The 142448-nt window shown below is 47.9% G+C and overlaps 2 protein-coding genes and 3 long non-coding RNA genes across 12 annotated transcripts; 3 read left to right on the top strand and 2 right to left on the bottom strand.

Moving 5' to 3' along the window:
- Positions 1-7510: 7510 nt before the first annotated feature.
- RTP2 (receptor transporter protein 2) lies at positions 7511-10973 on the bottom strand. The gene is made up of 2 exons (XM_002716371.4): positions 10810-10973; positions 7511-8126 (listed from the first exon to the last, which is right to left on the bottom strand). The coding sequence occupies exons 1-2, from the start codon at positions 10971-10973 to the stop codon at positions 7610-7612; spliced, it is 681 nt and encodes a 226-aa protein (XP_002716417.1). The 3' UTR covers positions 7511-7609.
- Positions 10974-35044: 24071 nt separating this feature from the next.
- On the bottom strand, positions 35045-58670 carry BCL6 (BCL6 transcription repressor). 6 transcript variants are annotated; one of them, XM_008266642.4, is made up of 10 exons: positions 58486-58670; positions 47883-47921; positions 46900-47071; positions 45157-45378; positions 41869-42846; positions 41079-41263; positions 39660-39827; positions 38577-38707; positions 38350-38487; positions 35045-36244 (listed from the first exon to the last, which is right to left on the bottom strand). In XM_008266642.4, the coding sequence occupies exons 3-10, from the start codon at positions 47058-47060 to the stop codon at positions 36101-36103; spliced, it is 2127 nt and encodes a 708-aa protein (XP_008264864.1). In that variant the 5' UTR covers positions 47061-47071; positions 47883-47921; positions 58486-58670; the 3' UTR covers positions 35045-36100. The 6 variants fall into 6 exon arrangements, with proteins under 6 accessions (XP_008264864.1, XP_069929278.1, XP_069929279.1 ...); XM_070073177.1 differs by lacking the exon at positions 58486-58670 and adding an exon at positions 53561-58478; XM_070073178.1 differs by lacking the exon at positions 58486-58670 and adding an exon at positions 53720-58478.
- Positions 46026-50564, top strand: LOC138849492 (uncharacterized). The gene is made up of 2 exons (XR_011388365.1): positions 46026-46115; positions 46890-50564. It is a non-coding gene; the product is annotated as an uncharacterized lncRNA (long non-coding RNA).
- A 1313-nt stretch (positions 58671-59983) lies between the features above and the next one.
- On the top strand, positions 59984-63898 carry LOC138849491 (uncharacterized). 2 transcript variants are annotated; one of them, XR_011388364.1, is made up of 4 exons: positions 59984-61934; positions 62052-62211; positions 62312-62441; positions 63468-63898. It is a non-coding gene; the product is annotated as an uncharacterized lncRNA (long non-coding RNA). The 2 variants fall into 2 exon arrangements; XR_011388363.1 differs by having other exon boundaries at positions 59987-62211.
- Positions 63899-82595: 18697 nt separating this feature from the next.
- LOC127482911 (uncharacterized) lies at positions 82596-125557 on the top strand. 2 transcript variants are annotated; one of them, XR_011388367.1, is made up of 3 exons: positions 82599-83254; positions 118738-118821; positions 119774-125557. It is a non-coding gene; the product is annotated as an uncharacterized lncRNA (long non-coding RNA). The 2 variants fall into 2 exon arrangements; XR_011388366.1 differs by having other exon boundaries at positions 82596-83254; positions 118738-125557.
- The last annotated feature ends 16891 nt before the right edge of the window (positions 125558-142448 follow it).

Raw genomic sequence — 142448 nt, 5'->3', positions numbered from 1 at the left:
GAACTGCTGTAACAACTTAACCAAACCCGAGACAAGAGGCATGAAAATTCCAATTTATAGTCAGTCAGTCAGAAATAGCTGTCACAACTTATGTTTTCAACTGGCAAATGAAGTGGCGGTGGTTTTATGGGCCTAAGCCCTCCATCTATGGAATCTGACACTACTTCCAAGCAGACGGTGTTGGAATCAAACTGAATCAGAGTACACCCAGCTGGTGCCCACTGGAGAATCTGTCACATAATCTACTGGATAATTGCTTGGTTGTGGATAGAAGAAGTCCTTATGCATCCTGGTGTCAGAGGTCACAAAAATGCTCTATGTTGTTCTGAGAATAGAGAATTAAAAAATAGATTTTGATTTTGAGTGACAGGGCTGTGTTTTCAGCTGTGTCTGGAAACAGTATAGGTGGCAGGACAGTCAATCGGAGTAAATCTCAATCCTACCTGTAGAGCTGCACCTGGTACTCCCCACCCAGGGAGCACTTGCTCACTGCACTAATTTGTAGATTAAGTTTGCATGAAATGTAAAGTAAGAGGGTGTTTCCAAAGTCAACGCCTAATAAGGGCTCTTCATGCCATCAGTGAAAGAAGCAAAACCCTTATAACCTGGTGCACCACAAATCAAGGAGAGAAAATGTTCCTCTTGTTCCGTGGCTTTGGAGGGTGACTGAGTCCGGTGGAGGCCCCCTTCCTACCACCCCTTGGCACTAACACCTCACTTCTTATAAAGAAAACTTGGGTGAAACAGGCATTTTCCTTCTTCCTTTGCCTAGGACCCCAGAGAGACCACATCATCTGTAGCAAAACTCTCCCCAGCTCCTTGCTGTGAAAAATCAGCAAAGGAAAGTCATTAAGTACATGAAAAACTGTAATTCAAGCAAATAAGTACAATCTACAGAATGAGAGACCACGCCTCCCTCACCCCTATGGATAGAACTACAGCAAGAAACAGTAAAACAAGCAAGAAACTTAGAAACTCTCTAACTTGTATTCATGACAAGGTTTGTAAAACTATTGCATTAATAATTCTTATTTTTTTATATTCCTTCAGGCAATATAAAGGGAAAAAACCATTAGGTGGATACCAGAATTTTTCTCTGCCACAATAAATTCCAGAAAATACTGAAATAATGGCTTCCACTCTTTGAGTGAAAAAATATTAAGAATTGTCTTCAAAGAATGTTATACTGAGCAAAGCTATTTTTTATAGGGGAGAGAAACAGAAAAATTTTCCCAGAGAAGCATACCACCCACATATCCTCCATGAAAATAATTCTCACTAAAGTGTCCCAAATGAAAGGAAGAAAATAAATCAACATAAAACACTTAAAAGCTGAGTGAGCTGGTATAAAAATGATGAGGAGAGAAATGTTTGAAATTTGAAAGTTGATTCCTTTAGTGCTTGTTAGTATTCTGAAATCTAATGCACATGTCTAATGAGAGTAAACACTTCTCTAATGCATTATATTTCATAATACTAATAAGTAATTATATTAGACATGTTACACTGGAAAGAGAATTATGAGCTTCATTCTATTAATTTAATTATAAAGTACTAGATTATTCTAACACAATAGGAAATCCATGTTGACAAAGAGGGTATGTTAAGTTCCTTCCAATCTATCAATACCAAAATAATTAATAGCTTATGTAATTATCCTGAGACACATATGAAAATAAGGATGGAATGCAATTTTTAAAAGCAAATATAATCATTAACAGAACAGACATATGTTGTCTAACTTTCTTTTTTAATGTTTATTTTATTTTTTTGAGAGAGACACAAAGAGAAAGAGAAGAGAGGAAGAAACAGAGAAATAGAATGAGAGAGAGCTTGTGTCTATTGTTCCATTTCCCAAATGCCCACAACAGCCAGGCTGAAGCTGGGAGCAGGGTGCTCAATCCAGATCTCCCATGTACGCAGCAAGGACCCGATCACTTAAGCCATCACCACTGCTTCCTAGGATCTGTGTGAGCAGGAAGCTCAGGTCAGGAGACACAGCCAGGTATTGAACCCAGGCACTGTGTTCTCAAAGTGTACCTCACCACTATGCTAAATGCTCACTCTGTTGTATAACTTTCTTTAAGAAAAAAAAAAAAAAAAAAAAAAAACAGGCATCGTGGTGCAGCAGGGTGAGCTGCCACCTGCCATGCTGCCATACCATATGGGTGCCAATTCAAGTCCCAGCTGCTTCACTTCTGATCCAGCTCCCTGCTAATGGCCTGGAAAAGTAGCAAAAGATGGTCCCCTGTCACACACATGAGAGACCCAGAAGAAGCTCCTGGCTCCTGACTTCAGCTTGGGCCAGCTCTGGTTGTTGAGACCATCTGGGGAGTGAACCAGTGAATGGAAGATCTCTCTCTTGCTCTCTCTCTCTTTTTAACTCTACCTTTTAAATAAAAAAGAAATCTTTTTAAAATGAAAAGTCCAACAACACTATAAAACAAGATTTAAAGGATTAAGGATTAAAACAAAAATTTTTATACAAGATTTTCTTCTTCCTAATATCTAAATCCACTACAAATATGTGTTGTTTCATTTTAAATCCCAAGAGTAAAACATGTTTGTTTTTTCATCTTCAGACACTTTAATTGTATTTTATTTTGGCCAAATTTTTTGGTTTTACTTTTTCAGTTCAATATATTACAGACAGAAAAAAGACATTTCTGTGCATTTTTGTTTTATTTAAGTTTGTCAATATTTGTGCATGCCTCACCAACGTGGGAAGAAGAGTTATATCATCTTGTCACACCATCAGTCAAAGACCACCAGGAACCCATCTGTGGCTGAGCCAAGGTGGGCTTTGTTGACTCCTTGGCAGGAGTGAGGCTGTGCATGACAACCATGAAGCATCCTGATAAAGGGATTAGGAAAGCTGCACGGTACTATCTGGGCAGGTCAGGGGACTCGGGGGAAGATTCACCTAAGTGGAGCCTTGCTCTGGATTGGACGTTGTCAGAAAGTGAGGCTCATTCTATGCCTGGGTGCCATGATGATTCATAGCTAGAAGGTGAGGAAAAGAAAACAAAGTTAAAGCTGTGATTGACAAAGAAGTAGCAGCTGCTCACGTTGGCCATCATAGGGGTTGTTTAGTCTTTTCTGTGGTTTGGACAGTGTTCATGTCTCTACCTGAATTTGAACATGATAATGGTGTGATCCTGGGTTTGATGATCTGCTATCGTCCCAGGGCGGCCTTGGATGAGGCCAGTGTTCCGTGGAGTTGTTCGGTGCATCATAGCCCAGGTGTGAGCACTCGACTACTTCCCAGATGTCAGGGGCTGCCCTTCTCTTTCTCATCCTTCCTAAGCATATCCAGATAAATGAACACACACACGCACACACAATGAAAAGTTTTTATGTGTTTATTTTATTAAGAACATTTCCTCTTGCTTAATGAACCTGATATGGGGGAAGCAGTCAGGGAGTTTGAGTTGGGATAAATGAGCTGAGATAAATGAGCTGGGAGGGTGTACCACAGTTTCTGTGGCCCTGTATTGTGGCTCCACCCCCTTACGTGTCAATCCAGTATGCTCACTTTCCCATGAGGCACCTATATCTAATCCAGATGGGGAATGAGACATTATGGTGATCACGTGAGCTAAATTCAATGTGGAGACACAGGGAAGCTCCAGAAATCCTCATGAACACTAAACCTCACCTGAACTCCACCCCATTTGTGTATTCAGTTAGGATACCACACCCTTTCCCATGAAGGGGACTGCTGGACATGGGAACAGCCTCCCTTTGGCCCCTTCTCCTGCCTTCTTCTTTACATTCTCTCCTCGTGGGCACTTCTCCGGCACTCTCACGAAGAGCTTTTCTCCTTTCAGTATTACTTGCACTCATTCTTGAACGTAGTCCCACTATCTCATTTTAAATTAATCCTGCTCTCATTTTTGCACATTATTTGTGCATGTTATTTATAAATACTTCTCTCATGTTGGGGCAAAGACTTGGGATAAAAATTGAGATACATATTACCAAAGCAAATCTACTGTATCTAACAGATATAGATATGTGCATATTAACATATTTAAGGAAATAATTCATTTGTATTGTAAGAAGAAACAAAAAAGGAAGCATAAAAGATCACCCACAATTGTATTCAATTGAATTCAACATGTGTAAACAATCAGGACCAGAAACAAACTGTCGGTATCCACTGAATAGTAGATTAGTTTATTGGCTTTCTTTCCAGCATTAAATAAAACAACTGCCTCTGTTACTTCACCAGAGTTGTTAGCTTTGTAATTTGCAGTCCAAATTTTCCTTACTCAGAGAACACTTTAAAATATCATTCATTTCTATACCTAAAGATGAAAACAGAGACTCTTAGTTAGCTTCGTGGGAAATAAAGATGCATGGAGAAAGTACAGAACGGGCGGGGTTGAATTCTTCCTTTAATACATGCACAGCGCCTGGAGCGTACACGGAGACATTCAAATGCTGGCGGGAGGCACATGGGTAGAGATGCTTCTCAGCACTTTTCCTTTGCTCTTACAGAAGCATTCTAAACATGATGATAAATGTTTGTCCCACAGAAAGACTTTCTTCCTTACCCGAGGGAGCTGTCTGCACCCAACTCCAGCCCTACTTCCAGTCAGCACTCCCAGATTCCACACGCCCCTCCCACTCCCACTCCATCCTCCTGCCTTCTTCTAGTACTTGGCCACTTACTATACCCTGAACAGGACAAATCTCTGCTTCGGGGTTGTCTTTCCTCACTCAGCTGGAATGCTCTTAGTCCCCGGTCATTGCAGCATGACTTCGGGATATGCTTTTACACGTCTTCAAAACAAGCACCCTGATACCTGCTCTTCCATAAACCATCCCAACCAGCTCACCTGCGAGTAATGATTAGGTTTCCTCTTCACTAGCACAGCACTGACAACCTCACAATGCCCCCCCCCCCATTTTCAGCCTTTCCCAGTTGGGGACTATGTGTATCTTTGTGATCCTGGAACTCAGGACACGGCAGGAACAAAATAGAGCAGAGCAGATGTTTGGGAGTCTCTGCGTGAACATTGAACGAATGCATCTGTATTCCTTGAAATATGAATTCCATGCCCTGTTTTTCCAGGGGTGGTGGTTTGTCTTGTCTCGTTCGTGGCAGCACCAGGGTACATGAAACACACATAAGGTGGCTCCTGGAGGGAGGGAGCTATCACAGGGAATTTGGCATCCAATAAAACAAGGGTTTAGTCAGTCAGCTCTTCTCATTGAACATGTGCTTCATGCCAGGTTCTGGGGATAGAAAGATGAGACATAACTGGCAATAGTGGACAGCCCCAGGTGCATGCTAGCAAGGACAATGCAGGAGCAGAGGCAGCAGAGGTCGCCTCAAGCAGTGAGCTCCTAATGCCACTGGGGACTGTGAGCTTCACAAGGAAGCTAGTTGTCAAGTTGAGACTGAAGGGGAAATGTCCAGAAACCAACTGGGAGCAGCATCCTGGGGAAACTGAATAGCAGAATCTGAAGGACATTGTCTTAATCATAGCCACAAAGTAGCCTGGGGACTGACAGTTCAAGTTCTGGAGTCAGAGGGACTGTGGCTTCTGACCTCAGCACTGTGACTTGCTAACCAGGTCACTAGGAACCCATTTCTCAAGCTCCCTAAGCCTCAGACAGAAAATGGGGCTGTGCGTGTGTGTATGAGTTGTGTGTGTGCATGGAACTCCTTCTCAATGAAGGTTATGCATTATTGTTATCTGGGAAATGAGATGTGCCTGGCTAATGAGACTACATTCAGGCTTCAGCAGGAAGGAGCATTGTATGAGTAACAGGGAAGTGTGCCCAGCATATCTGACTACCAGAAAACCACCCTGGGGACAGTGCCAGGGTGGAGGGTGGAATATAAGGGGAGAAGCAGCAAGCATGAAAATTATGAAGGGGGCTACTAAGGCAAGATCCATGAAGTGATTGCCCTGGGGAGAAAAGAAAGGTCAACCCAGAAGCACTTGGAGAGAACAACCCACAGTCCCTGGGACACAGTGACTGCTCAGTGTGGCGTGCAGTGGGGCGGTTTTGATCAGGCTGCGTTTGAAGCTCCTACAGGCAGGTCGGTGAGTCTGAAGGTCTGGCACTCCCCAGCTCAGTGGCGATGCTGACAGGAGCTATGCAGACCTGGAGTTCTTAAGCAGTGAAAACCTACATTGTGAGTGGGTGGGCCCTGAGGGAAAACAAGCAGAGAGAGAAGAGACACCTGGGGACCCCCAACACACAAGGGATGGGCGAGGGAAGGGCTCAACAAGGAACATCACCTTGGAGAGAAGAGGACTGGGATATGGAGGAGCGAGTGGCGCCCTGAATGGGAGGACGAAGGCCAGTGGATACAGCAAGAAAGGAGCAAGCAGCGAAGTGGCTCTGTGGTTGGCCATGGGGTGTGGGGTGGCAGTGTCAAGAACATGAAAATGAGGCTTCCACGGATTAAGGAGGAAATAAGAGGTGGAGGTGAATGTAATCCACTCCTTGGGGACCTTGACATTGAAAGAACCACAGAAATTTGCATGGCAATAGTGAGAGGAGCATGCAGAGTCAGAAAAGTGTCCTAGTTCAGTGTGACAAGGACACAGGTGCACTTACACACTCAGAAGAATTAGCTGCAGAGAAGAGGAGCATGTTTCTCTTCTGGAACTTTCCCTAGACCGCATCTCTCTTCACCTGTCCCTGTCCCTTTCCCTTGTCCTATCTCCACCTCCACCCTTTGCAGCCTTCATCTAAAAGACCTCAGATTTTCTGGTGGTCTGAGGCTGGATCCTCTCCCTTGACACATTTTTGGCCACGTATCCTACACAAGCCACAACTTATTAAGAGGTGCTGCTGGCACAACTTCACCCCAGTGCTGTCCTTGCATATCCTCTGGATGCTCCCAGAGTGGAGAGAGGCGGGAACAAACAGTCCCCTGGACCTGCTCGCTTCCTGGCATCCTTGGCATTCAGCTTCCCAGAAGCCACGGTGCCTCTTCACAGAGCAAATGCCCTGCCAGCAACGTGTGCTTCTGGCCTAGTTTGAGCTGGATGCAACCTAGGAACTGAATTTTTAATTGTATTTCATTTGAATTAAGTTAAATTGAAAGGGCCACATGTGATTGGTGGATAATATATTGGAGACAACTCCAGCCAAGTGCACCCTAAATCCAGAGTAAAACTGGAGCATTTCATAACGTCTGGAGCAGGCTCTCCAGGAGAGGGACCAGGTGACTTTGTCCCCATGCATTGGGCAGGGCCTCTGGTTGCCAAGGCAACCACGGCTGGATGGTCAGAGGCAGCGGAGACAGACAATTATGCAAGGTGAAGAGAAATTCTAACGGAGTGCAGGCTAGGAAAGAAAGCAAAGCGGCAACTGGAGAAGGAAAGGAAGAAGATCCCTCACTGTGGGACTAGCACTAACTCCAAGGCCGGCCTGCTCTAAATCCTCCCTTCCCGCCCCCCACACCCATTCCGGAAGATTTCATGGAAGGACCATTACAAATCTCCTAATACAAACTCCTCATCCTGCAGAGGACTCCGCTGAGGCCCAGAGCGGCGGGTGAACTGTCCAGGGTCAAACATGGACTCTCAGCAGAATCAGGCCCACACCTTGGCCTCCCGCAGCCCCGCTCAGCCCCACTTTAAAGGAAGGCAGAGCTGCGGAAGGAGAACTGCAGGTAGACCACGAGCAGGAAGAGGGAGGCCCAGAAAAGGCACCAGCGAAGGGAGAAGAAGTTGTAGCCCAAGCTCCCCGGGGCCCCCAGCTTGGAGGCATCCGGGAGCGAGTAGGTGGTGGCCTCCTCCTCCAGCAGCTTCTCGCTGGGCTTCCAGTGCATGATGCCCTCCAGGCAGGCCTCGCAGAACTCGCTGCGGTGCTGTCCGCCCTCTGGGCGGCCGGCCACGTGGATGCGGTACTGGCCGCCGTCCTCGCCGTAGCACTGCTCGCGCAGGCTGGTGATGAGGTTGTCCACCAGGCCCTCGATGTTCTCCTCCAGCATGCTCGACTCGTCCAGCCGCGCCGTGCCGCACTCATAGCACAGCTGCTTGAAAACACGCATGCGCACCGAGCCCACCCGCTGGGCGCGGTCCAGGTGCATGTGGAAGAGGATGACCACGTGGGGCGACTGCCAGGTGTGCCAGCACCAGGAGCAGTGGAACCTGCGGGCAGGGGAAGGAGGGGTGGGGGAGGTGTCGCCTCCCAGCGACAGTCCTCCCTGGGGAGGCCACAGAGGCGAGGCCTGGAAGTGGAGGCGGAGTGTTTACTGCCCTGTGGGTGCGTTAGCTCCGGCCTCCTCCTGGCGAGCACCCCTGGGACCCCAGCAGTCTCCTCAAGAGCCCGGCAGTGGAGCCACCTGGCACCCAGCAGTGCCCGGAGCGGGCCTCCTGCAGCCCTCCCAGGCTCAGCTCCCCGCAAGCCAGATGCACTCGGGACTGCACCTGGATAGTGCCCAGGGCCGCTTCTGGTCTGGGGTCCTCATTTATAGCCTTGTAAAATGCGGTGTGATGGCGACTGACTGCTCACCCTTCAGTGGCTCTAATAAGGGGCATGCTCTGCCCCATCTGATGTGTGCACCTTGCATCTAGCTGTGACAAGCACACATCCTGGCACACAGTGGGTCCACAGTAAACCACTGGTGATGAGAGGATGCATGGCAGACAGGCTTGTGAATGACTACTGGGTGTGATCCTTACATCTTCACAAAGAACAATTCTCTGTCCCTTGACAGATCACCCTTAGATCCCACTCAGCCTGCAGAGGGAATAGGAAAAGTGGATCCCAGTCCCCACCTCCCCCCCAACACACACACCCCTAAAACACACTTCTGTATACACAGGCTGCTTTGTCCAACCTGGATCCCAAGAGCCGCAACTTCAGGAAGCGTGAAGGTAAATGATTAGGGCTCATTAACCAACCCATCCCATCCCCTTCTTCACACACCTTCATTGACAGAGCGCTGAGTCTGAGATAACTTCCCAGGCCCCTGTCACACACAGAGGCATCAGAGGCAGGGGGGATATGTACTGGATGGAGCCAGCTCTCATCACTGGCCCTCTCTGGATCCAATGTATGATGTCCTTGATAGACCTCTGATGAGAAACTCCATTCTGTACAGTAGCTCCCACTCAGCCCCTGCTGTATGCCAAACACTGCTGGGCCCGGGCTGTGGGACTCATGAATCCAAGCCAGCCTCAAGCCCTGGAGAGATCTGACAGCGTGAGCACAGGTGGGGCTGGCAAGGCACAGGATCCTGATGGGTCCTGAGCCGGGAAGGGGTTCCCCCAACCCCAGCCCTGTGCTGCACCAGAACCGCAAGGACACCAGGGCGAATGCATCCAAAGGCATAAAGGTAGAGTGAGCCTGTCCCCCAGATGAGCATGAGAGGAGTTCTCTAGCCCTGCCTGAGGCCAGCTGAGAGCCAGGAACTGGACCAGCTGGACCTGAGACAAGAGGAGTAGTGAACCTGTTGCGCTCAGCCCCTAGACTCCTGAGTCCTCGCCCGGTGTCCTTCTGTGCTCCCACCAGCCAGCTGAGAGTCCTCATGCTTCCAGGCCCCTCCTGCTACATCTCTTTAAATTGGTCAACCCAGAGTCATTCCCCTCCCCCAAGCAGACCCCCTCCCCACCCCTTCCCCACTCCTGCTGCCACCCAGGTCTTGGAGCAAGAGTGCATGGTCTTCCTCCCTCGGTTCCCACCCTCGACACCACAAGGGGCTCCACACCCATCCACATGTGAACCGCCCACTCTGGGTGTCCAAGTCCCAGCCACACCCCTAGAACACAGCCACTCATTGGCCTCCCTTGAATCCAAAGGCCCAGAGAAGAGGGTTGTACTGACCCTGTGGGAAGGCTTGAGGCAGCTGGGGCAGGGAATTCTGTGCTCCCAGTCCCAGCTCACAGGCCAGGAGAGGGAGGGACATGTAGGAGGTGCACAGCTCCTCCACAGTGTGGGGCCTGGCCGCCAAGACTGTGCTCCAAGCTCAGCCTTCCTGTCACAGACCTGGAGATGAGAATTGGGAGAAATCTGATTGCTCATCTAAAGATCACTGCCTGTTTTTGCAAATGGTAAAACAGAGCCAGAGGAGGAAAGGGACTTTGCCAATTTGAAAGAGCTGGTTAATTGTAGAGCTAGTTTCTAGCACATAGCAAGTGTCAAGACATGTTCTTGCATCAAATTGGATTGAATTGACTGAACAGACAGACCCTAGATTTGAACACAGTCCCACCTCCCACCCCAGGAGGCTTTCTCCAGTGGACCTCATAGTCCCCACCCCTCAGTTCCCACCAGTCTTTAAATGTTGAAGATTGCAGGGTCATTGAGGCGATTACTGTTCTTCATTTAGTGTGGAAAACTGAGGCCTGGAATTAACTTGCCCTGGGTCACCCAGGGAGTCTGGTCCACCCAAGACTGGAACCAGTGGGTCTGGCCCTGTGGTATGCAGGTAAAGCCATCCCCTATGATGCCGGCCTCCCATATGGGCACCCATGCATGCTCTAACTGCTCCATTTCTGATCCCACTCCCTGCAAATGGCCTAGGAAAGCAGCGAAGATGGCCTGAATGTTTGGGCCCCTGACACCCACATGGAAGACTCAGATGAAGCCCCTGGCTCCTGGCTTCCACCTTGCCCAACACTGGCTGGTGCAGCACTCTGGGGAGTGAACCAGTGGGTGGAAGATCTCTCTCTGTGTCTCTCCTCCTCTCTCTGTAACTACCTGGAAATTCTTTCTCTGCTCTCTCACCTGAGAATGAGACTTCCTGGCTTTGTCCCCCCTTCCTTGGAAGGTGCCCGGGGTCATAATCCAGGGGCTGCCCGCAGGCCTCCTCCCCACCAGGCCTCTCACCTGCCTGAGGCGTGCTGTTCCAGATACTGCTTCCAGCCAGGGGCCAGCTCACCGGGCTTGAGGCTGGGGTCTATGATGAGTTCCCAGCTGTCTGCTGGCTTTGCCACCTCCATCTTCTCATAGAAGACTTTCTTCCACTCGCAAATGGTCAAGCTGGCACTCATGGTGCTGCCGACAGGGGTTGGAGCTCAGCCAAGCAGGGGCAAAGAAATAGCTTGGGTAGCTCCAGGGGAGTGCAGTCTCTGTGTTCTGAAAATCCTCATCCACAGGACTGGGAGGAAACAGAGCCAGCTCCCTCCTTCATCACCCTGGCACCTGTTGCCATGGCAGCCAGGTAGAGCATGAAGAGCCAGGACTGGGGACCAGGGAAGCCCCAAGGGAGACTTGCAAGGCTCTGAGCCCTACAGAGGCAGGGCTGGGTAGTGACACCGACTAAGTGGAGTAAGCAAGGTGGGAGGCCCAACCCCCGACCATGCTCACCTGGGTCTCCAGAGATCTCTGGGAGGCTAGGACAATCCAGTGGCCCTGTCACACCCCACAGCCCTCCCAAGCATTCTCCAGATTGTGTGTGCTATGATAACCATGACCCCCCAGAGTCAAGGAGAAACAAGGGACCAGGAAATACAGAGTCTGCTGCTCCCACCCTCCCAGGCATGCTGTGACCATTGTTTACTTGGGGCCTAGCACGAGCCACTTAACCTGTGTGCTGGCCATGGCAGATCAGGAAACCAAGCTCCACACAACCTCTGAGTGGCCAACCCAAGGTTCAGATCCAGAGCTCCTGCCACCAAGCTCATTTGTTCATTCATTGCACTACTGTTGAGCTCCCATCACAGGGAGATCAGGAGAAAGGCAACGTGTGGTCCCTTGGCTGGGGGAGATCACAGCCATTTGGTAAGATGGGATGTAATTTAGTGCACCAAGAAAAGCACAGTAATAACATCTCAGAGTCGTAGTCATGCTCAGATCCAGCACCTGGTCCCAAGCCATGCTGAGGCTGCCGCTGGAGGAAGCAGTCTGTTCTCAGCTACAGGCTCCTGCAGCCCCAGCTGCTGAGCCAAGCAACAAGGCATCTGCAGCTCCCGGATGCCCAATTTAAATACTTTAGAGACCAGATGGGGATCTGAGGGCAAGTTTGCATAATGCAGGGGAAGGCAGTCACCTCCATGGAGGCAGCCTTGGGCAGGGAAAAGACCAGGTGGTCTGGCTCAGCCCAGCCCCACTCTGACTTCTCTGTGGCTTTTCTTCCGGTTGTGCTCATATTTGTGGTTCTGCAGCCGGAAATCTGGACTCCTGGACATAGAGCAGAGGACATGCAGAACTGAAAAAGGGTTGCTAGGAGTCCGCGGTGGAGCTGGCCACGTGGCACTTGCCACCAAGTGGTTCTCATATGGGGTGAGGTCGGGGACAGCCTCATTGCTCCTCCAACAGCTCTGAGTCAGAGATCCCACAAAGGGTAAGTACATATCTTACAGCCATTAGTTGGCAGTCCTCAAAGGGACACTTTGTTTTTGAAATGCAGTTTCTTCATTGAGCTCCCCACTTTTTAACCAAAATCTCTTGACATTGCATCAGGACAATGGAGGCCGGGGAATAGGAAATGACTTGCCAGGGGTCTCAGAACCATGCTGCTCACACCTCCCTCAGGGCTCTCTCAAAAACTCAGCTACCAGACCGCATAAGATGGGGGCACCTGCGATCCCAGGATTGAAAAGAAGGTGATGGGGCTTTCAGCCTGGCCAAGAACCTCTGAGAGATGTTGTAACAATGTTCCTGGAACACATGGCATTGAAGGGGAAAAAAAGAGAGGATGAGAACTGCCGGGATTTATCCGGCTTTTGTTTGCTTTTTCCCTCGAATGATGCAATCCCCTTAGGCCTACTGTCAAGCTTAATTTAAAGTAAGCAGGGATCAATATAATTCATCTTTCTGTGCAACAGTGTTGCTTTCGCTAAAGAAAAAAAAAAACACTTTTTCTGTGATGCAATCAATGGTTGCTCCAGTACCTACCATGCCAGAGTTTACTAACACAGCCGCAGTCGGCACCTCACACTGGCAGTTCTGGTATACACTGCTGCCTTCTTTTTTTCTTGTCTTTTTTTCCTATTTTTAATCAAAGTGAGCACTTCTTTAAATAAAGAGATTCTCATCCCTTGTAGAATAAAATGTTGTGTATCTGTATCCTGTGAACAAAATACAAAGGCAAAGAGAGTGGATCAATGCACCATTCCTAACCTCCAATTCGGAATATGAGTAAGTACTTTTGTGAAATATTCATCATAAAACTTTGATTATTAGGATAATACCAAAAATGCCCACGTGGAGCCAAAACGTCACAGGAAAATGACCTTCACTCCAGAGACTGCAGCACCTGCTCCTAAGGGCACATACCCTCCCCACCCCAGAGCTGGGGGGAGGAGTCCCTGCCATTGCCAGCCACGGTTACTGTTGGGATTATGTTTTCCCACAGGCTACCCAAGGCCAGGAGGAGGAGGAGGAGACTGAATAAAACGAGGCAGTGATTGAGAATTTTTCTTTATGGAGAAACAAATCTAGGGAAGATACAAGCCACATCCTGTCTTCCCCTACCTCTCCACAATCCAAAGAACCATGGCAGGTGCTCCTGGGCAAGCCTCATGTGCCCTGGGGAATCTTTTTCAAGAGATGTTAGGAAAGCCCCCACCATCCCCAAGAGGCAGCTCTTGGAAGAACGTGGTCCAAGTTCCACTCTTGGGTTGGGTGGACTCTACCAGGAATCCGGAGTCAGTCAGGACAGTCCATGGCTCTCAAACAGCGACACATAGTGGAGAAACAGCTTCCAGGGAAGATTCCATGCTGCTCTTCTATCAGCGAGCAGTGCTCAGAGCAAATGCAGCCTGGACATTTGCTAGTGTTCAAGGGTCCATGTTTTATGCACTGTGTTCCCCACAGACTCTGGGGTCTGTACTAAGAGTGGCCATATGTATGGACACTTTTGCAAGGCTTTTTATCCTAAGAAGATATTTGGGACATTCATAGGAGGTAAATGTTCAAAAAGACCAGGATGGGAGTAGGGAATGCTCTATGCAAGAAAAGAAAAAGGTAGGGGTTCAATAAGTGTCTTCGTGGTTCTGAGAGGGAGGAATATGGAATTCTCTGCCATCAAGGAACATTAAGACCCAACGGTTCATGGGATGCTTTAAGCACCTACAGCCTGCACTGACTTCTGTCCAAGAAGAGCCTCCAGGAGAGTTTCTTACCAATCCTCAGAGAACCTACTAGGTTCTGATGAGCTGAGGCACACACACACAAATAACCATGATTCCTCTCTGGGACAGGATTAGTCATCCTAGAAGAAAGAAAAGAAAGCGCGTGGAAGCTTGGGGTGGCTTTAGAGCTTCACATGACCAGCAGGTGCCCTCCTGGAGCAATAGAGCTAAACAGGTTGTATGGTGGACCATGGCCAGAAATCCTGTTTCTAATGGCAACGCTTTGACCAGCTGCTCTGTGACCCTCGTGAAAGAAAGACCCACAGAGGATGGAGATCACATTTGCCACATTCCAGGGAAGATCTGCCTGCCAAGGTCCCTGCCCTGTCTCCCTGGGAGTGCAGGTGCTTAGCAGCCTAGGGGAAAATGCAGTCAGTAACTAGATGCTGCTGACCCTTAATCTGCACCCTTGAGGATCCAGCCCTGCAGCCCTGGCAAAATTCCCATACACAGTTAATCAGGAAGACCTACTCAGGAGGAATGGTAATTACCAACACGAGAAGTGTGCATTTAAACACCACAGCTTCCAACCACCACTGAACAGTCCCAGACAATGTCACCCTTAGGGTTGGCAGTGAAGGTGCTATTTGGTCTCTTCATTAAAGCACTTGATTACAAGTTGCTAAGCACAACTGGTAAAATGCTGCTTAAAACACTGTAAAAGCATCACTGATATGACAAGACAATAAAGCACCTGTAGTCCGAAATCTACTTTCAAGCAGGAATTCCAAGCCCTGAGCCGAGAGTTAAAGTTGCTTGTGCTTGAAAGCCCAGCAAGGCCCAGGGTCCACAGCAGGGACTGGGTCCTTGGGCAGGTGTTTGGCCTGGTGTTTAGATGCTGGCTAAGGGTACCCAGGCTCAGTTCTTAGTTCTATCTCCTCTCTCCAGCTTCTTGCTCATGCAGACCATGAGGTAGCAGTGAAGGCTCAAGTAATTGAGTTCTTGTCACCCACAGAGACCTGGAATGATCTCCAGGCTCCCAGCTTCATCCCCCAGCTCAGCCTGGCACTTGGTGAGTGAACCAGCAATGGCAGCTCGCTCTGTCTGTCTCTCCATCTGTCTCCCCATCTCTCTCTCTCTCTCTCTCAATAAACAAATACTTTTTTGACAAAAAAAAAATTGAAAACTTACCTTGTATCAATACAGGGATAACTACAACATGAATAGATACAGACTATATAACTTTATATATAACTATATAACTTTCATACTAAGAGGAAGAAAATGACATAATAATTAGAAAATATAGTACAAAGAAATTAAGAAGAAATACAATGAAAATACACTGATACAAGTAGAAAGAAAAAAACAGAGTATTGGCTACAAATTCAAACAAACATGTTAGGTATAAATAAACTTTGTGTCCAATTAAAAAGCACAGTCCTCTTGCTGAATTTTAAAGACTAAAATTACCACCTTCCCTTAGTAAGATGTTGTTAGACACCTGCCTGAGTAGAAGAAATGAAAATGTGTGGTATGCCGAGGCTGACAAGGGTGAGGAGCAACATGGCCTGTCTCACACAGGTGGCAGAGATTTGTGTAACTCTTTGGAGAGCCATTGTCACTGTCTTGTAAGGCTGAACATTCGAGAACTCTATGATCTGACTCTAATCCTCCTAGAAGAGCGCTCTCACATGCACCAGGTTACATGTATGACAACATTCATAATGTCATTGCTTATAATGACCTGAATTACAGTCTCAGGTATTTCATCTCATTTTTCTCTGTTTGATTTTATTCCTCTGTATTCAATTCTTTTCCTTTCTATTCTGTTCCATTAGTTACTATTCCTTTCCACAAATGACCACAACATAAAAATATACACACACACATACTTCAATACTACAGAGCAATAAAAATTAATTAGTTCTACCCACATCAACATGACAGAATCTCACAATATTTAGCAAAAAAAATCCATGTTAATTCATATCAATTAACTTAAAAACCCAGATTTAAACTGTGTCATGTACAGGATCCGGTGTCATGGGATAGCAGGTAAAGCCGTTGACCATACCACCACCCAGTACAAGCACCCTTTCACATCACGACTGCTCCACTTCTCATCCAGCTCCCTGCTAATGGCCTGGGAAAAGCAGTGAAAGTTGACTCATTTGTTTGGGCCCCTGCCACCCGTGTTGGAGACCCAGATGAAGCTCCTGGCTCCTGGCTTTGGCTTGGTACAGTGCTGGCCATTGAGGCCATCTGGGGAGTGAACCAGTGGATGGAAGATCTGTTTCTCTCTTTGTCTTTCCCTCTTTCTGTGTAACTCTGTCAAGTAAGTAAATAATATCTTTATTTTTTATTTTAAAACAAAAAGAGAACCTATGTAGTGTACAGAGTTTATTTAAAAAAAAAAAAAAGGCAGGGAAAGGATGATCCCAAGTGTGGCAATAGCAGTACTCTGCAGGGAGCGAGAGTGGTTCTGTGGAGGATGGGAGAGCTTCTGGGAGGTGGTGAAGTCCAGTTTGTGGGCTGGGTATTTGTTTTGCAAGGTTTTAATCCATAAGCATTCTTTAAATTACATGTATACACTTGCTATACTGTTCTGCAAGCATGATGCATCTCACAATTTAAGACAAATTGATGCTATCATCAATCTGTGACAGACACGCTATCCCATTGCTTAGCCAGCCCTAAATAGTAACATCTAGCAATGGCTCCTCTGAGCATGGTCATTAAGATGGGCATAGATTTAAAAGCTGGAGGAGGCCTAGAGAAACCATCAGCCCCCTACCCTGAAAATTGCATCAGGCAGGTGGATAAAGGAGAGTCAGTGAAGGAAATCCTAGGTGACAGTGCTGACAAAATGTGAGCTCTCAGGTCCCCGTATTTTTATCCTAAGTACTTTCAGGTTGAATCCCAAGTGTTATCAGTGGTCTTTAATTAAATACAGAAGCTTGTGAATCTATCATTGGCTGAAAATTCAGTTCCATGAGAAGTTCATAAAATATAAACAAATTATTACTGTCAAACCATAACACAATTAACATTACCATTAAGAATTACTTGAGGGCTGGCACCGTGGCTCACTTGGTTAATCCTCCACCTGCAGTGCCGGCATCCCATATAGGCGCCAGGTTCTAGTCCCGGTTGCTCCTCTTCCAGTCCAGCTCTCTGCTGTGGCCCAGTAGGGCAGTGGATGACAGCCCAAGTGCTTGGGCCCTAAACCCACATGGGAGACCAGGGGGAAGCACCTGGCTCCTGGCTTCAGATCTGCATAGCTCCAGCTGTAGTGGCCATTTGGGTGGTGACCAACGGAAGGAAGACCTTTCTCTCTGTCTCTCTCTCTCACTGTGTAACTCTATCTGTCAAAAAAAAAAAAAAAAAAAAACGAAAAGAATTACTTGAGGGTTATTACACTTTTAAAATTACATCCACAAGGCCAACACTGTGGTGATGTGGGTTAACACACTGGCCTGAAGCACCAGCATCCCATATGGGTGCCGGTTCGAGACCTGGCTGCTCCACTTCTGATCCAGCTCTCTGCTATGGCCTGGGAAAGCAGTAGAAGATGGCCCAAGTGCTGGGGCCCCTGCACCTGTGTGAGAGACCTGTAAGAATCCTGGCTCCTGGATTTGGATCAGCATAGCTCCTGCCATTGCAGCCAATTGGGGAGTGAACCAGCAGATGGAAGACCTCTCTCTGTCTCTCTCTCTCTCTCTCTCTGCCTCTCCTTTCTCTGTATAACTCTGACTTCCAAATAAATAAATAAATCTTTAAAAATTAACTAATTAATTAAAAAATTACATCCACAAGGGCCAGCGTTGTGGCATAGCAGGTAAAGCTGCTACCCGCGATGCCGGCATCCCTATGGGCATGGGCTCATGTCCCAGCTGCTTCACTTCCTATCCAGCTCCCTGCCACTAGCTGGTGAAAAGCAGCAGAAGATGGCCCGAGTACTCGGATCCCTGCTTCCTCAGAGGGAGACCAGAAGAAGCTCTTGACTCCTGGCTTCAGCCTGGCCCAGCCCCAGCCATTGTGGCCATCTGGGGAGTGAACCAGTGGGTGGATATCTCTATTTCTGTCTCTCCCACTCTCTCTCTCTCTCTCTGATTCTAACTTTCAAATAAAGTAATATATTTAAAAAAATAAAGTAATAAAATTAAATATACAAAGAGAATATTGACACAAAAAAATCCTACACGATTAGTCATCAGAAGAACTAAAATTGAAACCACAATAGAATGACTACAATTAAAGCCTGGCAATACCAGCTGTTGAGAAAGATACATCAGAGCAACTGGAATCCTCATACATTACTGTGGGGAGCTCCAAAAGGTGCATCCGCTTTGAAGAGCAATTTGACAATTTCTTTTAAAAAAAATTATTTATTTATTTATTCATTTGGAAGACAGAGTTAGAGAGAGAGAGAGAGGTCTTCCATCCACTGGTTTACTCCTCAAATGGCCACAATGGCTGGAGCTGTGCTGATCCAAAGCCAGGAGCCAGGAGATTCCTCCAGGTCTCCCACGTGAGTGCAGGGGCCCAAGGACTTGGGCCGTCTTCTACTGCTTTCCTAGGCCATAGCAGAGAGCTGGATGGGAAGTGGAGCAGCCAGTACTTGAACCAATGCCCATATGGGATGCCGGCACTGCAGGCGGTGGCTTTACCCACTACACCACAGTGATGGCCCCAACAATTTCTTTTTATTTATTCATTTTATTTATTTATGTATTTATTTATTTATTTATTTTTGACAGGCAGAGTTAGACAGTGAGAGGGAGAGACAGAGAGAAAGGTCTTCCTTCCATTTGGTTCGCTCCCCTCCCCCAATGGCCGCTACGGCCGGCATGCTGCACCAATCCGAAACCAGGAGCCAGGTGCTTCCTCCTGATCTCCCATGCGGGTGCAGGGCCCAAGCACTTGGGCCATCCTCCACTGCACTCCCGGGCCACAGCAGAGAGCTGGACTGGAAGAGGGGCAACCGGGACAGAATCCGGCGCCCCAACCGGGACTAAACTCGGGGTGCCATGCTGCAGGTGGAAGAGTAGCCTGGTGAGCCGCGGCGCCAGCCATAATTTCTTATAAATATACACTTAGCGCGTGACCTAACAATTCTACCCCCTGGATATTTACACAAGAGAACTAAGAATATATGTTCACACATACAAATTTCTGTAGCACCTTTGCTCATAATAGCCTCAAGCTGGACACAAACCAAGTGCCGATAAATAAACTGTGTCAAATTCATTCAATGTTGTATTACAAACAAAAAGGAGAGCCTACTGAAACACACAACATGGGTGAATGTCAAAAGCACACTGAGTGCAAGATGTCAGAGGCAAAAGAGTGTGCTATATATGATTATTGCAGCTCCATTCAATCCTTGTAGAGATGATTCTAACGCAGAATGGTAGCCAGCATGCAATGCCTAGCTAGGGTCGATACTCCGGGCAGACATTGTTTTCGGTGCATGTAATCCTCATTTACCCAGTGATGCTCTTCTAGCTTGAGGGTCTGTCTAGGGACCCCAACTCACACACAGAAGGATTCCTTCATGCTGGGCCCATCCCTGAGACAAGCTGTTCACTATGAGTCGAACAAGTCCTTACCTTGAGTCTCTTCCAATAAAATGGGCATCCTTTGATGAGGAATCAGAGAATGGTTCTCAGTAGGAGCACATAGCTCAGTTGGCTTCCTTGGAGACTTCACATCGCCAGATTTGAATAAAGGTGTCAAGTTCTATGGGGTGTGGAGAAGTAAAGAAAGAACACATTCCTTGACATTGCATTTAAGCTTAAATATGGGTTCAATATTAATTTTTTCTTAGCCAAAAGTTGATAAGGACATTTTCTTGTGGGATAACACTTGTGGGACAAGCATTCCATACTTAGGCAGCTCCTCTTGAAAAGGCCCAGATAGATGGAAATAGACCATTGAGGTCTGAGTTTGGAACCAGGAGATACACAGTCACTAGGAGTGAGAGCCCCCAAAGTGAGCAAGCACTGCAAGGGTTAAGTCAGATGTGTTAGAACCCTTCCTCTTGTTTCACCAGCTGTCAAACAATTGTAGGGAGTGGACCTATGTGTTATAACAATGCCTTCTCACTCCACAGGTAAGGTAGGTGGATTTTAGAGTAAAGCATATGAGATACAGACTGAACAACTTCTCCCTTTTAATTCCCAGTGATTTTGAAGTTTCCTGATGTGGGTATCATTTCATATTCAACCCTAGTTGAAAAGCTCTTGTCTTGGTCTGTTTTGTGGTGCTGTAGCAAAATACTGCAGGTGGGTAGTTTATAAAGGAAAGAAATGTACTTCTCTCACAGTTCTGGGAGCTGGAGAGCCTGGGATCAAGGAGAGGGTCTTCTTGCTGCTTTGTCCCATGGTGCATAGGTGAAAAGGCAAAGGACTGGGGGCTGGTGCTGTAGCGCAGCAGGTTAACGCCCTGGCCTGAAGCGCCGGCATCCCATATGGGCACCGGTTCTAGTCCTGGCTGCTCCTCTTCCAATCCAGCTCTCTGCTATGGCCTGGGAAAGCAGTGGAAGATGGCCCAAGCCCTTGGGCTCCTGCGCCTGCGTGGGAGACCAGGAAGAAGCTCCTGGCTCCTGGCTTCGGATTAGCGCAGCTCCGGCCGTTGCGGCCAATTGGGGAGTGAACTATCGGACAAAAGACCTCTCTCTCTCTGCCTCTCCTCTTGCTGTGTAACTCTGACTTACAAATAAATAAATAAATCTTTATAAAAAAAAAAAAGGCAAAGGACCACACACAACACAGCCAGAGGGAGCCACATTTTATTTTTTTTGACAGGTAGAGTTAGACAGTGAGAGAGAGACAGAAAGGTCTTCCTTCCGTTGGTTCACCCCCCAAATGGCTGCTATGGCCGGAGCTGCACCGATCCGAAGCCAGGAGCCAGGTGCTTCTTCCTGGTCTCCCATGCAGGTGCAGGGTCCAAGCACTTGGGCCATCCTCCACTGCCCTCCTGGGCCATGGCAGAGAGCTGGACTGAAAGAGGAGCAACCAGGACTAGAACCCGGAGTTCATATGGGATGCCAGCACCGCAGGTGGAGGATTAACCAAGTGAGCCACGGCACCAGCCGGCTGCATTCACTTTTATACAAACCTATTCCCACAGTAGCAATCCCACTTCTGGGGCAGGCATTTGGAGTAACAGATAAGACATCCCTTGGGATGCCCATATCCTATACAAGAATGCCTGTGTTTCAGTCATGGATTCGCTCTCAATTAATGTCTTGGGAGGCAGCAGGTGATAGCTCAAGTATTTAGATTCCTGCCACCCACATAAGAGACTCAGACTCAATTTCAGGCTCCTTGGTTCAACTTGGCTCATCCCTAGCTGTTCTGAATTGAAAAGCAGGGGAGGGGATGTGGGGGGAGGTGTGAATCAGTGGATGGAAAATCTTTCTTTCCTCTCTCTCCCCAACCCTGTGTGTGTGTGTGTGTGTGTGTGTTGTATCTTTTTGTCTTTCAAATAAAAATTTATAAATAAATAATTTTCTTAAAATCCCACTCCTCTGATAAGGATATCGGTCCATTTCAGAGGTGACATAGTCACCTCTTAAAGAGCCAGCTACCTACACTGTTGTATCAGGGACCAAATTTCCAACGTATGGATTTAGGGGACATATTTAAACCACAGCAGTGTCTGTGTTCATCTGACAAATGCTAATATACTCAGGATATACTCAGGTGGACTCATGAACATCAAGGTATCCATTTCTTAGTCACAGGAACACCCACAGGGGAAACGGCCATGGAAATCTTATGGAGAACAGAAACTCACTTAAAAATTCAACACTGAAACTTAAAGCATTGATTCCTTTTCAATATAAGCATTGTGAACTATTGACTGCTCTACTTTCTGGTGACACTTAATCCAACAGGTCTCCCTTGGGAGTGTACAGCAGGACACCCTGGGAAGCTGTTTTGGATAATGAAGGGAATGCTCCTCTCACATCTCCCACAGAGCGGTCTGGATTTTCAAGGAACCAGACAGATACAGAACCCAGGGCTGGAGTATCACGGGAATAGCATTGTTAGGAGAGAGAGAGAACTATGTACCTAAGTGATATATTATTAATGCAAATCTGATTATGTAGTTCAAGTTTAAAACTATTCAGTGGTTCCACCGTCCTTTAAGACAAAATCTTAATGCTTAATGCTTTGCATGACATTAAAAAAATCCTTCATAATCCATATCTCATATATCTCTCAGGCCTCAATTTTCATCACTTTTCTGTGTGACCCAAATGTATCAAACAGTATGGGGTTTCAAGAAGGATTTTAGATTATTTCATTTTGCAAGTCTTTATGGTTCCCCACTGCTTAGAATGCATTTAACCCCCTTCAATTAGCTGTCAGTTGCTCATCATTTAAGGATTTGTTTGTGTATTACCCCATGGGAAGGCATTTTACCTTCCCCACCTGCTGTGGCAATGTGTTTTTTTTTTAAAGGATCACAACACTTTCCTTCTATCAACATGGCTTTGACTTTCCTCTTACCCAAATGTGAGGTCTATATTCCTTTACCTTGATCTGGGCAACATCAGATGTGCCACTTTGTTACTTTGGAGGCTAGCTCATAAAAGGAAACACACCTTCTACCAGATTCTCTTGGGATGCCAGCTCTTAGAATCCAACTACTGGGGCCAGCCCTGTGGCACATGGGGTAAAGTGGCCCTTGTTGCATCAGCATCCCATCTCAGAGTGCAGATTCAAGTCCTGGCTGCTCCATTTCTGATCAAGCTCCCTGTTAATACACCTGGGAAACAGCAGAAGATGACCCAAGTGCTTAGGTCCCTGCACCCATGTGGAGACCCAGATGGAGTTCTAGGTTCCTGGCTTCAGCCTGGCCCAGCCTCAGCTATCAAGGCCATTTGGGAAGGGAAGGGAGGGGGGAAGGGAAGGGAAGGGAAGGGAAGGGAAGGGAAGGGAAGGGAAGGGAAGGGAAGGGAAGGGAAGGGAAGGGAAGGAAAGGAAAGGAAAGGAAAGGAAAGGAAAGGAAAGGAAAGGAAAGGAAAGGAAAGGAAAGGAAAGGAAAGGAAAGGAAAGGGGGAGGAAGGGAGGGAGGGAAGAAGGGAATACAAGCACCAAGCACCGTGGTGGGAAGCCCAGGCCACAGGCTGAGCCACATGCAAGTGTTTTGGCATTGTCCTTGCTGCCATCCAGCTGGCAGGCAGCACCAACCACCAGACATGTGGACAAAGGCACCTTCAGATGAGCTTTCCAAGATGACTTGGTTTCATTTACTGAAGAATGAAGGAACTCAGATGGCTGTGGTAGGCATACTCGTTGCTTTTAGGGCATGTCATGTTTAAAGAAATAGTTATTGGGGCTGGCGCTGTGATGTAGCGGGTAAAGCCGCCGCCTGCAGTGCTGGCATCCCATATGGGCACCAGTTCAAGACCTGGCTGCTCCATTTCCGATCCAGGTCTCTGTTGTGGCCTGGAATAGCAGTGGAAGATGGCCTAAGTCCTTGGGCTCCTGCATCTGTGTGGGAGACCCGGAAGAAGCTCCTGAATCCTAGCTTCAGATCAGTGCAGCTCCAACTGTTGCAGCCAACTGGGGGAGTGAACCAGCAGATGGAAGACCCCCCCATCCCACCCCTCTCTGCCTCCCCTTCTCTCTCTGTGTAACTTTGACTTTCAAATAAATAAATCTTTTTTAAAAAAGAAATAGTTACTCTGTCTAAAATGAAGTAAGACATGCATTGGTTCTCTGCCTTCCCACTGTACATCCTAGTTTAACTATAATGGTCAGCTGTGGCCAATTCCTTGTTCAACCAGCAATGGATGCTTCTTGCTCTTTTAAAATTTTTTTTTTCTTGTGCCTGGAATTTCTTGTAGAATTCTTTCTTCTGAAGCTTCACTTAGGTCAAGTTAGCATTTTTCAAGAAACACAGGTGCTATGGCTTAAATGTGTCCACCCCAGTCTATGAGACAAACTCAACTCCCAGTACAGCAGTGTTGAGGGGCGGGACTTCCAAGAAACGACTAGATCATGAGAATCCTGTCTTCAAGAGTGGACTGACATCACCATCGTGGGAGCTGGTTGGTTATCACAAGGGTAGGCTTGTTTGAAAAGCAAGTGCAGCCCCTGCTTTTTCTCCGGCTCCTGCACTCTTTTGCCCTTCCACTTCACCCACAGGATGGTGCAGCTTGGAGACCCTACTAGGCACTGGTGCCATACTTGTGGACCCTCCAGCCTCAAGAACTGACAGCCATGGAGCCAATATCATGGCACAGTGGGTTAAGCCATCATTTGAAATGCTGGCTGAAGTCCTGGATGTTCGACTTCCAATCCAGTTCCCTGCTGGGAAAGCAGTGGATGATGCTGGGCCCCTGTACCCACGTGGGAGACTAGGATGAAGCTGCTGGCTCCTGCCTTCAGCCTGGTCCAGCTCCGGCTGCTGCAGCCATTTGGGGACTGAACCAGAGTATGGAAGAGCTCTATGTCTGTCTTTTTCCTTCTCTTCCTTTCAAGTAAAATAAATAAATAAACACGATTTAAAAAAAAAGAACTGTGAGCCAAATAAACTTTTATTGTTTATAAATTATCCAGTCTCAAGCATTCTCTGACTGATAGCAGCACTAAGCAGACCAACACAGACAGGTTCTATCCACCAAATTGCCTTAAATCTCCTTCATCTTCAGTCTCTTAATGTAGATTTCTGCTGATAGGCAGAGGGAAGACATAGTTTGAAAATAATTCACAGTGGAGAGTAAAGTCTGTAATGACAAAGCGGAAACCGCATATGTGCAGAGCCAGAATAGTTACTTAATCTGCTGGCCCTGAAGACAATTAAGTGAAGTCCAACGGCCAGGAAAACACTAAGAGTCAGTGCAGAATGGTTTCAATGCCCAAGAGGACCTATTGATGGAAATTGGTCAGGGTGCAACACCCAACTCATGGGTAGCTACAGTTCCCACATGGGAGTCCAGATCATCTTTCCAAGAGATGTTGCATGATGCAAGAAACAGCAGAAGCTGCAAGCTGGGACTGATCACCACAACCTGGGAGGGAAACAGTGGCCTGACTGTTCCCTCACCTTAGGTTCCAGCTGTAGGGGTCTTAATAGCTCCAACCATAATAGAAGTTAACACTGATAGAGTGCTTTCTCCACACTGTGATTTTTCTAAATACTTTGCGTGTGGTCATTTGTTTAAATGCATAAGAATCCTGTAAAGTCGACACTATTACTGTCCCCATTTTACCTAGGAGAAAACTGAAGCCCACAAAGCTTAATAACTTTACTGGAAGTTATGTACTTAACATCTTAGGGTTTCAGGAGTTGAGGCCATATAATCTGGTACACCTACCCACTAAGCTCTTCCCCAGGCCCAGTTTAAAAGCAATTAACTCATCACAGAACTTCAAACAGTACAAAAACGTATTAATTACCAAGTGAACATCCCACATTCTCTTCACTCCACCTCTCTGTACCCTATATTTGTCACATGATTATTAAAATTTTGGACTGCATTTGATAACATAATGAATTTGATTTTTTTCAAGATCATATTTAAAATAGTATGTATAATGTTGAACATGTGGCAATGATCTCTTTGCAGTTCAGTCCACAATGATTATGAGATGCACATTTGAACATTGTTCACGAGCTTGTGTTCACAAGCTTGGTGTGTGTCAGCACCTTGGCTTCAAAATCTCAGTGTAACTTGCAACTTCAACCTTGCAGGCAGTGCCTGATGAAGTTACTGCAGTCCTGTCTCTGGGCAGGCATTGGGCACAGCAGGTAAGCCACCACTTGGGACGCCATCCTCTCCTATCAGAAGGCCTGGATTCCCAGCTCAGCACAGTTCCCAATCCCAGCTTCCTGCTACTGCCCAGGCTGGGAGGCAGCAGGTGAGACCTGGATTGACTTTCCAGCTCCTGGACATTTTGGGAGTGAATTAGTAGATGAGAGATCCTGGGGAAAGGAGCGGGGGAGTCTAGGTCCCTCTTGCCTCACAAGTAAAATAAATAATAATCTTAAAAACTAAAATATTCTCTCTATGTAACAAAATGATTATCAAAACAGGAAGAAAATCTCATTTAAAATTGAAAAAAAAAGCAATTAACTTGTGATGGGAGAAGATGCATTGGTGACCCATGTGCAATGATCAAACGTGTGTCAACCTGACTTGGCCACTGGGTGCCCGGATGTCTGATTAAATGCTCTTCCTGGGGTGTATGTGAAGGGTATCGTTTCAGTTAGTCCACTGAGTAAAGCACTTGACCTCCCCAGGGTAGGCTGGCATGATCCAATCCGTCGGGGAAGTGGATTGGAGAAGAAAACAGCGGAGGCTTGAGTTCACTCTGTGTCTGCTGAGCTGGCTACTCACCTCCTGCTCGCACGGCTCAACTTTTCTGTGCTCAACTTTCTGGCTCTTGGGCCTTCAAACTACAGCATGGCTGGCCTATTCTGTCTTGCAGACAACTGATTATGGACTTCTCACTCTCTATAATTACATGAGCCAATTCCTCACAATGAATCTCTCTCTAGACTCTATATGTGTGTGCATGTGTGTGTGTGTATCTTTGTATATGTGGGTGTGTGTATACACCCATGCATATACACATACATATCTATCCTATACATACACACACATACATAAATGAGGGGGCTTCAAAAATTTTGAACAAGTGGAATTAAAAAATGCAAATTATCCATGAGCTTTTTGAAGCTCTCTCAAAAATCTTAGTGGTTCTTGCTTGGGAGAACCCTGGAACCAAGTGATATATGTGGTTCTCCATATAGAACCATAGGATACGTAAGAACAATATCACACGCGCGTGTGCACACACACACACACACACACACGTGCGCACACACATTCTGTGGGTTCCCTCTTCCTGGAGAACTCTGGTTCAGCCAGTGTGATTCTGTGACTCCAGAGACAGACAGAAAGCCTTGCAAACATGTCTGTGTTTTTGTGCTGGGGGGACTCCCGGATGTCCAGGCAAAAGCACGCTGCCCATTCTCCACTCTGCTGGCATAAAGCTCCCTGTGTGGGGCCACAAGAGCCAGATTCTTATGCCAAACTCATAACAAGTCTGGATAGCCACTTTAGTTCCCTGAGCACCCATCTGCTGCTTCCTGGTATGCAAGGCGCCTCCCTCTAAAGCCCTGTGCACTGCTGAGACCCGAGGTGCTGGAAAGCCAAGTGCTGCCGTGGACCCTGGCACTGCCGCCCGTCTCACGCTGTCTGAGGGTCTCCACTTGGCTTTGGCATGTTTTGGCTCTTTGAGGCCCACAGCCTCACCCCCTTTGTCCACAATGCAGCTTCAGGGCCTCCGGCAGTGCTCCCCGGGCCCTGTTTTTCCATCCATTGGCTGAGCACTTGCTGACTTCCTTTTAGTGTTGAGTGCCAGGTGAAGCCCTGAGGTGACAGGGATGACTGGCACACAGCGCCGTCCCTCGAGGGCTCAGTCTGGGGCAGAGCTGGTGTTGTCCTTGTGTTCAGCCTTGGAACAGTGGACAGCTGACTACAGGCCATCAGTGAACCCTCAGCTGTCCTGACAGAGGTGCACTCCCTGCCCTCCGTCTCTGACCCACGAGTCATTTTTTTAAAAATGTGTAAACAAATGGAATTTTTCTGTCACTCTTTTTAGGGCTGGTTCTTACCTAACTGCTTTGTTCTTAGAGAATATAGTCTACATGATAGCAAGCCATTAAAATTTCTTAGACTTTATTGATCTTTTTAAATTATGCAGTTCTGTGTTTAACTTTTTGAAAGATTTATTTATTTATTTGAGAGGCAGAGTCATAGACAGAGAGAGGGAGAGACAGAGAGGGAGGTCTTTCATCTGCTGGTTCACTCCCCAAATGGCTGCAATGGCTGGAGCTGTGCCGATCCGAAGCCAGGAGCCAGGAGCTTCTTTTTGTTTGTTTGTTTGTTTTTGTTGTTGTTTTTATTTTTTGACAGGCAGAGTTAGACAGTGAGAGAGAGAAAGAGACAGAGAGAAAGGTCTTCCTTCCGCTTGGTTCACCCCGCAAATGGCTGCTACAGCTGGCACGCTGCACCGATCTGAAGCCAGGAGCCAGGTGCTTCCTCCTGGTCTCCCATGTGGGTGCAGGGCCCAAGCACTTGGGCCATCCTCCACTGCCTTCCTGGGCCACAGCAGAGAGCTGGACTGGAAGAGGAGCAACCGGGACAGAATCTGGCACCCCAACCGGGACTAGAACCTGGAGTGCCAGTGCCGCAGGTGGAGGATTAGCCTAGTGAGCTGCGGTGCTGGCCTGTGAGCCAAGAGCTTCTTCCGGGTCTCCCACATGGGTTCAGGGACCCAAGGACTTGGGTCATCTTCTACTGCTTTCCCAGGCCTTCAGCAGGGAGCTGGATCAGAAGAGGAGCAGCCGGAACCAGAGCCCATATGGGATGGCAGTGCCACAGGCAGAGACTCAGACTATTGCACCACAGTGCTGGCCCCATGTGTTTAATTTTTTTGTTTTTAAATTTGTAAACGTTTTTTTATTTATTTGAAAGGCAGAACAACACAGAGACAGAGACAGACAGAGACAGAAAGAAATCTGCCATCTGCTGTTTCACTCCCCAAAGGGCCAGAAGGAAGCTAGGGCCAGGAACTCCATCCTGTTCTTCCATGTGGGTAGAAGTGGCCCCAGCACTTCAGCCATCTTCCGCTGCTTTCCCAGTCATGTTGGCAGGGAGCTGGATCAGAAAAGGAGCAGCTGGGACTCAACCGACACTCTGATGTGGGATGCTGGTGCGGCAAAGGGTCAGTAGGTAAGGCCGGCGCTGCTTGTCCTTGGTCTCACTGTACCAGGGCCCTGGTCAGCAGAGATGTGAGGATCCCCTACCATGGCCAGTGAGTATCATCGTTGCTTAGAACAGCCCCCCAAACACTCAGCATTGAAGAGCAAGGCGGGGTCCAGAGGGGCCCCGTCCCCAGCTTCAGCACCAGGAACACTAAGGAGTAGGTGTCGAGCCCTGCGACTCTCCCCCGCAGCTTCCGGTCCTATCTGCAATCAGCATCTGCAATTCTGACCCTGAGAAAATGCCACGCTGAAAAGCTAAATTCTCTTAGACTGTATTGTGCAGTTGGCAAAGCCACGCACAAGTGGACATGCAGATGGGGCAAATCTTTGCTCCTTTGTCTGCTGTTGGACAGTGGTCCTATCCCTGCCTGCTGGGTTCCTGACTGCAAGTCAGAGGCAGGTGCTCCATCCCTGCTTTGCTTCTTTCTAGCCACGTGTTTTTCTTAAGGGTCCCCTCGTGGGACAAGCATTGTGGCTTAGCTGGTAAAGCAGCCGCCAGAGATGCCAGCATCCTGGATGGGTGCCAGTTCAAGTCCCCGCTGCTGCACTTTCCATCCAGCTCCTTGCTAATGGCCTGGGAAAGCAAAAGAAGATGGCCCGAGTGCTTGGGCCCCTGCACCCATGTCAGAGACCCAGAAGAGGTTCCTGGTTTTGGCCCGGCCCAGCCTGAGCCATTGCGGGCATTTGGGAAGTAAACCAGCAGATAGAAGACCTCCCTCTCTCTCTCTGTAGCTCTGACTTTCAAAGAAATAAATAAAATAAATCTTCTTAAAAAACCTCTCTAAAGCTCAGTTTATTTTTCTGCCAAATGGAGTATATTCCTCCATTACTGGGTAGGACTGTGGTGAGAATTAAGTGAGCTCTTAGACCCAAAAGCTTGCTGTGATCTGTAAATTTTGCTAATATTAGTGTCATCTCACAAGCTCCTGCCCCCTTAAGGGCACCTACTGGCACTGGCATCTTTGCTGAGCATTGATATATGACCTTCTCATTACTTAGGAGAATTGGAAACCTGAAACACAAAGAAATGACTCAGAGTGGAAATTTACTCACCCAAGTCGTTCTCCAGGCGAGAGGTTTTGGAGCCAAAGGATGAGGACCTCCAATCCTATCCCACAGGCTCCCAACCGATTCCATCGGATGGCTCTGCCAAGTGGAGCAGGGGACCTTGAGAAAGGAGCAGGCACACACAGGAGACAAACGCAAGTCAATCAATCAATCAATCAATAATAAATAGCTCTATTTACATCTTCCTACTCCCCTGAAGTGGCACCATGCCCTCTGCCTTTGCTTGGTCAACCCTGCCATCTTGTGGCTGTTTCCTAGACTGCACTAGTGGAATGAGCGCCAACAAGAGGGCCCTTGTACACAGGAACTGGAACCTTTAATCACACACTCCCTGGCTCATGCCCTCACTCAACAAGCCTGAACAGTGCTCACAATTGTCCAGGCTGAGGAAACGCATGGTCTTCTCAGAGAGATGGCAAAATGAGGACATGAACATGCTAGGCAGAGGGCATGGTGTGCACAGACACTGCAGCCTGGTAGGTTTGGAAAGTGGTGACCAGAGGGTAAAGTACTCCAGGCAGAAATGATGGGACGCTAGGGACTGTCTCACTATCACAAAAGGACATACCAGAAACCCTAAGCCAAGGTATGCTGACGAAAAAAGGAAACAGAGATGAACAGAATCTGGCCCCTGGGTTACAACTGCCTAACCTCAAAAACCCCATAACTGTGCCCTTCAGCAGATAGAAGACCTCTCTCTCTCTGTCTCTCCTTCTCCCTCTGTAACTCTGCCTCTCAAATAAATAAATAAGGTGCTTAAAAAAAGTCTCATAGTAGGGGACTCATCCACCTCCTCATGTCTTCTCATGATCAAATAGTGTAAGACCTTAGAGAATCTCAAGCTCAACAGAGACCTTGGAACCTTCGTGTCCAACCCTCTCCCAATGTCATTGCCAGCTCACTGTGTTTCTAGCACTTACAGATCAACAGGAATGAACTCAGATGCTCATCACATTTGTAATCTTCCTGGGAATCCTTTACTCTTTCAAGTTGAGTCCTGCCCATTCAGCCCTCACCATCCGAAATTTTTCCCTAGGGTCAAAGAATTGACCAGGTGTGTAAAGACATATGAAGAAGGCTCTCATTTCTGGAAATAGGAAATCATGGTGGTATAAGGTGAAGATTTTAGAGCAGATACCCCAGCACAAGCGTTTGCAGAGCTGTGACCTAGTCCTTATAGGACATCGTTTACTGTCACTGGGCCTCCTCTTCTGTGTGATGGATGAGGTAGATTAGATCCTCACCTCTGGCTGCACGTTAGCATCTCCTGGGCCGCAGGCACTCAGATGTTTAAAAGCTCCCTATGGTGGCCAACATTGTGACATAGTGGATTAAGCTGCCACCTGGGATGCCAGCATCCCATGTGGGCTTCAGTTCCTGTCCTGGCTGCTCTACTTCTGATCCAGCTCCCTACTAATGGCCTAGGAAAAGAAATGGAAGATGACTCAAGTGTTTGGGCCCTTGCCACCCATGTGGGAGACCCAGATGAAGCTCCTGGCTCCTGGCTTCAGCTTGGCCCGACTCTGGACTTTGGGGCCTTCTGGGGAGTGAACCAACAGATAAGTCTCTCTCTCTCTCTCTCTCTCTCTCTGTCTTTCTGTTTCTACCTCTCTCTGTGTAACTCTTTCAAGATAAATAAATCTTCAAATTAAAGAAGAAAATCTCCCTATAGTAGAGAACTACTACATTCAAGTATCACTGGGGTAAAGTCAAACACTCCATGATTTTTCAAAAGATGATAAAACCTTAGTCTGTAGTCTTGATGGGAATTTTTATGATGCCTTTTGTGGCCCTTGTAAACAAGTCATTAGTAATTCCTATTCTATAGAGCCCACCTGGGCCTGGATTTTCCTCCCGTCTGCATAACCACAGTGTGGTCACTTGCCGGGCAGTCACTTTGTCTTCTATGTGCTCTGCTGTGCCGAGACCCACCAGGGACGTAAAAGACAGAACTAGCTGGAAGAGGAAGAAGAGAAGCCCCACTCAATCATGGCCAAACACTTGCCTCTCTGCACCTCCTTCTCCTCGTCGGGCAAAGGGAGAGCAAGCCAGCCCTGTGGATTCTTGGGAAGATGACCTCTGGGTCATGGGTGTGGTGCTGCCTGGCTGGTGATGAGAGCCCTCCCCATCCAGTTCCCTGGACCATCAGCAGCTGGGAGAAAAGGTGGAGAACGGGTGGTGGTAGCGCCACTTCTGATGCATTTCTCCACCCCTCCTGCCATAGCCAACCTCTGCTATGAACTGAGTGATGTCCCCTTCCCAACTCATGTGTTGCAGTCTTAACTGTGTGGGGCCTCAGGATCTGTCATCGTGTGGACACAGGGCCATTGCAGATATACTTGGTTAGGACGAGCTCATTAGTATGGGTGCCTTGGTTCAATGTGACTGGTGTCCTCCTGCAAAAGGGAGAATTTGGAGACAGGGACACAATGCAGGGAGAATGTCATGTGCCAGGAAGCCACCCAAAGCCAGGGCAAGAAGCTCAAGACAAATTTCTCCTCCCAGCCCTCAGAAGGAACCAACCCCACCGACACCTGGATCTCAGAACCGGGAGACAGAGCACTTTGTCATTTGAGCCACTGTGTCCTTAGGTGATCGCTGCAGCCCTCACAAACCCACACACCTCCAGAGGGGGTCCCTGTTGGTGGCACCCAGGAGGACAGCTCTATCCAGTTGAATGGAGAGCTGCAGCCCCACAGACAAAGTGCACAGTGCTTCAGGCCCCTGGGGTGCCCAGTCTCTGCAGGCCACCAGCTCGGCAGCTGCCCTCCAGCCACTGTCCTGCAAGAACCACTCGTGATGCTGAGCACACCCCTACACAAGGTGCCTGCATCTTGGGAACTTCATTTATTAGACACAATTTACCATCTTTTGGCGTTTCTCTGTGATTTTCCTTTGCTATGTGTCCACGTTTTATTTTCCCAGTTCGACCACAAACTCTTGAGAGCTGGGTCCATGTTACAAACCTGACGGGGAGGCAGGTGATCTCGCCAACAAAAATTCTTGGTGTGGTGTCAGGCGTGCCACCTCTCCTTTCCGGCCCCCTCTCTGGGTGCCAGCTGTGGAGCCTCAGCCCCTTCAAGGGCAGATGAAGGATTCGAACCAGGTGATCCTTATCATGCCTCCTTCCAGCTGCAAAACCGATTTCTTGACGCTGACCACCCGCCTCTCCAAGCCAACCCCCTATATACATTCTGGTCCTCACAAATATCCCTATAAAAAATCCCACGATGCAGAGGAGGTCACATGCACCTTCTTTCAGAAACTTCAGAAAGTTCACGGGAAAATGGAATTAAACATGGAGCTTATGGGGGTCCACCAAAGGCTTGGAAAGCATGCACACTTTGTCTGCTTTTCGCCATGCACTTTTGGAAGACCCCTTGTGTTGCTGAAAAGTTGCATTCACATCATGCTTCTGCCGCAAAATTCTACATTCTGTTTGCTGACGCTTTTCCTCTGTTCAGAGACACTTTCTCTTTACTTATTATTGATTACTGACCGATTGGCTGCAGCTACTCTGTGATGGGCCCTCTGGTCTGTTTGCCACCTGCACTGTCTGCCCCAACCGGTCCCCCCAGCCTCTCCATGAAACACAGCTTGGAGGCTCTCTGGGAGCAGAGGGATCCTGGGGCCAGCCTCCCTGGGGCCTGTGAATTGTCATTCCTGGAGCTGGCTGTTTTCTCTGTTCTTTTGCCAAGTTTCTTTGGGAGTCAAGGGATCATTTTCTCCCTTTTCAAAGAGCAGGGTGAGTTGAGGCCTCGAGCTGGCAAGTCCTTTAAAGTCATTTTCAAAGGAAACCTGAGCTGAAAGGCCACGCAGCTGGCAGACGGTGGCGAGATCCTCTGAGGTTCTCTCGGGGCTTTGCGTGCTGGGTTCCCATTGGGCTTCCGGGCACGTGCTCGGAGCCTGCTGCAGGGGCACTGCCAAGGGCACCAGGTCCACCCAGTGCCCCTCCTGGGGCCCTGGGGGAAGGCTGCACTTCCCACACCCTCCCCACCGCTACTGAGGAACAGGAGGCAGAGTGCACACTTTCTCCTCTGGCCTGAGGCAGAACCTCACTCGTCCCCCAGGGCTCAGGTCCTGCCCGTCAGACTTGATCCTTGGGGTTTCCTGAGGAAAAGTTGAACTGGCTGCCAGAGCAAGCCGGGGTGGACGTATGTCTCCATCATGGGGTCAGCAGGGTGCTGGTTAGCCCGGGCTGCCCCCGGACAGGTTGGCAAGGGGACCTGGGAGGGAAAGAGCTGACCCAGGTCACACAGGCGATGGCAGGCTACCTCAGCAGGGTTCTTGGGAGGGGGTGGACGCTGGCTTGGTGGCGCCCAGCTGTTCTGAGCCCACAGACGTCTGTCAGTCGCCCAGCAGACCCCAGAAAGACTGCAGAGGCACCAAGGCCAGGGAATGTAGGACTGGGGCCAGATGCCTTCTCATTGCTCCATGGAGCTGACCAGACACAGATGGGTTACGAAGCCAGGGGTGGGGGGAGCCTTCTCACCCCACAGAGTGGGCAGCCTGAGCCCAGAGGGGCAGCAAACTCGAGTGTAATTTGTCAGGAGAGTGAGGACTGAAGTCATCCAAAGCTCAGCCTTGAGTTGAGTGGGTGGTCCACCCAAACCCCCCACCTGACTTCTTCCTGGCCAGGGTCTCTGCTGTCACGCCGGGAGTCCAGTGCAGCTCTGTGCCAAGTTACCAGGGACAAGCTCCAGGCAGGTCTGACAGGAAGCAGCGGCCTCTCGGGCCAGAGCACGTCCCATGGTCAAGTGGGGACACCAGCTCCATTCAAGAGCCCCTCCCAGGGCCCGTGCTGGGGCCCAGCCTGTTAGGTCACTGTCCCCACAACGCCAAATCCCAATATGGAGCGTTGGTTTGAGTCCTGGCTACCCTGCCTCCAATCCAGCTCTCTGCTACTGTGCCTGGGAAAGTAGCCGAAGATGGCCCAAGTACTTGTGTCCTTGCCACCCAAGTGGGAGACCTGGATGGAGTTCCTGGCTCCTGGCTTCAGCCTGGCCCAGCTCTGGCTGCTGCAGCCATCTGGGGAGTGAACCAGCAGATGGAAGATCTCTTCTCTTCCCTCTGTCTCTGTAACTCTGCTTTTCAAATCAAACAAGTAAATCTTAAAAAAAAAAAAAAAAAAAAAAAAAGTCCCATTCCAACCCAAGGAAAAACCTCCAAAACAAGGCAACTTGACTTTTCAACATTTTATTCTTATATTTGTACAGCTATATTTTACAACGCGGTAATGCAGTTTAGACACAGCCAAACCCTGTCTCCGGAGTAGTTATAACACAAGCATGACGCAGAATGGGATGAGACAAACATTCCCAAAGAGAGTTTAGTTAGTGACAACTTCAAGTCCCTGTGTCTGCCTACACTTCAAAAAGGGACGGCGCGCACTCGCCCATCATTGAAAACTTCTGTGAAAAAAGGCACCGGGAGGACACGTGGTACGGGTATATACAAACTGAAAACTAGAACGAAATTACACAGTTTTCCTTCTGCAGCTTTTTTTTGTGTTTTTTTTAATACACACTTTGTAAATTGTAAACCTTCACTTGCAAAAAAATACAAATACACCAAGGCATCTTAGACAAAATATTTTCTTACTTATACAGATGCAATACTTAAAATATTCTCTTAAGTGCTCTTTCTCAATAAAGATTCTCAGATCCGTGTCTGCCTGCAGATACAAAATCGAGCCTTTAATGCAGTTTTATATTTTTAATATATCTTTTTTAGGTTTATATATATTTATTTTATATATATATATTTATATATTTACAACTCTGCCATATATTCCTTCACCTTTGGTTAAAAAAATTAAAGCCCTCTCTTTGATAACATACTGAAGTCTAGTCTTTTAAAAGAATGCACATTTACATACAAAAGAAACATCTGTTCCCACAAAACATACACATTCCCCATTTTGTAGACCAAGTCAAGTCAGGACTCTGCGTACTCCCCGCTCTGATATATAAAATGAATCTGCTTTGTGCTGACGTGGCTCGCCTTACACACAGGAGAAGAAGCAATATTATTTTCTTAATGTTTTATGGCAGTGGGGGCAGGGGGAGCGCCACGGCTCCCCGCCCCCGGCCCCGCCCCCCACCCCCACCCCCAGCTATGATTTGCACTAGTGGATGAAAGAGGCACTGCATCAAGGGATGACGTTGTAAAGTGTTACAGTATCCTTTGGGTAGGTTCTGCGAAGGGGCTGGAGAGGAAGCGCTGCACTCCATGCTTCAGCAGGCTTTGGGCAGCTCCGGAGGCAGCTCGGTGGCCGACACTCGGTATTGTACCTTGGTGTTGGTGATGGCACCATGCTTCTGGCGCAGGTGAAGTCGCAGCTGGCTTTTGTGGCGGAAATGCAGGTTACACTTCTCGCACTGGAGGGACATGAGAGGCCACCCATTAGCTGCCGTCAACCCAGACGCACGCCACTGCTCAGAGATTGCCCCTGTGGGAGACTGGGCCAGCTCTCCCCTCCCAAAGGCCAGCTTAGGAACCCGAGAGCGTGCAGCCTCTGCTACAGGAAAGTAGGCATCATGCTAACACGTCTCTTCCCTGCCTTACTCCACAAGTTCAACACCCAAAGGCCAATCAGATGCAACCTAATTGCTCAGGTTTTCCTGAGTTGCTCTAGCCTGCAAATAACCCCTTTCCTTTGAACTTTTGTGAGATCTAGGCTTGCCACACAGCCATCCTGGTGCACTGATGCCCCCGTCACGTGGACACCACTCGGAGGTCAGTGAGCACTCTCATTATGCTCTGCCATCTTCCCTCTGTCTAGCAGAATATACTAATTATGCAATAAATCTGAACACATTTGGGCAACTGGACTACATTAGCCTGATGTCATGAAAAATTTCAATTCTAGGGTATATCTTTTAAAATGTAGTTAGAGTCCTTTGCAGAGTGTCGGCTTCCCAGAAAAGTTAATGAACCATTAGCAATTCTACTATCCTCACTTGGATTCAACGGATGGGTAATAATAGTTTTAGTGGAAAAGTTACTTAAAAGTAAAATGGATGAGAAAATGTAATGGAGTCAATCCAGATGAGATCCTGGACCCCAAGAAAATGGTATCGTAGGTAAAAATTCAGACAATTCAAAGTATGGACTTAATTCATAATCATGTTTCAGCACTGGTTCACAACTTGTGACAAACACATGACACTAAGTAAGATGTTAGCACTAGGAGAACCTGGTGCATCTGAGAACTTTCTGTACAGTCTCAACTTTTCTATAAATCCAAATCTATTCCAAAATTAAAACTATTATAAAACATGCTCACATAGAGAATATATTTAAAGTGAAAATGGAAACAGATTTAGAAAAGCAAATAAATGGAGCATGACCGCGAGTAGAGCGGCCTGCTCTTGTATCTATGTCACCCACTGCTGTGTGTCCCCCACGTCGCTTCTGTCTCTGGGCCTGGACTCTCCTTCTGTAAGGGACTGGGCCAATAGACACCAAAGATCATTCTCAGCTCTGATACCCAGCCAAAATTCCAGCAAGCCCTTAGAATAGAGATTTAGTCCATTCTTAACAGTGGGCTTGAATGAACTAGTGAACTTGATACTATCCCTCCATCAGGCAGGCACTACTCTGAGGTTGGTTTTACAGGTGAGGAAATGACAAAGAGGACAACGAATTTTCCCAAGCACCAACAGTAAGGAAGATGGCATCACTCAAAGCAGGATAAACAAGTGAATAAAAATAACCCTGCTCTTCAGGCTAACACCTGCACTGTGAGTTAGCCACTTGCTGATCACTTCCTGTGCCCATCATCACCTAGGGTGAAGCCACAAACTCCTCAAAGCCATCCTGGCAATGTGGGGGCCGATGAGCGTGGATGTGCACTGAATTCTAACAACTCTCCACTTACAGACACTGGGCTCTAAGTCCCCTAGCGTGTGCACAGGTCACAGAATATTGCCCTTGGTTGTTTTCTTTTAGTATAGAAACCCTTTTTTTTGCCCATGGAATGGTCATAAATTGGCTCACAGGCTGTAGTTGCCAAGACCTTGCTCTAGAACATGACAATCCCAGTGGCCTATCCATGGCATTGTGCTACCCAGCTGGGCACCTCCCCTTCCTCAAGATGGCCTTTCTGTTTGTCTTTTCCTTACAACATTTCTTTACTCCTAAGACAATTCTTTCTCAATCACCTTAACTCTTCTCAAATACACCTCCAGACCACAAGAGCTGTAGGCTCTCAATAAATATTTGTGCAATAAATGAATGATCTCTAAATCTATGCATCCCTAGTCTGGACTTTCTTTCCAAGATCTGTAGCCCCATTGTAAAGAGAAGCACACGGAAACCTGGGCCTATCAGGCTCAGATCCTGGTCTTCCGACCATTAGTTCAGCAGTCATTCCACTGTGTGCTTGAGATTGGAACCCCTCCCAGCTCCACTTGTGTGGCCCCACCTTCCACCTCCTCCCCCACCCTCCCAGGCTGGCCAGTGTCTTAAGACGCTTACGTACATGGTACGGCTTCTCTCCTGTGTGGATTCGCAGGTGGCTCTTCAGTGTCTGAAGGTGCCGGAACCGGGTGCCACAGATTTCACAGGGGTAGGGCTTCTCGCCAGTGTGGATGAGCACATGGGCACGGAGGTGAGCCACCTGCATGGACAGGCAAGGTATGAGCACCTGTGGTGGGTGGGCTGCAGACCTCCCAGCAGCCCCCTTGTGAGCTGCAGAGCCCTGCTCACCTGCACAAATCTGGCTCCACAAGTTTCGCATTTGTACGGCTTCTCTCCAGAGTGAATTCGGGTATGGGTTTTCAGGTTGGCTGGCCGGTTGAACTGAGCTCCACAGATGTTGCAACGATAGGGTTTCTCACCTGTTGCCAAGAGAAAGGGGAGAAGGAAAGCCGTGTTCAGTGGGGACAGTGCCACCATCCCAGGCCCCTGCATTTCAAAGCAAGCTGTCCCTCACTGAAGCCACTTGGGCTTTCTCCTTCCTTCTCCTCCTCTTTCACACACCAGCACCCTTTGCATGAGACCAGGGACGCAAGCAGCAGCAAGGTGGAGTCACCACGTGGGACACTGGAGGGGATCGTCCCCTTAGAGGCAGCTTGGCTATGAGGCCCCTCTGCCTGTGGGACGTGGACAAGTCCATCTACGGCCCTGAGCCTCAGTTTCCCTCTCTGGACCCGGAGGGGCTGATGCCGATGACCTGGGCAGGCTCTTGCAGCTGTCTCGGGACATAAGTCTGATTCATTCGACAGCTTGCTGCCTGGGAGACACAAGCAGCTGTTGCACTCTCTCCCTTTCAGAGCAAACACCCATTTCCGCCTGTGGCAACTCCAGCTGGATTCCACTGGCAAGAGGGGTGGGGCCCGGGCTCAGCAGAGGAAGCCAACCGAAGGGCTGAGCCTTCCTCCATGGAAAATTTCTGGGGTAATGAAGTCATCGAAAAGTGTCCAGGGAGAGGAAACCCAGGGCAGCAGTCGGGTTAAGGGACACGTGGTGAGGCAGTGGGCGTGGACAAGGAGCGAGTGCTTGGAGGAAATCAAGAGACCTTTAATGTGTCTCTAGCTTTGCCAAAACCTAACCCACTTTGCCTTCTTACCCTGTACAGTGGGACCCCAGCACGGGCAGGACCCCCAAGAGGAAAGGTAAGGAGCGCAGGCATGGGCCACGTCCCGAGGTGACCACCAGACAGGGTGAAGGCGCTCCTGCTCCCTGCCTCACTCCGGGGTCCCACGGCCACCCCCAACTTTCTCTACAGCTATCTCCCTCTTCTGCCCCCAAGAATGCAGGCGAGCTGAGGTGGGCGGGGCGGCGCCGTACCCGTGTGGACCGTCTTGTGGCTGGCGAGGTTGCCCTTGTAGCGGAAGGAGGCCTGGCAGCGGTCACACTTGTAGGGTTTGTCACTGTGGGTCTGCAGCGTGTGCCTCTTGAGTGAGGCCTCCTCGGAGAAGCGGCAGTCACACTCATTGCAGAAGAAGGCCCCGTTCTCTGTGGGACGGACAGGAGGGGATGCCACGGTCAGCATGAGCAAGCCAGGGAGGGCTCGAAGGCCTCTCTCCTCTGTAGCCACCCCTCCGCGCACAGCCGAGCCCCCAGACCACCTCCCACCCAACATTCGAGGGAACCCTAAGCCAAAGCCCTGTGGGGAGTTTATTTTTCTGAGCGCTCTGGGCATTGGTCACAGAGGCTGGAGACGGCAGACGGACTGGCTACCACAGAACAGAAGGGAAGCTTCAACCAGAGGGCCTCCTGCTGCCCGCACCATCCCAGGAAGGCTCAGTAGAGCTCTGCCCTCAACCGAGAGCTCGGGGATCCGCCTTTCCTCGTGGGGGCGGGGGTCTAGTTTTATTTACGTTCAGACGCAGGAGGCCCCAGGGCAAGCCCCTGAGCACGTTCCGTGCCTCTGTCTCCAAAGTCCTGCACACCTTACAAGGGCATCTTACACAACACAGAACAAAACACACGCAAGTCCATACTTGCACATCTGGACTTCCTGCCCTTAGAAAACTCTGGTGTGACCGGAAGACCAAAGGTGATGGTGGATGTGGAAGCAGAGGCCCGGAGCGCCGGAAGCCAGGCAGATCATGGCAAACCGCCAGGGGGCAGGGGGAGCTGTCCCGTGACCCCACGGCAAGCCTCTTGGTATAGGCAAGTGGATTTTTTTTCTTTCATTATAATGATTGGCAAAGAACATATAGTGGTGATTTAGCTCTGATTAGGCCCTCCTGGGCTAGCTGAGCGTTACTGTAGCCAATGCTGGGGTAACAGATTTTTTTATCTGGTTAAAAAAAAAAGGGGGTGCCAGGCACTGACTATCTAGAAACGTCAGTTTAAGAATGCAGTTAAACTCACTTAACTCAGCTAACATTTCCCGAGTCCTGCTCCATGCTAGATGCTTCCCAGGGCTGGTAGCGGATGCAGGGAGAACTATTCTACATACAAATCAGTGGCAATAGTGTGGGTACTCAGAGGCTGCCACACAAGCTACCATTGCTGAAAAGAAGAGCCAAAGACTGCTTGGCCTGTGTCCACTACCCCGAATGAACTCTCTGAGCCCATCCCTCGCTTAGGTCATCCCAGTTCCCTAAGAGGTGAAGAGCAGGGTGTTGGGTTGGCGACTTCCAAACATGCCATGGACTTCCAGCAGGCCACTTCTCCCAGTCCGAGACTGTCAATACAATGGAAACACTAAACCTCCGGCCTGCAGGGGCGCCCCTTCTCCCTGGCAAGGGAACTCACCGCAGCTGGAGTCCGAGTACTCAGACTGGGTCTCGCCCATCTCCTCGGGGAACGTGGGGCCGGCGGTGTGCAGGCACATCTCGGCATGTTGCGGGGACTGAGCTCCGCACGAGGTGCACTTAGGGGGGTGCATGTAGAGAGGCGAGTGGCTCTCACCGCTGCTGCGGGGCGAGCCCGTCAGGGACCTGTGGGCAGGAGGAAGGAAAGGCTCAGTATGGGGTAGGGCGGAGAGGGCGGAGCCTTCCACCTGAGCTCAATGCCATCCTCTCCCCGCTGTGCCCAGGCAAGCCCAGAAGTCAGAGCTGAGCTCTCCAACTATGGCTCTGGGGCCCCAGGGTCAACGCAAGCTACCTCCAATCAGCACCTGCAGGGAGATCATTGACCAGGGTCAAACCGAGCCCAAACCCCACTCCCAGTCTCAGTGTCTCCCCTTGGTACTGCAGCCCACAGCCACTCCCAGTGCAAGGAAGGTATGAGGGTCCCCTGCTGCCACATCAGGACCACTGGGATTTGTGGAATGTTATTCTGCCATAGAAGAGAACTCCCTATCGCTTCTCGGCCTTTTGGCTAAGATCAAGTGTAGAAGAGAACTCCCCCCTGCCCCATTAGGAAAAAACATATTGAAGCACAACCCACTTCCTTACGTTGGCTAATTCAATCCATAGGCACCGATCCCATACTGCTAAGAGGCTCAGCATTTCATGTGAGAAAAGATTACAGCCAAAGAACTGAGCCCAAAAGCCTGCCCAGGTACTGCCTGCCCTCAGATGCAAGCCGCCCCGGAAATCACCTGTTGACGATGGTGTTGAGCCGGCTGGCTTGCGGGATGCTGGAATCCTCCCCAGCAGCACTGAGCTTGGCCGGGGACTGGAGGTCAATGTTCTCGGGCTCCAGGGGCGGTTGGCAGGCAGCTGGGGCCGTGTAGGCTCGTGGGGACAGGCGGCCCAGCTCAGCCTGCTCGGGCCCCTCCGGCTTGGCATTCTGGTTGAGGCTGTTGAGCACAATGAACTTGTATTTCTTCCAGTTGCAGGCTTTGGGGTCGGTGGGGCTCTTGGCTGGCGGGGAGCCAGAGGCCTGGAGGATGCAGGCATTCTTGCTGCTGCAGGACTCTGTGGGCGAGTTGGGCTGGCAGTCGGATTTCTGGGGGCTCTGGGGACTGACCAGACCCTTCCGGTTCAAGGGCGCATTGGGGGGCTCGAAGTGCAGTGCAATCTCATCCTCTGAGGAGGGCCTCTCTTCTTCTTTGCCGGCCTTGTCACAGGGGAAGTAGGGGACATTCCGGGCCGAGGGGGCAGCCGGCTTGGGGCCCTCAGCCACGCTGTAGTGCATGTCATTCCGAGCCTCCTCTGGGACCGCCTCCTTGGGTGAGTGTGAGTAGATGCTGCTGTGGCACACGCCAGGGGATACCTCCAGGGCCGGCCGGTTGTACTCAGCAGGCATGGGCCTGGCACTGTCGCAGGGGAGGGCCCGCTCCTTGGGGAAGGGGTTGGCCATGGGCATGCGGGCGTCCCGCAGCTCCTCGTCGGAGAAGAGGAAGCTGCTGACCGGCAGGTGGCTGTACATGGGGTAGGAGGCGGGGGGTGTGGACAGGCCACCATACAGGCTGGGGGCAAAGGCTCTGCTCTCACACCCAGGGGCGTTCCTCAGCGGCAAGTTGTTCTCCACTACCTCCCGGCCACGGTAGGCCATGAGGTCGTGGGGCATCAGCATGCGGCTGTTGAGGAACTCTTCACGAGGAGGCTTGAGGGCAGGCACCATCTCCGCTTCACTGTGGCAGGAAAGACAGAAGGGACCGGGGCCCCGGGTCAGCACTGCTCAGGAGACGCCCTCCCAGCAGCACTGTCAGGTAACCGAGGCAACGAGATGCAGGGAATGTGGCTCCAGAGACTAGAAGGACCAGCATGACACCTTCATGACGTCACACAATCTATGGGGCTGGCTCTGTGACACAGTGCATTAAGCCACAGCTTGTGGATGACGCTGGCATCCCTTATCAGAGTGCTGCTTTGAGTCTCAGCTGCTCCACTTCAGAGCTGACTCCCTGCTAATACGCCCAGGAAAGCAATACAAGATAGCCCAAGTGCTTGGGCTCCTGCACCCATGTGGAGGACTAGGATAGAATTCCAGGCTCCTAGCTTCTTCCTTGACCAGTCCTGGTCATTGTGGCCATTTGGAGTGTGAACCAGTGGATGGAAGATCTTTCTTTCTCCCCTCTACCACCCTCCCACTCCGTCTATCTCTGTGTTGCTCTGCCTTTCAAATAAATAAAACATTAAAAAAAAAAAAAGTCTCGCAATCTACTTTACAGTAGGGGAAACTAAGCCCAGAGAAGGGAAGTGAGCTACTCACAGAATTTGTGCCTAACTGGACATGAACTCATGTGCTTAAGGCATATATGTATGCGTGCCTATGAATCTATAACTTCTCCAATGTGATAGAATTTTCTCACTTACTTAATGCTTTTAAAGCCCTTATCTCATTTCACCCATGCAAAATCCTGCAAGGAAGGAAAGGGAGGTACTATTGTCTCCATTTCACAGGAATCAGAGAGGGAAGAATTTATGCAGTGCTGGGGCCACAACATTGGACATCTAGTACCTTATAAAGAAAGGACTTGCCCATAGGCTGGCTGGAGTCACAGGGAAGGGTATGACGGAAAACAGAGAGCAAGCTCCAGAGAGGAAGCCTTGACCCTGGAACAGCCAGGCCTGGTTTACTACCCCAGATTGGCCTCTTAGTAGCTCTATGACCTGGAGCAAGTTACTTAACCAGTCAAGTTCAAAGACTACTCCATAGAAAGTCCTCCTAAATGACAGCAGTAATGTTCTCATGACTATCAGCAGCCACAGGAGACAAGAGCACTGGCTGCACATACTTGAAGGGACACTGTGTGGGTGAAGAGCAGGCCAGCTCATCAGGATCACAGTTAACAGAGCTAGAACCCATAAGTGAAGGCTAAAGGAACCAGAGGTCAATGCATCATACAGAGGAGCTTTCTAAAGGTCCAAGCAAGGCCATGGGGCTCTGGGAACACTGAGTTTCTGTCTCCAGAAGGTGTTCAAACATAGGCCAAAACCCATCTGAAAGGAGGCAATTGTCCTACAACAGTTGAATCAAAGGGTTTTCAAAAAATTAAGCCCTGAATCTCTGTCCCGCTTAGCAAAGTTCTTTTAATTCTTTGGACCTTTAAATGATAGTCATGCTTTGCCAGCCCTCAGGTAGGGCGTTAGACCAGTGAACTCATTCTATTCAACAAATGTCCTCCTTGGAGGACAGAATAGCAGAGATGATGACTAAGCAGTGCCTATAACCCTGAACCATCCATCGTCTGGCAGGCAATGAAGGCACATAGGTAACTAGTCATAATAGAAGCGTAAAGAAAAACTAAAAAATATAGGCAAACACTAAAATAAAAGGAAGGTCTCAAGGACAGACACAATCCCTCAGAACACAGGAAGAGAAGAGGAAGGGAGAGGGCTAGCCAGCATCTAAGTGCGACTACCCAGGATGGGTGCCATGGGAAGCTAATGGGAGAGAGCTATGCACAGGTCATGTCTGGAGAGCAACAAGGAGTCAAGTCTGCTTGGAGCACAGAGTTAAGACGGGCAGAAGCATGTAGTAACACTGGGAATGCAGGTTGCAACATACCTTGGAGGACTATTTTTTTTGTACATATGCATTATTAAGGGTTTCTTTTTTTAAAAAAAAGTATTAATTTTCATTTTTATTTGAAAGGCAGAGAGACAGAGATAGAAGATGGACAGAGATCTCCTATCAGCTGATTCGTTCCCCAAATGCCTGAAATAGCTGGGGCTGGGTCAAGCCGAATCTAGGATTCAGGAACTCCATCTGGGTCTCCCATATGGGTGGCAGGAACTCAAGTACTTCCTCCCAGGATGTCATTAGCAAGGAACTATATGGGAGGCTGAGCTTGGATTTGAACCTGGGCAATCTGATACAGGATGCAGGCATCCCAGTGGCATCTTAACCACAGCACCAAATACCTATGCCTAGTAAGCGCTGCTGATCAGGAATCCCCCCCTCTTTCTCCATGCCTCCCACCTAAGTGGCAGCTTACCTGGCTTTGATAAATTTCCGGCAGGTGTCCACAACATGCTCCATCTGCAGGTACATAGCTGTGGCCATTACAGCCATGATGTTGCCTTCCCGCAGATTGAGCCGAGATGTGTACATAAAGTCCAAGAGGATACAGAACCCCTCGGGGTTGATCTCGGGATCCAGATTGATCACACTAAGGTTGCATTTCAGCTGGTCTGTGAAGATGCTGTAGAACAGGCCACTGTGAAAGAAACAGATGTCCCATTATAGCAGACACAGAGAACCTGTACTGGACTGCAGTCAGCACTGACGCTCAGCCCCTCTCAGGGAGGTAGCTCCAGAATTCCTATGACAGTTACTAATAGCTGACATTATGGAGCACTCACAGTGCCTTAGAATCATTAAACGCTGTGTGTATACTACCCTGTGCCACTCACAACCATGAATCTTTACAAAGGAGCAAACTAAGATCGGAGAGACTAAATGATAGTCTCAAAGTCAGAGAGCCTGTCTCTCTTTTAGTCTTAACTGCATGGATTATCAGAGTTAAATTTAGCACCCATTTGCAATGACTATTCTTAGTCTGTATCTTTGGGATAAGCATTTCCCCTCTTGCTCCACTGAAATACCATTAAAGAGTCTACTTTATTTTTTAGGAGAAGGTGCCAATAGATAACAAATGAGTTAAAACATGCCTATATCTAAACTCTACTGCTTTTCTCAAAGTCCGTAGATTATCAGGAGGTCACTTATTCCTAGAAGATCTGAGTCAAATCTCAAGCTATGCCTTCAAGGGCCATGTTGTCTGGTGGCAGAACAAGAACTGAACTAGAACCCAGAATCCAGGGCTGTCATCTTGATTCTATTCTTTCTGATTGGCTGGCATAAGTGAGCCAGACTTCTACCAGCGAGCAGCCAGGCAACCTTGAGTGAGATACATAACTCTCTGCACCTTGGCTTCCTTATTTGCAAAGTAAGGTAAATAATAGTGCCTTCCTTACAGGTGTGTAAGAATGACAATGTAAAGGGTAGAGAGTGGTACCCCACACAGTGTAACCTTCACCACACATTATCTATGATCTTTATATTGCTATAAACCTCTGATCTCTCCACCCTGGAAAACCAGGTGCTTGTCGATGTTGGATAAGTTCTCTATAGAGATTGCTGAATGTATGTCACTTTGCCCACCAGTGCCTTTTTCTTATCATCTATAAATGGAGGCACTCATGCTAGCCATAGTTCAGAAGGCTATCAGGAAGATCCAGGGAGAAGATGTGGTATAAAATTGTTCCAAGAGCTTTAGATACTTGACAAATCAGAAGAATTCGCTTGCTTACTTTAACTCTTAAATACACTGAGCATCCATGGACGTTCAATTACAGTATAAAATAACTATAGTTACAGCATAACAGGGCAAAAGATCTCAAATTAACTTGCTTAAACTACTTAGAGAGCCTCACTTTTCATTTTTTACTGCTTAACTGAAGTTAGTCTCCATGTATGCCCCAAACTCATTTTTTTTCTTGTGGCTATGCATGATGTCTCCCCCTACTAAGCGCACAGAATGGAGACTCTTTCCTGAGAGGGCATTCATTCATTCACTTCCAAGGGAGCCTACTGTGCCAGGCCACGTACCAAGATCTGGGAACCAGGGAGACACCAGCCCAGACAGGACAAAAGGCCTCCGTGTTCCACCTGCCTGGCTTCCAGCCCCACAGTCTGCCTTCAGCTTCACTCATCCTCTCCTTCTAGAGCTCCTCACCTGCAGGCCATGAGGACTGTCTTGTGGGCTCTAAACTGCTCCCGGCTCACCACAATGACGACATCGGTCAAGATGTCACGGCTCCGGAGGCGATTAAGGTTGAGAAGAACGTCACTGGCATGGCGGGTGAACTGGATACAGCTGTCAGCCGGCGAGGCCATTTTGTCTTCACCTGAGACAAAAAAAAAAAAAAAAAAAAAAGAATCAAAATCCTATTAGTTCTCAAGAAGCTGTTTGCTGTTGACCAGAAGTAGCAGAGCAGGTGGCTCAACCTGCTAAGGTATGGAATGCAATTCGGGTCCCATCTCTGTCATTAGTCTTCATCACAGCATGACGGTGTGAACACTCTTCATCACACGATTGAGCTAGAAAGCTCTTTAGGGGGAAGCGGATGGGAAGGACTATTTGTTGAGTGTTTTTGCAACACACCAAACATGCTGCTAGGCACTGAGAAGCAGTGAGAGTGTTGCAATGGAGAGAAATCACATTTTAGCTATTACCCAGCTAGTGTGGCCCTTTTGCTAGTTGTGTGATTTGGAGCAGGTTGCTTACTGTTTCTATGCTTTGGTTTTCAAAAATACCTAGGTGGTCATAACAATTAGAGATGTGTGCCTAGCCCATAGCAAGCACTCACAAATCACAGCTGCTCTCATCAGCATCTCACTGCATTACCCCAGCCATTATCCAATGCTCTCCACTCTTAGGCTTAAGAGTTGTTAGTCTTGGTACTCCCAGGAACCCAGCACTGGCTCACTGCCGGCGAACAGAGGGAACCTAAGTTAGTCTGAACTAAGAAAAGGGTGAGGAAATGACTGACAGTCACAGCAGCGGTAAAGGAGTGAGAGCAAGGGGTGGGACAGGAGGAATTGGTTATCACTTGTCCCATCTAACGAATGGTGACAAAGTTCACAGAAACACACACACTGGCAAATTCAAAACAGTTTGTCCACGACATTTTAAAGCATATCATTTAATTGACTCACCCAATGCCTTGCTTCACAGTCCAAAATTTTGCTTAAAACCTACAAAGAGAAGAGAACAAACAGAAATGGACTTAATGAGTGTGAGATTGTCCAGTATGGTCTTATTTTAGGACACACGCATTTAGTTTTGCTTTGATAGTTGCAGCCTGCCAGTTGGTGTGGTTTTACCACAAGCTAGCGAACATTTTCCAGTTCTGCTCTTACGGAAACAACAGGCACCCAACGTTATGTGATAACAACGCTTTTATCCTAGGTACTGCGAATACGATGGCCTGTATTAATTACACACACACACACACACACACACATTTTCCTTCCAAAGTAAAAACTGTGTACCATCCAAAGGCCACTGGAGTTTATGGGGAAGAAACAAAAATAGGAAAAGTAGTTCTTTCAACATTAATACTACTAATAATGATCCTTTGGGGCCAAAATGTGCTGGATGTTATTCAAAACCTGCGCAACTATTATCTTTCCGGCCATGGAGTGATCCCACAAGGTTACAGGGTCATGATCTTTATCCCTATTTCACCGGTGACGAAACGAGACTTGGGTTCGGTGGTTTGATCGGGACAAGCAGACGGGCGGTATTTCCTGACCGTCTGAATCACGTCATACTGAACGCAGAATCTGCAGAGGACAACCTGACACGGCGTGTCTACACATTCCTTAGGAATCTTTGCTGGATTTTTCCAAGTTTCCTCTCCCCTCCCTCCTGGGCCCAAGACCAGACAGAGTGCGAAGGCTTCCAGGCTTGCGCTTCTCCCTGCTGGTGAAAGAATTAACTCTGTGGTTTAGCTGCAGAACTATCCAGGGAGCACTAAACCTTAAAGAGATTTCATGAATTATATACCCTCTCCAAATTGGTTCCTTTAAAACAAAGTCATTAAAAGCACAGGTGTAGGCCTCTCGTTTTTGATGGAATGTGGGCTGCAAAACACAGCAAGATCTGAAATGCTTTCCCCTGTTTAGAAAAGTGTAGCCCTTCAGAGCTCTTTTCTGGGTAAAAAGGGACCCGAGGCCAGTGAGGTCATGTTGGGCCACGTAGATGGTTGGTGGCCTGGCCCTCGGTCTTCTGGCTTAGATTCCTGTCCCCTTTCCAAATCCAGCTACGTGCTGTAGAACATGCAAGGCAGCACCCCGGGGTGGGTGAATCTCATGTTTAAGTTCCTTCGCCCCCAGCCCCCCCCCCCCCCCACACACACTTTGCCCCCTTCCAGGCAGCTGAATCTTACCCAATGAGCACTCTAAAATGAGAGGTTTCCTTGAGTCTGTGACCAAGCACTCGAACATTTCTCTGTGCTCCCAACTGCCAGTCACTCATTCACTGCGGCTTCAAGGTTAGTGTGTGCACGTGAGTGATGGGAGACTGGGGGAAGGGTGGGGGAGGGAGAGGGCAGAAAAAGGCAAAAAGAACCCAGCGCCTCCTCTCCCCATCCCAGCTCTAGATGGCCAGAGGGACTCATTCACTTGGTGGTCAATCCCTGGCGATCAAAGAACGCTGAAGACCATGTGCGGTTTATTTGTAAACAGCCTCCTCTTCCCCCCTGGAAGAGCTCCTCAAACACTCGGAATACCTCGCCTGCCCCTCGACCAGCTCCAACCACCAGCTCACTTGTGGATTTCCAGTCCCAGACTTCTGGAAGCACAGGAAGCCCAGATTTGCCATTTCACCGTGACAAGTGGCAATGACTCATGCCAGTTGCCAACTGAAACAAACAGCACAATTCCCCTGTGCCCAGTGTCAGATATGACCGGGGCTTTTCACCTGAAGCCTCTGCCCCGGGCTGGACAAAAAACAAACCTGCATACAATGGGACCCAGGTCCCAAGTGTGTCCCCACAGTTACCGAGTGCCTGGATTAAGGTGTGTGCGGGCACCGTCGCCTCCCCCCTGTAGGTGTGCAAACACCATCTGTACTTTTTATTTAATTTTTTTTCAGAAGCTTTAGTCCTCTCCCACCCCCTTCTGGTCTCTTATATAACAACTGCGACTTCCTACGGGGGAGGCTAGGGTTCCAGGGAGGGAGTCAGCCTTAGCCAAGATCTCAAAGCCAGTCTTCAGCCAAGTCCTAGACCAATCTCCTTACCACCAATTCCACACACAAAACTCACCCCACAAAAACAAATCGCCACGACGGCAAGGCTGTCAGCAAGAAACTGACAACGACTCGGGCGCGAACCCCAAGCCCCGCGAGGCAGCAGCGTCCCAGAGGGAGTTAAACTTCGCCGCCTCCACCCCACCCCACCCCCGCTGCCTACGAGGGCGCTCTCCTTCCGTCTATTCGATAAGGCAGAACCTCTAAGGCAGCTTTTCCAACCGAGCAGAACGAAAGAGGGGAAAACGGCAACAAAAAGAGACGCAGCAGGAAGGCGAGGGAGCGAGAGGAGCGAAAGACCCCGTCGTCTGCTCCCCGCGCCGCGGGGCTCACAACAGGCGGCCCCCTGCCCTTGCGCACGCGTCGGAGCGCCACCCGAGCTCGGCGTGCCGGGGCTAGCCTGCGCAGGCTCGCCCACCCCCACTGCACCTTACCTGTCCTCCAGAGACCGCCCACCCCCGGGGGGACCGGCGGCTGCCGCTGCCCAGCCGCCCGGAGGTCCCCGCAAGGCGCGGCGCTGTCACTGCGGCGGCCCTTAATTTAGTTACATTCAAATAAAACTTTTGGTGCACTTCGGTAGCTAACATTGTGTGTATGCCTTTTTTTTTTTTTTTTCCTGTTACGCCGTCAAGGCTGGGGGCAGTGAGGGGAATGGCACAGCCCTCTCATTCCCGGAACGCAGTCGATCTCGGCTCTGCGGATTTCACAGAACACTCTCTGCCTATCGCCGGCTCCAACAAGAAGTAACTTTCCAGGAAGCTGCCGGCCCCCGACGGCCGCCAGGATCGCCGCCTGCGCGGCGCGGGCCGCTGGGGATTCACCCGGCGAGGGGGGCGGCGCCGGGGAAGGCTCGCGGGGAACGCGGCACTCTTTCCCCTAAATCCCTCGGCCCGAGCTGCTTCCAGGGCTCTCGGAGTTCACTTGGTCCGGTCCCTCCCTCACCCCCCCCCCCATTTCTAAATGGGGGGGATTCAGACAAGTTAGCAGCAGAGCCGGGGTCTAGAACCCAGCAGTCCGGGTCCAATCTGAGGCTCGAGTTGCCCCATTCCGCCGCGCACCGGTTTTTCCCCTCCTTTTGCTTGCTCCCAACCACTCTCCCCTCCCTTCCTACCCCACGCACCCCGTGTAAGGGAATGGTTAGGTAAGACGTCAAGGTCAAAGAAATAGAATCCCTCGAGTAAAGGGTCTCCATCCTGCGCGCCCCGACCAAGTGGGAGGCCAGCTAAACCGAAAGACCCTCCCGCCACGTAGGCAAGCAGGGGACTCCAACTCCGCTTGGTCTCCGCCCAAAGTCTTTAGAATGGGAGTTGCCGGGCCGAACCTAACCAGATTGCGAGATTTCTGGGTCCGGTTTCTCCCCAGCCGTGGAGACACGGTTAGGACTCGGCCGAGGCCCGGGCGCCGACCCCAGCGCGCGCACTGGCGCACTCCAAAGTTGCCTCGCTCTCGGGTGCCCGTCCTGGGCGCCATCTCCTCAGTGATCTCGGTAGCAGTCTCGGGGAGGCGCTTTCGGGGGCCCAGGAGTGAGCTGGGAGCACCAGAGACAGCCTCCGAGGCCGCAGCCCCCTCTTAAAACCAGCGACCGGCGTCACACTGCGCCGCGCTTCCCTCCTGAACGGCGGAGGCAGGGGTCGGGGTCGGCCCGAGAACACGGGGCCTCAAAAATCCCATTTTGTGGCTTTCTCATTCCTTCTTCCGGTAGCCAAAAGGTGAAAGAGAAGGTGGAATTTAATACGGGCTGGGGCTGGGGCTGGGGATCCGGGGAGCTAGGAGCGAGTCAGCGCCCTTATTGGAAACGAGGAGTCCCGTGGTTCCGGGAGCTCGCAGCTAAGGGTGTTTTTACCGCTGCCCAACGCTAGAGGGAGCCCTTCTACCAGGCTTGAACCCGACGAGCCCCTGCCCGCCCCGCCCCTCCTGCCCATTGACCTACTTTGGCAAGAGTCTCCCGATTTGGAGAACGCCTGGCACTCCCTCCCCACCCCCACCCCACCCCCATCCTGGCTGGCCGTTGGATTATTGGTAATCTAATCACTCCAATAACTCGCTGAAAAATCCAAAGGGGGGATTTGAAAGTGCAAAGCACTGTTTGGGGCCGGGAACGAGGAATTTTAATAAGGCTAGAGCTGCCGCCGTGGAACTCGCACCAAGACTGTTGCCCGAGCGCTCCCTCGCCCAGCAGCGTCTCTGCCAAGGAGTGGCTCAAGTCTAGCCGCTGGGGTCCGGCGGCAGGGCGTGGGGTCAAATCGCGACGTTGTTTTCTCTCGGCGGTGGGGGAGGGGGGCGGGGAGGACACTCAGAGCAAGCTTTGGCGAGGGGGTAAAGCGGGTAAGGGGAGACAGCAGATCAAAGCGAATTTGATAACGCCACGGCAGCCGCTTTGGGTAACCGAGGTGTTCGGGGACATTGTGTCCTGACTTTCCCTTCTGTCACGTTTGCTGCCAGCACAGCTCCTGCAAGCCTGCAAAGCTTCTAGGAAATGCAATAAAATAGAGGGATGTGTTTTATCACCAAGATCTGAAGAGGAGCCGCAGAAAGGACGCTCCCCATACGCCCGGCTCCGGACAGCCTCCCACAAGGCCCGCAGACAACACCAACAAACCAGGTCCCTGGGCACAGATCTCTCGGCAGTCCTGGCCTGGCTGCACCGGGCTCGGCCTGCGCGCTCTCCCCCTTCCCCGCCCCCCCCCCCCAAAAAAAGCCTGCAGGGGGAGGGGAGAGGCATGATCTCTCCAAGCAAACAATGCCTTTAAAAATTCGATCTGCACAAAAGTCAGCCAAGGTCTTTATTCACGTTAATGAAGATGGAAGGCACTAACTGTCCTTGGAAAACGATGAGTCAAACTTGACCGCGCTTCAAACGCGTCCCCAGATTCATTTCCAACCCGAACAGAGGCGCGTTTCTCCGACGCGGCCCGCGACAGCTCCCGCGGAGAGAGAGAGAGAGAGAGGGAGAGAGAGGGAGAGAGGGAGGACGAACTGAATCCCCGCGGGCCGGGACGGAGAGCGGAGACGGCGGCGTCTCCGGCGGGAAGAGCGCGCAGGCCGCCGCTAGGGGCCGCCAACACACGGACGCGCGTTTGCCATCTTAAGTCGCGGGCTCTGGAAGGAGAAACTTGACCCAGGAGGTATCGTGGCGCAAATTCTGCGAGGATTACGCTCTGCCCGTCCGTTTGACGCGCGCGCGCGCGCGCGCACCACACACACACACAGCACCCGTCCACACGCGCACACCTGCTTTCTCTCCAGGCCCCTAAGCAAAGAAAGGAATGGGAAGAGTGATCTCCACATCCCAAGGCGGGCTGGGGCGCGGCGAGGCGCACCTCCGCAGGTGTGCGGGCTGAGGCCTGGCGCACCCCCTGGCACAGGCACAACCCGAGCCCCAGCCCTAGGCTCCACAGTCGGCTTTTCGTGTCTGCTACCGAGAAGCTTAGGCCTTGCTTCCTACACAAATTCCTCCGAGACTTAGGCAAGCGCTTCCAAAGTGCACTGGCAGCCACAGCTGCCTAAGGGGTTCAAATCACGGCTCTGGCTGCTGCTCTCTTCCCTTTAGATCAGGTCAAAGGAGCTGAGAGAAACTCGCCTTTGGCTGGAAGTCACTAAAGCTGGAATTCAGAAGTTAAAAATCGGTCCCGGGTCGGTTACGAATTCACCACTCACTGGCCCCCTTGCCAGGCCTGTTTGCTCAACAGTGGAAACAAAACAAAACAAAACAAAACAAAATAACAACACAAGGGCTTACGTCCTAAAAGCCCTGAGCTCTCGGAAGGACGGCTTCCTTTCACTCCCGACTGCCCCGCAGCCACAGATAGCTGGTGCGCTCCAAGCGGGTTATTTTAAGGGTTTTCAGTGGAGACACATTGTCCGCCGCGGACCGAACGTGGCGGGGCCCGAGCACCCGGGCCTTTGCCATTTCCATCCGGCTGGCCAAAACTTTGGAGGTCGAGTGCCATCTCCTCTGGGGGAGAGGCTGGTGCCTTCCGTCTGTCAGACCGAGCACCTCGCCGGACTCCTGGGGGACCCAGAGGTGAAAGGGTCGCTGTCCCCAGCCCTAGGCGAGGACCTCCCGACGCACCACTAGATGGCGGGCTCAGTCCGTCGGAGAAGTCGCCCGCGGCCACAGCCATCCGCACCCGGTCCTCCGCCACCACGCACACTTTTTCTTTTTCTGTTGGAAGTGGGGGGTGTGGTTGCCTCCAAAAACCCAGGCTGGAAAACACTTCATGGAGTGCGTGTAATTCCGATCTTCGCGATGCGCAACACCTGTAGCAACCACATGGCGGGAGCTGGCACTGCCTTCGCGCAACTGTAGGTTGACTTGTTTTCCGAAGAGCTGAACGTACTGGGTGAACTTGTCTTCCTGAAACTGGATCGCCACTCAATGGCATTAGCGGAGGTGCTTGGCAAAAAACGCTGTCTGCCCAGCAAAGAACGCCGGGGGATAAACTCCAGACCCCCGCCGCGGGAAGGGACCCTGTACCCTGGGCTTCCCCGCCCGACTGGCGGGGCAGGGAGGCTGGGGGACCGAGGGTGGTCCTTCGGTGGGGCCGCCGCTCTCGGCCTGGGGTGGGAGTGGGGGGCGGGGAGCGTTGGGAGGAGTCGTTCCTGGCTTCCCTCCAGCTACTGAGAAACAGGCCGGCTCAGCCAGAGCTCAGCACCGCGGCTGGGTGGCTGCGGCGGCTTCCCACTTGTTGCGCAGCGCTGGAAACCCGCGCGCGCCACGCTACCCGGACTCCAGGAGGCTGCCGAGCGGCCTGTCCTCCACTCCAGATCTGCCCCCCACGCCCCCACAGCCACCGCCGCCAGCACAATCACACTACTTCCAGCACCAGGGGTGGTGATTTGGGTTTTATTTTATTATTTAAAAAAAAAAATCCTCCTCATCGGAACGTTAGACGGGCAGCAAAATTCAGGTGGTCTGCGAGGTCACGTCCAGAGGGGGACGGGGACCTACCTCCCCGCCCGGAGAACTCGCCTAAATCAAGCCCACCAGCAACACCCCCCCACCCCACCCCACCCCCAATGATTAACTAGGCTATTGTGATTCCGATAGAGCTGGAAAGCAAAGTTTTTCGACTGCAATGAGAGGGGACTGCAAAGCACCTCTCAAAAAATGCTGTAGCTCCCCCTAAATCTTTAAAAATCTGCCCGAAAATTTCAAAGTGCCTCATAAGGTCCCTTCACCGTATTTTCCAGATATTTTACTTTGGCCAATAGTTTCACCCACCGAGGGGTGGCGCTGCTGCACCACCTCCTCGGGCTCTCAAGTTTTTCACAACAAAGTAGGTTGTTGAGCGTGGCTACCGACAGGGGACAGAGAGGGAAGGAAGGATTTTGACATCTGGTCATGGCTACCATTTACTCAACCAGCAACTGGAACCCTGCAAGGACTCAGCAAGAGACAACTTAAGAGTTGAGAGTCCCAGCTCTGTCCACCGAACCCTGAAGAAACCAGACAAGTAGTTTCCAGAAAGCATTGGGTAAAACCTCTCCAAAGTGACCAGGAGAGGAAAAGGACAATCGGAGAAGCCCTGCTTTTCCTGGCTGTCTCCTCCTCCGAGTGCCTAGTTGGTGTGAAAAGCATCTAGCCTTGCTGTTACTATCTACACTCCTTTAAAATCGGCTAAGGCTGCCTGCAGTATTGGAGAGTCTTCCAAATAGTAGACTGGAAACTTCTATTTATAAACGAGGGAGAGGGAATATTTCCCATCTCCAGGTTTCTATTTTGGCTTGGAGACTCAACTACAATGTTTTAAAAAGGGAATGCCCAGCTCCTGGATTTTTCCCCACTTGTTTCCTCCCTCAGAGACAAGTATCAATTTTTAACAAAAATACATATTTTAAAGGGAGAATGTGATTTCACCTCACTCCTTTGAGCTTATGTTTGTTACCTCCAGGAATAGTGTGTGGACTAGGGCCAGATGAACTTCAACTTGGGCTGCAGATTTACGAGGTTCTGTTCCAGTGCCAAGGGCTCTTGGTAGTAAATAGTGAGCAAAATAGATACCTGTCTCCTGATGGATATTGCCGGTCTCTCTCTCTCTCTCTCTTCTCTCTCAATTTATTTATCAAAACCACACACACCTTGCAAAGAAAAAGGGAAACTGTCAGTCTCTGTAGAGGAAGCCGGTGGCATCGCTCAGAGCCACAAACTGTATTTCTAAACAGCTCTCTCCCTGGTTCCCTCTCTCCTGCCCCACTTTTTTTTTTTTTTTTTCTGGACAGAAAAAAAATGCATCTACTGACCCTCACTTTACTTTTTCTTTTTTTTTTTTTTAAGCATCACAAGATGTTCCTCCCAGAAATTACAAACTGATTGGGGTGGGGGGACCCACAAAAGAAGGCATTACTTTTCTGGGGGCGATGACTGGCCTTCGGAGGCAGCCAGGGACCCTGTAACAGCTTCTACGCCCGTCTGGGGTCATGGTCCCTACTCAGCTGTCAGGACTTTCGCCAGCCACTCCGCCAAGTCTGAACCATAGCGAGGGAAGGAATACAACGGGGGGGGGGGTGCGGGGGGGTCATTTTATCCTTACAAAAAAAGAAGAAAAGAAATCCGGTGGCTTGTGTCGTTTCCTAAGGGGGAGGTTTAAAACTCATTGCCACATTAATTCCAATTTTCGCCAGGGTTTCAATAACGCCGCATAAGAAAGGCAACGCAACCCGCAGTTCTCAGACAGTTACCACGGTCACTACCTCCGGCAGTGGGGTGGCCCCTCGCTGCTGTCTCCCCCCGAGCGCAGCCCATCTCCAAGGCTCCAGCTCCCTACCCTCTCCCGCCCCGGGCCGCCGCCGCCGCCGCCATCCCCTACTCCTGCTCCCTCGAGGAGAGCCACAGGTTGCAAATCCAACCAACCTCGCAGTCTTATTTTTTTTTTCCCCCAAAATCACTCACAAAGCTCTCCCTTTCGCGCCCGCTCCACCCGCACTCGGTGCCCCAGGCAGAGCCACAGAGTGCCCTTCTCCCCCTCCGGGCTCCTGCCGGTCAGGAACGCGGGCGGGCTCGGGCTCGGTCCTTCCACTCGCCCGGAGTGAGGACCTCGGCACTCCGAAGCCTGCTGGCGTCCGCCACGCTCAGGCCAGCCGTTGCCTATTTTTTTTTTTTTTTAATACAGAGCTTGCACCACGGGAAAAAAAAAATAAAGTAAAATAGAATTTAGGAAAAGGAGGGAACAGCCATCGGGAGCCAACACAGAGTCACGCAGCGCCCAAAATACAAACACCGTGGCCACCAGAAATCCCGCCACCTCCTCCTCGCTCGCCTGGGCTGTCCTGTCAAGGTGCCCCGAGTCCCCGCACGCGGAGAGGCACCGCAGGTGCAAACGCACACCCCTTTCCCATCCCCGGCTCCCCCAAATCCCTGTCCCACCATCAGCCCATCTCCTCGGGATGAGCAAAGGGAGCGCGCGGGGCTGCCCGACTCCCTCGACTACAACCAAGAAAGAATAATTTCCAAAAGTATTCAACACCCCCGCCCCCTTGCAAGCTAAACCTCCCCAAAACACCAGAGGACGGGGACCACCAAAGCACTCGTCCCTCGCTAGGAAGACCACGGCTCTGAAAGGAAATCGCAGGCACGATACTTCATCTGGGTTTATGACCAAAAGAAAAAAAAAAAAAAGCAGCGGCAGCGGCAGCAGCAGCCAACACCAAACACCCGAGGAGTTCGCTCGCGTTTTTTCCTCCCAAATCTCGGCTCGGCTCGGAGGCGGGGAATCTGAGGGACCGAGGCCGGTGGAAGGGAGCCAGCGGGGCGAGCGAGCGAGCGAGCGAGCGGGCAGCCTCCCTCCTCGCCTCCCGGAGTTCCCCGGGAGCACGGGCCGAGGGGAAGGCAGGGGAGGCGAGGGAGAGGCGGAGGGAGGGAGGGAAGGCGAGGCCGGAGCGAGGAGCGAGCAGCGAGCAGCGAGGCAGGCGGTTTGCAAGCGAGAGGGCGCGGACAGACACAGCCGCACGAATCCAGCACGATCACAAGCCGTACGCAAGTAGCAGCAGCAGCAGCAGCAGAAGCCGAGGGCGCGAGCGCGCGTCCTCTGCGCCGTCTGCGGCCACACAGCCCCAGACTGGCCCGAGCCACCCCCCGAACACGGTCTGCTCCTCTCCGCTCCGGCCGCCCCCTAGCTCCCCTCCTTCCTCTCCTCCACCTCCTCTTCAAAAAACCAAAACAACACAAGGGAGGGTGGCCAAAGCCTCCCGAAACCGGCCGGTTCCCTCAAAGACAACAACAACAACAATAATAAATACATAAAAATCTAGATCCTCGAGTGGGAGAGACGTGGGACTAATCTTCGGCATTTATTTTAACACCTGACAGCTAGAATAAATAAATATATACATTCATATCAATAGATACACATAGGAAACTTGGAGCCAAAGCATTTGGCAAGAGCGGAAAAAAAAGAATTAAAAGGTAAAATAATGATTATGAGCAGCGGCGGCGGCAGCGGCACCAGCGGCACCAGCGGCGGCGGCGGCAGCAGCAGCAGCGGCGGCAGCAACAGCAATAATCACCTGGTGTCCGGCCTTTCCTAGAAACTTCTTGCATCACCACTTCTAAGAACCCCAGTTCTAAGAATCAACAGAGCTCAATTCTCGGAATTTGAGCTGCGGACTTTACCACTGCCGCGTGGCAGGGGAGGACTCGGTGTCAGCTCTCCGGGAGTTTTGCCTCCTCCGCCCCATGAAATACCCCCAAAGCCGCACTTTCTTTCCACGAGCTGGCGTATTTCAAAGTCCTCGCAAGACAGACGACTCGGATTTGGGGGTTCCAGCTCGGGGTCCGAGGGGCCAGAAGGCGGCCCTCCCTCCCCGGCCCGCGGACGATGGTACGGCCTGCTCCGCCACCATCACGTGGGCGCCTCCTCTGTGACGTCGGCGTCTTCGCTGTAGCAAAGCTCGGCCTCTGGAATTCTGAGAACTAATTTGCTATTCGGTGACATAAGAGGGGGAGTGCGCTTTGCTTTCCCGGGGTCTAGGGCTGTTTCCTCCTCTCTCACCCATAAACTCAGCTCCTCGAGCTAAATACCCAAAAGGGAGCGAGAGATTTGAACCACTGGAAAATAGAGAGATAGTAGGTTTAGAGGAGCGAGTAAGAGGGGGAAAAAAAAGCAAACAATAAACACAGCTCTTTCCAGCTAGAATATTAGGCACCACGAGAAAAAATATTTGCCAAGCGATTTTCGGTGGGTTCCTTTGCTTTGTTTTTATTTGGGACAGGGTCTTTTTGGTTTTGTTTGCTTGTGTTTTTTTTTTTTCCCCCTCCTCCTCCTCCTCCTTCTTCTTTGGTGTGGTGGCTTGGGATTTTTGGTTGTTGTATTTTAATGCTTTTCGAATGTTGCTTCTGATTTTTGCCTTTTGCAAGTTTGTGCTGTTACGTAAATCCTAGGATCCGTCATCGGTTGGATTTTGTCTCGTATGTTTTTTCTTTCCCTGTCTGATCGCTGAAGCGGTTTAGAGAAGATGCATTATTTCAGTACTCAGACTGTTGAAAGAAGCTTACATTTTTGCTCATCTGTGACAATCCCAACCCCCACTTTTTTCCTCCCCTTTGGTGCAATTTTCTTTTCCCCTTGGACTTTTTCTGAAGGGGAAGGCTCCTTTGCACTTGAGATGTTGAAAGCATTTGTTTTGGTTCGTTTCTTTCCAGGACTGCAAGTGGTGGGTTTGCTCTTTCTGTTATTGTCGACTCTTAGGAAATGTCTTGTGGCAAGAAACGTGTGTCTATGGGTATGTGTGCGCGTGTGTTCTACAGGAATGCTGTGAGCCGAATACATGTTGGTGTTTTGCTGCTTCTCAAAGTTTTGATTTTCCTTTTCCGGGCTTGTTTCAAGGTCGCGGTGGAAAAAAAAAAAAAAAAAAAAAAAAAAGGATCTCTGGAGTCTGTGTCTCAGAGCTCAGCCGGAGGGAATTGCAAAGGCCGGCCGGGCCCGTGTCAGCGAGCCTGCGTGCGTTTAGAACAGCCTGTGCCGCAACTCCAGGGCACCGCGCGCAGGCAGGTCCTAGGCTCTCCAGCGCAGGGGAGGGGGGGGGGACCGTTCTTTCTCTTTTCTCTCCCTTTCTTTTTAAAGGCAAATGCAGTATGCGGAATCACTTCACTGTGGGCCTCGGTTTGTTTGTTCAGAGCTGCCAGTTTCCCTATTTAAATGTTGGTTGGGGTTTTTTCCCCTCCTACTCATCCCTGAATGAGGGAGACTCTTGTTGCTTTTATGTCTCTCGCTTAAAAGAAGGGTGTGAGGGGAAAATAATATTTCAGATTCCTCAAGAATTAACCCAAAATGTTTGGACCAGAAGCCGCTTCCAAAGGTCAAGCCATTCTGAGCCTTGGCCCCACCAGCGCTTCCAGCCACTCATTAAATTACAGACGAGTTCTTAAAGGTACCACCACATTTCTCCACATGTGAGTTCCTAATAAAGATATCTCCCCAGATAATCTGCTTCTCCCCACCCCAAACTGGGGTTTCTGATGGGAAGATGAGCAGCGCTCTGTGAAAAGCTGCTGGGATTGTCCTGGAGCTCTGCACTGGCGGTCCCATGAGAAGTTTCGGCTGTCGCAGACAGTGCCCTTGTCCTCACACCCAGCCCATCTCAGACTGGGTGGCAAGTTTCAGAACCCCAGAGGTCCAAGGGGGTTGATTAGCTTGCACAAGGGCTGGTACTCAGGCAATATGCCTGTAAAATCGGGATATTTTACTTTATTGACAGCCGGAGTTCTGCAGCCCTTGCAGCCAAAGCTTCTTGGACAAAGGATTTTTGACGAAGATATTGAGGCCTAATCCTAGCACTATTGTTGAAATGAACATTTTATCCCCAGAGACACGATATGGTCAAGTGCAGGTTCATTCTGCCAGAATTCTGCATTTTGGTTTGGGTCTCCTTCCCCCTCATTTTCAAGAACTTTAAATGAATCCCACTGGATTCAGAATAAACACCTCGATTTTGCAGGAATGGTTTTCTTTGTGTATTTATCCATGTGACTTTCCCCCCTATCTTTTATGAGCAGTTAAGTATTTTAGGATTTCGCAGATGTATTTATATGGTTCAGAGTGTGAATTGTATGACTCTGCCCTATTATTGATCCTATAATAGAATTACTTTCATGATTTTTGGTCCCTTTCTTGTCAAAGCTGCCATCTGCCTCATCCCCTGACCCCCCCATCCCCAACCTTAGGTCCATACAGCTTGTGGCTCCTGTTCTCTGTGCCGCTCCACGGTTAGCCCCATGGGGGCGCTGCAGAGCAAAGGGAAATCTGCTCCCTGAGGCATAGAACCAGCTAGAGTGGGGGCTGGGAAGGACTTCACCCTTTCCCTGTCTCAGCCTTCTTTCAAAGCTCTGCAGGAGCTTCTGGACAGAGAACCCACCAGGATGGTTTGTAGATGATTAACCTCATCACCAGGCTTGGTCCTGAGACCAAGTGCCAGAGTCCCACATTTCTACGACTGTCTTTTTTTTCTTTTCTTGCCAAATCAATGTGTTTTCATTGAAAGAAACTGACCAGAACAGGAGGCAGAGAGACAGAGAGAGGAGAGAGAGAAGAGATTGTTGAAAATATTCTAAAGATAGACACTTACTTTTAGGTGAGTCTCTTTTCTCTCAACTGAGTGAATGGTGAGACAATGGGCATTCACCTCTCACTCTTTTCAGTTCCTAGGAAAGTAACTTTTTCACCTTTTATACCAATTGAATTTCTTCCAGAATGTCCTTCCTTCTCTTATTCTTGACCTCTCCCCAGTCAGGAGCCAGCTGGCATCACTGTGTTGGCCTCCCTCACTCCAGCAGTGCTATGTAATAGGATTAAAGGCAGAATCTGCTCAGATTCTTTTCAATCTTCCTGAAGAAGCTCTGAAGCCTGATTCCTCGTCTGGGGTCGGAGGTGTGACTCTTGCAGACTTTGGGGTGCTGTGTATCCATGAGTCCCGTGATGTAACGGTGACTGGCCCATAGTCTCAGAATAGAGACCCAGGTCAGTCTTTTGTTCCATGGACTGGGTATAGGAATAGATCCCTGATCACAGCTGCCGGGTAAATATAAGCTTTATTACAAAATAAAATAGCTAGTACTAACATTACATCTATTTCAGGAAAGGAACGAGGTTCACGTACAGCTTCCCCTCGCAAAACCTTCTCCCCAATTCAGTTACAGCCGAAAAGGCACCTATCCTTGGAAAAAAACACCTTCCTGCCCTCGCTAGGGGCTTGCAGGGGAAGCTGGTTTTACCTGTCAAGAACCTCTGGCACTTGGTAGGTCTTTCATTTCTCCCATTACGGGAGTCTAGATTTTAGGACGGCAAGGAATTTTGCAGATCAATCACTCAACTCTTCTGGGCTTCCCTCTTCGCAGAGGACGGGCTGGCCTCTCACAGAGGCATGGGTGACCCTAGGAACACAGCCGAAAATGGGGCTGCGTGCTTGCTTCCATGGTCTTGTGTCTCGGGACCGGATCGGGGTGACCTGGCAGCCCGGGTTCGGAGGTGGGTACCTTGTTTTCTTGCAGAATCGAGGAGAGCCAGGCTGCACTGAGCTCTGTGTGAACTCTAAACTGGTTCTCGGAACCAGCTCCAGGTCCAGGGAAGTGTTGGAGTTCTGACGGTCAGTGAGGTGTGGTCGTGCTTGTCACTCCGGTGCTTTTTCTCTGTGACCCCTTACGTTTCCCTCGGGTGTCTTTCAAATCCTTCATTTTCAGAGAGGATTGTAAGCAAGCTCCCGATATTATCCTTGGAGAAAGGAGGGAGCCTCTTGGTCCGTTTTAAAGCAATTGTGCAGAAAGTTGTGAGACATTAAAAAATAAATAAACTGATGCTGTCCAGCCACTGCCTTCTGAAAAGGAAGCATCAACATTTAATTTTGACCCCTACGCTGCCTGCTTCAGACTTTTATTATTCTGAGGTTGTTTTTGCCCCCTTTAGAAATCTTTTCAGCCTGGCTTAGAGTTTACTCCCAAAACACCGATTTTCCCTAGTTTTCTCACTTATTTAGAATGGAAATTACTATAAGAAAGGAGCTTCACCGAGAGAAATGGGGTAGTGAGGGTGCAGGACCATTTGTTTATTGCCTTCGATCACTGTTTTGAATAGCTGGGTTTTCACTTCCTATGAAACCTTAGCATGAGGGAAGGCAGCAGCTGGACTCCGAGAGGGATGTGAGGAGGAAGCACTTGAGTGTTTGTAAACTCAGGGTGGCGGGCCCACCCTCCTGCCGGGCTGCCGCTCTGAGTCGGCTCTGCTACCTACTCTAGAAGTGGAAAAACTTGATTTGCATGTTGTGCTTGCGTTTTCATGTTTTTTTTTTCTTCTTCTTCTTCTTCTTCCTTGCCCACACCGCCCTCTGTACACCTGACCATGTAGAAGCCTATCTGAAGCCGGCTAGGGTGGCCCGGAGAGCTGGAGAGCCAAGAATGTCCGAGGGAGGGAGGTAGGGAGGGAGGTGGGAGGGCCCGGTACTTTTCCATTCACATCTCCACAGTGGCTTTTCTTGTTTATTTCAACCTCCACCCGCAGAAACCTTTCAGCTGCCTGAAATTCGAGTCATTAAACTGTTCCCTGAGGTCAGCCTACAGAGGCTTGGTGCGTGTTTCCTACATGTCCGTGTCTATGCAGCCTATGTACATCCGGAGAGATGCACACAGACACCGCGCCATGGGGCACGGTGCGAAGGAGAAGGGAAGAATCTGGATTGGTTGCCCAGAAACCTTGATTTCTCATCACAGCTCTGCCTGGAACACCCTCGGGGACACTGAGCCAGGCCACTTGTGAGGACTCCGTTTCCTCGCGCCCAAAGGCCTCCGATCCCGCGTGAATTCTGCGCAGTCTCACTGCGGAGGTTACTTTAGGGTGGAGCTGGGGACCGTGGAAAGGAGCTGTGTCTGTGTACCTGGGGTGTGGTGAGGGGTTAAAATATAAACTTCTAAGTAAAGAAGGCAGTCCCAGAATCCTCACCTCTATCAATTTTTAACCAATTGTAGACCAAAGTCTGAGGTTATGTTGTGTGGGTCCAAAAGCCAGTTGAAGATTTTAAACGGTAAGAGTCGGAGGAGGCAGCTTCTAAGACCTTGTACCTTTGATCGCCAGCATTCATAATCAGACCTGACAGTGCCCAAGTGTTTTTTTTTTTTTTTGCCCTTTGGATCGTTTCCTCTTTTTTTTTTTTTCCCCTTCTGTTTGTTTTTCAAGACTGTCCCAGTGAGTGATAGATGGGAGATGACACTGGTAAACTGGGCAGCCCTTCAGTAGCTGGACTGCACGTGGATCAACACATCTGTCAGAGCTTTCACAGAGAAGGAAGAGAGGGGGAGAGAGAGGGAGAGGGAGAAGGAGGGGAGAGAGGGAGAGGGAGAAGGGGAGAGAGAGAGAGGTTCTCAGCCACTAAAGGTCATTATTTGAAGTCAGAGGAAATAGCATGAGGAGTTCACTCTCACTGAAGAAGAGGAAGCGCCCACTGCCACCACCTTGATCAGTGGGGACAAACGACAACAGTGGAAGAGATGCTGTGTGACAATGCTTCCTATATGTTTGGTCAGGCCCGACTGTCTACAATGTGAAGCCCTTCCCAGACCTCAGCACCTCAGAAAATAATGAAATGGCTCTTAGTAGCTCCCCACTCCCCCCCCCCCTCCACTTGCTTAGACTTTCTGGAACACAGGACTCATGCCGAAGGGGAGAGGCAGCCGATTATATCCCTTCAATGTAAAACCGTTGGCAATCACGCGAGAACCAGAGGGGTTCGTTAGCCATTATCCAACCAAATGCTACTGACTTGATATCATAAAAAAATTGGGGCCCAGATAATGCATTTGCCACCCACATTGAATCATTGACAGAGCTGTACCCAAGACTTTGCCACCCTACTTCTAAATCCACTAGACTTTTCCCACAGTTTATTGTGGAAAGGGGGCTTGGGGTAGGCAGCCCTGCCAAAGAGCCATTTGCCGTGGCCTCACAGTCAGAGAAAGCCTCACATTCAGAACCGGTATTATCTTCACTGAGGCTATCCATCAATCGCAGTAGTACAGTGGTGGCATTGAAGAAAAAGACCCCGATACACAAGTTTTGTATGTGGGTCCGTGTGTTAGGATTTAATGTTGTTAATCTGTCATTGTCTTATGAATAACGTAATGTGTGTGCGTTGATGTTAAACATGTAAGAGTTAAACTGTACATGGTGGCAGACATATGGCCTGGCACTTAAGCTGCTGGTTGGGATGCCTGTGTCCCATACTGGAGGGCTTGGGATCGGTAACCAGCTGTGGCTCCTGATTCCTGCTTTCTGCTGGTGCAGACCTCAAGAGGCAGCAGCAATGACCTAGGTAACTGCGGTCCTGCCACCCGCACGGGAGGCCTGGATTGAATTTTGGCTACCAGTCTCAGTCCCCTTGTCTGCTGAAGACGATAGGAGAGTGAATCAGCCGGTGGGAGCTTTCTGTCTGTCTGTCTGTGTCTCTCTCTGTCTCTCTGTGTGTCAAATAAATAAAAAGTATTTTATATCAAATAGGATGCAGTTGGCCTAGAAGCAATAACAAGCAGTCAGCATGCCTAGTGCCCAGATCTTGGTTTCTAATGCCATTCCCCAGGAATAGTAACCAAGGCCCCTTGAAGAAATGATTGAGATTAGGACCGGAGCAGGAAGCACACAAAATGAGAAGGGAATATCCTCTAGCCCGTGAAGTACGAAATTGCTGGAAATTAAAGCACAACTGTATGGACAAGGGACATTTCAATCAAAGAGACACAGGAGCCACTTAAGGAGCTCCCAGTGAGCAACGCTGGTACAGTTTAGCAACAGAATAGAATAATATTTTCAATTATTGACCGAAGCACAAAGCAAATATCCATGAGTCTATACTGATAGAAACAAGTTGTTGAAAACATTAGTAAACGGGGGAGAAGAAGCCAGTACCTCATGGAGAAGAATGCCAACCATTACGTAGATGTACTGCCCTCCAGGAGTGCGGGCAACAGTCCCCGGTCCTTAGGTGTGAGCTGCCTGTAATGACCTCTTCCAAAGAGCACATGTGCAAAGGGAGTGCAGGGAGAGTAACTGACCATGGAGGAACCTAGTAGACACTGTCTCAGCCAGGCGATCGAGGTCCACATCCACACTGATAAATCAGGCTGATAGTATGTTCCCTTGTGGTGACGTTAGGGAAACGGTTCTTTATCTAATCACAAGGAATGCATCAGAAAAATTGTAGTAGCGAGGCATCTCACATAATACTTGACATCTATGCCTCAAAACCATCAAGGTCATCATACACAATGGAAATCTGAGAAACTAACAATTTAATATACTGCAATATCCTGGGTAGTAGGATCATGGGACAGAAAAAGACATATGATCAACCTAAACAAATCTAAATCAGTGATGGACTTTAGTTAATAATATTGCGTTGATATTATTGCATTGCTAACAAACGTACAGTACTAACTTAAGATGCTAATAATAAGAGAACTGGGTACGGGGTTATTCTCTGTACTGCCTTCTGTTTTCGTATCAATCTAACATTGTTCTTAAAAATAAAGCCCACTACCTAGAAAACCATACATTGCACAGGGCGGGGGCGGGATGTGTTTATGTTTTTCAATATGAGAAACCTCCAAAAGGGTGATCCAGGCCTCTCTGGAAATCTGAGAGGCCCTACTTCCCTTCAGTCATTTCCCTAGAATAGACCCAGGGAAATGACAGCACCTCATTGACCCTTCTGGTTTACTAAATTGAAAGCAATTTTAGTGAATTTTTATACTCCACCTTCTAGATAAAGAACACTAGGGAGGCACCAATGGCCAGAAGCCCTCATGGGGGTAGATGACTTGGCTACCTCTTCCATCCACATGTTTAACGTTTGTGGAAACCCTGCATGGAAACAAGGCCTTCCAAGACCTTGCCATCAGTCTATATGAGACACGTATTACTTGCAGGTTCATTGTGCAGGTTGGAGGAGCCCCAGGAGCTTCCTAGAGTGTCTGCTGTTTCATTGCACAATTCCAGTGAAACTTGTGGCCCTGATCGGAGTTGTCACTCTGCATGTCCAAGGAAGAATCATGGACTAGAACCCAGAACACTATTGAGTTTGGCTTCATTACCTGTGTATGACCTCAGACTCGAAATTCTGAAAGCCTCTATCCTCATCTTTCAATTTACCAGTCCTACAGCTGAGAAAAGTCCAGAGAGGGAAATGATTTGCGAAGATTACCAGGCATACGAATGGTAGGGTGGATTTCCATCAGTGAGTCCCCCAGAATCACTTATTTTACTGCAGTATCCACTTTTATATTGAGGACTACAATTGCAGTGATATGATTTAGGGTTTCAAAACTGCTTCCTTAATTTCTAACCATTTGTCAGTTACCAGTGGTTTCTAGTTCCAATGCCATACTTGAGTTTAAGTGTTTTTTTCCTTCTTCCTCTGACCTTTTCCCACCTCTATGAGCCTCTCTGCCAAGTTACAAGCTCTCTGAACCAATGGCTTATTCATTATGGACAGTGACATTTAAACAACTGTTGATGAGATGCAGCGAGCCTGAGTCCTACTGTATAGATTAGCAACACTCTTTCAGGTATCTATTTGATTACCAGTATCAAGAATCATCAATGTAGTTGGGCCTTTGAGCCGACAATTCCACTTCTAAGAATCTGTCCTCAAGGCATAATTTAACATATAGATAAAAAAAATCTTTGAATGTATATATCCTAGCATCATATCTAACATATCTCCAATCATGTCCCATCATGATTGGAGAAAAGGGTGTTACATGGAGAATATTTACGTTAATTATAATACAAATAATCCTAAAAAATTAGAATTGATAAATACAAATCAAGTCAAAAAAAGTAGGGGTGGCCGGCGCCGCAGCTCAATAGGCTAATCCTCCGCCTTGCGGCACCGGCACACCAGGTTCTAGTCCCCGTCGGGGCACCGGATTCTGTCCCGGTTGCCCCTCTTCCAGTCCAGCTCTCTGCTGTGGCCCGGGAGTACAGTGGAGGATGGCTCAAGTGCTTGGGCCCTGCACCCCATGGGAGACCAGGAGAAGCACCTGGCTCCTGGCTTCAGATCAGCGCGGTGCGCCGGCCGCAGCTGGAGGGGTGCGGCCATTGGAGGGGTAAACCAACAGCAAAGGAAGACCTTTCTCTCTGTCTCTCTCTCTCACTGTCCACTCTGCCTGTCAAAAGAAAAAAAAAGAGGTGGGGTGCCAGTGTTGTGGCACAGTGGGTAAAGCTGCCGCCTGCAGTGCCAGCATCCCAAATGGGTGCAAGTTCGAGTCCAGGCTGCTCCACTTCTGATCCAGCTCTCTGCTATGGCCTGGGAAAGCAGTAGAAGATGGCCCAACTCCCACATGGGAGACCTGGAAAAAGCTCCTGGCTCCTGGCTTCAGATTGGCATAGCTCTGGCCTTTGCGGCCATCTGGGGAGTGAACCAGCAGATGGAAGATTTCTCTCTCTCTTTCTCTCTCTCTCTCTTTCTCTGACTCTGACTCTGCCTTTCAAATAAATAAATAAATCTTAAAAAAAGAAATAGGATATGTATGTACACATATATGCATATTTCATGCATGCACAATATATGTATATAGTATATTCATAACTATGCTTTAAAATATCCTTCGTATAAAATAGAATATATGTAAATAAAAGTACATAATTAACAAAAATATTTACAGTGGCTTAGAATAGTAATTGTGGCTGCTTTTTATCTTTTATTTTTTTCTTAATCTTCCAAAATCTTTATTATCTAGCTAGCTATCTCACAAACACTCAAGACATGAAGAGCCCTAGATGAAATTTTTTAAATGCAAATAATTAGCCCCCTAATTCATAGTTTTGAATATTTGATTTAAAGTTGAAGCCACCCACATCTTTAGGGTACAGAGCAAGAATAAGACCTGCCCACACACTGTTGGAAAGACCTTTCACTCTGGGAAGACACTTGTCTCCTTGACAACAAAATACCACCCTTTGTGAGAGCATTGACCGTAAGGAGATGAAGCAGATTCTGTAGGTCTTTGATCTGTCTCCCATCCTCGCTGGTCTGTGGGGTGATTATCTTGTTTGCTGGTGTTTCACGGCATTTACAAATGTCAGAAGGTTTCCTGGTTACTCTGCCATCTCTACGAGGCCACCCATGGGCTCTCCCAGCACACAGACTGTCTTCAGGATCCTTCTGGAACTGCAAGGGATTTGTGTTTTATTGTTCTAACATGTCTGGCTACTGATTGTTGAGGAGAAAAAATCGAAAAATAAACTATCTCAGTATTTTCTCATCAGGGAATTGCAAAGCTGTTAAGAACTTTGGATAATATGACGTTATTTGGGTCAATGGTTCTCCAAGAGCGGCACAGGGGTAGATATCAAAACCTAGAGGGAGACGGAACGAACATGTTCTGCTAAGTCCCTCCTCCCTTAAATCACTGATGTGACTCCTCATACTCTGCCCATTCTATCCACTCATACATTCACTCAATCAAAAAGTACACCTTTAGTGGCTGCCTTTTGTAGAGCAGACTCTGCTAGCCACTGGGAGAACAAATATGAACAAAACATGGATTTCTCGACTCCAGGAAGCACATCATCTACTGAGGAAACAAAGGTCCAGACAGCTTTTGAAACTTGCTTTAGGTTATGCAAAGGATAAGAGTCAGGGGTCACCCCCACATGTCCTGATTCTGCTCCCAGGAAAACTCTACAGCTTCCTTTCAGAGACTGTCCTTCAACCCCACTCCACTTCAGTGTGAGAGATTGACTCTCCCTGGGAGGGTTTGCCCCTCTTGTGAGTATTTCATCTAGTATTGATTAGAGTATAACCTAGCCATCTCAATATACCATCTGATACTGCCCAATACCCAAGTCTGGAAGGCCCACGAGAACCTGGTGCACACACAGACCAGCCAGTATCATGGTAATCTGAAGCACACAGCCTCAAGTAATATGCACAGCCTGAACTCCAAGACCCAACACCAATCCTAGCAGGAAGTGGACATCCTGTAGATCCTAATGCCTGCTCTACTAAGATCAAGTTCACTTCAACCCTCTGAGCATCCCAGACCTTTGGGTAATTAGCTAATAGTAGGTGATATCCCCAAGTACCAACCCTGCTTCTAGACCTGTTCCACAGTACCTTAGACAACAAGGCCTAGTCTGCCTCAGGGTTGGGCCTATTTGCCAGCAGTTGTAACCATTTCTTTTCTGCAGCCAGGCAAGGATAAGTTGAATATAATGACATATGTATAATGCCACCAGAAGAGATTTTAGCAATTTTGCAATTAGTTGGAAGTCCAGCAGCTTTCCATGTCTAAGGATCAAGTTGTGAAGGCGAACCTTACCCTTTGGAGGCTTTACTACTAAAATGTTCACAAAATTCTCAAAAGAAAACAGATAGAAAAAGACTAACAATGATGTTAATAAAGGCTATACTTGGGGAAGAAGACTTGATGGGGGAGAGCATTAGGCACAGTGGTTAAAGCACTGCTTAGGATACCTGCATTCCATGTTGGAGCGCCTTGGCCTGAGGCCTGGCTCCACTTCCAATTACACCTTCTTGCTAACGCATACTCTGGAAGGCAACAAGCGATGACACAGGTTCTTGGGTTCCTGCTACCCACATGAGATCCCCAGACTGAATTCCTGGCTCCTGGATTCAGTAGGCATTTAGGGAATGAACCAGCAGATGGAAACATCTTGCTCTGTCTTATGCTTTGTCTGTCTGTCTGTCTCTCTACTTTTCAAATGAAGTGAAAATAAATACATTTAAGAAATAATATGAAGGTCATAGCCAGTGTTCTATTAAAAAAAAGAGAGAGAGAGACAAAAAATTGGCTTAACAACATGATGGTGAATCAATAAATCAAACAGTAGGCCCTCCGCCCTCCTTCCAGTGTCATTTCCTCCTACAGTTTTTCACACCAGACTCAGCACTCTTCAAGTATCACAAGCCTTCCTTCACTCCACACCTGTACCCTGAGCAACGCCTTTCTCTGAGATGCTGCTAAGCTCCTCAAGGGCAGGAGTACTTCATTTTTGTTTTCCTAGAATTGTGTCCAATACATGGTGCTTACTAAGAGAGTTTTAATTAAATCAAACTAGGTAGAACTGAAAGAGAATTTGATGTGAAATCTGAGGATCTAGGTTCCACTAAAAGCTCCAGACTGACTAATTTCTGCAGGTCTCAGTTTCTTGTTCTCTAAAAATGATATGTTCTGTTAAGGGACGACATCATAGGATTCCCATGAGAATCAAGTGCAATGGAGGGAAAAGTGCTTTGAAAAGTATAATGTATAGTTCAAAGTGGCTGTTGAATGCATGAATGGACCAACTAATGGGTGAACTATGACAGTTAAGTGAAGCCAACAGGATTTTTGGTAACAGATTCTGAGACTCAGATTAAATCTGGAAAGTAGTGTGCTTGAACTACGCTGCCTTGACTTTGTAAGTATCCTTAAATATGATTATAGCACTTCTCCAAACATTTTAAACTTTTAAATATAAGACATAAATTTCTGTGAAGGATTAATACCCATCCAAAGAGAATAAAAGAGCTCATCAGAAAGTCTTTTTGTTCTTCAAATGCAGAATTGGAAATGAACCATTTCCCAGTAGTGGGAACTGAAATCCAGTATTAGATCCTCCTTTCTGGTACATTCTTCCTCTTTCTTCCTTCTATGTCCACCTTAGCTACCCCCACCCCACTCTCCTACACCCAAACAGGGAAACAAAATCAATTGTCTTGAGCTAGCTTCACTTTTAGAAAAAAGTATAAGCAAAATTCAGATTTGTCAAAGCTGTTTTCTAGGATCAACAGGTCATTATTCGTAAATTTTTGAGGTAACTGAAATTCTGGATGAGTTATCAAAACAAAGAGTTAGGATAACTTTCTACCAAAGGCCCCGGGGATAAGAAGAGGTCCTGGCCCAAGTCTGCCCTAAATCCATCTCTGCCACACATGCCAAGTGGGTCCCATGAATATCGAGACACTTAAAGAAGGGATTAGGAGCAAGTTAGCCTTGATAGGGAGGAAAGAAAATATGGGTAAGGGTGCTGTAGAGAGGAAGTAAGAGCTTTTGTCTGGTAACTGACCAGGGCAGCAATCAAGCACAGAAAGCAAATGAGCGTTTTGTAGTGTTAAAAACAAAGAAAAGAAAAGAAAAAAAAAAAAAAAAACAAAGAAAAGAAAAGCTACTCAAAAGTTCATATACTACTCCCTGAAGTCTATAACAATAGGTACCTAAATGAACCAAAAATTCCAATGGACTCAACAGGAACAGGTGCCAGACTCAAAGGGGCAGGTGCAGGAGGTGGTAGTTGTGTGAGAGAACTTCTAGAATTGCTAGGCTGCCTATCTACATTTAGCAGTTTTGCCAGCACCAAACCCATGATCATTGTCTAATTTATTTGGGAATTTCTGGAGTTGGGAAGCAGAGAACACTACTATATAGGGCATAAAAACCAATATCTTAAAGATATTGCTGGGCTGGCACCGTGGCATAGTTAGCTAAACCTCCACCTGTGGTGCCGGCTATCCCAGCTACTCTTCTTCCAATCCAGTTCTCCGCTGTGGTCTGGGAAAGCAGTAGAAGATGACCCAAGTCCTTGGGCCCCTGCACCCACGTGGGAGACCCAGAAGAAGCTCCTGGCTCCTGGCTTCAGATCTGCCCAGCTCCAACTATTGTGGCCACTTGAGGAGTGAAACAGCAGAATAGAGATTTCTCTCTCTCTCTCTCTCTCCTTCTCTCTGTAACCCTGCCTCTCAAATAAATAAATAAAATTTTTTAAAGGCAGAGTTATACAAAGAGAGGAAAAGACACACAGAAAGATTTTCCATCTGCTGATTCACTCCCCAAATGGCCACAACAGCCAGGGATGGGTCAGGTGAAGCTAGGAGCCTGGAACTCTATCTGGGTCTCCCACTTGGGTGGCAGGCACCCAGGTATTTGGGTCATCTACAGCTGCTTTCCCGGGCAGATCAGCAGGGAGCTGTACTGGAAGAGGAACAGCTGAGACTCAACCCAGTGTTCATATGAGATGCTGGCATTGTAGGCAACCGTTTAATAAGTTGTGCCACAGTGCTGGCCTCGACCTTTTCATGTATACTGTAGTTTCATCCCTATAGCCCGAAGAGTACTGTTTTATTTCCAAAGCAGGAAGAGCTCAATTCTGCCTCTTGACCATATTTTGAGAATATTAGTGAATCCTTGTAGGCATATAGCTTTCTAGTCTCATGCCTTCCCATTCTTTGGTTCCTGGGACCCAGAATGATGGCATATTACTTGTGTATTAGTGGTTGTAGCTTCTTGGAGAATGAAAAATCCCAATTAATATCTTGCCAAAGTCTTCCAGTCACTTCTGAATTTAGCCAACCTTTCCTGTATAGTGAAAGTCAACATTTAGATAAGAAGCCTAACTTCAGTTTCCAAAAAGTTAATCGCCTTATTAAGAATTAGGGGAAACTGGGCTTTGTGAATCTATATAGGAATGGCTGGGAATAAGGCTGTTCATATACTCAATGCTGACTAGCAGTTCAATAAAATTGCTTACATTTTTGATGCAATCCTGGACTGCACTGATGGCAATACCATGTGCAACTCAGAGAGGGCCCGTTGTGCAGGGCACGGGTTTAGGCCCTCTAGGGAGAGCATAATTCAGTATCTAGAGAAAGAGACCAGCTCTATCATGGGTCTAGTGGCAAGTCTGTCAATGCTAAAGAAAGACAATCAGGTAAGAATTGGGTAAAAATTCACAACAAGCCCCACAGCCTCAGGCAGCAAGGGCTGGATTCCCAAACACCAGTTTTGTTTGTGCATGTTCAGTCTGAGAACCAGGTACAGAAGACTCTGTTCAGTCCTGTTGTCTTCCAGATTTGATTAGGGCTCTTAGGACAGTCATGACCTCAGCCCAGAATGGCAACATTTGAAAGGGAGAACAGAAGAGAAAGATAAGATAATGAAAGCTTTTAGTTCAGGAGGAGGGACAACGGATGAAGTGCAAATTGGGAAGTTTACACTTGAATCTCAAGGGCAGGGCCACAGCCAAGGGCCTCAGCCTCAGTCAGCAATGGTGCTGTGAAGGCTTTCTAAAGAGCCTTGCCTTCATGCCGATTGTCAAACCAGACAAGTGGCATTATTTCTCCATGTGCCCCTGGCCTTGCTTTGCTCACTGTGAAGAGGCAAGTGTTGCCCTAGCAACATCAAGGCACAGAGTAGACTGTGCAGTGCCCAGCTATCCCGGCCTTCCGCTAGAAAGTAGGACTCAATGGACTACCACGATGGAACTGTGCAGATCCTCTCGTCCAACACCTGCCAGGTGAGGAAAAGGGAGACGCAGTATGTCTTGGCTAAGTGTGCTCGGAAAGTCAGAAGCCAGGGGAGCTTTTGTGGGTGTCGGGAGGATTGGAAACACTGAGAAGCTGTGAGCCAGTCACTCACTCTACTGAGCCTTGTCCTGTCCTGCCTGTGCACTTACAAAGCAGATAGCCCCATTTCATAAGTCAGGAGCCAGAGGGTCTGTGTACAAATGGTCTCTCTACCTCAAAGAGTCAATAAAGAGATGAAGGGGTTCATATCCAGACTGCACCAGATCCAAAGCCCATGCTCCTGACCCTATCCCATCCCACCAGGCTTTCTGCTTCATGGCACAGAGCCATTTCTTAGGGTTCCACAGAATCTCTGAAAACAGTGGTTGCTACAGAGGGAGCCATTTTGTTTTATAATTTTTTTCCAGTCTACTTATGGACCACTGTGTAACTTTTCTTTTTTAAAATTTTATTTATTTATTTATTGACAGGCAGAGTTAGACAGTGAGAGAGAGAGACAGAGAGAAAGGTCTTCTTTCCATTTGTTCACTCCCCAAATGGCCGCTATGGCTGGTGCGCTGCGCCAATCCGAAGCCAGGAGCCAGGTGCTTCCTCCTGGTCTCCCGTGCGGGTGCAGGGCCCAAGCACTTGGGCCATCCTCCACTGCCTTCCCGGGCCACAGCAGAGAGCTGAACTGGAAAAGGAGCAACTGGCACAGAACCAGGGCCCCAACTGGGACTAGAACCCAGGGTGCCAGCACTGCAGGCAAAGGATTAGCCTAGTGAGCCACGGTTCCAGCCCACTGTGTAATTTTTCTTAATGCAGCTCAAGTTTGTGATCTAAAATGGCTAAATACACCCAATGACCCAGGCCTCTTTCACCTCAACACTGTGTAACCAAAGGGAAATTGGGCCCAGGATCTGTCCCTCTCTATAATTATCATCCACCCAAGTGACCTCACATTCATCATTACCAAAACCGTCCCACTACCACATATGTCTACATGCACAGATAGCTGCATACCTGTATGCAGTAAACACTTATTAATCCCCATTAGGTAGCAGGTGAGTTGCCAAAAAATTGTTGCCAGTTAAAATCTCTACTGGGTTTGCAATCATGAAAAAAGTCATGTCAGGACCAGCATTGTGGCATAGCGGGTCAGGCTATGATCTACAATGCTGTATGAGTGACAGTTCGAGGCTCAGCTGCTCCACCAGCTCCATGCTAAAGTGCCTGGGAAAGCAGCTGAATATATCCCAAGTACTTGGCTCTGCCACTTACATCCACGATCCTTGCTTTGGCCTGGCTCAGGCCCAGCTTCTTGCGGGCATTTGCAGAGTGAACCAGCGGATGGCAGATGGCCCTCTCTTTCTCTCATTCTGTAACTCATTCTTTCAAATAAAATCAATCTTTTTTAAAAAGTCATTTCTTATATCATATTTTTTAAATTCATGTGGTTAGAAAAACCAGTAAACATTGCTCCCTGGTATATTATTCTTACACTGTTACTGAAAATTTTAGCTTAAAGTCCTGGCTTCTTCCTTGTCACCATATACTGCTGAGAGAAAGCATTCAGAATACAGGCAGTGCCTAGCAGAAGGGCATGGAGACACACGGATAGTTCCTTCTCACTATTACAATAACATTTAATAGGGGCCAGTGCTGTGGTATAAACAGCAAAGCCGCCACCTATGGCTCTGGCATCCCATATGGGTGCTGGTTCAAGTCCCAGCTGCTCCTCTTCCAATCTGCTACTGCTTGGGAAAGCATAGAAGATGACCCAAGTGCTTGGGCCTCTGCACCCATGTGGGAGACCTGGAAGAAGCTCCTGGCTCTTGGCTTTGGATCAGCCAACTCCGGCCATTGTGGCTAATTGGGGAGTGAACCAGTGGATGGAAGACCTCTCTCTCTCTGTCTCTCCCTCTCTCTGTCTGTAACTCTAGCTCTCAAATAAATAAATAAATTTTTTAAAAAGGATTACAATTAATAGCTCAGCCTGCTATTTGGGTCCCTGATGTTCAGTTGTGTATTATTCACTTGCCCAAATTCAGGGCAGCTCCGTTGTCTTACCACTCCCCCACAACTTCCCGCATTCCAAAGCCGGATGAAGGGTTTCTGAATCCATCACTGACCTGCAGCGCCCTTGCCCCTTTCCTTACCAGTGAGGCAGATAGTCCGCACAGGAGTCTGAGTAGTTATTTCAGCCCCAGCACAGCAGGCCTGCTCTCAGAGTGTGAAGCACTTGCCCCTCTGCCGGCTCCTGTGATCCTCACAACAGCCCCAGGAGAAGCCCCGGCCGCCGTCGTTATCCCTCCATGACAGGTGAGCAAGCTCGGGGTTAGCAGGGTTAAGTGGCTTGTCTAGGGTCACAGCTCCAGATCCAGGGCTGTGACTCTGAATTCCACCCGGGAGCCTTCTATCACATCGAGCCTCCGCGGGGTTTTTGGCCACAGACTAAAAGATAGATAACAAGTGTTCTCGAAAAATAAGGCTGGGAAAGTGAAGGTGGATGCAGGGTAAGTCAGTCAGTGCATCCTCCCTGCACCCTCGCCAGGCCTGTGTCCCCCCTCCTGAGTACCCCCTGTCTTGCCCTGTCCCCTCAGAGCCCTCTGTGGCTGACAGTAAAGAACAACCAGGTTTCTCCACACAGCCTTTGGCCAACCCTCCACACTCTTCCTCTACTAATATTTACTGTCAGTTCTGATATTCCACTGTATTTGTAGAATTTCCCTTTGCGGGGAGAAATAGACAATAAATTCAATAGTAAATTTATATGAAGGTCTTCATGGTAGTAAAATGCTGAAAAATACAAGCCAGGAAGAGCGATGGGGCATATGGATGGGCAGGAAGCAGTCTCAAACGGCATGGCTAGGAAGCGCCTCCCCCGGCAGGCGACCCTTGATGAGAAACTACAGAGGTGGAGGAGGGAGCCATTTGGTATCTGTGGTGAGTGCCAGGGAGAGAGAACTGGAAGTGCCCACCCCCAGAGCCCAAGCCTGCCCGCAGTGCTGGAGAAAAGAGCCAGGAGGCTGGAGGGCCGGAGTAGTGCAAGGTGAGGGTGGAGAGCCGTGGGAGGTATGCTGTTTACACCTTGGGGCACTGGACGAGCTTTCTATTGTTCTGCATGAGTTGGAAGTCCATTGTACGCTGGACAGCATCTAAATTTTATTTTTATAGCTGGCTGCTTTATTGAGATGGGCAAGGTAGAAGCGTAGAGGTCATTTCGAAGCTATTCCAATAATCTGGAGAGAGTTGAGCGTGGCTTGGATTAGCAAACGAATGAGGAATGTTTGAATTCTGTATACATGTTCAAGGTAGCACTAATTATGTTCTGGTAGCTTGGATGTGGGCTGTGGAGAAGCAGGTGTCAAGCACAGCTGCAAGTTCTTGGGCCTGAGCAAGTGTAATAAATGGGATTGTCAGGGCAGCGCTGTGGCGTAGTGGGTAAAGCCGCCGCCTGCAGTGCCAGCATCCCGTATGGGTGCCGGTTCAAGTCGTGGCTGCTCCACTTCTGATCCAGCTCTCTGCTATGGCCTGGGAAAGCAGTAGAAGATGGCCTAAGTCCTTGGGCCCCTGCACCCACGTGGGAGACCTGGAAGAAGCTCCTGGCTTCAGATGGGTACAGTTCCAGCCGTTGCAGCCAACTGGAGAGTGAACCAGCAGATGGAAGATCTCTCGCTCGTTCACTTGCTCACTTTTGCTCTCGCTCTCTCTCTCTTGGCCTCTCTGCCTGTGCCTCTCTGTAACTCTGCCTTTCAAATAAATACATAAATCTTAAAAAAAAATAAAATAAAAGGGATTGTCAGTTACTAAGACGGGAGAGGTTACAGGAAGAATAAAGCTGAAAAAGCCAGGGCATTCAGGAGCCCCCCTTTAGGGGTCCGTATTCAGTTAGAGAAGCCTCGTGGTCATCAAGGGGAGGTGGTGGAGCAGGCAGCTGGGCTTCCGAGCCCCAGGCTCCAGGGAGAAGTCAAAGCTAGGGATAGAAATGGATGTGTGAGGGTGAAGAGTCTCATTGAAATTGTGAGGCTGAATTAAGATTCCCATGCAAATGAGCTCAAAACAAGATGAGGCCCAATGGCTGAGCTCTGGATCCTCCCTGTCTGGGAAAGGGGGAGGCACCAACTGAGAGAGAGAGAGAGAGACCAAAGAGATAGCAGAAAACCTTAATTATCCTTTCTGGGACAGCCCACAAAACTTATGTCTGCTGTTTGATTGTTGGTTTGTATTGCCTTGGTGGAGACAGACCAGGAGCTTCCTTAGGGTGAGAATCACGGCCCTTCTCTCCTTCCCACAGTGCTCAGCTTCAAGGAGCTCTTCAGTTAAGCTTAACTACCCTGCCATCTGACAGCTGAGTACAGAGGGTAGGGGACTCAAGAAATCACCTGGCTTTGTGATTTCCCCACTGCATTCTGTGGAGCAAGTCAAAGGAATTCTTCGCCTTCATCGTCGGTAAACTCGTGCAGCTGTGACCCCTCCGTTCATAGAAGGTATGAAAAAGCAGCTGCATCCTGGCGGGCAGAAACAGGCCTCATCCCTTCCTTGTAAAGAAGTAGTGATGTGGTTGGTGTTGTGGCAAAACGGGTTAAGACTCTGCTTGCAGCGCCAGCGTCCCATATGAGAGCCCGGGTTCGAGTCCAGCCTGCTCTACTTCAGCTTCCTGCTAATGTGCTTGGGAAAGCATGGGGTCTTCAGCCTGGCCCAGTCCCAGATATTACAGCCTTTTGAGGAGTGAACCAGTAGACAGAAAATCTCTGTCACTCTGCCTTTCAAATAAATTACTTTTTTTAAAAAAAGAGACATGATGATAATTTTTTCAACTTGAACATTTCAGAAAGTTTCAAGGGATTGGATGTCATCAAGGACCTCTAGAGGCTAGAGGGGCCGGGGAGAAACAGCCCTGCCTCCAGCTGCCATGAGAAAGGAAGACACTGGCTCCTGTTCTTCTTAGGACCAGCTGCAGGCTGGAACCCTTCATAGAACTCGAGAGATCATCTGGTTCAACCACCTCCTAGAAAGATGGGGAAACTGGACCTAGAAAGGCCCAAGTATCTTGTTCAAAATCACATACCAAGCATGTTTCATCCGAGATTAAAGACCAGGTCTCAACTGGAAACCTCTCCACTCAGATTCAGTCAATTAAACTCTATTAGCGTTTACTATATCCCTGGAAACAGGCCAGGCGCTTCTACATGCTATCTTTCTCAATCCTCACCACAATCCTAATCAGCACAGCTGTAGGATTATCTCTCTTTCACAGATGAGAGCACTGAGCTCAGCAGGGAAAGTGATGTGTCCAGGGTCGTGGACTAGAGTGTTGGAAGCCCCTCAGTAGAACTTGCCTTCCAAGCTTATGTAGTCCCATGCTGCAAGTTGTTACCCCTTGGATCCTGACCCTCTCCTCCCACCCCCCGACCAGCTTGGTATGTTAGGGAATAACAACACACCAAGGGGTTGAATCACTTTAACTCAAGACTTTGCCATTCATTAGCTATGTGATTTTGGTCCGTGCAACTTCCTGTACTAGTTCAGAAAACTGGAACCATCACAAATGATATGGAACAAGGGATTTGTTATTATTAGGTATTATACAACCTATATAAGGTCAAAGGTATACAAAAGGTCTTTAAAATGTTCAAGTCATGGAATGGAATTAAAAGATAAGCTTATTATGGTGCAAAAATTTTAAATTCCATGCATGTGAAGGGAATTCAAAACATTCATGCAAAATGTACATTAAGAAAAAACTATGTACTGGGGCTGGTACTGTAGTGTGGCAGGTAAAGCCACCACCTGCACTGCCAGTATCTCATGTAGGTGCCGGCTGCTCCACTACTAATCCAGCCCCCCGCTAATGGCTTGGGGAAGCAGTGGAAGGTGGCCCAAGGGCTTGGGCCCCTGTACCCATGTGGGAGACCCAGAAGAAGCTCCTGGCTCCTGGCTTTGGATCAACCCAGCTCTGGCTGTTGCGCCATCTGAGGAGTGACTCAGTGGATGGAAGATATCTCTCTCTCTCTCTCACCTCTCTCTCTGCCTCTGCCTCTCTGTAACTCTGCCTTTCAAATAAATAGATAAATCTTTTTTTTTTTTGACAGGCAGAGTGGACAGTGAGAGAGAGTGAGAGAGAGAGAGAGAGAGAGACAGAGAGAAAGGTCTTCCTTTTGCCGTTGGTTCACCCTCCAATGGCCGCAGCGGCCAGCGCGCTGCGATGATCCAAAGGCAGGAGCCAGGTGCTTCTCCTGGTCTCCCATGGGGGTGCAGGGCCCAAGCACTTGGGCCATCCTCCACTGCACTCCCTGGCCACAGCAGAGAGCTGGCCTGGAAGAGGGGCAACCGGGACAGAATCCGGCACCCCGACCAGGACTAGAACCTGGTGTGCCGGTGCCACAAGGCAGAGGATTAGCTTATTGAGCCATGGCGCCGGCCATCAAATAAATAGATAAATCTTAAAAAAAGGAAAAACTATGCATGGATTTCAAAAATTTTTGCACCATAATAAACTTATATTTTAATTCTATTTTCCATGCATGAATTTTTTTGCATAACCTTCATGTAGTGACATGACAAGTCCTAAAAAGCACTTGAAAATACCAACGAAAATGTAGTAAAAATAAAAATATATGTAAATACATAAATACATAAATACATGCACAAACACATACATATATGGAAACATATGTGGAAACATATGTATAAAATACTGGGAATAAACTCACCAAAACATTCATGGTGGACATTTATACATGATGGGGTAATGAGAGGTTTTATTTTTACTTTACTTGCTTTCTAATTTTGTAGCTAAACAGGTATTCAAATCGGAAATTATTTAATTGGTCATATTTATTGCTCATTTACTTCTTTCTTACCTAGTGTTTTTTTTTTTTTTTTTCTCTAGAGAGACAAGATAATGTCTGGAGGCACTTGCACTCATGAAGTTAATTATAGGGAAAAGCCAAGGTAGATGGGGTTAGAGAATATCAGGCCTGGAGGTGTCAACGGCTATGTAATTCAGCTCCCCATTTGCTAAGTGGGGACACTGAAGTCCACAAGGTCAAAGCCCTGTCTAGAAACATGTGGAATCTGGAGAGTGCCAGTGACTTGGCATTTCCGGTTGAGTGCACGCTCCCTCACCCTTGATCTCTCTAATATGACACCCATGGTTGAGTCTGTGCTGCTGATAATGATCAAGAGAGGAGGGGAGGGGAGAAATGGCCCCTTCACCTTAGCCCTGTTGGGTAGGAACTGGGACATTTCTCCCACAGCCAGGCACTCTAATTTGGTTAGTGTTCTTCAAAACCTTAGAGTGCCTCAACAGTGTTCAATCAATAACCATCTCTCCTCTTTCCAGTGTTTCAGAAGCGATTTGGACAAAAGTGATCTGCTAGGCTGAACTTTTAGACGGTGTCAGTAGGCTTAATGTTTCTTCTATCTCACGTCCCCCTCATTGATAACCGAGATGCACTTGCCTAAAGTTGCTCTCTGGATCTCAACAGAAATCTCATAGCCAGTCATTGCTCCCAGAAAACCCTCCTACCAGTCAAGCTGGCCACTCAGCTAAGACAAGTCATGAGCCAAACAATAGAAAAAAAGAGTAGTGTTTTGCTATCCAAGATTTTTTTTAGTGGCATTAGTCAAGTATTGCGGGCCAGTGGATTTTTGAGGCAGTCCAAAAGAATGAATTTCCCTTGATACTCAGATGCAGTGCACAGAAAGAAGGATGAGAATATGGACCCAGTGCTGGAATCTGAAGACTTAATCTTTTATTGTGTAGGGAGAGGGAGCAAAGTCTGGGTAAAAACAAGCCGAGCCTAAAGTGAGGAAAGTAGAGACTGTATTTTAGTGCTTTTATCTATCAGGGGTATGACCCTGAGCAAGACATTTCACTTTCTGGCTCTGGCTTTTTCCGTGAGAAACTGGGGTAATAGTCATAATGGTTCTTTCAGAGCCCACTGTTCAGAGATCAACAGAATGGGCATGAAAACATCAGAAGTTGATTGATTTCATTAGAGTACTAGTATTAGTTCTCATGGAATTAGGCTTCCTGCTCAAATGAAATTGATGGCCAAGTATCCAATGCTTAGATTTTTGAATGGACTGGAAAAGAAGGTGGGTGAAACGAAACAATAAATGTTAATTTTTTTTCCTGGAAAGCTCTATTGTTTAATCTCTTTCTTGCAGTTAAAAAAAAATCCAGCCACACTGTAGAGAACAGAGTACAGGCTTCTCTTTGCTGTCACCACTCACCCAATGGTCAGTATCACTTCCCCTAGCTTTTTTTCTTTTCAACCAAATCAAAAATTCAAAAATTGAGCTTCTCTTCTCCAGTAACCACATCAAACATTGTCCTGCTTGAACATGGACCTGCCATAGCCTGAATAACAAAGAAGAGATAGGAGCAAAGGAAGACGAGAGAGGGCAGAAGGAGAGGCTCACTGTTGTATTCTTTGGAAGGATGACAGTTAATCAGACTTCCTTTAGTAAACAGCCAAGTAGTTTTCTTCAAACAGAGATCACAGCAACTCCAGACAGGAGCAGGCAGGAGCAGAAACATGAATCTGGCTCTCTAACCAGTGGTGTTTCCACTCATCTGTGGCTCCTGAAAGAGAACCCTAGAGCAAGTCAGGCCTTAACACCATGCCCTGTATTAACAAGCAAGGACCTGGCCTTGCAGGTAAAAACCTTCTAGGGATGAGACTTTCTGCCTCATCTTGGGCTCCACCCAAAGCCAGGTGAGTCCTGTAAAGATTGTGACTACTCCAGGATCCACACAGACCCAGCTGCCATGCCTGCTAGCATTGAACTTCACTACTTCTTAATCCAGGCAACAAATCAACACAACTGAACGTAAGTCACTGGAGTAGAGAAAATGAGGCAGGCGTAAGGACTTCTAAAGAGCCGAAGAAATGAAAGTTAGGGCTGGAGTCTCTTCAATTGTTCCTTTACTGCCAGTCTTTAACTCCTGAGTCACCCTCCACACCCCACCGTTCAAACTGCGACTCCGCTGCCTTACCAGGTAGGTAGAGATGCTGCCAACGCTGCTTTCATGAGACTATGGCCATTTGACACAATGTCCTCTGCTGCATTTCAGATGCACCTGTGCACCTCCTTTCAGGTGGTTGGTTTTCAGCTGGATCAAGTGAAGACTAATCTTGCATAAGAGATAGCCAGAGATTGCTAGCCAGCGTCGAGCCTTCAGCAGTGCGTGCGTAATTGTACTACTCGGTTGATTGATGCAGGTTCTGTTGAGAAAGTCTGCATTTTAAGGAAGTGCAACTTGTAACTTCTGAGTTGGAGCAGGGAGCACGCCAAGAGGAGGACTGGGGTAGGCTGGGGAGCGACTTGTTGAGCTTCAGGCACTGAACTGGATACAAAACTACCAGGATGCAAAGATTCTCCAAGGATCAGGTATGAAGGACCAGGCAGATAATTGTCAGGTACCACAGCAAATGCTGGTAAAGTGATCTTTGCTCATCCAGTGTGCAAAGTCCAGATTTGAGCATGCCGGTTATTTCTACTGAATTTTTTCTCACAATACTCCCATCTATATGGAATAGAATTGCATTATCCAGAACTCCCTGGCATAGAATGCTAAAATATTGGTGTATTGTATTTTCAGTTTTAAAAGTCTCAGCTCTTGTGCAGCATTGGCTTCTCTCCCTTCCCCAATGGATCTGGACAACTCCTTTTCTCTCCTCTCCTCTCCTCTCCTCTCCTCTCCTCTCCTCTCCTCTCCTCTCCTCTCCTCTCCTCTCCTCTCCTCTCCTTTTCTTTCCTTCTCTCTCTTTTCAACCTAAGATAAAACTCACTGTCCTCATTCTCAGTTCTCCTGGTAAGAGTGCATGGAACCAGAGAATCATATCATTGTTGGGTTCCGAAAAACCTTAGAGATTTTCTACCACTCAATCTCCAACATAACACCCCCTCAAAGAATCTACCCAGCTGCTTCTTAGGTATCTCCAGGATAGGGAATGTTTAACCATCTCATGATTGGCGTATTGAGACATTCTATAATCTAAATTCAGACTTCCTTATTGACTTAATTATAGGAAGAAATCCATCACAGTAAGATAGCACTTACTAATGGTATGTGGGGCTGTGTGCAGTTGATAACATCAACAGATGCAAATAGGGCCCATGATCACAGTCTGTACATAAGTGCTTTGTAAGCTTAATGATCAGACAAATGAGGGTACTTCAAAAGGTTCAGGGAAAAGTGCATTACCTTTTAATTTTATTTTTCCAAGAAACTTTTGAAGTACCTTCATAGTGGACAGCTATTGCCAACAGTGGAGAAATAGTTCCAAATGACAGATTAAGTATTGATGATGTAGGCTTCTGTGGGAAGCCTTCCTTGGTCATACAGAAAAGAGCTACTTTGATTTTAGCTCTTTAAGGGACCTTGTGAAAATCAGGTCGATGTCACACCTTGTGGGATATGAGATGGGCAGTTGATGGCATCTTAGCCACTTTACAGATTTTCTTCATCTCTTTTGTCTTAAAACTATGACTAAGTAAAAACATTCATAGCATTAGGCTCCCAACACAGTTTTATAAACTGAAGATTCCCAGAATAAATCTTTCAATATTTCTTCATGTTTAAACTGGGAAATTGAGGCCCAAACTCACAGAGCCTTTCTGAGATGAAGCCAGAACTGAAATCGGTCTCCCCATCTAGTGGAGTTCTCTACTTTTCCTTATCAATAATATTATGTGTTGACTTTGTATAGAATGTGAGAGTCTCTCTATTGTGTTTTGGAGCAGGAACTTTAGAAAGTTTTTTGGAATAGAGAAATAAGCCAGCCTCTCCCAGGCCCCAGGTGGCAACCTTGTGAAAAATACATTGCTAACACGCCTTTTAAAAAATAAATACAGAGCAATAAATACACAGCAAACATCATATAATTGTATCTGCATGCAAAAAGTATCTCCATCAAAAGAACTGTTCATTATTAAACTTTTATTATGTTTCAGGCATTTCCTATACATTATTACATCTGTTCTTCCTAATAACTCTGTAGGGTTGATGGTATTATGATCATCTTTCCAGTGAGAAACGGAGGCTCCCAAGACTCATGTCAATGTGGCAAAGCTCAGATTTAAAGCAGGTTGTCCCAGCTCCAAAGCCTGTGTTATTCTTATGATGGCCACCATGTTCTCTAGGTGTATCAAACCCACCAACAAGCCCCAGCCTGGTGCAGGATAAACTTGCAGGGTTATGGGATTTTTGTTTGCTTGCTTTTGGAATTTTTAAAAATGCTATTAGCTTAGTCAGCTCATCAGTGTACTTAGGAGGCATCTCCCACACTTACTGATGTACTCTTCATAGTTAAGAGTATCTTGTAAATAAAGCAAACTAAGACCCTGGCATCTGATGATATGTTGCACATTTGGCATATAAACATAGATAAATAGAAATAACATTCTGGAAAGATGTATTCACCTGTCATAACTTTTGAAGTGTTGTTTTTACTAAAACATGTTTACATTAAAAAACTATTTTCAGAATTTAAAACCAGATTATTTGCAATAGAGCTAAATCTACCATTTTATTATAAATTCTTGGCATTTTTTTACTTTTGCATTTTAAAAAATGTACATTTTTGGGTTTTATGCAGAAAATGTTGTTAGATGTTGCCTTAGGACAGAAATATTTACTTTCTAGCTTACAGTAATATTGATTTATCAAAAATAGATCATGGGTACTGATCGGTTCCCTGAAAGCAAAAGAAAATGAAGCTGTGCAATTTTAGAAGGGTTCTGCCATTTTTGCTCTTGAGGTCTTGGGGGACAGTCCATAACCATGGAATCAAATAGTCTGCTTGGAGTTTGCTATAGACAACAACTATATGGCAGCTAGGTGCAGTCAGTCCCTGGGCGAATAGGAGAACTGTCATCTTGTCAATAAAGTTGTTATCAGATTTATGATGTATAGTCTTACTTCATGCCCAAGTGAAGTATAATCATCTTCTCTTCCTTTTAAAATTCACTGAGGATTCTCCAAATGCAAGCAATGAGAGTCATGATGGAAGCACGAAAAGCACATATAAAACCAAGCCCAGCTCTGGTGAGTGCTTACTGTAAACCAGGAGCTGTCTTAGACACTTTAACTCTTAGGACTTCACAACAACTCTGTGAAAGCAGAACTCACTGTCTCCACTTGTACGAATTCCCAAGTGTGCACAGTTGCTGCATGCAGGAGCTTTCGTTCAAAACCAGGCAGTGGCTCCAGGCCCCAGGGTCTCCAGACACCATGCTACACTGCCTCTATCAAGTGTTGGCCACCAGAAAGGCCTTCCACGCAGTCAGTAACCCAAGAGGGAGGAGTGAAGTCTACTACGCACTAAGGGTTTGAGCAGGATCTTTGTGGTTTCTGCCACCTCAATGCCACCATCTTCCTTACCAGATAGAGCTTCCTATTTTGATGGGTGAGTCATATAGTTATTCTTTATGATCTTCAGCTCAACTTCCTCTTTAAGGGGAAGCTTGCTTATGCTCAGATGTAGGTTACCTTGCTGGTCACCTCTCAACGTTCTACTAGTCATTCCCTGAACTTGAGAAGCCTTGACTCTGCCGACGACATGTATGTCTTCCCAGACTTGAAAAACACCAGTCTGTTTTCATCCGACCAAAAAGTAAATTCTTAAAGAACAGCACTCGTGTCTTGCTTACTCTTTACTCCTGTTCCGTCTGTCCAGTACATGGCATCCTGTTAATAAATGCCAGAATGAGTGAATGACTCCTCTTTGAGGACTTCCTGAACTCAGCAGTCCCCCAGAGGTCTGTTCTAGTACCGATTCCTTTCCTCATTAACTCGGTAAAGATTCACTAGAAGGGGACGTGAAGTCTGCTCACAGAGCGGAAGATTTCGGACTTGACGGCTCACTCTTCATTCATCTGATTGTCCGCTCATTTATTAATAAGCATATATTGGCTACTTCTTACATTGAACACATACAATAAGTGGAGGTACGGATGTTAGGAAGTAAGGATTTAGACTGGAAATTCCTGGTTGCCAACTTCACCACTTAACAGCTATCAACTCAGACAACTTTCTTCACCTCTCTGGTCCTGCTTCCTCTTTTGCAAAAAGGGAAAACTTCAATATCAACATCCTCAATCAGCTGTGAGGCTTGAAGGAGATTATACCTGTTAAGTGCTCAATAAATGTTACCCATTAACTACTTTAATTTGCTTGATAAGTGAAATAGAGGAATCAGACAACAAATTCATAGAAGATACATTATTGAACCTGAAGTACAAATAGAAATGTGAGGGGTGCTCACATTAAGACAGGGAACACTTGTCATGGGAAATCAAAGAAGGCTTTCTGTGTGGGGGAGAGTACATTTGAGCAGTATGCACACAAAGACATGTATGGTGCAGGCATTCCCAGAGAGAGAGAGAGAGAGAGAAAGAGAGAGCCCAGCAAATAAAGAACAAGCTCTTATTGTAGACTCCTGATTCTTTGGCTGAGGTGATTGTGGCTACAAAGGATTGGAAATATCCTGGGTAGGACCTTGAACACCAGCTGGGGAACTGGAATTCCATTCTCTAAGGGCCAGGTACATCCTGCGGATGGATGGTCTTCATTCAGTTTTCTTCTTTGCTTAGAGCCAATGTGGATGTGTATGAGCATCTGTGTTTTCATCTGCAGGCTTTAAGCAAACTCTTCTCTCGTATTAGGGAAATGTGATCACCTTCCAATCTGCTTTGACATCAGCGTGTCACTGGGGTGACTCAGTAGCCCTTGGAAAAAGACTCCATGGTGGAGAGGAGGCCCATTTTACCAGAGAGGAAACTCACAGGGACAGATGAGATCATCTGTCAGTGACAACTGTTGTTCCTTGGATGGGTGGGGATGTGCATTTCATGGCTTCTGACCCAGAGACTCTGTGTTCCCTGAGGTGGGGGATGCAAGGGCGGTGCCGGAGGGAAGCCGAGGCCCTGTCTCTCGAGTGGCAGAAAAGAACAGTTTTGACAACAGAACCTGCAATGTGGGGCTGCATTTGCTGCCAGTGGCCACTCTCATTTGCTGTGACTTGCAGCAGTAAGTGCTATGCAAAATATATTCATCTGTAGATATTTTTCTGCCCTTCTGGCTTGGCCCACTGAGTACCTTTCCTCTGGCCTCATCCCAGGTTTCTTACAGGGCTTCAAAAGAAATTGTTATTGACTGAACTCTGGGGTTATTTATAATGGAAATCCAGTCTCTCATTCCTCCTGCCCGCCACGGAAGAGTTGGGCTCTTAATCTAAACCTTAGGGAATCAGAGGCCCAGTTTGCTTTATTTAGCTTTCAGGACATTGGATTGTTTTGTGAAGAGCTCAAAGTTCCACTAAAGATAAAAGTATCCTGTGTCCCAATGTCTTGACCAATTTAAGTCACTCCTCTTTCTCTGCTCCAAATCCTGTGCTCATATATCCCAAACTTGGGTGTTCTTCCTTGTTCCTTTCTTAAACAGTTTTATAAAAGGGCAATTTGGATAAGAACCAATTTTTGAGCACACCCCAGAGGCAATTTGCTTAAGTGTAAATTATTTACAGAAAATAATTTAAGTATATATATTTAACAATGTTGTTAAAGGTTGGGAGGAGTTGTGAGGTTCAAGAGGGAGGCTCTGTAACTATGTATTCCATATCAAAGTTTGGACCCTTGTCCTTGCACATAGCAAGCGATCAATCATTTTTAGTAAATGCATCAATTAATATTCATGTAAGTGTGTTTTTATATAAAGTGCAGAGCTAAATTCTAGGAGCATTACAGTGGTTTTCTTTAGTTTAAGTATTCTTTTTTTTTTTTTTTTTTTTTTTTTTCTGTTTCTGGAATGAGCATGCTATCATTCATCTGTCTTTTTTTTTTTTTTTTTTTAACTTTTATTTAATGAATATACGTTTCCAAAGTACGAATAATGGATTACTATGGCTTCCCCTCCATACCGTCCCTCCCACCCACAACCCTCCCCTTTCCCACTCCTGTCCACCCTCCCCTGCCCCCTCCCCCCCCTCCCCCCCCACCAATTAGCTTTTAGCATTTTGCCTATGTCTTATTGCGCTGGATACTTTGATTATAAGCCACTCAAGATCTTTGAAAGTTTTATTTATTTATTTATTTTTAAAGATTTATTTATTTATTTGAAAGGCAGAGTTACAGAGAGGCAGAGGCAGAGAGAGAGAGAGAGACAGAGACAGAGAGAAAGAGAGAGATCTTTCATCTGCCGATTCACTTGCCAGATGGCTGCAATGGCCAAAGCTGCGCCGATATGAAGCCAGGAGCTTCTTCCGGGTCTCCCACCTGGGCACAGAGGCCCAAGGACTTGGGCCATCTTCTATTCCTTTCCCAGGCCATGGCAGAGAGCTTGATCAGAAGTGGAACATCTGGGTTTCAACTGGCGCCCATATGGGATGCCGGCACTGAAGGCGGCGGCTTTACCTGCTATGCCACAGCTCTGGCCCCTGAAAGTTTCATTTTGACAGAGGTGGTATAAAGTAATATCAAATACATTCATGCGTACTTGTAAAATCTTGTTATTTCTCACTTAGTAAGTGTATGTATGAACTTGGTCAAATTCCTGAGATGCTACGGGCCTCTGTCTCCACATCTGTAAGATGGAGATGACAACAGTGCCTCGCTCTTGAAGAATTAAATGAGATAATGGAGATTAGAATTCTTAGCCCAGCACCTGGCATGTGTTCAATGTTATTGTGTCATGTGTTAAGATGACAACAGTGATTTTTTTTCTAGATGAAAGGAATTATACCATGATATTTATTATAAGCTATAAATCAACTTCCTCTCTTTTGGTAAGAGGTTAGATACAAAAATCCAATAAAATATTTTAATTATTCATACATTTATTATATATATATATAGACTATCCATTTAATCACAGTATTTGAGAAGGCTTATAATAAAATAGTGTAAACAATATAATAATTAACATCTGGATTAAGAAATCATGAGTCATTTATTGAAACAATCCTTTACAGACGACCTGGTGCATTCTCGAATGTTTTGTATTCTAGCTCTTGATTTTCACAACATCTCTGCTAGGGAGGTGCTATCTCTCATTCTATCTGAGGAGGAGTAAAGTGACTTGCCCTAGTTCTCACCACTAGAACGTGGTTAAGCAATCCAGGGTGTTCAGGAGTCCAGAATCACAACACCGTCTCACAAAGCAGAAGAGCCAGGAGTCAATTCCCTCTTGGGATAAGCTTGAATCACTGCATTCCCATTCCCACCATCAGGGATATGCAGAAGGGGCAATAAGGCACTAGCCAGCTCTGGGGCCAGGCAGACCTGACCTAAATCCCAGTTCTATTGCTTTCTGACTGTGTGACCTAGGGGCAAGTAGCACAGGTCTCTGAGTTCCAGTTGACTGGTCTATATGCTGGAACAACGGCAGCTCGCTGAGTTTTGGGAAAATTAGATGAGGTGGTGCTCACTGTGAGGGCAGAACGGTAGAGCACCAGGCACTTCCGGACGCTGGGCTGTGCACAAGTCTGGCTCTGGCTTTGATGGCCCTGAGGCGGGAGCATCTTGGCGGCAGAAAATGTGGCTGAGAAAGAACATGTGGGTGTTAGGGGAAGGGAAAGTCCAATGGGAGAAAAAGTAAGATCAAGATGAAGAGGGAGGGAGGACTTGTGAAGGAATAAGAGCGTGTGGCTGCCCCGTGCTTTGGCTATGTGGGCTAGCCCATGGGGAAGGGGAAGCAACGGAGAGGGAATCAGGAGACCTGACTTCTAGACTCGGTGCTAATTCAGCTGTGTGACTCCGCTCTGGGCCTCAGCTTACCATCTGAAAAAGTGTGGGCCAGAGAATGTAATCTGTAAGGTTCCCCTCAGCCCTGCTGTTCTATCACAAAATCCGGCCTCTGAAGGCTTGACTGGGAACTTGAAAGGATTGAACCCAGAAGTTGTGGTGTGTCCATTTTGGTTCATACATGCTGATTGGTCTGAAATATTGAGTACTTTAAATTTTTTTGTGTCTGAACAGCTTTTTTTCCCCTTGGCTGTATCGAAACCACAGGGCAGGCGTTTGGTGCAGTGAGTATGACACTGCCCACACCCCATATCAGAGCACCAGGGTTCGAGTTCCAGTTCTGCTTCTAATTCTGCATTTCTGCTAATGGGAGGCATCAGATGATGGACCAAGTACTTGGGTTCCTGCCAAGGAGACCTGAATTCTGTGCTCCTGGCTTTGGCCTGGTCCAGCTGCTGGCTGTTGAGGTCATTTGAAGAGTGAACCAGTTGATGGAAAATTCTCTCTCTTTCTCTCTTGCTCTCGCTCTCACTCTCAATCTCTCCTTCTCTCTCTGGCTTTCAAATAAGGAATGAATAAATAAATTTTTATTTATTTATTTATTTTTATTCCATTTTATATCCTTTGTGTAGCAACGAAGTGGAAAAACATGTCATCTAAATCAGGCCAGAGTTGAATCTTCCAGCAACTCTTAGCCATCATGTGATGTAATAAGGAAATCTGTTGGATCATAGATTGTCCAACCATGCTGTCACTTTATGGATCAAACTAGATCTGCTAATTGTGAGAATGTCTCAGTAACAGACACCAGGACTCTCATCAAAGCAAAGAGACAATGGGGAAGAGGAGGAGAGGAGCAAGAGAGAAGAGAGAGGAGGCAGAGGGAGAGAAAATAGAAGAAAAAGGGAAAGAGGAAACTGCGTGTTGGATAGCAATTCACATTTTACAAAGAATTAAAACAAAGCGGTGGCCCATCCTGAGCTTCAGAATCACATCATGATTATGTCTATTGCAGGAGAGGAAGCAAAAGCCTGAAGAATCGAGGCAACTGCCGAAGGCAGTGCGAACTGACACCATTCCAAGGCTCTTTCTTGGGGCGCATCCCTTCTAGGTTGTATTAGTGTTAGGGGTGTGCGTGTGTGTGTGTGTGTGTGTGTGATCTTCCTATTTTGGGAGCACTCATATTTTCAGGAATCAGTCTGAGGATCTGGAAAATGGCTTTGAGACATCTAGTGGGAAATCTGCAAGGAGCCTACATACAGTACAGAGAGTCCCTCGTGCTGGCTAGTTTATGCCATGAGGTGGTCAGGCAGGAATTATTTGTGAGTCACGTTTTGCACGAGAGAAGACTGTGGTCTGGGAAAGTTAGCTGGCTTCTTGGAGCTCACCAAGTGTGGGGTGGTTGATCCTGGATTTGAAATCTTCCACCAAAAGGCTCTGGGCACTGTTCCAGACAGACTGTGCATCCCTGACACCTCCTGATGTCTCAGTCAGCGAAACATGAACACTGCTGCCTGCACAAGCAGTCTGGCAGTGCCAACACTCATAAAATTAGCACACTGTGAAGGCCTCTGCCCATGGATGTAGTCACTATTCTGCAGGGCATAGTTACATGGGAAGTCCGTCTACAGAGACACGCTCCTCATCTGGACGGGGTAGGGCTCCTCGGCCCTCCGGTCTCCAGGTACCCATTGTCTACCCTGCAGCTGTTCCCTGAAATCTGCTGTGTGTGCTAAGGGTACAAGAAGGACTGCTGATGTTGTTTGTGGTCCTTGTTTTCCCCATTTGAATGATCCCATCAGAACGCATTCATATTGCCCAATGGAATAAAGTCATATAATAGGGTGCCACATCCCTCACCCCGCTGCCATAGCTGGCCACAAGCGAGTGGTGAGAGTTCCTGAACCTGGAGGACCGCTTCGAAGGGGCTTTCTTCAGAAGGCTGGGCTCAATCTCGAACTAAGCTTGTGTGTTGCTCGCTCACTCGCTCTCGCTCTCTCTCTCTCTCTCTCTCTCTCACACACACACACACACACAATACAAAACAAAAACCCTTCTAAGGTTTTTGCTGGTGATTCAAATAGTTCCACATGGGATCGTAAGAAAATGAGCCATTCCTCACATCAGTAGGAGAAAATTCACTTGGCTCTAGGGCATAGGCATGCACCCTACTGCGTATCTTAAAACTGGTTCCCCATCTCGTTTTGGATGTGGTACTGAAATGCTTCATGATCATGTTCAAATGTACCTTTTACTGTGTTTGATCTCTGTTTTTTTTTTCTCAAATTCTCCTCTAGATCTTTATTCATTTCTCTATTCATTTTTACTTCATATGAGAGGCAGAGGGAGAGAGAGAGAAAGAGAGAGAGAGAGAGCGAGAGAGAGCTTGATCTCCCTGCTGGTTCACTTCCCAAATGCCTACAACAGCCAGAACTGGGCCAGGCCAAATCCAGGATCCTAGAACCCAAGTACTTGAGCCATCAGTGCTTCCCAGGGTGAGCATTAGCAGGAAGCTGGATTGGAAGTGCAGCTGCGACCTGAACCAGGCACTCCCACAGGGGATGCAGGTGTCCCAAGCAGTGACTTTAACGACTATACCAAATATCTGCCCTTTTGTCTGATTTCTTTTTAAAAAAAAAGTCATTTTCCTGAAATATTTATTTTACTTATATTTAAGACACAGTTACAGACAGAGAAAGGGAGAGATAGAAGGAGAATCCCCCACCTGCTGGTTCACTACCCTAATGGCTGCAATGGCTGGTTGAAGTCAGGAGCCAGGAGCTTCTTCTGGGTGTATCACATGAGTGCAGGAGTCCAAGCACTCGGGCCATCTTCTGCTGCTTTTCCAGGCACATTAGCAGAGAGTTGGATTGGAAGTGGAACAGTTGAGACTTGAAGCAGCGCCCATATGGGATGCCAGTGCCATAGGTGGAAGCTTAACCTACTACACCACAGCACTGGCCTCTGTCTGATTTCTGAATCATATCTCAGTTGCTAATATCTGCCCCCAGGTCCCAGTAGTGATTCTGAGCCTAACAGTCAGTACAGAACAAAATCTTTTTTCAAATTGGTGTAAAAAAAGATTGATGTGCAATAAAAAAAAACCAATTATATAGAAAGCATATACATTCTTGTCAATCAAAAAATTTTAAAAGGACAAAAAATATACACCCCTTAAAACCCACCCAAAATGAGTCAGCCTATGGAAAAAGGAGCTCACTCTGAATATGCCTTCAGTATTTATTGACTGCCTCCTAATGCCACACATTTTTGCTAACACTAGGGATACAAGAGTGAAGGAATAAGACAGGGGCCAGCACTGTGACTCAGTGGTTTGAGCTACCACTTGCAGTGCCCAGCATCCCATGTGGGCACCGGTTCGAGTCCTGGCTGTTCCTCTTCAATCCAGCTCTCAGTTATGGCCTGGGAAAGCAATAGAAGATGGCTCAAGTCCTTGGGCCCCTGCACCCACGTGGGAGACCTGGAGGAAGCTCCTGGCTCCTGGCTTCGGATCGGAGCAGCTATGGCCATTGCAGCCATTTGGGGAGTGATCCAGTGGATGAAAGACCTTTCATTCTGTCTCTCCCTCTAATTGTCTATAGCTCTATCTCTCAAACAAACAAATAAAATATTAAAAAAAAAGACAGACAAAATCTCTGAATTCACTGAGTTTATATTCCACTTGGTGGAAACAAAAGAAAGACACAAATATACTAGGGATGCTAAATGCTATACAGAGTATGTTAGGGGAAGGGAGACAAAGAGTGATGACCCTGTGGGTGAGTTATTTAGTACAGGTGGCATTTGACCCAATATGTGGAGAAGGAGTTTGTCTTGTGGCCAGATGGAGAAAGAGTGTTCCAGACCCAGGAAACGTGGTTGGAAAGGTCTTTGTGGTGGGCACGTGCTTGGCTATCTCAAGACCAGCACAGAGGCCAGGGTGAGTGGAACAGAGCATGGGAGGCCAGCTAGCTACATGAGGCCTCTGCAGGGGCCCTGGGGCATGGCAGGGCCTGTGAGGGGCTATTTTCTGACTCTCCGTGAGATGCGCAGTTTTGGGGACGTTCTGAGTAGAGGTATCATGTGACCCAACTCAGGTTTCAAAGTGATACCCTGGCTGCTCTGTGGACAATAGACTGGAAATGGTGGTAGGTGCCACAGAGAAGCAGAGAGAAAGAGAGTGTTCTGCCATGGGTTTCAGGCTGAAAGAGTTGTGTCTGAACCTTAGTAGTCTACAGTATTGGCCCAAATGAGAGGAATCTCTGGGCCATATTTAGGAATGACTTATTGCTAGAGGCTTTAACTATGAAAGAGAGGTCAGAGAAATTCAAACTCAAAGTTACAGAGGCGGGATGGATGGAGAAATGTGATTCAGAATGCTTTTTTAAAAATGTATTTATTGGAGAGGCAGGAAGAGATAGATGGAAAGAGAGATAGTGTGTGCCCATACACTGCTGTCTCACTCCCCAGTTGCCCACAGATGGCTGAATGCCTACAGCCGCCGAAACCAGGAGTTGGGAGCTCAACCCAGGTCTCCCACATGAGTGGCAAGAACCCAGTTACTTGAGCCATCACCTGCTGCCTCCCACAGTCTACATTAGCATGAAGCAGGAGATAGGAGCAGCTCCAGAGATCGATCCCAGGTAATACGATATATGGTGCAGGCGTCTTATTGGATGTCTTAACCACTAGTCTACCCTAGGAAGGTTATTTAATAAGTACTAATAGTAAATGGGAGTAAGAAATTCTGGGTCCTATTGCACAGTAGGGTGCCTATAGATGACAATGTACTGTATATTTCTCTTAAAGAAAACGAAACTAGAAGAAAGGATTTTAAATATCCTTTACCATAAAGAAATGTTAAATGTTTGAGAATACAGATATGTCAACCATATTGATATTATACAACATATACATGTATCAAAGTACCTCATAAATATGTGCACTTTTTATGTCAGTTAAAATTTTAAATAATATTTTTAGGGGCTGGTGCCGTGGCGCAGTAGGTTAATCCTTCACCTGAGGCACCGACATCCCATATGGGCGCCAGTTTTAGTCCCGGCTGCTCCTCTTCCAATCCAGCTCTCTGCTGTGGCCTGGGAAAGCAGCGGAAGATGGCCCAAGTCCTAGGGTCCCTGCACCTGCATGGGTGACCAGGAAGAGGCACCTGGCTCCTGGCTTCGGATCGGCGCAACTCCGGCTGTTGTGGCCATTTGGGGGGTGAACCAACGGAAGGAAGAACTTTCTCTCTGTCTCTCCCCCTCACTGTCTGTAATTCTACCTCTCGAATAAATAAATAAAATCTTTAAAAATATATATTTTAAAACTTTTTTTAAAGCCAGGATTTATATTATTTTATTTGAAAGTCAGGGAGAGGGAGAGACACAGAGAGAGAGGAGAGAGACCTACCCACTGGTTCACTCCCTGAATGGCCACAAGGACCAGGGCTGGGCCAGGCCAGAACCGGGAGCCAGGAACTTCAGCCAGAAGTGAATGCTGAGCAGCTTATGGGCTGCTCCACACTGCCGGCCCCTTAAAACTTTCTTAATATCCTTAATGTTAAAAAAATTCTGTGACTGTTTCTACTTCCTAAAGTAATGAAAGTAAGTGTTCTTTTTTTTTTTTTTTAGACTTATTTTATTTATTTGAAAGACAGAGTTACAGAGAGAGATAGAGGCAGAGAGAGAGGTCGTCCTCCCAGATGGCCCCAACAGCTGGAGCTGTGCCGATCTGAAGCCAGGAGCCAGCAGCTTCTTCCAGGTCTCCCACGTGGGTGCAGGGGCCCAAGGACTTGGGCCATCTTCTACTGCTTTCCCAGGCCATAGCAGAGAGCTGGATTGGAAGAGAAGCAGCAGGGACTAGAATTGGCACCCATTTGGGATGCCTGCCTTCAGGCCAGGGCTTTAACCCACTAGTCACAGCATATACACTGTGCCCCATATAATTGCTCTTAATTCTTATATGACTTGAATTATTAACTGGGATGTGATCTGAATTATTTAGCCAGTTCTCAATTGTTAAAAGAAGCAAAAGATCAAATCCTTAGGTTTCTATAGAAGTTAATGGTAAAGTAGGGTACATTGCAATCAGAAAAGTTGAACTCGCTCAGAAATATAGTCTTCTCTCAACATACAAAGAAGCACAAGTTACAGGACTTGGAAAAGATCATTCTTTGTAGATGAAGAAACAGAGACCAGAGAGATAAACTGGCCAAGTCCCATAAACTCACTGAGCTTGGAACAGCATTTTCAGTTCAGCCTTTTGCCTCCTCCTCGAGCTTCATCCTCCTGTACTTTGTTTGTAACATATTTGTAACATTTTGTAACATACTAGAGGTTTCAAGCACATCATTCAGAGCTCCTGGCATGAAGAACCCAGACTTCTTCATTTCTGCAGCACCTAACATGACCTGGCCCCGTGCACACCAGCCTGGCCTGGCAGCTGTCTTCCTTGATCTCCTTTCTCTGTCTCACGCTTGAGCCCTGCACAAGCCCCTGGGAATTGTAGTTTCTGCTCTGACGGCTCTTCTGTGCCTGCCTGTGTTTTATCCGCTCTCTCCACAGAGAGGGAGGGGCTAAACAGATAAGTTCTGGGTGTCTGAAGGGTCTGAAGCACCCCTAAATGTTTCATTTTATTCCTTCACCCAAAGGATTTGCATTTTCAGGTCTTGGGGTTTAAAAATGTGACTGTGTTCTCCCATTACTTTATTTATAGTTACTCATGCATTTGTCTCCTGAGGTGGGAGCCCAGGATGAATTTTAGGGTCAAAAATTCAAGGGTTGGGGGTGCTGGTGGGGCCAGTGTTGTGATGCAGTGGGTTAAGCCACCACCTGCCGTGCTTCCGTCCCATGTGGTCACTGATTTGAGTCATGGCTGCTCCACTTTTGATCCAGCTCTCTGTTAACGAACCTGGGAAAAGCAGCAGAGGATGGCCTAAGTGCATGGACCCCTGCACCAATGTGGGAGACCCAGATGTAGCTCCTGGCTCCTGGCTTTGCCCTGGTCCAGATCTGGCAGTTGTACCTATTTGGAGAGTGAATCAGCAGATGGGAGATTCTCTCTCTCTTTCTCTTTCTCTGTAACTCTACCTTTCAAATAAATCAGTTTTTTTTTAATTGCATAGGATTTGTTCTGTTATGTTGGTGATAACACAACTATGAAAAAAAATTAGGAACAAAGGCCAACTCACTTGGAAAGGTGCAAGTGAGGAGGACCCACCTCTGCAATACTGGCTTTGTCACTTTCATCATGACCTGTCTCCTGCAAGGCCCACTTTCTCAACTGTGAAATGAGGGAAGAGGAGACTGGATCTCTGCCGCTACAGGGGTTTCAAATGCTCATCTGTCACAACCATTCTCACACCAGACCTTTATTTCACAGCTGCAAGCCCCGTATGAAGTCTCAATGTGCTCCGTCATACTCTCAAACTCCGGATTTCCATTCAGACCAATAAATATTTGCTAGGAGCTACCCCTGAGTTCACTGCTATGCCAGGCACTGGGAAGCAATGACAAAGAAACATAAAATGTCATTTCTTCTTTTAAAGAGAGCTAATTGGCAGAGAGGCCTGTTTGCATTCATGAGAAGTTTACATTATAGGTATTTTTTTTTAAAGAACTCTGTTTTTGGTGTCTTTTTGCACTTTTAATAATTCAAAATAAGCCTGCAAAGCACTGCTTAGGAAAACACTTAGAAAAATTCTTTAATTAATCCACCAAAATGCCTCACAATGAACGAATCAAGGCCTTCTTTGTAAATGGGGGGATCAGAGACCTGCAAAACAATTGATTCTCTTAAATATTGGACACATTTTTTTCATAGTTTCACAATCTTAATTTGTCCTATTATAGAAGGAAAAAATAAACTGCTCGGAAGCTTGCTGAAGGGTCACATGTTTCAGAATGATTGGAATCTACACTCTGAACGAAAAGTGGAATCTTTCTGTTGCAATGTTTTTCTGCTCCTCTCTGCGTGTCAAAATTCTCACCATCCTCGAAGGCTGAGTTCAAACATTACATCACTCCTATTAATGGTGACTCCTTCCTTGAGATCTACATGACTGACCGTCTGCCCTGCCACACACCACTCTTCACGTCTTTGTTTGCATATTTGCCATCTTTCGCCCTGGGTGGGTCTCACCTCCTGACACTATGTCTTGTAAGCCCTTGGTTTCCATGTGATTTTAGAGCAGTGATCTGTTGCCTTTCTCAGCTGTGCTAACAAAATCATAATGACCCAAGCAAGTTAGAAATTTCTTTCTTGTGTACGAAAGAAAGAAAAAAAGAAAGAAAGAAAGAAAGAGAGAGAGAGAGAGAGAGAGAGAGAGAGAAAGGAAGGAAGGAAGGAAGGAAGGAAGGAAGGAAGGAAGGAAGGAAGGAAGGAAGGAAGAAACTAGGATTAGCAGCGTAACTAAAGTGTCAGGAAGCAGGCTCCTCCTATCTCGTTGAGAATGATTAGTATAATAACTCCTCAGCGAGACTGTAAAAGGCAGCCACCGTGTCGTTTTACTCACCAATGTGCCTGTTGCACAGAGCACAGTGCATGATCACGTGGGCACTCATTCAATAAGCACTGGCTGGAGACCGGATGCAGTGAGGTCATAAGTGCGAAGGTCCTTGCAAACGGCTCATGGCAATTATTATTTAAAAATGAGACATCTATAGACAAAACAGAACAGAAAGCAAGTGAAGGAAGTGGTAGTCAATGCTACCAGTCAACTAGGAGGAACTGAATTTGATTCCAGGCTTCTTGGAAACAAAGTACAAAAGGAGAACATGGTCGGTTACTGAATCTTCTTTCTCTAAAGGAACAAACTTGTGAAGTCATTTGCAGAAGGCAAGTTTTCCTGGTGATTTATTAAAATGCTGTTGCCTCCCAGTTGATACTTAAGCATGACCCGATCTCTCATACTTGAAAGAGAGGAGAGAAGGAGGGAAGAAAAGAAATCTCCCTTTGCTCACCTCCAGCAGTTTTCCAGCTACCCAGATGCCTTTATGGATGCTGTGCACTTGTCCCCCGTTCACGTTTGGGCTCAGCTCTCAGCATTCTAGCAGAGCTGCTGTCAGGAAGGGCGATAGCAGATTTACCGCGGCTCCATCTCTGCTTCAATCTTGATTGCAGCAGACATTTCTTAATCATCTGAAACACTTGACCTTGACGAGATCAGGCCCCACGGCTCTGTCGCACTGCTTTTTCCTATATTCCTAGGTGCTTTTCCTCGGTTTCCTGTGAGGGCTGCTCGAGCTCTGGTCTTCTATTCAATGTTGGCATTCCTCAGGTTTTGCAAGCTTTTTTCTCCCCCTGTTCTCACTCCACATACTCTTATTCTTTCTTGAAAACATTATCTACTCTTATGGCTTTAATTACTCTCTGAATTCTAATGACTTCCAGTTTTGGGTCCTTAGACTAGATTACACACTGAGTTTCAAATTCAGCTATTTAACTTCCTCTTGGACAGCCCATACATACCTTGAGTTCAGCATGCCCCAGATTGAACCTATATGTTCCCCCCTCTTTAACCTTGGGTTCCCATGTGTTCGGCATCTCAGTGAAAAGCCTTACCTTCCACAGGATTTCTTAAACAGAAACTGTATCATCTTCAACCCTCTCTTGCTCTGACTCACCATGTTGCAACAAGGGCTATCAATTCTACTTCCTAAATGTCTTTCAAATCCATCTACTGATTCCTATCCCCTAGCTAAGCACGTGTCCTGGATTTCTGCCAGAGCTCTTGAGCAGGCTCCCCGCCCTGAGCCTGCCTGCCTTATACTTGGTTGTCCACAAAGCAACCCAATGGATCTTTTTTTTATTTTTTAAAAATATTTTTATTTATTTATTTTGAGAGGTAGAGTTACAGACAGTGAGAGGGAGAGACAGAGAGAAAGGTCTTCCGTCCGTTTGTTCACTCCCCAGGTGGCTGCAATGGCTGGAGCTGCGCCACTCCGAAGCCAGGAGCCAGGTGCTTCCTCCAGGTTTCCCACTGGGTACGGGGGTCCAAGGACTTTGGCCATCCTCTACTGCTTTCTGGGGCCACAGCAGAGAGCTGGACTAGAAGAGGAGCAGCTAGGACTAGAACCGGTGCCCATATGGGATGCCGGCGCCACAGGCAGAGGATTAACCTGTGCCATGGCGCCGGCCCAACAGATCTTTTTGATGAAACATTCTGAACTTGTACTTGTCCTGCTTAAAACTTAACAATAGCTCTCTCTGGCCTTCAGGATAAAGTCCTAACTCCATAACATAGTTTCAAGGCTCTTTCAGATTTCACTCGTACTTACCTTCCAGTCTTTTCTCCTCTTGACCCCTAGAATCCACTGCTAATCTCCACACTTCCTGTAACTGAACTGCACCTGCTCTTAGTGGCACCTGGCTCTCAGGGTTGCATGTGCTGCATTCATCCCCACACTTCTCCTGAGTTACTCCAATTATCTTACGTTCTCACCATACAAGTAACCTCATTTGTTTATTTAGTCAACAATACATCTACTCTGTGCCAGGCACTTATAATACAACATGGAACAAGGCAAACATGGTCTCTGCCCCCACCAACTTAGTCCAAGGGGCCTTCCTTGACTTTTCAAGACTATGGTGTCTTCCGTGGAACTCTGTCTTCATGCCACATAGTGCTATCTCCAGTGCATTTGAATGGCTTTCAGACCAGGTTCTAAATCAGAGTTAGAAACCTCTTTCCATAAGAGGAGAGATGACAGAGAATAAATATTTTGGCTTTATTGGACATACAATGTCTGTCAAAACTGCTCAACTCTGCATTTGTAGATCAAAAGCAGCTGCAGACAATATATAAGTAGATTGGTTTTCAATAAAACTTTATTTGCAAAAGCATATGGTGAATGAGATTTGGCCTTTTGGCCATGGGTTGCTGACTCTTGGTCTAAACAGCTAAGCTAGGGGTCGGCGCTGCAGCACAGTGGGTTAAAGCCCTGGCCTGAAGTGCTGGCATCCCATATGGGCGCTGGTTTTAGTCCCGGCTGTTCCTCTTCCGATCCAGCTCTCTGCTATGCCTGGTATAGCAGTGGAGGATGGCCCAAATCCTTGGGCCCCTGCACCTGTGTGGGAGACCCAAAAGAAGTTCCTAGCTCCTGGCTTCGAATCGGCACAGCTCCAGCTGTTGCGGCCATCTGGGGAGTGAACCAGCGGATGGAAGACCTCTCTCCATGTCTCTACCTCTCTCTGTAATTCTGTCTTTCAAATAAATAAAATAAATCTTTAAAAAAAGTAAACAGCTAAACTAGGAAGATCTTATTTATCTTGAACAGTATGCACAAGCATAGTATTTGAAATAGAAGCTTTCGATGTAAGTTAATTGGATGACCGAGTGAATGGTAAATGAGAAGGTTAGGATGGATGTTAAATTTTTTTTTCTTCTGTGGCCGTGTCTCCATACTCCACACTCATTCTGCATAGTCAGTGACATCCCCCCCCCCAATACACACACTCCTGGCCCCTACGGAAGTGTTTAATTCATAAAGTGATTGGTGTGTATATAGTTGTATTCATTCCTTTGGGTCTATAAGCATTTATTTCAGTCAGCTTACAATCTTTCTGGAGCAGGCAGGATACTGCTGGAAAAAATTGTTAGTGCAATCGAGGCTGAAAGTCCTTATCGTGCACAGGGGACTGGAAGTTTCAGTGTGCAGAGGGGACAAAGATAATTCAGGTAAGGTATTGTCACTATAGAGCTTAGATTTTAGATAAGAAAGTGAACAAATGCTTACAGCACAATGGAGAAGGTCTAAGTCCTTTGATTGAGGAAGCAGCAAAATGTCCTAAGACTTTTACAGGCAGTAAAATTTATCTTTGGTCGAAGAGATAAAAGACTCGGAAGAAGAAGGATTTGACCTGGAAGTTGGAAGGCAGATTTGGAATAGTGATAGGACACTAAAGGTCCTTCCAGACAGGGAAAAGCAAAGGCACACCCACCCGTTACTAGAAAGCAAGTTTTAATGAAGCTGCATCCAGGGACTGGCTGATAAAAGTGAAGCCAAATCCCTTTAAGAAGGTGCCAAGTCCATTCCGGTCTGGAATGCATTGATAATTAGGACATTATGCTCAGAGACTGCAAACTGACATTCTGTCGTCATCCCCCTTGGAATAGAAACTCTGAGCCTTTAAAGTAATTAGCACCAATTTGGAGTGTGTGTGCAAAAATAAATCACCAGTGTCCAAAAACAGATACGTGAAGTTCAATGGTTATGAGGCACACGTTCTTATTAGCTCCACCTACCTAAACAAGATCAAAAGTGATCAGCATTTAAAAATAGAAGAGACAAAGGCAGTTCATGGTTCCCAGTGGAAAATTATTATTTATCTAAAAGTCCACAGTGATAATTTTGCACTCACCCTTCCAGATCTCAGCTGTGTTGCTTCGATGGTTGGAAGATTGATTTTCTTTCCTGAGGGTTAGGAGGGAGAACTGTGATTCTGTGCACGGCAAGTGCCTTTGAAACTGAAAGGTGAGTGTCCTGTGCTGAACAAACAAGTATCTTCATTCCATTTCCTCCCCACTACTTCTTCATTGTGTCTCATCCATGCTCTTCCAGTGAGAGGACAATTTGCTGTGTCTCATGAGTATCAGCCAAAACCGCTCCCAGAAATCCGTTTGCGTGCAGCAGGGTTGGCCTTTGCCATGCGGACACCTGGCTGCTGTAGAAAGCCTCAGTGGCCCACTTGAAGAAGGGTGGCCTTTGGCCACTCTGACGAACACCCCAGTGCACACTTCGAAGTGGTCCTGGCTATCTTCTCTAGAACCTATTATATCTCGGCCAAGGATGGAGCCTTCCTGTTGGCAGGAGGTAGCAGAAGGGGGACAGAGGTGGGGACACGGAAGCTAATGAGGTGGTAGAGAACACTGGCCAGTGGCTCAAGAGGACTGGGCATCCCAGCTGTGCCAATGCCTTGCTATGCACACTTGGCCAGGCCACTTGCTCCTTCTGGGCCTCAGTTTCCTCATCCTTTAAATGAGGGACTGAACCGGGTCATTTTCTTACAGAGTAAGAAAATGAAGGTTTTTTACCCTATTAAAGACAGAACTGAAGACTTTTATCTGTCACATGCCACCCACTGGCTTGGAAGGATGTGACAAATGGCATGTTGGGGCTCAGACATTTTTTTTCTAGTCCCTATTTATAAAATGAGTGCACGTGTACCCCATCCTTCCTTCCTGAAAGATCATGGCATTAGGAAGCCTGAATAGACATCGAGGATACAGAAAGTCGGGTTGGCAGGGTCATGGCAGAGCTCACCACTTGGCCGTCAGTCCAAAAAACAGACAGCCTGGAGTTTAACTGGGGACAAAGGAGAAGGCTTTGCTAAAAGTTGCATCTGGGAGGCAAATTCTGTTTCTACTATATTTTTCTTGTTCTGGCTATAGGATGTCTAAACTTGACCTAGGGCCTGGGGATCGATGAACATGAATCTACTTTGAGTAAAGATTGCAGTGGAGTTGTGTGGAGGTGTGCAGTGGGTTAATCTTTAACTATAAGCTTCTGTTAGGGCTTTACTTATTTTTCATACCCTTTCCCCCAAGGTATTATTTTTCTCTTGTAATGATACCAGTCACTTTGACTGCTTTGTACATACACCAGTGGTTGGGTTTTAGGTGTTGTGTGTTTTGTTTTTTTTTTTCCCCTTCTTTCTGCAAAAACTTAAGACTCAGCTAAAGTAGCTCCTTCTCTGGGTAACTTCCCATCTACCATGGGCAATCTATATTCCATATTTTGTCCATTTTTTCCTTAGCAGTTACTTTAAGCTACTTTAGTTCCCCGGGGTGTGGGTCCATCTTTTCTGTGACGCTCTAAGTTTTTGGAGAACTAAGAACATCTCTGTATACATAGTTCCAAGGCCAGGAATGCTCCTTGTGCATGATAATTGGATAAAGGAATGGAAGGAAGAGGACCTTCATCAAAAGCCCAATTGTGGCCTACAAGCCTTTGAGAGTAATACAAGCTTAGCCGTGCCCTTTGCTTCATTAGGGATCAAGAATCAGGAAAGGTCAAAGAATGGACAAACCTGTCTTGGCTGCATTGGAGCTCTTGTCTTACATCTTAATGGCTGGGAGTTCCTAACACTCATCCCTGACTGCTCATGGGTGGCCTGAGTACTCAGAGGTTCTGCCCAGGATCAGGAGATGGGGAGAAAGGGCAAGAAGGCAATTTGTAAACTTGGAGTTGCCAGTCTCAGCATGAGGGCCTCCCAGAGTCAAGACTGGCTTTGGCTGGGGGCCTAGATCTATTCTCTGGGCATCAGCATGGGTCAACTTGGCCATTCGGAGGAGGACTTTGTAAGGAGCAGATAGATGCTTGGGGTGGTCCCTGCAATGATGTTGGAAGGAGTGGGAGATAGGGTAGCCTCTTGACTTGGGCACACAAAGGATAAGAGCAGAAGACAACACAACGAGTCACCTGGTGTCTGTCCACCACTGCAGGCAGGGAGGCACAAAAGAGGGTTCGGAAATGTTGGCGACAGACGTTGGCAAGGGGTCGGGCGATGACACAAAGTCCTCACGGGCAGGAGAAAGAGGAAGAGTGGAGCAGGGCACAGGGACAAGAGAGACAGAGATGGGACAAATAACAGTGGGAAGATGGGGTGGCAGGGAAGGAGGGACAGGTGCAAGGGCAGTAGATAGGCTGGCCGGCAGGCAGGAGGGAAGGAAGAAACAAATGTTGGTTAAAAGGAGAAAACACAAGCATCAGAGAGAAAGTTAGCTCGGGTAGGGGAGAGCGAGAAGAGAAATGGAGGCGCAGTGAGAGCGAGCTTCAGGGTAACTTGATGCACGCCCGACCTGCTCAGCAGGCGTTTTCTTCCATAAGTCGGGCCTGGGGAAGATCTATGCACACAGGAAAAATGTGCTGACTCCTGCCCAGGGCCTGCCTGAGGACAGAAGCAGATCAATTCACCTGGGTGGGGCTCTCCTGCCAGCGCTCTGTGCCTGGCTAGATCAGGCCAGGCCAGGCAGAGATGCCCAGTGACCAGCAAACTGCTGGAAGGCTGTCCATCAGCTGCAGGGCAGCATCAGCCTTTTGACTTGAGAAAACCCCCTCCTCTGCCCAAATCAGCTCTGCAGAGCTGGCTGCCAGCTCCCTGCCAGGCCCAGCTTCGGGTCCAGTGAGACAGCACCCATTGGCCTGGGGAAATGGAATCGGAACAGGCTTCCAGGACCCTCTAGGCGCCAACGCAGCCCGGCACAATCAATTGCTGAGATAATCCTGGGGTACATTTGCAAGTGCAGCAGCAAGCATTCGGAGCAGAGTGTCCCCTCTGATCTTAACCACTGGGTGCAAGTTACAGGGGGAAATGTTTCAGCAGCAGCAAGGCCTTTGAAATCAAAGCCGGCAAAAGCTGGATTCGTAAAGTCAGGCATTTGTTGTTTTCCTGGAGCTTTTTGAGCATCTACAACACAGGGAGCGTGTGCTGGAGGCTGAGGATACAGATAAGGGAAGGCGTTTAGTGGTGGGGTGGGAGAAGTGACTGCTCCCACTGCCCCAGCTACCAGAAGCAGTGCAGGTTTACAGGAAGGGCTGGGGAGCTCAGACAAGCCAGGCTTCCTGGATGGTGCCACGTGAGCACAACTTTGATGGTTGAGTGGAGACCAGGAGGCAGAGAAAGTCAAGGGATCCTGCACCGAGAAGGAAGCACAGGAAAAAAGTTAAGGATGCGTAAGTGCACAGTTAGGCTCACCTGGAGGGAGCGCAGTGTTGGACCACAGCAGGCCGGGCAGAGACGCAGGTGGGATGGGAATGGGGGCCACCTAAGGAAAGCACAGGCCCAGAGACAGCTGAGACTTTGGTCAGAAGAGAACTTGCCAACCAGCTGTCACCTTTATCATGATATTGTCTGTTTATTATTGAAGTTTTGTATGTGCATGTATGTGTGTGAAGTAAACAGAGCAGGGGACATTCTACTGCCAGCTAAATAAGTTATTCCACTTCTCCATGAGAATCCCACTTGGATGCTTTCATGGACTGCTGTCGCTGGGCTGTGGCCTCAGGACTCATACCTTCTCTGGGTTTCCTCTACTCCCCACCCCTCTCAAGTCGTCATCCATCCTTGCCGGACTGCCCTGAGGTGTCCACTCAGCCCAGGCCCTCAGATCTACCTAGGTAAAGGTAGGTCATTGGAAACCAGTGGTCTCTTTATCCAGATCCATCCTTCGTAGAAGGCAAGTGCTAGTTTATTTGTACTGGAAGATTTCTAAAAGCATGCAAACTAAAAATAAGCCTTTCCCAGTTCTTTTTCAAAATTACATCAAGCAAGAAGCAAAAATTTCTGCAGTCTATTAACATTTGTCAATCAAGATCTTTCCCAAAGGTCAATCAACTTTATGCATATGTAACACGTGCACTCACATATGTCTAGAAAATAATATGACAAGCATGTTGATCTGTTTTTTCATTTTACAATACAACTCCTCACCTCACTTGCAGCCTAGTAGTCCATACACTAGATGCATTGTGAGCCGTTTTTCTGTTGGTAGACACTTATGATGATTCAACTTGTTTGCATTTACAAATGACACTGCCATAGATATCTCTGTACACGAATCCTTGCATACTCTTGCTCTTATCTCTGGAGTATGCATTCCTAGAGGTTAGGCCGTGAAGTCAAGCAACACGCAGATTCTTAACCTCCTAGCAATTGCATCATTCCTGTCTCCAGCTTGTGCTAGTTTGTACTCCCACTGCATGTGGAATAAGGGTGCCTCTCTCCTGCTTGCCTTCCAGCCCTGGCACCACCTCATCGCTAGACAGATGAAGGAGCAGCAAAGGGACATCTTAGTTGTCCAATAATACACACCGAGGTATTGGCAAAGTGGGGCCCAAGGTTCCAACTTTGTTGTTGCTGTACAATAAGATAAGGCATGCAAAATAGTAAGGACCTTGTTTGGTGTGCAAGACGAACCGGAGTGGAGAGAGAACAGAGAGAGGAGGCTCCAGGTGGGTCTTCCAAGGCTGTGTGTAATAAAGGCCCCTCCTCTCACTTCTCCTTGCACTCTGCGGCCGTATCCTCACATCAAGTCGAATGTGTTGAGTCGTTGTCCACCATGACACTGGCCCTGGAGGGCAAGGAAGTGAGAAGCTCTGTCCTCTGACATCAGAGACTGAGGACCTGTAGGCAAAGACGCTGTGGTCATGCTCAGATACCCAAAAGGAATTTGAAGTGATAAGCTTCCAAGGTTACGAGTCACTCACTCAATCAGTCGCTTACTGTCTGAAAGTTACTAAGGAAGAAGAGACACACAGTTATTGCATGATTTTTTTTTTTTTGCAAGATTCCTCCTCTCAATTAAAGTGAGAACTCCTTAAAGGAGGGAGCCTTTGAAACAAAAGATATGTATTTATTTACCACCTATATGCAATGTACCATGTGCAAAGTGAACTGGTAATATACAAAATGTGAAGGCAAGGCCCAAATTGCTTTGAAACCCCATAGGAAGGTAAAACAAAAAATCATACCTAAACATTTTTACTACCCCCTCCGCTGTGATTAGTGTGTGGAGGAACCCACAGCAGGCACCCAACACACATTCAAAGTGGGAAAAAGTCACAGGATTGATTTTTGGTGTGATTTAAAGAAATCAGTCCTTTCACTTTAGAGTCATGTGTCACAGCCAAGGAATGACTAACTCATCATGTGATTTATTTCTCTACGAGTCTACTACACCTCTGCAAAGTGAAAACCACTCTCAGAGCTACCCCGGGGCTAGACTGCTGCTGGCCTATCTACTGCACGATTCCCTGGGCATGCCCCTCATTCCTCAGCTGCAAGTTCAGATCTGGGTGTACCAGAGAGGGATGTCTGGGGGAATGGGATCATGGGAGGTAACAGCCACTGGAAGAATTTGGCCCCAAAGCCAAGGACTCCTCAATCAATATGCATGACTTTCAGAATTCCTATTTTAATCAGCGAAACGGAAATGAAATTCCCAATGTAGCTTTTAGTTAAGAAAAATAAATTACAAGTGGTATATGATATTCATGCATACCATTTCCTCTGAAATTCTTTTTAAGAATTGAAGAAAATAACCATATAACATACTGGAAAGAACACTAGCTTAGGAGTCCAGAGTTTTAGTTTCATGCCCTAAAATTATCACCTGGTGACTATGTGATCCAAAGTCTTAAGTTCCCCATCTAACCTCTTTTCACTCATGTATAGAAGGAATTTTTTTTTTTAAGATTTTATTTATTTATTTGAGAGGTAGAGCTACAGACAGTGAGAGGGAGAGACAGAGAGAAAGGTCTTCTGTCCGTTGGTTCACTTTCCAAATAGCCATAACAGCTGGAGCTGCGCCAATCCGAAGCCAGGAGCCAGGAACTTCTTCTGGTCTCCCATATGGGTGCAGGGGCCCAAGGTCTTTGGCCATCTTCTACTACTTTCCCAGGCCATGGCAGAGAGCTGGATTGTAAGAGGAGCAGCCAGGACTAGAACTGGTGCCCATATGGGATGCAGGTGCTGCAGGCAGAGGATTAACCTACTGAGCCACAGCGCCAGCCCCTAGAATGACTGTTGATGACTTGTAAGCCCCTAGTTCAACTCCAGTGATAAATGAGTTCATACTTCCCGAATTAATGCTGAAGACCCACCATCCATTCATCCTCTCCACAAATATATACTGAATTCTTACTTGGGTAATATCCATGTGATTTGAGTCCTCTGCTCTGAATTGATTAGTTGGTGGCATCATTATGGTTCCAAACACCCAGACTCAAAATCTGTGGTGATTCCTGACTCCTCTCTCCTGCCCTCCTCATATTCAATCAGCTCCTGATGACCACTCTCTCTCTACATCTATTTCTGGTCCATCCTATACCCTCCTTGCCCACTCCACTGCTCCTTCCCCAGCTTCATCAGTTTTCACTTGAGCTGTTGCAAAAAATTCTAAGGTTTTCCAGCCTCAAGACACTTCCTTCCCAAACCACTATACTTGCTATTTCTAGTGTTATCTACAATTGTTCGTTTTTTAAAAAGATTTATTTATTTATTTGAAAGGCAGAGTTCAGAGAGGCAGAAGCAGAGAGAGAAAGAGAGACAGAGAGAGAGAGAGAGAGAGTCTTCCATCCAGTGGTTCACTCCCCAGATGGCCGCAACAGCCAGAGTTGGGCCGATCCGGAGCCAGGAGCCGGGAGCTGGGAGCTAGGAGCCTCTTCCGGGTCTCCCATGTGGGTGCAGGAGCCCAAGGACTTGGGCCATCTTCCACTGCTTTCCTAGACCATAGCAGAGAGCTGGATCAGAAGTGAAGCAACCAGGACTCCAACCGGCACCCATATGGGATGCCAGCACTGCGGGCAATGGCTTTATCTGCTATGCCACAGCACCAGCCCCCAATTTTTCATTTTAATCAATGTTTTCTGAAGGTTTGTTCAATGCCAGTACAGAGCTGAGAGTCCAGAAAGAAAGAGAGACCCACTGACAGATGAGAGCAGTAGTGTGTGGGATGACAACAGTGGAGAGGGAGGGTGATCCGCTTCTTCCTTTCTCATAAAGCTGTCCTCCCATATTGTTTCCTGTTTTATGTTTCTGGCATCTCATTCATCACATTCTTCTGCAGATCACTTTCCTGTTACTCTGCTCACATCTTGATGGTAGGGACCGGACAAATTCAAGCCATCTTTCCCAGAAACCTCCAGTAGCTCCCTTTTGCCCTCGGGGAAGTCTTAACCTTTTCACTGGGCATTGAGACTTTAGTTCTATCTTTCCAGTTAGCTCTACTAATCAGCCCATATTCAATACAACCCAACCCTAAACCCTCTACCTTTTATGTCCACGTTACCTCTGAAAGCTCACCCTTCAGCTATACGACAGTGACTACATCCAAACTCACCCAGGCACTGCCTTTGGGGTAAGCCATTCCCTCTTCTGGGAAGGTCCAGTTCACTCTCATTTCCCTCTTCCTTTGCCTGCAGGGTCTAGTTTAAATTCTATCCCTTCTAAGAATGTTTGTGGAGAGCCAGATCCGCCCATTCGAAATTCATTTTCACCTGCTCACTGCTGCTTCTCACAGTAAAGACTTTATTATTCATCGTAGTCTACTTTTTGCAAAGGTTTTATAATCCTTGAGAGCCTTGGGAGAGGTTGTCCCATGTCTTTTGATGTGGGATTTTCCACAATAAGAAAACTGAAGATCTGATCCAGTTAACTCTACGAAGAGCAGTTGCACATGTCAGGTACTGCACAAGATGTGTGACGATTCATCCTCATAACAGACCTTGAAACTGAGCACAAGGCCCCAGCAGGTGAGACTATGTAAGTTTGAACAAGATGCTGTTAACAACCAGGCTACTCTGCTTCTCATCAAGGGGCCACCAGGACCCCTGTTGAACGGTTTTGCTGCCATTTGGAGAAAAGGCTGAAGATGCCTTCAAGCGGCACTTCCTGACTGCCTAGGGAGATTTCCAAAGGTTTTATGAAAAACTTGGTATCTTATCTTATCCCTAAAGACTGAACAGGAATTTAACAAAGGAACAAAAAAAGATATTCTAGTAAGAGAACAAATTTTGAAGTAAGTCTCCCATGGAGTGGGGGTGTTTTTGAGAAGATGAGAGCTGTCTACTGAGTCACTTCCCCACGAGACAAGCATCAAGGGAAGGAAGCAGCTTGCTCAGTGCTGTATTCCTTTTGCCCACAGCAGAGTCTAATGCAGCGCACATGCTGGAGAAACACTGGGTAGAAATTAACCTCAATATATACCACCTAAGCAGTTAGCTATGAATATGCCGTTTTAAACTCACTCTTGGCCTTGAATGCCAATGAACGCCCTAGTTGTCTTTATAAAGGCTTTAAAAGCCCAAACTCAAACCTGTAGACCCTGAAAGTGAAACCTCCAGTCCCTAGAAAGTTTCACTGGCCAACCCAGTTTCACTGACTGGCTGCGTAAAAAACAAACATTAAAGCAACTGAACAAGCTATAAAAAATGAAATTTTTAAAACTCAGTTCCAAGAAACTCAGTTATTTTCAGTAATGTGCCTCCTGCTGGAAACCGAAGGGCTTCGATGATGTCAGTTTCATTTCCAACAGAGAACTTTCCCTCCTCTCCCCTTGGAGAGAGAGTGAAAGCCCCTCTGCCAGCAGCCGTGCCATGGGCATGGCAGAAAGGGAAGACATAAAGGGAACTGGGGCAGATCAAGGCGCTTCCTCTCACGGCATAGGGGCCGTTTCAAACCTTCTCGCTTCCTATCAGAAAAGCCATAAGCAACTCTGTGTCTGGGCACACTCACAGCACCATAGTTGTTGAATCTGTGAGCTGGGAATCAGCTCAAAGCAGAGCTCTTGCGAAGGGACCAGAGCATGAAGGAGAAAATCTGCTCAGCTTGGGGCGGGAGGAAAGTCTTTTCCTTCTCCACCGTGGAAGAGCTGGGTGACCATGAACAGTTGTTTCTTTTCTCTGGGTCTAAGTTTCCCCTTCCAGCTCTCACACATTTGGCAGTTCTTCATTTAGTAGAAGGGGAAAAAAATGCTTGCAACACAAAAATCTATAGTTGGTTTTAAGAAGGAGACATTTGGGTGGGCATTTGGTTGACCTAGCAGTTAAGATGTCTGGTCCCACATAGGAGTACCTGGGTTCAACCTGCCTCCAGCTTCTTGCAGTATAGACCCTGGGTGGCAGCAGGTGATAGCTCAAATAATTGGATTCATGCCATTTATGTGGGAGAACCGAGTTCCTGGCTCCCTCCTTTGGTCCAGCCCATTGCAGGCATCTGGGGAATGAACCAGCAGATGAGCACCACCTTCCCTCAAATAAATAGGTTTTTAGAGAGCTTTCTTTGTGCATGAGAATCTGGGAAGTAGAAGGTTTTTCTTTCCTCCAAACCAGAGTTTTAGAACCTTGGAACTGTAGACATTCTGGGTGAACAATTCTTTGTTTTAGGGGGATGTCCTGTGCGATGTGACTGTCTTGCAGTACCTCTGACTTCTATCCCCAGATACCAGGATACCCACTCCCCAGATGTGACAACCCAAAATGTCTCGACATTACCATAAGCTTCCTAGGAGCAAAATCACCCCATGCTAAGAACTACGGTGAGTCAGCTGCATTCCCAATCAAACTGAGTGAATTCTTTAGAGTAATGCAGCTGAGGGTAGACTTGGGAAAGGATGGGAGTTGGGCACGGCAGCTCCCTCCATTCTCACCCACCTGAGGACGGGGTGGCCCAGAGAGCTCAGGACAGGTAGAGGGGCATGAGGTCTGGAGGCAGCAAAGCTCACCTGAGTCCATGCGTTATTGTTGGCTGGCTCTGACACCTCCGCCACACTGCTTGCCTTCTTGGTGCTTCCGGGTCCCCTTGAATCTGAAGGGTGTAACACCCCTGTTGCATGAATCATCCTCCTCCTGCCCTTTCCCAGGGAGGACTAAAGGTAATGTGTATAAAAGACTGTAAGCTGGAAAGCACAGGAAAAATAAGTGATGGGCCTAAAAAGAATTGTTTTTTCTTCTTGTATTCCCTGAGAGAGCAAAGAAAACAACTTCATCCCTGAATAACTTTTCCGCCAAGCGTGGCAAAGATGACATCATAACAGGTACCACCACAGCAGTAGTGCAAACAAACGTTGTTGAACACTCTCGGAGGGACTGCTGGGTACCAGCTGCAGGGCTAGACCCCACTGGCCTGTGAGTCAGTTTGCATTTCTTCAGCAGACATGAAAGTCCCCAGAAAGGGAGGCATCATGGTAATGAGCAAGGGTAGTTCACACACCCAGTAGCAAGTTGGCCCTGTGCGGCCTCTTTCTTCAGCATGGCTATCACTCTGGAAGATGTCTATGTGGCTCATGTCTTTAGCAACTGAGAACTTGGGAACCAAGAAAAGCTTCTGAATGCTGGCCATTTCCTCCCCGTTGGCATTGGGGAGCTCTGCTCACAGCCAGGCCTAGGAGGATGGCCCTTTCACAGCCCGAGGCGGAACCCCTGGTTTGAATGGCACACTGGGGTTCTGGGAGTGTTCCCACGAACAGTGACAGTCTGGCAGAAAGTTGAGATGCCGGGTCAACAGCCTGGTGGTTGTCGGGGAAGCTCAATGGGCTCAGACACAAACTACAATTTGAGACCAGAAGCCTCTGGGATCCCAGGGTCAAGTACAAGTTGGAGGGAAAAATATAACTCACATTTGCAAGTGCTTTGGTTTATTGACTGTGTTTTCATCCTTACGGTAGTATAGAAAAGTGGTTAAGGCATTTCTTTTTTCATTTACTGCCTTTTTTAGATTTATTTATTATGAAATTCAGAGTTACACACACAGAGAGAGAGAGAGAGAGAAAGAGAGAGAGAGAGAGAGAGTTCTCCTATCTGCTGGTTTACTCTCCAGATGGCCTCAATGGGCAGTGCTGGATCAGGCTAAAGCCAGGAGCTTCATCCGGGTCTCCCACATGGATGGCAGGGGCCCAGACACTTGGGCCATCTTCTGCTGCTTTCCCCAGGCCATTAGCAGGGAGCTGGATCAGAGCAGAGCAGCCGGAGCTCAAACTGCACCCACGTGGGATGCGGGTGTTGCAGGTGGCAGCTTTACCTGCTATACCACAACTTACTTCTGCGCCCTGGGTGTGTACCCTGGCTCTGCTCCTTGTTCTTCTGTGACTCTGGGCAACCAGGTGTTATGAAAACATCAGCGATGCTACCTGATGTGCTACTGATCCGCACAGCCACCTCTAGGTCCGGGGTGTGATCACCTTCACGTTGCAAGCAAATGTAGTTGAGACAAGTGCATCCTCACACAGCACGCCCACGCCCCTTTGCTCTACCATTCCTTTTAGGTCACTCTGCCTTCTCTCTCTGCTATCTAAATGCCATCTGTCCCTCGAAGTCTGCTCCGATGCTACCTCCTCAATGTCTTCTGCCTCCACAGTCGAATTAATCTCAGCTTCCTCCAAGCCCCATCCATGGTATTTTGCTGTTATCTCTATTACACTGTGGCACCCACATGGGCCTAATAGTCTCAAAAAGACCCAAGATAAGAACAAAACACACTGCAGAGTGTGATAAAGGCCACCGAGAGAGGCAAGGGGGAAGCATTGAGGAAGTTCAAAGGCAGACAGGTCTCCTCCTCTGCCTCTCTCATCTGGAGTCATTATCCCCCGCAGTACCTGTTACAGGTGCTCCCAGTTTCTCCCATCTGGCAGTCAGGATACATCACGGTGCATTTGAAAGCCCTCACCACACTGTGGCCCCCCGCCAAAGCTAGCTCTGTGTTTGCTGTCTTCCTTGCGGGACCGAGCCACGTGGGTGGAGGGGCAGCTTGGATTCACTTCTGCATGGCCACAGCACACAGAGGGGGAGGGGCCAAGGTTGTCAGTGCTCCCGGAACGCCTATGGCTCTGAACTGAGACGAGCTTGCTGACGGTGGGCGACGGTGATGATGGCGAAGATGGCGATGGATGACGACGGAGATGAGGTTGATAACAAGGAGCTTATCTGAACCGAAACCCAGCCGTCACGCAGGGTGGTGTGCTCACGACATTTCGCTATGACTGAGTGAGCAACAAGATATCCACGAATCAGACCCAGTAACCTAGCCCACTTGTTTGCTGGCAGACTGCAAAGAAAGTGGAAACTGGAAACTGGAAAGGCGTAGAGGTGGGGACTGCCTTATCAGCCGGAGCCCCTCCTATAGAGTAACGCAGAGGGCGTGGCGTGTGGAAACTGTCTTCCCGGAGTTGTTTAAAATCTGTAACTTTTCAGGTTGTTGTAGAGGCTCCATTTATTATTATTCTCATTGGAGAAGAGGTAAAAAAAAAATCCGAAATTATAGATAAGAGTAGGAATGTCAATTACAGGGAGTTGAATACTATTAAAGTTATTGCAATCTCCTTCTCCCACCTGTCTGAGTTTATGTAGCTGAGCTCATACTGATCCTGCATGTTACAAAATATATTTGATTTATTTATCATCTCGATAGCACACATAGAAGGTGCAAAATTCCCATGGTACAAAAGGACAAGCAGTGAAGACCAGGTTGTCTCCTCCTGTCCTACCACGCAGCTAGCCACCAGTTTGCTCCCAGCCTCTCGTAGAAGAGTGCTGTGCGATAGCTGACACTATGCGTTGTGGAGAGAGTTAATGGCCCTTATCCTTCAAGGTTCTCAAGAACCACAAATTGCCTGTGAGAAGGAAACAAGTCCCTCATGCAATGCATCTGTGTGGCTGAACGACTGTCCTATTACCTCCATGCCAGTTACATGACAAAGTGATACAAGTGCGATGCTTCCTCTAAAGACTCAACTCTCTGGACAACAGCAGTTGGAGGTACCCAGCCAGGACATTCTCCCCTAACAGGTCTCCTTCCCAAAGACTTCCCCAAATGCTCTTGGCACACACCTGGGGCTCCCAAAGCTCAAGAATGCAGAGATGGGGGACAGCCGTCCCTGCTTTGCCGTGGCCCAGGCCCAGCCCCAGGGGCAGAGCTCTCCTCCCCAGATCAGAGCTGGCAGGCACTTCCTCATCCTGTTCTGCCCTAGCGTGCTGGGGGCAGGGTAGCAGCCCTGGGATGGGTGGGTGGGGGAATTCCAGTTCAAATGAAGCAGTTCAAAGAAAGTCATTTCCATAAAACCTTGCTTAAAATGGAGAGAGCCATTTCTATACTTACCCAGCTCCAGCCTCCTCATAGCAGCCCTCTTAAGCCCTCCACGCACGCACATAGAGAGGCAAGCGAGCGGGATCAGGGCCTCGCTGGGATCCTGCGCCGGGCATGCGCGTGCCGCCCCGCTGCTGCCGCGTCGTCGCCAGTCTTCCTGCCCAAGCACTCACCGCCCACCGCCACCTTGGGCATCTTGTCTTGAGTAGGCAGAGTCAGGTTTTCAGGAATCCGCCACAGTTTGGAAGTTTATTTACCAGCGAAGTGATTTCCCTCCCGGCTCTGCCTCTCCTCCCAGTACCCATCTGAGAAAGTCACAGAAGGCATCTGGGATTCACAACACCCCCCCTGCCAGCCCCCTCTGAATAACACGGCGTCTGGCAACAGGAGGCGTCTGATTACATTCGGGTGGAACGCAGGCATCAACTCCAGTTGTCTCTGGATCGCAACGGATGGGCCTCACGTGCTGCAGCCAACAGTTTGCCTGCACCCACTCCCCTCTCCGCAATGAACCTTTCTCCAGGAAAACAGGAAGCCTACGTGCCATCCCGGGTGAGAACAAACAGGAGCCGCGCCGGGGTGTTGCATCCCCGGGAAGAGCAGGCAGTGAGAAGCCTGCAACCATGAGCCAGGGCCAAGTCTCTCCGGAGGGAACCTCTGAAGCAAAGGGCCCAGTGCCCTGGGAAGTGCTGTGGGCTCCATGGTCGTTGCATGTGGCAAGGACTGAGTTCTCAGTGCATGCCGGGTAAGGCACCACGTTGCTGTCTCCTGCAGAGAACCTTCATACCCTCACTCACCACTCTAGGACTTGCCTGCTGTTCTGCAGGTGCAACCCCGGCTCCCCAAAGAGGTCCAGGTCCTAATCCCCACAACCCACCAACACACGCTTTTACGTGACAAGAGGACTTTCAGTTTGCTTCGAATGACCTTAAAATAGGGACACTGCCCAGGATCATCCCAAAGGGAAGGGGAAGAGAGGAGAGTTAAGAACCCCCATCAGGACATTAGGAGTGAGACTCCCCCTGCCGCTGTTGCCTTTGGAGATGGAGAAGGGAGTTAGGTGCCAAGGCCTGCGGGCAGCCTCTACAACCTGGAAACAGCAGGAAAACCCGCTGTCTTCAATGCTAGCACACAGAGACTGATTCCAGTCTCTGAGCCCCAGAACTGTGTGGCTGCAGTAATGTTAGGAAACCAGTGCAGGCAGTTTGCCAGGCCTACTGTGTGCTCCTCCCACAGCATGTGGTGTGCGCCTTCCAACTGTCAGCAGGGCCCACCCAGGGAAACTGAGGCCACCAGGAGCATCTAAGCAGAGGGAACTTAACACAAGTCATTGGCTGTATGGGAGATGGAAGAAGGTGAGAAGTTCATGCTGGCATTGGCCCTAGCCATGTGCTAGAGGGACAAAGAGAGGAGCACATGTGACTGGAGACCACAGCAGAAGCTGAACCGTGGTGGGCCTGGGGCATGGAGCAGAGCCCAGCTGGAGAGACTGGCTGAGGCACGGAGGGAGAGAGAGAGGGACCCTGGCTTCTCCCTCCGCTGTGCTCAGTCTCCTGCCGTGCCTCCCAGTGGCTGTATCCAGCAAGAAGCCAGCAAGAGCCTAGGATCCTCAAAGAGCTGGCCTGGGAGGCACAAGGCAGAGCTGGTGCTGGGCAAGGAGGGATGAATGGGTCCTTCTGTTCTGCACGGGTCACGTGCGTCTTGAAATTTAACTGGTACTGGGGCCAGCGCTGTGGCGCAGTAGGTTAATCCTCCGCCTGCGGCACTGGCTTCCCACATAGGCACCAGTTCTAGTATCGGCTGCTCCTCTTCCAGTCCAGCTCTCTGCTCTGGCCCGGGAAGGCAGTGGAGGATGGCCCAAGTGCTTGGGCCCTGCACCCGCATGGGAGACCAGGAGAAGCACCTGGTTCCTGGCTTCGGATCAGCGCAGCTCCCGGCCGTTGCAGCCATTTGGGAGGTGAACCAGTGGATGGAAGACCTCTCTCTCTGTCTCTCCCTCTCACTGTCTGTAACTCTACCTCTCAAATAAATAAAGTAAGTCTTAAAAAAAAAAAAAAGAAAAGAAATGTAATTGATACTGCAAAATCCAAATTCTTTACCATGGCTTCCAAGAGGCCCCACTGCCTTAGCCCCTCCCTGGCTTCTCTCCCTTCATCCCAGGTGTTCTCCTCTTTCACAACACCACCCTGAATGCCCGACACACCAGGAAAGTCCTGTCTGTTATGGGATCTGCACTTGCTCAAGGTAGGCCCTGCCAAACTGCCCTCCTCTTGTCTCTCCCTTAACTGATAATCGTTCATTGTTGGTTCTCGGCTCGACTGTCCATTTAGCACAGCCCCTGTCACCTAGTCTCCATCATCAAGCCCTGTTTGATTTCCTGCATGCTTTGGTTCTGTGTTTACTTGTTTAGCACAACCTCCCCCAGACTGTTGGCTCCTTGAGGGCAAGGGTTGTTTATCTCATTTCTTTCTGTGTCCATTGCTCCTTGGAAACAGAGCAGGGCTCATTTCGAATCGCTTTAAAGTTGGGGCCACTGGGTCCCAGCTAATGGAACAAGGGTGGAAATCTGTGATGCTCCTTCCAGGCTTGGCTATGGGAACCTCCCAGTGCCTACCCCTGCATGTTTTCCCCTCCCTGTCCGATAATGACAAAGCCCCAGGGAATGGTGGGGCCACAAGATGAAAGGAACCTGGGCTCTTGTGTGACTAAGTGCACGAGAGTTGCCCCGGCAACCTGTGTACCCATCCTGGACTGTTAGATGAACAAGAAGGAACTTCTGTGTTGACTCATTCCATCAGCCTACCCTAACTGAAACAATTCCCAATGCCAAAAACAACACCTGGCGAAGCACGGTGGACTATTAGACGCTCGGCAACCATGGGTTCGGTATTGGATGTGTCTTCTTCCTGTTTTCCCTTCATTCTCTGAACTCCTTGGGGACATTCTCCAAATACTCCATGCCTCCCCCAGTACCTGAACCTCAGCAGTGGTTCAGCGGGTCTGTTTCTGTGCTCCAGGAGGGAGACAGACAATTGCTGACACAGCACGGCCTGGAAGTGCGAGTCTGAGGAGGTGAAGGTGTCAGGCTACCTGCCCAGGTTTGCGCGGCTCTCTTGGGCTTTCAAAGGCTTCTGCACTTGATCCTTGTTTATAACCACTCTGCAACGTAATTACTGTTATGATTCCCATTTTACAGATAACAAATCTGAGCGCGCAGAGGTTAAGTGTCTTGCTCAAGATCGCAGCTCTTTCAAGTGACGAGGCTGGAATTAATTCCTGATTCACAAATACTCATGGAGTGTCTACAATGGGCTAACCCCTGGTCGTAGCCGCTCTCTACAATCCTGTAGGGGCTCAGGAAACATGAGAGCATGAAGTTCTGAAGAAATCGGAATCACCTTCCAGAAGAGAACTGGGGGCCCCCTCCCCCAGGCTGCAGCTGCAGCCCCTGCTGTGTGCCGGGGAAGCGGGGTCCTGGGTGGCCTGCCAGGCTTGCCTGCAGTCAGCCAGCGCGCAGCGAGCCCCCAGCAGCTCTCCCACAGGTCCCTGCTGACGGCCCTGACGTGCGAAGTCTGCCCTTTTCCATACATTCTTTCCTCTTTCCCGTGCCAAGATTTCAGCAGACAACTCCGAGCGGGTTCCAGGCCATTTAGCCCAGTCAGAGATGTGGGGGAAAGTTCCCTCCCACTCATCCCCGAGCCCCAGATAAGCCATCAGGGTGTGAGCAGCCTGCGCAGGGGAGGGCGGAGGAGAGCTCCTGGAGGCTTGCACGCGCAGGGGCGCAGCCAGCGTCTCTGCAGCTGCCGCGTTTACCCACTGAGTGTGTTCCTAACAGGCTGCAAGGAAAGTGGGACAAAAAGCCAAGGAGGAGAACGTTCATTGTTTACACACAGCCTGGGCTGTCTCTGGCACGCTGGATTCTCTACCAGTGCAAAGAGGGCAAGCTCTGGTGTCTGAAGGGGCCAATGGCTAAGGGAGAGCAGGTGATGGGGGGGGGGGCTTGCAGGGGCTCAGCCTTGCCCAGCCTGGAGACGCTCCCCGCGGACTGTAAATAAATCCGGGCTGCTGTCACTGTGCAGGACGTCTCACATACCGTCCCTCTGAGGTGGGGTGAAACACAAATATGCCTTTTCATAATAGCTTTACACCTGGAGCAGCAGAGGACCGGTTTATTACCTTGGTAAACAAAAGTCAGAATTCAAGCAAAGTACAAACTTTGCCCAAGGCACTTCTGACAGTGCACCTTGTGTTTGTGAAGTGAACTCGACACAGATACCACGTGAAGCAACCAGAGGCTGCGCGCTCTCTCTCTTTTTTTCCCTCTTGTCTTATTTCCTAGGTTTAAAAGTTCATGTGTGTGTGTGTGTGTGTGAGAGAGAGAGAGAGAGGGAAAGAGGGAGAGAGGAGAGAGGAAGAGAGAGAGAGAGGGAGAGAGGGAGAGGGGAGGTCACAAGAATTTACTTTGGCTCTGGCTTTTTCCAGCATTTTGAAATCATGCTGTTTAGTGTGAAAAAAATACGTGAGCCAATTTATATTGTTTTCCAGAGATAATGTGCTTCTTGCCGCTGTCAGATTGACAGGGGTTGAGAGTGGGAGACAGGGTAAACCAGTTTGGGAAACACACAAAGGAACCGGGATTGGCATTAAATCTTACTTAATCAAACACTAAAAAATAATAAATATTTATCCAGTGCTGATTTTGTGCCAAGCGCAGAACCATGACCTTTCGTCAACACTATTCCACCAAGGCTTCGTGACCACATGAAGTAGGGATCCAGGATCAAATGGCCCATTTCCTAGGTGGGGAGACAGGGGTCTGGTTGGTGCAATGATTCAAGCGCCAGTTTTTTGATCCAGATTTAGGCTTTTTGTCTGTCCTGCGAGGTGCACCCAGGGCCAGAGACTATGTGGCAGCTTCTCTGTTGGCTTTTCGCCTTCTGCTGCCTCATTCTCTGCCTGCCCTTGGGAGCAATAACTCGTCTTCCCTGTTCTTAGAGGCATCTTTGCCCAGGGGATTTGGAGACTAGCTGTCAGCCACCTGGTCATCTGGGCCACCTCTCACCACCCAGCACTTTCAGGCATTCCAGCACAAAGGATGGGAGAGGCGCGGAACAGGTCTCCTCTCAAAACTCACGTAGGCTTACAAGCAAAGGCCACGACAAGGCAACAGGAACAGCTCCCAGGTTTGGGTGGCTCTGCAGATGCCTCTGCCTTCTCTCGTCTCCAGCTTGAATAAATCAGATAAGCTCCAGCAAAAGCATCTGAACTTTGTGGATTCTTTTCCAAAACAAGCCTTTGAACCTGAGGAACTTTGCTCATCTCTGCGTGTTTGCTCCTCAAACGTTCAGCTGGGGCTTGCCCGTCGTGCAGCTCAAGCTGGTGAGATTTTAACTCTTTCGTCCGTCGATTAATTCCCAAGCCTCCCAAAATAAGAGGGAACTCACTGGGCTTGTTTTTCTTTCTTTCTTTCTTTTTTTTTTTAGAAGTCCCTATGAGTGTGTCAGCTTGTGCCTGTCTCTACAAATGAAGGATTCCTTGAGGGAACATATTAAATTGAGCCTAGGGAGAGGTGATGTCATCAAGACATTGTGAACTCAGCAGTTTCAAGGCACCAGCACTGTGGCTGCTTGTGCTTAACAGGATTTGGGGAGGAAGCGCTGTCTCCCTCCTCCAACACCCCTTCCACCCCCATCCCCTCCCACTGATGCATCTTTAATTGCAGTGCCTTGGGGAATGCCTTTGGCTTTATTTATTGCAAGCTTTCAAAAAACTATTGGAATAGGGATCCTTAGTGCAATGCAACAGATTTCAGTTGCAAATGGATTAAACACAACTCCTGAGCTGGAGCCCCTGATTGCAGCCTAGGGGTCTCAGGGCTGTGTGACGAAGGATGCTCGCTTCAGAGACTCTGCTCTGAAAACCCAGGAGAGCCAAAGCAGGGGAATGTTAGCCCTTGCAGGAACTTTCCAGAGCAGAAGGAGACCAAGGCTCAGAGGGGACAAAGCAAGGCCGAGGCTCGCCCCTCCAGCAGCAGCAAGCCTCTGTGGCTCCCGGGGGGACCCTCAGAGCTTCCCCTGTGCCGCCTTTCATACCTGCAGAAAGTGAGATTGAATCAGAATGGCCCCCTGTCCTGGCCTGGATCCCCTTCACGTGGCTTCTCCCCTCTGCTTGTCAATACACGTCCAAAGAGAGATGTTTACTCAGAGACAAAAGAGCGACGAGCGGTCTGCAGCACTTCTGAAACACGGGTGGGAAGCGTTCTGCAGGGTTAAGAGACGCGAGTGCATCTTCACGTGGTTACGGCGCCAGGCAGAACAGCACTTCTTAAAACCAAATCTGCCTCCTTCCCTCCTTCCGATCTGATTCTCGTTAGCTCTTTGGATTTTCTTTTCGGTGACTAAGTTGCCACAGTGTCCTGTCCCTGGGAAGTGAAGGTTGCCCATACACTGAAGTGACCAAGAGGACACTGGACTGCGGGGGCCAGAAGCTGGAAGGTGATACTCGGCGCTGCACCCCTCAGTTTACAGATGAGTAGCAGCATGGGGCTGAGAGAGGTTGAGTGACTTACCGGGTTTACTCAGCACATTAGCCGACCGCAAACCATTGATTTGCCCAACCGTGTGGAAGAGGACTCCTCTGACTGACAATTCTGAAGCATCGCTCTATATAATAAGCAGGTGTCTTTTATGAATAATTAACGGATCATGCCCCACTCCAAGGAGCTGAACACTGACTGCAGCCTGGGCCGAATGAGCCCACGGGAATCTGTACACGGTACTCCTCGCCACCTTTTGTTTCATAGAAAGACCGGGACACAGAAGTCAGAGGAAATTTCCAAGATTGCACGATGAATCAGCAGAGGCTCTGAAGCAATATGCTGTTACTGGATGAGGGATCAAAAGACACCAATTCCAGCCTGCACACTGTCTCTGGGCGTGTGGCAGAGCTGGGATGACACTTCCCTCAGTCTCGGTTTTCCCCACCCTGGAAGGGCTTTGCTGGATGACCTCTGAGAGCTTTCAGCTCTGATGGCCTCGCAGGTATAGGGCACAAGGCTTGGAGCCGTTTCGTGTCTAAAACATAATTGTGTGAAGCCGGAAGTTGACTGCCTTGATGACATACCCTTGGGGTTCTCACAGTGTAGAGGATAAATGGGTTATTACTCCAAAACTGAAAGTGTCTCTTAGCAACTCATATAAAAAATATAAAAGCTTGCTTTTATTTTTTCCATAACATTTTTTTTCTTAAGCTCTTGGTGTCTGCACTCACTTGTCTGCTTGCAAAGGTAATCCCATACTACAACAAATACACTAATAACTGAAAATAGAAACTCAGAAATATGATTTCTCTATCATGTTGACCTATTTGAGGTAGAGTAAGAAAAATAGATAACATTTCTTGAATATATAACACAGACCGTACAGTTTATACATACAATCTCATTTAAGATCTGTAGATTGTGTTATCATACCCCTTTCACAGAAGGTGAAACTGAGGCTCAGAGACGAAATAATTCACTTAGTTTGTATACAACTGTTAATCAGTAAAGCCCAGATTTGAAATCTACTTTCCTGACTCCAGAGCTCACATTTCCTCCCATTCTAAGTGGAGTGCATAAAACATAGCCATATTGTTTGTTAGCAAAATTGTTTTTTTTTTCATAACAGGGAAACTAAATGAGTCAACATTTTATTGGGTGTCACAAAGAACAACACCACAACTACCTTGGGCTGTAACATCGGAACATCTTTGAAAATAGGCCCAAGACATATGAAAACAGGACGTAAGATATTAGTTCGATTTTTCCCAATGATTTAGGATAGAAAGGATACCTGTATTGAGAATTTTTTCAACCATGGAACAAAAGATCAGGTGGCTGTTCCTATGTTTGGGATTCACACAGGCATCAGACTTTTGCTTTGACCTGCTCGTGCTCATGAGGATACAGAGTGGACTTGAGAGAGCTGTTCCTCATTCAGAGTCTCCCCAAAGTGGGCAGTTTGTATAGAGTTCCCCCAAAATGTCCTATCCACCAATTCCTGAGCCTATGGGCCAGCCCAGACCGGATCCCACAAGTTCATTCATCCAACAATTATTTTTCAAAATTGTTGTATATTTTAGCAGCAGAGAGACAGAGAGGTAGAGAGACAGATAGAGAGCTCTCATTTATTGGTTCACTTCTCGAATGCCCACAACAGGTAGGACTTGGTTATGTCAAACCAGAGGACAAGGAACTCCTTCCAGGTCTCCCACTTCCAGGTGGCAGGAGATCCATCACATGAGCCATCAACTCTACTTCTCAGGGTCTGTATTTAGAGGAAGTTGAAGTCAAGAGCCAGAGCTGAGAAGTGAGTCCAAGTACTACGCTGGATGTGGGCATCCTACTGGCATCTTACTAGACTAAATGCCCACTCCCATCCAACATTTCTTGATAAACTTAGCTGCTTCCAGAATGATGTGCCATGCTGCCAAGACAAATCAAATTTAACCTTGAACTAACCTTGTACACTTAACCTAGGCCAGGCCTACACCCCAGGAAAAAGCATGGGAGGCTGCATTATTCTGTCCCTGCTTCCAAGGTCCAAGAATAATCAAGTGACAAGGCAGAAAGCCACACATTTTCTGCTTTGGCTGTCACCAGAATGAAAATGACTATGGCCATTTTGTCATCCCACAATTGCCAGGAAACCAGAGAATATTAAAGTTTGAAATGACTCTAGAGATTTAGCCATCACTTCAGTTCAGTTTCTCCTTTTTACAGATGAGGTTACTGGGGTTCAGGCTGTAGAGGGTCATCCAGGGCCATTGACAGAGCAGGGGCAAGACTGGAATGTAAACTCAGGAATCCAACATAATGTCCCTTTAACTACTGTTGTCTAATTCCCTTAGTAGTAGAAAAGACATTAGCTTAGAAGGAAACAAACACAGTCTTTTTTGTTGTTGTTGACAGGCAGAGTGGACAGTGAGAGAGAGAGAGAGAAAGGTCTTCCATTGCCATTGGTTCACCTTCCAATGGCCGCTGTGGCCGGCACACTGCAGCCGGCACACTGCGCTGATCCGAAGGCAGGAGCCAGGTGCTTCTCCTGGTCTCCCATGCGGGTGCAGGGCCCAAGCACTTCGGCCATCCTCCACTGCCTTCCCGGGCCAGAGCAGAGAGCTGGACTGGAAGAGGGGCAACCGGACAGAATCCAGTGTTCCGACTGGAACTAGAACTCGGTGTGCCGGCGCTGCAGGCGGAGGATTAGCCTAGTGAGCCGCGGCGCCAGCCTGAACACAATCTTTAACATGAGTTTCTGAGCCAGTGCATAGACAGATCCATACTTCCTGAAACTGCAGTGGCTTATGGTTACCTTGGGCTGATTCTGCAACTTACTAACAAAACACCTCTGCTGCAACCACTACTAATGTCCTTACTACAGCTGATCTTTCTCCTGATTTGTGCATTTCCTTCAAGAATATCCCTCCCATGTCTCCTCAAGTCTAATTGTTATTTTTTCAGACCAAATTCCATCACTTCCTCTCTGGAGGTAGGGTGGACTTACAGAGGGTGAACTTAGGCAAGGTGGAACTACATTTCTCAAACTCCCCTTCCCTGCTTATTTCCTTACTAGTGTTGGGCACAAAGGACATTTTGTACAGCATCTGGAATACAGAAGTGAAGCTCCCTGTTTTAGTACTTATCATTTAGTATAGGGCACCAGATGCTGTGATGGGTCAACCCATGTTGTCCATGGAGGTAGGGGGACAGTAGCTGAGCCCTCGGCTCCTCCAGTCCCACCAGCTCTCCTCTTGCAGCTCCTCTGAATCCTGAAGAAGCATGACTAGCACCATGGAGAAGGGTACCAGACTGTTCTGCAGCTCGCCATATATATATATATCATCAGGTGGGGCTAGTGAGAGAGAGGGAGCTCCCCTACGTCCACACGGGATTCAGGTCATTATTGCTCTCCACCAGGCCACTCCTATTCCACTTCTGGATGGTCTGTCCTGCTGACTTCAAGTCCAGCTTCAAAGTCAGAAGCAAAAGCTTCTGCTAGATTGATGAATCAAGTCCTACCGCTGCACAGGTTAAGCCCGACAGTAGATCTCTGATTCTCTATCACAGGTTGTGGTTCTGTTTCCCTAATCAAATCCTAATTAGTCAAGTAAGGAGTCCTCGGTGGATTCCCTGGAATTGATTGTTCCTCCATTAAAGTATGCTACACCCTATGCCATCCTTTCGTAAGTGACAGGTCGCTCTCCCACTGATGGGATCACTAACATATATGGCCTGCTGACCATGGGCCAAGCACTATCCTTCTAACAACATAATGAGGTGAGAGTTGTTGTTATTATTCTTATTTTGTAGATGAGGCAATTCAGGACTAGAAGAGTTAGGCGACTAGTTCGTGCTTACACAACGTGGAAGAGAGAGGAGAATCTAGATTCCGAAACCAAGCAGTCTGGCCCCAGAGCCAGCACTCCTGTGGCAAGCTCTTCAAGGAATAAGTCTCATCTGGGAGTGAACTAGTGATTTATCTACTGAACCTGGCAGTAAAATGATTTTCTGTGAAGTTGAAGGAAGGTTGATGAAAGTGGAAGCACTAGGGCCTAGGAGCCTACTGAATCTTCAATGCCACTGTCAAGGTCTTGTCAGCAGACAGAAGAGCTGCTTACACACAGAGTCTGCCTGCTGTCTGGGAGCAGTAAGCAGCAACAATGCAACACACTCCGGGTGAGCCTGCTTTTCTCCTCAGCCTGGGCAGATGCCACACCCTGGGTGGAGCTCTCTACCTTGTGGGTCTCCCGTGTGGAGGGCAGAGACAAGCACAAGTGTACCATATGTTTTTGGTGCCATGTGTTTGTGTGACTGTGTGTGTGTGTGTGTGTGTATGTGTGTTTGTAAGAAAGAGAAAGAATTTATTCATCTGGTGCATGCGTGTGTGAGACTGTGAGGGTGCATCAACTTTGGTGCCATGTTTGTGAGTGTGTGGGTGTGTTTTCACCTGTTGCCACATGTGTGAACATGTGTGTTGGAGTATGTGTTTCAACTTGTGCTGAGTGTGCACATGTGTATGTGTGTGTGTGTGTGTGAGTGTGTATGCATTTGGGCCATGAATTGGGACTGCCCTGAGGAACTTTCCTACGTGTCAAGGGGGTGTGACGAGTGGGGGAGAGAAGACGTGTTTGGCTGGTAGAATCAAAAGGTTTTGGATGTGGAGGATGAGATTCCTATATCCCACTGGATGGAGAACTAAAAACCTACTTTACACCTTTTCATTGGTACCTATTTTTAACAGTCATTAGCTGAAAAGTAATATATGTTTATTATATAAAGCTTGAAAATTTAAAAAACAACAAGAATTAAAGAATTAAAACAACTCATGATTATATCACCTAGAAATTAAGTTTTGTCAGTGGTTTGGTTTATCCTGTTCAGTGTCCTTTTTTTTTTTTAAGATTTATTTATTTGAAGGGCAGAGTCACAGAGAGGAAGAGGCAGAGGCAGAGAGAGAGAGAGACCCTGAGTGAGAGAGATGAAGAGAGTGAGAGAGAGAGAGGTCTTCCATCCACTGGTTCACTTCTCAAATTGCTGTGGCCTAGCTGAAGCCAGGAGTTTCTTCTGGATCTTCCACTTGTGTGTGCGGGTCCAAGGACTTGGGCTGTCCTCTGCTGCTTCCCTAGATGCACTAACATGGAGCTGAATAGGAAGTGGAACAGCAAGGACTCGAACCGGCACCCATGTGGGATGTCAGCATCACAGGCTGTAGCTTTAACCCACTGTGACACAATGCCGGCCTCAATGTCTTTTTTTTAAAGTGTAAATTTACGCCATGTTTTGTTTGCAATCTAATATTTGTACATTCTGATGACAGATTTTTAACAAGGTTAAGTATTATTTGACCATTATTTTAAAAAATTGTTTATTTGAAAAGTAAAGACAGAGAGAGAAACTCCTATCTACTGGTTCATTTCCAAATGCAGTGTTGGGTTGGACCACAGCCAAGAGTCAAAAATTAAGCCTAGGTCTCTCATGTGGGTGGCAGGAACCCAATTACTTGTCCCATTATTGCTGCTTTCAAAGGTTTGCATTAGCAAGAATTGGGAATCAGGGTGGGTATCCTGACCACTAGGCTAAACATTCGCCACCTCCAAGCTCCTCCCCACCCCATGGGATATTTTAAATGACTGTCTAGTTATTCCATTTGAGTATACTCGTTCAATTCATTTTGTATAAGAAACACTTTAGTAGCTTATCGTATTTCTCAAATAATAGTAGATAAATGGGTCTGTGGTTATCCCTGAATAATATTCTTTTAAAATTGAGTTGATGGAACTAAAAGGTTGACATTTGGCATATGTATTTCAAAGTCATATTTCAGAAAACTGGGATCTGTTTACAACACCAGCAATATTGCAGTATATGCTCATTTGCTTCTCTATCACATTTTATTACAGCTACCTGGAATTTCAGGTGGATCTTTAAGAAATTATTTTAATTATTGGTGAGTAGGCAGTCACTAATTTCCACTTGATTTTTATAAAATTATAAAACTAAGCAATTATACAAAAGAAGGGATTTACCTAGTTCTTTTTCACTTTGCTTGAATTTTGATCTTTCCTTAAAAATAAATTTGAGTTCTAACAGAATTAAAAATAGATACACACAGGCCAGTTAGCATTATTCCATATGAGCATCTCTATAAGATGACATAGTGTGTGCACTTGGCATTTTCAAACTGTAAAATGGAGTGGATGTTTGGGACAGCAGCTAAACCACTGCTTGAGATGCTTGCACCCCATATGTGAGCACCGGGGTGGAGTCCTGGCCGTGCTCCCCTTCCCAGCTTCCTTCTGATGCACACCCTGGGAGTCAGCTGAGTCCTGCCACCCTTGTGGAAGAGCTGGATTGAGTTCCTACCTCAGTCTAACCCAGCCTTGGCTGTTGTGGGCGTTTAGGAAATGAACTAGCAGATGGGAGATTTCTCTTTGTGTCTCCCTTAATCTCTCTCTCTCTCTCTTTCTCTCCATGCCTTACAAATTAACAAAACAAATCAATAAAAATAACTAAGATCTCTTCAAAGCAATATAATGATCCAGGGTCTGCTATCTTGTGATTTGGTGAGCCAGGTCTCTCTTTTTGAGTATTTGAGTGGCTTTCAATTTGATGGGAATTACGAGGTTGGACAGTGTGAAGCCTTTCCCACTTCCTGCTATGTGTTAAGTGTCTCTTATTAAGCTGTGCTTTGTGTGTCACTGGGAACAGAAACACCTTCCATTATTGCTTCCAGGTGACAATTTTGTAAACATGTTAACTTTTGCAGGAATTAACATTTTATTCCTTCTCAAACTCCAAAAATCTATATTTTTGTAGTTTACTGAGATAGTCTAAGAGGAAATGAAAACCTGAAGGAAGGATTGAAAATATAGTTATACATTTACATAGAAATTTTAAACTTTTTATTATACAACTAGTGTGCGTTCTATATAGAAAGTTACAGAATAAAAATAAAAAAGAATTAAAATAATTTATAATCACATCATGCGAAGAGCATGCTGTTTATACGAGTATAACAGTGTTAGCATCTTTTCTGTCTTTTATCTATGGAAATATGTACATTGTCCATACTGTTTTTGTAACCCACAATGATTGCTCGTGAACAGATCATCATGCCAACATGTCAATGAGTGCCTACTCTTCAATAATTCCCTGTCTATGCCAGGCCCTATAAGATACAGTTATGGGCAGGGCCAGCACTGTGGCATAGCAGGTTAGGCCAATGCCTGCGACCCTGGCAACCCATATGGGTGCCAGTTCAAGATTGGGCTGCTCCACTTATGATCCAGCTCCCTGCTAATGGAAAAGCAATGGAAGATGGCCCAAGTGCTTGGGCCCCACACCCAGAGGGAGACCTGAATGAAGCTCCTGGCTCCTGGCTTCGGCCTGGCCCAGCCCTGACCATGGCAACCATTTGGGGAGTGAACCAGTGGATGGAAGATCTCTCTGTCTCCTCCTCTCTAAACTTGCCTTCCAAATCAATTTTTAAAAACCTTTAAAAAAAGATATAGTTATGGACAAAATGTGGCCTGGTTTCAGGGAGTTTGCTGGTTAAATTGGGTGGGAGGAGCAGGGGAGAATGCATACTAGTGCTCTCTGCTGGTGTATTCTCACCACTAGCCTCCCTAGCACTGTTTAATAGCCCCAGCAACCTTAAGTAGCAGTTTTCTGAAACTTGCGTGTAGGCCACGGTGTCCTACTCACCCACTTTTTATCCATAAACAAGGGGGAGGCTTAGTCACGGTGCTGTAGCGTTCAGTGAGCCCTGTTTGGCGTGGTAGGGCACAGTTCTTGGACACCCTGGAAGTGAATCTCTCCACAACAGGTGCAGCCAGCAGTGCTGGAAATAGCAATGGATGCTGGCTTAGGGGCATGGAGGGCTTCCTTGCCATGGTGCCCTGCAACAACAGGGGTGGCTTTCCCAGGTTCACAGGGAGATTTCTGTTCCTTAATACCTGTCATGACCCACACTGACTCCTGTGAGATGGTGTGGCCTGCAGCTGAACCGCTCAGAAATGAAGCCCTGTGACACAGGCCCTGCCCAGCACCTTCCAGGCTGAAGCCCAGGTCCCGCCTTCCCAGTACAGTGCTCTTTCTACTCTTCCCTGCTTCCCTGCAGGTCTGACTGGCTTGACTGAAGAACATGAATGGGTCAGAGATAGACCACTAGAGTCTGCCACACACACACACACACACACACACAACACATACATGAGTGCCCTCACTCAAAATAGGCAGTCCAGGGGCAGACATTTAGGCAATGGTAGGGACAGCAATTAAGTCATCCATATCTCACATCAGAGTGCCCAGGTTTAATCTCTGGCTCTGGCTTCTGACTCCAGCTTTCTGCCAATGTAGACCCATGTAGACCCAATGTAGTCCCATGTAGACCATGGGACAGCAGCTGATGGCTCAAGTATTGGGTTCCTGCCACCCACATGCAAAACCTGGCTCTGACCGTGGATGGAAGATCTCTCTCTCTACCTATCTATCAAATGAATATATTTTAAGTATACATACATATACACACACATATAAAATCACAACGAAAATGCTCGAGACATTCTGTAAGTGCTCACCTCCTTGGAAGCATCTGCATTGTCTTGTGGTCCTTGCACCGTTGCTGGAACCTGATTCATGCTTAAGGACGGTTTGGTGTCCAGACAACCTAACAGCAAGAGACCCTCTCCAGAAAAGCCAGGATCCCTGCCAGTGGGGCTTTCCAGCCCTGTACCACACATACCCCAGGGACTTGCCTTCTTTGAGCAAGCAGAGCCAATAGGTCCAAAAGGATGAACCCCAGTGAGCACCTCTAATGACCAAGAAGGGCTGGGCTGTGATGAGAACCCTGAGGTGACACAACAACTATCCCCTAAATAGTGCCTCATAAACACTAGGATAATATTCCAACTCTATATTTGTATCATGCTTTGTGATTCTCACCCAACCCTGACAAGAGTCCTGCATGAAGGTTGTATTTTTTTTTTTATTTGACAGGTAGAGTTATAGACAGTGAGAGAGAGAGACAGAGAAAAGTCTTCCTTCCTTTGGTCACTCCACAAATGGTCGCTACGGCCGGTGCTGTACCTATCCAAAGCCAGGAGCCAGGTACCTCTTCCTGGTCTCCCATGAGGGTACAGGAACCCAAGCACTTGGGCCATCCTCTACTGCCTTCCCGGGCCACAGCAGAGAGCTGGACTTGGAAGAGGAGCAACTGGGACTAGAACCGGTGCCTATATGGGATGCCAGCGCTGCAGGTGGAGGATTAACCAAGTGAGCCACCATGCCAGCCTGAAGATTGTATTCTTAATCACATTTAACAGATGAAGATGCCAAGATTCAGAGAGGCTCCTGAACTGGGCCAAGATCAGACAGCAGATAGCACAGTTTGGACCTAAACTCCGATTCTTCTGACTCCAAGGGCAACCTCCCCATCCTGTCGAACATTGACCTCAATATGTTAACGTGATTCTCGATTCTCAGTGTGACCCATAAGATGAGTTTGGCAAGGCTCACTATCCTCATGTAACAGGTGAGGAAGCGAGCTTCAAGGGGTGAAGAAAGTTAGCCAAGGTCACCATGAACCTTCTGGCCCCAATGCCTGGTGCTCCTTCATCCTCACTAGATCTCTGCTATGAAATAGCAGCTGAGAGTGAAGAATTGTGCACAGAACAAGAATAACATGGATTCAAAGCAGATTGTAAGTTCCTAAGAGGGCTGCAGGCAGATGCTTTGGGTACCTCTGCCAAGAAACACCCTTGGGGAGCTGCCAGCATCTGCCCAGGACATGGGTGTGATATGTGTTTTGAGGTTATGTCTGCTTCCTCTTACAAATTGCTGCTGTGACCTTCCTTCTGGTCTAGGCCAGGGTGCCCCTTGCTAGTGACCAGGCGTGATGTCCTACTTTAGAATGTCCAACTACGGCTCAGCAATGTGGTTGCTTTGAAGAAAAATATGAGGAGAGCCAGGTGGGGAGGAAGTTGTTCGGGACCAACAGAAAACAAACCAATGCACTGGCCTTGTCTGCCACCTGTTCTTGGAAAGGGTTACAGAGCATTTTACCTGGGTCCTGGCCTTGCTCCTTGCCTGCAGACAGGGCAGAGGGCAATGTTGTTAATGACACGCCCCATTTAGAGACACTGGTGGGAAATGAAGGGCAGGCAGACCAGTTGGGTGACAATTGCAGAAATCCAGATGAGACCCAATGGGGACTTAAAACTGGCATTAGGGCCAGGAAGTAGGCATGCCAAAGACCCAGTTCAGAGAAAGACTCAGCCAGTCCTCTAGGGATCAGATTTTGGCAAGGAGGAAAGTGAAAGAGGGGAGATTGGGTGGACTGCTGAGTGACTACCAGAGGCATTTGGGAGGGTGAGCATTCCATGCTCAGAGCCAAGGACCAGAGAAGGAGGGGAAATCTAAGGGACCTCCAGGGAGCTTCATTGTTGATGTGAGGGAGGTGCATAGCTGGCAACATTCTCTCGAAGGGGAGGAGAAAGCGAGTACACTCAAAGTGCAGCCTCCAACTCCTCCTGGGAATTCGCAGATATCACCATCGTCATGGCTGGCCACTGAAGGCTGAGTCGGGAGCAACTAGACTGTGCTTACAAAACTCAGTGGGATTAAAGGACTCTGAGCAGGAGCAGGTAGACTTCTGTGATGCCCTTGCAGCCTGTTATTTTCATGGATTGTTTGTTAGAAGACCCCAGCATTACACTGGAGGTGTCATAATGGGATGACCTGGGGTCTTGAGTTAAAAGGCCTGAATTCAGTGCTGCAAATTATTAGCTACATGATCTACAAATAAGAAAGAAAACATACACTTAGCTCCCTTGATCGTCTTTCCTTCTCTATAAAATGGTCATTTGGGGGAAATGCTGTGTAGATTATAACAGGCTGCTCATGAGTAAATTATCAGTTTAATATGACATACCAGTAAACAACTAATTTTGTAACTGAAATGAAATGCTTACCAATTCAGAAAGCTAAAGCTGTATGGAGAAAGAGCTAATAGATTGGAAAAAATCCAATGAGTTTTTTGGGAGGAAACTGCAGGAAACCCTCAGAACTCCAGCATCCTGCAGTGATGGGTTCAGGGAGACAAAGAACAAGCATGATATCTGGGACGTCTCACCAGTGATGATGTTTTCTGTGGTCAGGGACTCCGCTGGCTTGTGGGCCACTTTTTTGCTGTGGTGGCATAGCTGTGTGACCTTTGTCTTTGCATCTCATATAAAGTTTAGTTTATGATCTTCCTGGCTTTCAGTAGCTTAGTACTCCTCAACGAATAACCTCTCCAGCGTCAGCTCAAGGTTACACAAGGTCATGGACTTCAAGTCAATCAAAAACAAATGCTTATTGTGTTGTTGACTTTTCAGGCACTCTACTAAACAATGCAGATACCACGCTGAACGAAACAGGCAAGGTTTCTACCCTCCTAGAGCTCTTACTCTATCAAATTTCAGAGCTGGACAGGATCTTGGAGACTGTCTCTGGGAGTATAATGGGAAAAGAAATACAGAACGACAAACAGGGCCCAGAATTTGGTATGAAGATTCAGAGTCCATTCCTTACAGCCTACCTAACTTCGGAAAAATTTATACCATTGCAAAAGGGTATTGATGATAAAAATAATTAACCATGTTCTTTGGGGCACACTGGGAAGAAAAAGATGAGAATATGTTTAATGATTGGCAAAACACTGGACAAATCTGTTATTATCAGTGAGATGTTTTATCTTACAAAAGGAAAAGAAGGAAGGAGGAAGGGAAAGAAAGGAGGCCCCTCTCGTCTCTGTTCACACTGGCATCTAGTGATCGGTCAATAGATCACTCCAGAAGGCAATATCAATTTGTATAAGCTATGTAGGCCAATATTGTTTTGAATAAAGAAGGTAAATATTTTCTGCTGATGCATACATACATCACCAAAAATTCCCACAAAAAGCAAAAGCACACATGCACTGGAGGTTATGGCTCTCATTCTTATTTTTATTAACAGAGTAGCTGAGTGGGTTCCCTACGGTGTGTGCACTTCATAAAGCTTCAGCAATACAGTCTCTGGTTGAGTGAATAATTTTCTTTTTTATTTTCTTTTTCTTTCTTTCTTTTTTTCTTTCTTTTTTTTTTTTTGACAGACAGAGTGGACAGTGAGAGAGAGAAACAGAGAGAAAGGTCTTCCTTTGCCATTGGTTCACCCTCCAATGGCCACCGCGGCTGGCGCACTGCAGCCAGTGCATTGCGCCGATCAGAAGGCAGGAGCCAGGTGCTTCTTCTGGTCTTCCATGCAAGTGCAGGGCCCAAGCACTTGGGCCATCCTCCACTGCACTCCAGGGCCACAGCAGAGGGCTGGCCTGGAAGTGGGGCAACCGGGACAGAATCCGGTGCCCTTACCGGGACTAGAACCCGGTGTGCCAGCGCCGCAAGAGGAGGATTAGCCTATTGAGCCACAGCGCCAGCCTGAGTGAAGAATTTTCTAAAGTGAAAATCCTGGAATGATCAGAGTGAAAGGTGTGTGGAGATCATTGGACGTTGCAAACAGAGAATAACATTTGTGTTCACTCACTTTAAAAAAAAAAAGCTTTTATTTTATTTATTTGAAAGGCAGAGTTCAGATAGAGGTAGAGCCAGAGAGAGAGAGGTCTTCCATCCACTGGTTCACTCCCCAAATAGCCACAACGGCCGGAGCTGCGCTGATCCGAAGCCAGGAGCCAGAAGCTTCTTCCAGGTCTCCCACGTGGATGCAGGAGACCAAGCACTTGGGCCATCCTCCACTGCCTTCCCAGGCCATAGCAGAGAGCTGGATCAGAAGTCGAGCAGCCAGGACTCAAAATGGCACCCATATGGGATGCCGGCACTGCAGGTGGCAGCTTTATCCACTACACCACAGCACTGGCCCTGTGTTCACTCACTTCTAAAGTCACATGGTAGTAAACTTGTGTGGTCAAGGTCACATGACGATTTCATGCAAAAAAATAAAACATACACTGAATATAGTAGTGTTTTTTCCATGTATGAGGATACTCCAAAAAGTTCTCAGAAAATAGAAGTCAAAGATAAATTCATTTTGGTGCAAAAACATTTTGAAATCCACCCAGTTTTTTCATAATGTGCATTTTCCATGATCTTTTTTGACAGCTCCTGATTTGAACAATGAAATGTGTGCCTTTCCAATGAATAAGCATGTCTGGCTCAGAGAACACATTTCAGTAATTTTACAGCCATATTACTAAAGTATTTTTTCAAGTTTATGATGACATCTCTGGTCATAAAAGTAAGAAAATAAAATCTATAGTTACCATGCTAAAAGAAAAGAGAAGCGGCCTTTACTGAGCACCTTCTGTATGTCGGGCATTACAGGATACACACGTCACTCACTCATCGGTCCCCACCACCAGGCTGTCTCCCATCCAGGACTCCCTAGGCCCAGGACACTTCTCTGTATTTCTTCTGCTTCCTTGACAACACCTGCTCCTTCCTACTCTGCTCTTCATCTGCAAGTCTACCCACCATCCCCCTCCCCTCTGCTCTGCAAGATTCATCCTGGACCGGAATCTGCCCAGTTTTCATGACCCCTGCTTCCCCAGCAGCCAGCATTTCCCCATGACGTAAGAGAAAAATGCAATGGAAAGACAACGTGAATTTCCTATGAACTTTCTGAAGCTGCTTCAATTATCACAGGAATGACAATACGCTGTGGTCTGTTTTCCCAGTGAATGAATGAAGGTCATGACAAAGGGACTGTGTCAGCTTGTTCACTGTAATGAACCCAGGGCACATTGAAGCCCGCCCACAATGCTGATTGAGTGAACAAATGAGTGAGTTATTGAGTAAGCTAAGTGTTTATTGGGCCCCCAATTTCAGGTAAGAAAATGAGGCTCATATATGGTTTATCAGAATCACACTGCTAGTGGCTGTTGGAGCCCGTAGGCCTCAGAATTGGAACACATTATCTGACTTGCTCTGTCAGTTATAATCAAGGAGAGGAGGGAATGCTGGAGTTCTGATACCAGTCCTCTCTACCTTCAGTTTGGTATTTTGTAGTAAGAAACATTCCCAAAATACAAAAGCCTCAGAGCAATCTAGGGTGCAGGGGCCAACTATTAACCTGGAGTCCACGAGCACCCAGAACCTTGGCTAAGGATGAGTCACTGAGCTGGATGAAGTTCTATGTTGGTCTTCCAAGAAGCTTCTGTATCATGCATGCTGCAAGCTCTGGGAATGTGCAGATGTGTACAGTCACATCCCGGACCTCTGGCTGCTTGCAGACTCTTCAAGGGTAGTAAAAAGGTACACAAATGGGCAATACGCACCCTCTTCCCAAACCACAGGAGACAGGTGAGTGCAGTAGAGAAGCCTCTGGCCTGGAAATCCGAAGGACTGCCTCTGCATGTCCTTACCTGTGACCTGTGGAGAGCCACTTACTTCCCTCTTGAAGTTTTAGTTTCCATACCTGCAAAATTTGTCGAATGGATTAGAATCAGGGCACCCAGCAGGCCAGATCTGAGCCTCAGATTTCCTTTTTTATTACTTTTATGTTGTGGATTGAATTTTTCCCCTTAAAATGCATGTGTTGAACTTCTAATCCCTAGTAGCTTGTTTGGCAACGTGTCTACCCAGAAGAAATCGAGTTGAAAAGAAGTTGCTAGGGTGGATCCTGACCTAATATGGTAGTGTCCCTTCAGAAAGGAGACATTTGGACACAGAAACAGCTGTGTGTGCAAGGAGAACGCCACTGAGAATGCAGAGACTGTCTAAAGCCAAGGCGAGGGGGGTGGAGCAGATCCTGCCCTTCACCGCTCCAGAACCAACCCTGCAATCCACTCATCTTGGACGTCTAATATCCAGACCCGTGAGACAATGTGTTCTGTTGTTTAAGCCACCCAGCCTAGCATATTCTATTATGGCCGCCTTTGCAAGCTAATATAACATAATTTTTCATCATGTTGTCACTATTCTTTTCTTTTCCCCTTCTACCCAGCTGGTTGGCCAGTTTCCCAATCAATTGGTTTCCAGGCATTAAAATCTTTCATCCCTGAACAAGATCTTCCCAAAGATCACTAGAGTGACTCCTCGCCACTCTTCTCTAACACTCTTTAGAGATGAAGAAGCAATGCTTCACCTTCCACAAGATCTATTTCAAGACCTTTTGGACTGAATCGAATGCCTTTAAACCAGTGGTAGGCTGACAGATGTTGAACTATCGGCTCTTGATGGGCTGAGGGGGGGAGGCTTTGTTTACAGCATTTGTCCAAGCTGCAGACTGAGTTCCCTGAAAGAGGAGGTTGGAGGAGGAAGTATGCCACTGGTTCTGGTGAACTGGTAGTACTGTGGGGATTGGGACCCTAGGTGGGCTCTGTAGACCCCTGGCTAGACTTCGTCTTCCCACAAGTGTGAATACAGCCAGGGATGCAGAGGTGAGCAGGAAAACACTATTTATTGAAAGGCAAAGGCTTAGTTCACACCTGGACATGAGTGTGGGCAACTTCATGATGTTGGGGTCATCTCTTTAAAAGGATCAGGGGTAGTACTCGGGGCAGGGCTCTATTGAATGTTCAAAGGAGGAAAGGTTTGGGATGGGGCTGTGGCACAAGTGGTTAGCACCAGAAAGGTGTCATGGCGTCTGATGCATAATGGAAAGCGAGGTTTAAATGCATGTGGAGGACCTGGTGTCCCGAGCCTTCAGCCATGCTGAATCCGCATGGAAGGTAATGGGCTTCGCGTGGGGCTTGGTGTCGGCGGTCATTAGCTCCCTGTCACTCATTAGCTACCTGTCCACATCAGTAGGAGTGACTGTGACACGGCTGCTAGCAGCATTCCCAGTGTCCTGGAGTGGAGGCCCTGAGGTCTTCACACCAGGTAGCTTTATGCCTCAGCTCTTTAAACTACTGGAGCTAAACATCAGGAAACCAAGGCCTTAACTGAGCCCCTTTTTTCATTCACCAAGCAAGCTGGATCGTCATTTACAAAATGAACATGGTTTTTGGGGGTGGTGAGCAGTTCGGCCTGCACTGAAGCTGGTGGGACACAACTAGGATTCCTAACCTCTCTTCAAGCAAAAGCACTTTGCCTCCATATACTTTATATAATGGGGACCTCAGTCAGGCTTGATTGATGATGGGGGCAGGAAAGGAAGGAGTTTATAAAAAAAGAGTGACTTCTGAGTCCCCTTCGACTGAATGTCTTGCACTCCTCCATTTCTACACTAGCATTCTCAGCCCCACCCACAGACTTTCAAAAGGAAACAAGGAAGGGGAGGCTGGGTGCAGGAAAGCCAGCAAAGACCAGGGCAACGGAGGAGGACAAGCCCTAACCACTGTGCCCACGGGTGCCACTGGGCCCCAGGACACTGCCCAGTTCCTGAGCACATTTCTTCCCGAAGACTCCTCTAGCAACTGCCGTGAAGGGAGAGGAATATTTTCACCTGCCACGGGTCGCATCCAGGTCTGGGGTGGAAGGTGGCAGCTGTGTAACAGCCACTGTAACACTGCACAGCAACCAGGGCAGGAAGTGAAGTAGGCTGTATTGCACTGCCATTGCCAAGGTGGAACTGAGGTCAAGAGATTTCCACTCCTCCAGATTGAATCCAGCTTCCTGCTCCAACTGGGTGCTCTCTCCCACAGGCTGGGGGGATCAGGAGAGTAGGTGGTGGCTGTCTAAGGAATTGAGTCCTCCATAGCTGTGGCCAGCACAGGGGCTGGGGGCTGGGACAGGACTTTAGAGAATGTCACACAGGGAACACATCTCCACTGCTCTCAGGAACCGAGTGTCTGGTGGCAAGAGTGAGGGTTGGTTCTGGGGGTGGGGGTGGGGTTTGCCAGGGGGAAGAGGACAGGGAGCAGGGAAGAATGATGGTCTGGTGACAGATCATGCACCTGTCACTCAGGATCCCTGGCAGGATGAGGTTTGTTCTCAGGGACCGTCACTTTGTTAGAGAACCACCTTTTGCTGGGACTTTTCTTCTGCTGACATTTCTGGTGTCTTGATGGCTCCTGCGGGTTGGGTTGGCCTCTGGCCTTGCTGGGTCCTCCGACTGAGGGAAAGACAGCCTGTTCTTGCACACTGCATGTATACCTGGACAAAGAGCAGGACTGAGTAAGCACCCCTGGGACCTCAGGCCAGGAAGGGGGGGTCACAGCTTCCAGGTGGGCTTAAAATCCCTGTAGAGAAGCAAGAGCATTGAGAGGCTTTGGATCTATGAGGGGTCCAAAGGGGGGTGGGGATGGGGGCAGGTTGAAGACATGGTGATGGGTTTCTGGTGCAAAGAGTTTTAGGGAGAGAAGAGGCCTTGGAGATGGAACTTAGGTCAAGGACATTGTGTTGAAGTTATCTTGAAAATACTGACTCGGACCACTTTTGTCCCGCAGCTGTCCCTCTGACCCAGACTACCAGCATCTCTCCCAGGAATATCACCGCACCAGGTCTCTCTGCTTCTACCCTTTTCCCCCTTAGTATATTCCCAGGAGCCCAGTGATCTGCCTAGAACAGGCATGGGATCACTTCAGCCTACTCAGAGTTCTGTTTCCATGCCCCATTTCTCTCGGACAGAAACCTCAAATCCTCAAGATAGCCTGCATGACCCCGGAAGCCTGGTTCAACATTGCCGCTCTGAGCTTACCTCGCACTCCCCTCCCCACCCCAACTCCCCGATCCTGCTGGGCTCCTGTTGTCCCTGGAATGAGCTCCAGTTGTAGGTCTTTGCTCTCCCTTGCCTGTGCTTCCTGGAGGAATCTGCTTGCATAACTCCCTCCTCTCTCGCATGTTTGCTCAGATCTCATCCTCTCCGCAAGGTCTGCCTTGACCCCTCAATTTGGTATCAGCCTGTGAGTCCCTCCCCACCCCCCAGACCGGGGCCTCAGCCTCCCTAACACTGCTCTTTTTTTTTCCACGCCAAGGGAATTAACACCTCCTAACCCAACAGGCGCTTTTCCAGTTTAGTGTGCTGATCATCGTTTGTCTGCAGGCTGGGGTGTGACCTCCACAAGACAGAGATCACCCACTCCTATTGCCTGAAGTACGCCTGCATCAGAGCAAACCTGACTGAATGGAAGAGACTGTCATTAACCAGAGGACGCTTTAAAAGGAAAATGATTTTGAAGTAGTTTTAAGCTTAGAGAGCAGTTAAAGAGATGACACCAGGGGTCTCTGCACAGCCCTCATGGAGATTTGTTTACGTGTTACCCTGTGGTCTCCCCCGAGAATGCTTCCTGATGTTAATATTGGCACGCCTGGGGGCTGGCACTGTGCTGTGGTAGGCTAAGTTTCCACGCATGGTGCTGGCATCCTATATGGGCGCTGGCATCCGTATGGGCACCAGTTTGAGTCCTGGCTGCTCCCCTTCTAATCCAGCTCTCTGTTATGGCTTGGGAAAGCAGAGGAAGATGGTCCAAGTGTTTGGGCCCCTGCACCCACATTGGAGATCTGGAAGAAGCTCCTGGCTCCTGGCTTTGGACTGGCCCAGCTCTGGCTGTTATAACCATTTGGAGAATGAACCAGTGGATGGAAGACCTCTCTCCCTCTCTCTGTCTGTAACTCTGCCTTTCAAATAAATAAATAAATAAATAAAATCTTTAAAAAATAATATTGGCATTCCTGATGATAACAGCCTGTAATGGGTTCTGTCCCCCTGTGCTAACTTGTGGATCACTGACTATCTCCCCAGGGAAGGGAGAGCAAAGACTCCGGTATCCATGAGCAGACGAGAAGAGAGAGGCTGTGCAAGCGTGGGTGACACCCTGCCCAAGGTCACAAGACTGGAGACAGTCAAGAGTGGAGCCGAGGTTTCCTAACTTGTCATTGGGCACTGTTCCTTCTGCCCAGTGCCACCTGTCCTACAGCCCAACTCCGTTCCTCTGCCTGGGACGAGGGTTTGCTGCCTGGGTCAAGAGGGACTGTGGGACACAGTGAAGATGGCAGCTGCGGCGTGCGGGCTGGGATGCCCCCGAACAGCTGCGAAGAGCACTGCAAGTGGCGTGAGTCACCGCATTCCTGCCCTCTTCACTCAGTCCCTCTGTGCCCTGTGCCCGCAGTGCCAGCTGGGGCTGACCGCAGGGTCCTCAGGCGCCCTCCAGCCTGGTGACGGAGGTGCCAAGTGGCACCCACCCCAGCCGCAGGGCCGCCTGCAGCCTGGCCTTGGGGAGCAGAACAAGAACGTGGAATCCTAGGAGCAGACTCTGCCTGTAGTTCGGGCACTGTCCCTTCTTCAGTGGAACAAGTGACTGATCCTTCACAGGCCTCGGCTTCCTCAGCTGTGTGACATGGGGAGAATCAACGCTCCTGCTATGGATCATGATTTCTCGGTCATGAGTTTTCTCCACCCACATTCCTAGATGTTCAAG

The sequence above is a fragment of the Oryctolagus cuniculus genome, chromosome 4 (assembly GCF_964237555.1).
Source record: "Oryctolagus cuniculus chromosome 4, mOryCun1.1, whole genome shotgun sequence".
Taxonomy (NCBI): domain Eukaryota; kingdom Metazoa; phylum Chordata; class Mammalia; order Lagomorpha; family Leporidae; genus Oryctolagus; species Oryctolagus cuniculus.
Note: the sequence above shows the minus strand (reverse complement) of the source record. Positions and strands in the feature narration are given on the sequence as shown.

What these genes read in the sequence shown, in the direction of transcription:
- BCL6 (XM_008266642.4), bottom strand. Translation starts at nt 47,060, where the DNA reads ATGGCCTCGCCGGCTGACAGCTGTATCCAGTTCACCCGCCATGCCAGT. An exon ending in CTCAACACCATCGTCAACAG is followed by an intron (nt 41,264 to 41,868) that starts GTGATTTCCGGG and finishes TCCTGCCCACAG; the next exon opens with GTCCCTGACGGGCTCGCCCC. An exon ending in GTGGAGCCAGATTTGTGCAG is followed by an intron (nt 38,488 to 38,576) that starts GTGAGCAGGGCT and finishes CTGTCCATGCAG; the next exon opens with GTGGCTCACCTCCGTGCCCA.
- RTP2 (XM_002716371.4), bottom strand. Translation starts at nt 10,973, where the DNA reads ATGAGTGCCAGCTTGACCATTTGCGAGTGGAAGAAAGTCTTCTATGAG. An exon ending in GAACAGCACGCCTCAGGCAG is followed by an intron (nt 8,127 to 10,809) that starts GTGAGAGGCCTG and finishes CCCTGCCCGCAG; the next exon opens with GTTCCACTGCTCCTGGTGCT.